Below are 102,362 nucleotides of genomic sequence, written 5' to 3'. Positions count from 1 at the left end.
TTAGTGGCAAAAGAGTTGCAAAAAAGTAATGAAAAGGGGTTCAAAAGTGGCAAAAATTGGTACAAGAGTGGCACAAAGGGGATAAAACACGCAGATAAAGTGTTTAAAAGGGGTTAGTGAACAGAAAAATGGCAAAAAGCATCAAAAATGTTGCAAAAATAGCCTGGCAAAGGAGTTAAAGAGTGGCACACAGGAAGAGCAATTGGCAGGAAAGTTGCAAAAGAGGGTTAAAGAGTGTCAAAATGGGCAAAAGTGGCAAAAAATGTTTTAAAAGGGGGCAGAAACGATCAAACATTAGTTGAGGGGCAGAAAATGTTGCAGAAATGGCCAAATGAAGTAATGAAAAGGGGTTAAAAGTGTCTTAAATTAATCAGTATTAGTGCTTAATCACAACTGGGGAGGGTCGATTATTTGGGATTTTCTGGGGCCCAGACAGTTCTGTGGACTGGCCTGTCTCTCTGTGGCCTGCTGCATTATAGATTATAGGGATAGAGCTCAAAAGTAATGCCTAAAAATGACCTGCGTTTTGAAAAGAAATGCAAATAATTACAAAATAATATTTTAATCAGACTGAAATATTTATTTAATGTTTGTGTATTTGAAAGTCCGGCCCCCAGAGTCTCTGTCCAGACTAAATCTGGCCCTTGTGCAGACGTACTTGATGACCCTTGGTGTAAATGGTCTACCTGCCCTGGTGGAGGGTCAGTATTTTCTGAGGTGCTCGCCGCCCTCGTGCGGAGGCGCTGCGCATCGATTAAACTTTCACACACATAAATATCCCACAGTCATGAACGCCGCATGCGGGTTCCTGTGATTGTACTTTCCCTTTAAGTGGTGTTCAAAGACTGTTGTGTAATTTGGGTGAGAGAGGAGGAGGAGGAGGAGGAGGAGGAAGGCAGCTTTCTGTGACAGACCGAAGAGGACTCGCACAGGTAGGTTATACTCCTCTATATCTGATTATTAACGAGTCATAATGAAGAATAAGGATCATGTTTAACACCTGGCTCTGTTATCAGTCAGTCTAACCTTCACTGTCGTTATTCTGGGCATGTTTCAGAGGAGATGTTTTACGTTATAACCAGGAAGCATGTGCATCTGACGTTTATTTCTCTATCTGCTGTTTTAAAGTTGCTCTGTTTGCTCAGGTTTATCTTTAAATATAAAAATATAAATTCAAAAACTAACTGTAAAGAGGAAGTTCCGTTCCCTGCATCTTTCACGTGCCTCCTGGTTCCTCCTCGCGCCTCACTGTGATAATTGACTTTATGTAACACAGCTACAACTCCAACTAAAGGTCTGTTTACTCACCTTTACCCTCATTTAACAGTAAACTGTCTGATCGAAGCTTATTTAAACACACATCTGTAAATAATGAATCAGTTTTTCTTTATCTATCTTCTGCCTTTTTATATATGTTTCTATTTCACTTATTTGCTGTTTAAATTCTGTTAGACTGAGACTGCAGTTTTAAATACAATTAACCAATAGATTATTAAATTAATAAATGCAAAGTTTTACCTGTCTCTATGGAGACATCCAGCAGTGTAAGGTGATATTTAGATCATTAATAAATTAAACTGGGTCTATACCAGCTGTTAAAGCATTAAAGAACATTAGTGCATCGAAAACAAGCATATTAACCAATCATTTAGGTTCTTATGCTGCTCACGACAGATATGTTTAGTAAATTATTATTCTGTGTTTTAAAATAATACTCTAAAAAAGCAATGCAGGAGTTTACTAAAGAGTTTCTGTTTGTTATTTAAAAAAAAAAACAAATCAATAATCCAAGAACTGACCCTTTAAATGTAGGATCAGCATGGCATTATATTTATATAAATCTTGGTAGAAAGTATTCATCTTAGACAGGGGTGTCCAAACTATGGCCCTGGGACCGAATGCAGACCTATTTCAATTGGCTTGCAGCAAATTCTAGAGATAAGATGAAATATTAAAACCTGAAGCCTGTGATTAACTGTATTGTTTTTCATGTTTTCAGCACAAGACAGTGCTACCATGTTAAATCTGTAAACAAACATTCTGACAAGGAGATATCTTGATTAACGATGTCCTGATGTAACCTTGCAAAGCAGATGCATACACCTGTTTCCTTGTTTCTCACTGGTGAATCCATCTTGCAAAGCTCCCGTCTGAACCATTGAGGCCCAGTTAGAAAGTGACTAGACGAATCAGTGACGAGGGCATCAAGAGGCTGGTACAGTTATGGCGGAAGAGCTTAGCATAGATGCTTCTAAAGCACCAGTTTTATCAGAACTTGACGACATTTTCTTCACCAAAAGAAGAACAAAGAACAGCAGTGAGTTGTTTTCTTTTCAAAAGCGTGAAAAGTCGTGTACTGACATGTCTACGGTCGCCATGGTTCACGTCATTCTTCGGTAGCTGCACACACGCACCTAGGTTGCAGCTATGTCACGTGTTTTATTGCTCTGATTGGCTGGTAAAGATGTGACAGACAGAACATTAATCCAATCACACTCAAGGTTTTTTTCAAAGCCTCTGCCCTTTACCAAACGCTTAGTATTGAAGGTTTTCCAGATGGATGTGTGAAATAAATCCATCTGGCGTGTCAGGTTAGTCCTGATGGATTATCACAGCAAAACGCAGCACCAACAACTTTTCAGGGGCAGTGCCAGCAGTAGATAGGGTTAAATAGGGACCCCTGATATCTGATTGACTCCCCAAAATCCTGAACATGGCTGTCTGTTTGCCCAGTCAGCCATTAACCAGCCATTTGGGCATACTCAGTTATTAAGCATGTATTAACTTACACTTGATTAGTTTTACTAACTTTAAAATCATTAGGACAAAAAATATAAAAGTGGCCCCACCATCCTAATATGTTTCTGTTTGTGGCCCTCTGTGGAAAAAGTTTGGACACCCCTGATCTTCGAGAAGGAAAATTTGAGCAAAATATTCACAACTAATTATCTTCTTTGCTCATTTATATTTTACCAGTTTGGCCTGGACTAATGAGGACAAAAATATCCACTTCTAAAAACATTCATGAAAATAAGAACAAACACAGTCTTTGATTGTTATTAATCTCTCTTTCTGCATTCAATCTCAGATACAAACATTCATGAAAAAAGGAGAGCCACCTGGACTATCTTCAGGCACGCTCTCTAACAGCCAAGAATTAAGTTAAAACGCCTTTATTAGCTCAGGGCATTGCTGTTAAAATCTATAAAATTCACAGAGCATGCCAACCGGTTCTTCTTACACCGGGTCTTCATCAGGGCGTGATTAAACTAGGGCTGAACAATTTGAAAAAATAATCTTATTGCGATTTTTTTCCCCCAATATTGCGTTTGAGATTTAATATGTGATTATTTTAGGTTCCTCATGTTACGTGTTGTTCAACAACATAAGCATGAAATTCTTCTATTTTATAACAATCACAGTATTAGGTAAGTTAAAATAGGGATAAAGTATTTGCCAAAAAAGTCTTATTGCAGTTTAGGCTTGTATAGCAAATTTGATATCAGTTTTATCATTTTCATGTTATTCTTTTTTTGATGAAGAAAAACAAATACATGAACAAGAAGTGGGATTTTTGTAATAAAAATAGAAGAGATGCTTGAAAGTTTGCATAGTGTGTAGAACATAAAATAGGAAAAAAGATTGTATCAAACTGGTATTTTGACATATTTCAGGTTAAAGAAATATTGACACAACATCAGCATACGATACAATAGCTTTCAGATTGCATAAAAACCCAAATAATTCATGTGAACAAAACTAAATCAGCCAATCAATCCTTATTTGTATAGCCCTTTTCATATGAAACACAAAGTGCTTTACAAACAAACAAAATAGCAAAGAAAAACACATGACTTCACCCTACCCACCCCTCCCTACCCAGCCATTTTCCCACCACATCCCTGTCCCCTCTTCCCTGTAATCCAAACACACATTGCAAGTATTTCATAAAGCGCTTTAAGTAGACTAGAAAGGCACTATACAAGCTCAGGTCCATTTACCAAGTCCATTTTATATCATGAGTAAGGGATTCTTTAAAAACAGGAACCTACGTACTGAGGAAATGCCATCTTAATATTTAAAATGAGGAAACACTGGAGGTCAGGTTAAAATGTAAAAACAAAGTAACATAAAATGAAATTTAAATAATAATAATAACGAATTAAAATGAAATGTGAACAGAACATAAATTTGCTAAAAAAAGAATAAAAACACTAAAAAATAGCTTAATAAAACTGTATAAAATAAGTCTAAAACACATAAAGAAAACTTTGTAAATTATGATAAGAGGATAAACTACCAAATAACCATCCTGCCATTAAAAAATAGAAAGAGATTAATGCAAAAACACCAAAAATGTTAAGATGATGATATAAAATGTAGTGAATGGCCGGACAAAAAAAAAAAAACAATTCCATATTCATTTATGCCCATGTCCGTCACAGGTTGTGCAGTATGTCAGTATGTCGCTGCTGCCAGAAGTTTTTTATTTACATGATAAAAAAATGACAGATAGATTTGCTGTTGCTTCAGGATGTAATGTGTGTTTGGATTAATCTCTGTGTATTTAGTGGGACTGAGACCAGAACATATGTACCTACTGGGACATTAAAGTCTGTCTTATTTTATTTTAGAGTCATTCTGAAATTCCATTGTTTTTACATTCAAAACAGTTTTTCTTTCTTTGAATTTTTGTGCTGTATTAATCTTAGGGTGATTGACTTCCCATTTAAAAACAGACCTGTTTATTTTATTAATAAGGAACTTTGGGTGGATTCAGGATAATGACATGAATTTAACCACAGAAATTCTTGTTATAAATCATAAAGGAAATGAGGGACTGTAAAACCTTTAATGTTTTATAACACAAGGTTCAGATGACTTCTGACTCGTCCACTGAGCTGTTTGTGAGTTTCTAAAGTAAAATGAGACATCCGGAGCAGTGGTGGAATTATTTTACATCACTGTGGCTGCAGGGAGATGCTAATGTAGCTTAACCAATGTGCGTGAAAGGGAAAATAAAGCATGTGAGTTTCTAATTATGGACCTTCGTAATGCATTAATGGTAAAATCCCTATTGAATTTTCATATGTGCATCTGCAAAAGTTAAACTGGTGTCTGGCACTGATGGGAGAGTTTCTTTCATGGTGATCGATTTCTGGTTAAAAAATACTCACCAAATACTCAAATATTCTGAATAAAGATTTCAGGAAGGCACTGCATTGATACACTTTATTGCCAAAAGTATTCACTCACCCATCCAAATAATTGAAATCAGGTGTTCCAATCACTTCCATGGCCACAGGTGTATAAAATCAAGCACCTAGGCATGCAGACTGCTTCTACAAACATTTGTGAAAGAATGACTCACTCTCAGGAGCTCAGTGAATTCCAGCGTGGTACTGTGATAGGATGCCACCTGTGCAACAAGTCCAGTGGTGAAATTTCCTCGCTCCTAAATATTCCACAGTCAACTGCCGGTGGTATTATAGCAAAGCGATTAGGAACGACAGCAACTCAGCCACCAAGTGGCAGGACATAAAATGACTGAGCGGGGTCAGCGGATGCTGAGGCTCATAGCGCACAGAGGTTGCCAACTTTCTGCAGAGTCAATCGCTACAGACCTCCAAACTTCATGTGGCCTTCAGATTAGCTCAAGAACAGTGCATAGAGAGCTTCATGGAATGGGTGTCCATGGCCAAGCAGCTGCATCCAAGCCATACATCACCAAGTGCAATGCAAAGCGTCGGATGCAGTGGTATAAAGCACGCCGCCACTGGACTCTAGAGCAGTGGAGACGAGTACTCTGGGGTAATGAATCATGCTTCTCCATCTGGCAATCTGATGGATGAGTCTGGGTTAGGCAGTTGCCAGGAGAACTGTACTTGTCTGACTGCATTGTGCCAAGTGTAAAGTTTGGTGGAGGGGGGATTATGATGTGGGGTTGTTTTTTAGGAGCTGGGCTTGGCCCCTTAGTTCCAGTGAAAGGAACTCTGAATGCTTCAGCATACCAAGAGATTTTGGACAATTCCATGCTCCCAACTTTGTGGGAACAGTTTGGGGATGGCCCCTTCCTGTTCCAGCATGACTGTGTACCAGTGCACAAAGCAAGGTCCATAAAGACATGGATGAGAGAGTTTGGTGTGGATGAACTTGACTGGCCTATACAGAGTCCTGATCTCAACCCGATAGAACACCTTTGGGATGAATTAGAGCGGAGACTGAGAACCAGGCCTTCTCGTCCAACATCAGTATGTGACCTCACAAATACGATTCTGGAAGAATGGTCCAAAATTCCCATAAACACACCCCTAAACCTTGTGGAAAGCCTTTCCAGAAGAGTTGACGCTGTTATAGCTGCAGAGGGTGGACCGACGTCATATTAAACCCTATGGATTAAAAATGGGACGTCACCTAAGTTTATATGCAAGTCAAGGCAGGTGAGCAAATAATTTTGGCAATATAGTGAATGTAGGTGATAGGAAGTGTCTTAGGCCCCCTCCTCTGTTCAGGGATGGTTTCTTGACACCTCTCTCGAACCAACTGTCTTCTTTGGTTGGATGTAGATGTTGTTGTCATCGAAAGAATGTCCTGAATCCTTAAGATGGAGGTGAACATCTGAGTCCATAAATGATCCAAACAACACCTCTACCAGAGAACAAAGGACCAAAGAACAAGTGAACCTAACAACCCGGGAAATGCCCACTTAGTCACACCCCCAGAGGAAACATCTCTGCTCATTTGCATAGCATTGGTCAGCCTATGCTATATACTCCGACTCTTCTCCAGTTACCCATAGAACTGACGAAGCCTTTTGGAGAAGATGCGAAATGTCTTCAAGAACTTGGAACCAGTACAGCTGCCACTTGATCAGCCTGGATGACGGATCCACTTGATGACAAACAAACTAGCCAGTCTATCATTTTTGTAAAGTCAGCATTATTAAATGAAACTTATAAATGTATGTTTGTCCACTTAGGGCTTCCATACATCCAATATTTTTTGTCACAACTTTAAAACATCTCCACAGCTCATGTTTGATAGTTGATCTCTCACTTTGCATTGTCCGCAGCGGTTTCAGTGCTGCTGGTGGTCTTATTCCCTTTAGTAGGTCGTACAGAGATGTCAGAGTTAATTTCAGTCAGTTTCATAAACATTTAAAACATTTAAAAGCATGAAAAAGGAGATGATCTGGTGATTAAAGAAAGCCTTTCTTTTGCTGATAGTCTTATCTTTATGAGCGGAATCAACAGACCACATAAGAAACGAGCTGATAATATCAGTTATGTGGACTGTTGAAAAACTCAGCTTACATAAAGAGGCCATCAGTGTCAGGGGTTTAAGTCATACACTTTCATAAAGTTTGGGACTAATGAAAGACATGAATCAGCACAAATATGTAAACTTTACTCCAGAAAGGGGACATGTTTTTCTCTGAAAGACTGAGACCGGCCCTTCAGAGCTTTCTGTAAAAAAAAAAAAAAAAAAAATACAACTGCTTTGAGGGCTGTTGGCTAACTATGACAGTGTCTTTGCTTTATTATTTGGCACTTTTATAAGGATGACAGTGAGGCAGAAAAGGGCCATACCTCTAGATAGAGAAAAACACATCATTAAAGAAATCAATCAGTGCCTTTTATAAAGATATAATCTAGCTCAAAGAATAGGGATACTCTAATAAATAGTCATTTTTAAACAGGTTTTGGCCTTGTTAAACCTGCTCACCACACCCCTAACATATGATATTATATAATATCATAATTTGAGGTTAGTTTTACTGCCCAAGCCCAAGACCAGCCTGACGTGGTCTGCAGCCCTAACTAGGTCTGGCATGGGTTTGCATTGGAGTGGCAGGGTCTTGTAATGAAGTATTGATATCTGTGATTTAATTTGGTCCTGTAAGTGTCGGAGGTGTCGGTACCAGATTTTGATGCCCACCTCAAGCTGTCAGAGCTCAGAAACTCAGCGTACATGAATTAAATGTGTGTTTTGTCTTTAAAAGGAGAGCAGCCATGGAGCTGGTCATGCTGTCAGGAGGTGTTCTGGTTGTTCCTGTCCTCGCCTTCATCACCTCCTTCCTGTTCTGGCCTGGGGCACTGTTAAGAGTCTACAACTGGTGAGAGAAAAGTACACATTCATACTGCAACATCAAAGTGGTAAAGTGTTTTAAAAACCCTGGTAATACCTCAGATTGTGTATAAAACCTGAATAAGTAGCACTTAGATTTAGGATAAGGACTCAGTGGAGAGACCCCTAACCCAAATAAGGTCCATATGAAGAACTGATAAGTTACATAACCTACCTCATGGCCCTTTGCTACCACACAGACTATATCACCGTCTGCAGCCGACCCAGGCAGCATGCATGAAACTGCAGGTAGTGACAGCAGTGATACTACCACCCACCAGGAGAACCATCCCTTCTGCTAGTGGAGACTAGCAGCACGGGCTCTTACTGTGACCAGTCATATAGTCATCAGCTTGATATGAAATACAACATGATTAATCAGTGGATATGAAGCGCTGTAGCATCGGCTTTGCAGTTTTAAATATATTCAAACATTCAAGTGAAAGTTAGACAGCATAATTAGATGAAAAGGGTTAGTTATCATACAAAACCAGCATTCAAAGGTCTGAAAGAGTTGGCTAAGCTCATTCAGTCGTCGTTTTAATGAAATATTTCTCCAAACATGCTCCATTTCTGGCAGATTATCCTCTTCACTTTTTGTTGATATGCAGCATTAGTCCTGTTTTTGTCTAAGTTATTCTCTAACCACATATTCCAAACTACTGAATGGAGAAAAAGGAACAAAATTATCCTCTCCTTGTGGTAGTTTCTATGAGGATTCTTTCAATTAGTAAAGGAGTGCACTTCCTTGGAGGTGCCATCTATATGTTACAGAATCGTGGACATCAGCAACATGCACATGTGGAAACGAGGTAGTGAATCAGTTTGTACAAAGAACAATCTTAAATCAGCCCTTCGTATTATTTAGATAGACATTTCTTAGTCATTGTAAAGTCTGAATCACTAATTTAAAGTCTGTTTTAATGCAACATGATGTACATGTTGATTATCGTCATCATAAGCTTTGCTTTAGTGTTTTTTGTCTACAAAAATAGAATGGAAAAATGTTCACAAGCAACCTTTTTTCATGAAAAAGACAACGAGAAGCTTTATTTTAAAAACTGTGCTGAATAGTATTTTCAGTTTTTATGACAAGATGAGACTATAATGCAAGGGACTGTCAGACACTTAAAATCCATTATATTTCTCCACTGACTGTAAAATCTGTCAAAACACAAGCAGAGAGGAATGAGGAGGAGCGTGCATGTGTGGAGCAGTGGGACAGACAGCAGGAGTGGATAGGGATGTGTCATCTCTTTTGTTTATTGGGTTGGTATCTACATAAAACTCAACAAAAATGTGGTCGGCCTACCTTAGGTTCAAAAAGCTTGTCATCCAGATTCAGAACAATGTTGTGCAGTTATTCTCCTCATCCAGTGTTTAACAAATCTGTCGTAAATCCCAAATGAGTAGAAATTCCCAATTGCTAAACAGTAATCTTTGTTTATATAATCTTTGTTCATTTTTTCCTAAGTAGTCGAGATAATTGTCCCTTAATAGGATTTTTCAATTCTCAACAATTTTATTGTAATCTGGATCCTATTCAACAAAATTATCAATGATGGCCAAGGTATTTTTTGCAAAACATCTTAAAATTCCAATCAAATTATTATTAAAACAGAGTTTGAAAACACTCAACAGTTTCCAAAGGATTAAAAACAGAAATCTGTTCTAATTCTTTGCATAAGGAGGTAATTTTCCTCAAATCATAGCTGTTTCAGTTAAAAACATTTTTCCGGATTTAGTTCCATGTTAACACCGAAGACCTTCTTCGACATCACAACTCTCTCATCTATTGAACTTTTAAGTCTTTGTATAGATTCTGCCTGTATTTCCTTTAAGGAATTCCTCCCAGAGCTGCAGTTTAGAGCTAAACTGCCCTCTGTCCATTCTCATCGAGCTTCCTTTTAAGGATGCTCCTCAGGTTCTCACTAGGGTTAAAGGTCAGGGAATGATAGGGCCACACCGTGATCTTTTCTCCCTTTATGCCAATAGCTGCCGATGCCTCAGTTGGATTTAATACAACATGGGATGATAGAAAATGGGTAGTTAGGAACTCCTTATATTTTGCTGAGCTCATTTTGTCACCTTCGGGCACCTTAAACGGGTCTACCAACTCACTTCCTGTGATTCCAGCCCCAAAACATGACTCCACCATTTCCTCGCTGACATTACAGCCTTGTTGGGACATGGCGGCCATCCACCAACCATCCAGAACTACAGCCATCTGGACCATCCAGTGTAGCACGGCATTTATCAGTGAATTAAACTGTTTGATCATTAGTCACTTTATATTTCTGAGCCCGCTAAAATAATTTCTCCTTGTGGGAACTGGTTAAGGGTGGCTGAAATACAGCTTTATGCACATCCTCAAGCCTCTGGAGGATCCTGCATCCAGAGGTTCTTGGGACGCCAGATGCACCAGCAGCTTCAAATACCCGTTTGCTGTGGTTTGTCCTCTACTGTGCTCAGAGGTTTAAAAAACAACCCTAGAGGACTTCAGAGGATGCTGACTCATTTGAGTCTTTTTTGGTTGAATATTTAGAGTTTACTTCTTTCTTTGCCTTCATTTTCCAGAAATTAAAAACAGATTGAGCTCTGTTAGGAAACATATTATCTGATCTTCATCTCATCTCTAGTTTAAAAATGCCTCTGTGGCTAAGATGATGACCAACACAATGGAGCAAAAACATGAAAAGATAGTTTCATACATGATGACTCTATGCAACAGCTACGGCCTGTTGCTGGGATCAGTCATCAACAGACATAAAAAAGTGTTTCATGTAGAATTATCTTATTAAGAAAGCATGAACATCCTGTGATGAATTACTCACACTAGAGATAAACTGCAAACCTGAATGCTAATCCAACAGTTCAATGATGATGAGGATTGAATGAATACTTTAAGAATGTTTTAAATATTGAAATATATCATTTTTATTAACATACGGTCCAGATTTGTTTAAATCAAATTAACTCAGTAACTAACAACAGATTTTCTGGCAGTTGAACCAAAGATTGTGTTTGAGTTGTGTTCTTTGGTACTGTGCTATATAAAAACTGTTTCTACCTTTAAATTGTGTTTTTAGATAATCTCAAAGTCGTGTTTTTGTACCAGTCATGCATTTATCTGTGCACTGTGAAGACTTTTATTGTGAAGTGCTGATAGCGTGACCTTGTCTGCTGGACTTTGTCTCAGATGTAAAAGAAATCTTGCATGTTGGCCTCTCTGCAGTTTCTGATGGCTGTTACTCACGCTCACAGATGCACATGAAATGCTGAGTCAGAGGCATATAATAGTGTATTTGTCCAAAGCTTTGTGCATGAAAATCTCAAATTTGTAAAAGTCTGTAAATGTTAAAATTTAGCAACATAAAAAAGGCGTGTTATGTCCATGAACTGATTCACATTAACTTTTAATGAGGGGTACAACTGGAACTCTGTGAGTCCAAGCAGACTGTCTGACACGGATATTTATATTTTAAGAAGATAAATCACTGCTGAACATAAGATATATTTTTAGCTGTTAGTGCTGCTGCTCTATGGAGGTTAAAGTGATAATAGAAAAAGGAAATTACCCAATGTCGGGTACCAAAAACAACAACTATAGAAAAGAGTCTTATAAGAGTTAAACTACAAGTCACACTGGTGCAGATGAACTTATTTCAGCCAAGCACTCTCTGATAAGAGTTTAGGCTAAAAGGATTGTGATGTTTACATTTTTAGCTTTAAATATTTTAACATATTGCAGTATGAGCTGACAGGTCCATGTGATAACTGAGTGTGCTTCTGCTGTTTTCCTCCACAGGTACTGGCGACACAAGATCGGGCTGGTGATCCGATACTCTCACAGTGGAAGCTATCGCTTCTGTTATTCCAGCAGAGGGAAGCCAGGGGGCGCCACGCCATCACTGCTGCTGCTGCATGGCTTCTCAGCCACTAAAGACATGTGGCTGCCCCTCATTAGGGTAAATTTTACACGTAGAAAAAGGTCCTACTTCTTGCCTAAACACTAAATATAGATATACAGAAAAAGGAAGATAAGAGGAAGGATGGTCAACAATTTAAATCTCCAATGAGTGGAATTTTTTCACTGAAATCCTCTACATAAGTTAAAAAATGGCTTCTCCTATGTTAGGAGAAGTCATATTCTTATATGTTAGGCCTGAGAAACCAAGGGTCAAGAACTCTGTTCAGTCCAAAGGATTATTTCCTTCTAAACATTTACTCAAACTTCAACGCCTAAACAAGTTTGGAAACTCCCCAAACTCGGCAGGCACATCAGGCCTGGTGAAAAATGTGATATTTTTTTGTGTTCATTAGGGAAATTGGCTTAACAGTGCCCCCTAACATCTTTCAAAGTTGCAGTGCCTGGAGTGATTTCACCTAGAAAGAGAAATTTTGGTAGACATACCCAGAATCCTAACACCTAAAAAAAAAAAACTATTGTCGTCATGGTCAATTCCCAACTACAAGTCAGCTATTTTTGAAAATCTAGCAAAATTTAGTGGGAATTTTTGGCCATTTCCTCAGCTCGTTTTGGGATAATCTCCTCATAAGGTGTTACACACTAGATAGATTTTTTATTGCCAAAACAGACCTTAATGATGAAACACTGATTGCTTTTGCACAAAACTTCAAAGGAAAAGGCTGTGGTGAGCCCTCATATATGGCTCAAAATGGTATTTTGCGAGTGAACAGGGAGTAGTTTTTATCTCAGACGGGCAGATGTAACCCAGTTTTATGTGGATGACAAGGGTGCTAAGGATTTACCGCAGGATCCAATTTGCCACAACCCAGGGTTTGTGGAAAGGAGCAGAGTCGAGCTCAACACATGTCAACACGTGTCACTTGGCATCCTTTTTGTCCGGGTGTTTTCACTCCTGGTTGTACGCCCAAAGACCACTGGGAGTTTTTGTGCCCTTAGGACATTCACAGACCACAGGCAAACCTACTACCCACACGGACAGTACACCAGACTGTGCCACATCCACCCTGTATGGTGTGGACTTTGTTATGTTTTCAGCAGATTATTTTCCTGTGCCCCTGGTGAGGTGAAGGACATCCAGAGCAAGACCTGGGTTGTGTTAACCATCCTTCCTGCCCAATGGTGCCCACAAGCGGCTTACTCACCACATCTACACCTCCATTTATTTTTTGTATTTAAGAGTATAATGTGTATTAACTACCCATAAAGCTCAGTCTATTTGCCTTCTATCATGTGCAGACTTAATTTATTTTTGATCTGAATAAATTCTGAACCTAAAACAAGCTCAGAATTTGTCAGAATGTGACGTTAATCTTGTTTTTAAGTTGGATGTGTTTGTTTTCTCCTCCAGTTTCTCCCTAAAGAGCAGCACGTGATATGTGTGGACATGCCGGGTCATGAAGGAACAAGCCGGACCGGAGCGGAGGACTACAGCATCCAGGGCCAGGTCCGCCGAATACACCAGGTCAGTGCTGATGGAGGCGGTGGTAAACTTTCCCAGACAGAAACATTTTCTTGATTATTTACATCCTCTGGGCTAAATTTGTAGTTTTTCTCTGAATCAAGGACAGTAAACTTAACAATGAGTGAAACATTTCTGGAAAATATGGAGTAAATGTAAAATAACCTGCACACCTTAAAGCAAAGTGAGATTACCAGGCTTAGAACAACATTAAAGCAACTCTTCAATTAAAGATGTTGAATTGAAGCATTAAAAGTTTTGATACCGTCATCGTTTTTCATTTTCTGTGCAGTTTGTTCAGAGTATCGGTCTGGATAAAACACCCTTCCACCTGGTTGGGACATCAATGGGAGGAAACGTCGCTGGAGTTTACGCCGCTCAGCACCCTGATGTCCTGTGCAGCGTCACCTTGATGTGCCCGGCAGGTGAACCCAGCAGACATGAGATCTCAGTGAAGTCTGATACCTTAACAAGAGTAACAGATCCTCCTCCTCTCCTCTGTGTGCTGCAGGTCTGGTTTATCCCACAGAGTCTCAGTTCATCAGCCGTCTGAGGGAGCTGGAGAAAAGTGAGCAGGAGGAGTCGATCCCTCTGATCCCTTCCACGACCAAGGAGCTCGAAGACATGCTGAGACTCTGCTGCTACTCCCCGGTCAACCTCCCCAAACAGGTACAGGGCTGTGAAAAGTATCGGCCCCTTGATTTTTTTTTTTTTGTGCATATTTGTCACACTTAAATGTTTCAGAACATCAAACTAATATTAGACAAAGATAAACTGAGTAAATACAAAATGCACTTTTTAAATGATGATTTTATTTATTAAAAGAAAAGCCCCTCAAACCTACCTGCTCCTGTGAGAAAAAGTTATCACCCCCTAAACCTATTAACTGCTTTTTCCACCCTTGGTGGCAACAGCTGCAAGCGTCTGATAACTGTCAATAAGTCTTTCACATCTTTGTGAATAAATGTCGGCCCACTCCTCTTTGCAGTCAGATTTAAGCCCAAACTCTGACAAAACCTTCAGCTTGGATTTTAAGCCGTTCAGAAGTGGACTTGCTGGTCAGTTTGGGATCATTGTCCCGCTGCATTACCCACGTGAGCCACCACCATGTTTAACTGTAGTTTGATGTTCATTTGATGAAATGCTGTGTTAGTTTTACTCCAGATGTAACTTCCATTAAAGTTCCCACCAGCAAGTATTTTCCTAAAAGTCTTGGGGATCATCAGAAGGTTTTTAGTCAAATATGAGACGAGCTTTTGTGTTCATTTTGGTCAGCAGTGGTTTTGTCCTCCCATGATGCCATTTTTGCCCAGTCTCTTTCTTATTGTTGAATTATGTCCGCCGACCTTAGTGAGGCCTGCAGGCCTTTAGATGTGGTTCTGGGTTCCTTTGGGGCCTCCTGGATGAGTTGGCTTTGCAGTCTTGGAGTCATTTTGGTAGGCCGACAGCTCCTGGGAAGGTTCACCACTGTTCCAAGTTTTCTCCATTTGTGGATAATGGCTCTCACTATGGTTGGCTGGAGTCCCAAAGCCTTGGAAATGGCTTTTAATTCTTTCCAGACTGATCAATGTCAGTGGCTTTGTTTGTCATCTGTTCTTGAATTCCTTTAAATGGCTTCATGATGTGTTGCTTTTTGAGATCTTTTAGCCTGCTTCACTTAAAGTGATTTCTGGGTTCAACAGGCCTGGCAGTAATCAGGCCTGGGTGAGGCTAGTGAGGTTGATCTCAGCTTTCCAAAAAATGTGGTTGATCACTGTTAATTCATGCATTTATTTTGTGGCATGACCTCAGGTCGTTAATATTCGGCTAAATTTTAAGCAATTCTGCGAAGAAGAGTGGGCCAAAATTCCTCCACGGTGACGTGAAAGACTCATTACCAATTATCAAGAATGCTTGTTTGCAGTTGTTGCCACTAAGGGTGGAAAAAAGCATGTATTAGTGTAGAGGGGCCAATGACTTTCTCACATAGAGCCAGGTAGGTTTGGGTGGATGTTTTTCCCCTTAATAAATGAAATCATTTAAAAACTGCATTTTGTATTTACCCATGCTAAGTGTGACAAATATGCACAAAAACAAGAGATCAGGAAGGAGGCAAATACTCCTTTCAGCACAGTCTTAGGAACAACAGGGACCCTTTAAGCTGCAGTTGCTGCTGCGAGTTTAAGAAAACACCAGTGAAATAGTGTCTGATGTGTTTTTTCAGCTCCTACGGGGTCTCCTTGACAACAGGATCCCCAACAACGGTTTCTATAAAGAAGGTTAGTCCTCATATCTATCTTCAAAGCTCAGACCTTTTTTTTTTTTTGGGGACTCTTTTTCAAAATCACCTTGAACCTTTCTTGTGTTCTGAGCTGCTCCTGTTTTTATCTTTGCACTTCAATCTTATTTATGTGTTGTCATCATAATAATGCACATTTTTGCAGCACTTATTCAAACAATTGAAACAAAGCTGTTCTAGTTTTTAGGCTGAAAAAAAGCAATAATTTACATTGTACCTAAACCATGACAGTAAAAATAATTCTGATCCAGTGTTAATTTTTGCAGCTATTTTTTATTTTAGTCTTATTTTAAGTCCTTACATGAAAGGCATTTTAGTTTTAGTCTAGTTTTAGTCGACGAAAACTCAAAACATTTTAGTCTAGTTTTAGTCCATAAAAAGTCTTCACATTTTAGTCTTTACTTTAAATCCAAGCATTTATTTTCTGCCTTAATCTGGTACCAAATCATGGTAATGTGTTCTGTGCCAAACCTGGGGTCCCTGCTTTCTACAGCTAAGAGGCAGAATAGATACAGATGCATTGTTTTTTGAAAAATTTACCCACAGTGGAGAAATATCACTGATTTTGAATGTCTGACGAAAACTACATAACATTTTAGTTTAGTTTTAGTTATCTCGACGAAAACTAAACTTACTTTTCGTCAGTTTAAGTCATTACAGATCTATTTTTGTTAGTCTTAGTCTAGTTTTTGTCATAGGAAAAAAAGGCTGATGAAGAGCATTTTTAGTCATAGTTTTAGTTGACGAAAGCATCACTGTCCTGCCCGGCCTCTTTTCAAACACCAGTTTTAAGAAATAGCAGCAAATACTAGGAATGTTGTTTTTTAAACAGCCTAAATGTTCCTGGCTGTGCTTACAGAATGCTTTAATATTTCCTCTGTCTGTGTGTGCATTTTTGTGTTTTTCAGTTTTCATGGAGATCGTCGGGGAGAAGTCTCGTCATTCACTGCAGGAAAACCTGCACCTGATCAAAACACCCACACAGGTCATCTGGGGGAAAGAAGACCAGGTAAATGAATCTTAAGTCCTTTTCACACCTGCAGCACTTCAGGGAAACCTACCCAGAAAATTTCCTATTGTGCTTGTTCATATTTGTCCCTCGCATCAGGACGTTTTTCTGCAGTTCACCTGTCAGTCAGTGGAGGGGGGTTGGGAGAGGAAAGATACAAGGAGGTTGGCATGGGGATTTAAGAGTGAAGTCTTATATTTGTTAATTAACTATTGCAGGTACAGATACATGTGATATATGTATAATTTCAAGACTGCTGCATGGAAGCGCAGCTAATAATTTCCTCTTAAATCCATCCCCATTGTCACTTCTCAAATATCCAGTCAGATTTTAGATAAAGGTAACAAATGGAGAGCTGAAGCTTTGGTAAATGTTTTTAACTAACTGCTGATAAAATCAGAACACACAAAAAGTGGCCAGTTGCTCCTGGAAGCAAAGGCCTCTTAAGACAGTTGCTGGAAGGTTGATTTAAAAATGGGCATAACACCAAGTAGTGTCAGCAGATCATCATGACATCACCAAAACCCCCATGCTTACTAATCTGTCTATTCTTTCTCTTCTCCTCAGGTGGTCGACGCGTCCGGGGCAGCGGTGCTGAAGGCGGCGCTGCCAGACTGTCAGGTGGAGGTGATAGAAAACTGTGGTCACTCTGTGGCGTTGGAGCGTCCCAGGAAAGCTGCTAATCTCATCATGAACTACCTAACTGCACGGGAAGTCAGCACTGAAAACACCAAGAAACTTTCCTGAAGAAAAGCCTTGAACTTAAATGTTGATCTCTAACCTCACAAAGGAGGACACAATGACAATGAAGGTTATGATGAAGATGAAGAAGTGAAGTTAATTGTTAAATTTATTATTTTTAAGTTTGATATGTGAGTTTTCTGTGCCAGCATGCACTTCTGTAATAGTTGAAATTAACACAAAGCAAAGCGAGGCTGACTGTCAAACTACGCTGCAGTTTTTACACTCACTCAAACATAGGCATGCACCGGCACTAACACAGGAGGCTGTCTAAGAAGTTTCATGAAAACATTCCATGTTTTGATTTTGCACTTTTCATACTTTTCAGACCATTATTTTCATCCTTTATTTTTTGTGAATGTCATGTTTGTTTGTGAGTCTTATGTATGCGTTGAAATGTTTAATTTCATATAAACATTCAGTTGTATTTAAGTTGTATGAGATTATTTCATGATTCCAGCACCAGACCAGAGTGTTTATTCGTGGACTGCAAAAATAAATCTTTAAACAATGATTTATTGAAACTTCTGCTCTGATCTGTGTGGACATTTATACGCAACCAGACCGCTAGGGGGCAATTTATCATCAGATTATCGTTTAGAACGCCAAAGAGTTGAACATGTAGTGAAGATGTACCCCTCTGCCACAAAAACAGTTGTCTATCCTCTGCCGTGCATCGTGGGAAAACTTGGCAATTTTGCTTGATCACATTTCCAAAAATGTACATTAATAACTGTGTAGGTTAAGATTAACTTGATGCACTAAATTATGGGTGAAATTTTGATTACTATTATTGTTTAGTTGTCCTAATAATGATCATAAACTCGAGACATTTAAATGCGTCGTTTCAGTGAACACATAAGTACATAAGCAGTGCACTGATAAATTATACATTTTACTATATACGATGGCAGTTAAAAACGTTTACAGAACTCTCATTGTTATGAATCTAGAAAAAAAAGCTAAGTTAAACACCACAAATTGCACTTTGAAATTTAAAGTTTTCACGAAAAGTGTTAACAGGTTATTGAGTGAATTTATGGTTGAACACGTACGTTTATGAATGGAATTTATATTGTTGAGCTGTACAGTCATCATTATATAGTTATTGTGTAATCAAATGCCGACCCATGTTTGGAAATACGATCGTGAACGTTATGACTGGAAACCTTTTCGGTGGACCTCCGTCCATGGGACTCTGATGTAAAGACAGAGTGATCCATCGTTTATGGAAACCATCTTTGTAATAGCTGAGTGTGATGACGCATGCGCAAGTGTTCGGACAGGCTAGTTCGAAGTTTGCACGGATGCCGTGCGGTTCACTACACGCCTTCAACTCTGAACTTTAATGTAGCAGGTGAGTCTAATAATGAAATCAACTTTTTTAAAAACGTTTTACGAAAAACGAACGACAGTACATCACAGTTGTAAGCTGCCAGCGCTGAAATTAAAACTATTGTAGCTGAAATTAACCAGGTCACTTCATTTACCTCCTGTTTGACCTCCTGTTAGCTTGTTTTAGCTTCGGGTTGTGCTATCATGTACACTGTATTTGACATTTACAGGGGGGGAAACGTTGTTTACTGGATCAGATTATTATCAGATTTTGGCTACGTAGTTTTCTGGATCACGTAATTGTAAAAACGACTACATGTATTCCGACAAATGATTAGAAGAGGAATGATACTATCAAAGTGAAGGTAAACTTATGCATGTTGTCAAACTGAACTCAAACATTGGGAGCATTTGGTGTGTTACCAGCTTTTTATGCATTTTAGACATTGTGACTGAGTTTGCCTGTTATTCGTTTATTTATAATAGAAATATAACCCAAAATTGGGTCCTTAGGATTTCTAATTTTATTGCCCTGGTGTCAGAACAAGTGTAGTGTAGTATCACAGCAAAATTTAAAATCCACGTATCGTGACAAGCCTTTCATTTAATACAGAATATTTACAAAGAACCAAACGTTTAAAAGGTTTTCTGTTCTAAGATTCCAGTCACACCTGAGCTGATTGTTTTTTTTATTTTCATTTTCTAGTATAAAGCTGTCTGGCCTTGTTCTGCTCTCCTGTTGGGGTCTGAGTCACTGATGCTTTAATAGGATGAGCCACGAAGACAAAAAGGACCAAACTTCAGTTTTCAGAAGGGACGTTTTGAAGAACGCCTCTCCCTACCACTACATGAAAGTCTGCTTGTGAGTCACTCTGGCACGTTTAAGTACAAGTATTTATTTAGGAGATGGGCTCCTTTATCTTGTCTTTACTAGGCTACTTATGCCTGAAAATTTAAACATTATTAACATGGATGTATTGATATTATTGACAAATGTCTGTCCACTACTATTTAATCTGCCCTCTTATAAGAAGTCTTGTTTCTGTGTGTTTAGAGAGCTGGAGGATGCATCTACAAAACTGAGCGCTGTTGACTTAAAACAGTTCATCATCACAGGCCTGAAGGGTCTCTATGGAGAGGTGAGATCAATATTATCATTTGATAATTCAGCTTTAAGATACCAGATATTCCCTTTTCACTGCTGTGAGCAAGGTTGCTCATAGGAGGGTTCAAAGGGGAAAGATCTCTGGGGCCCAGCTGCATGGAGGCGCCATGGAGGGTTGCATTGACATGATTGATCTTGAATTTATACAATTAAATACTAGGGCTGGGCACTTAATCGCAAATTACATCAATTTGCAATATGGCCTGCTGCAATTTTCAAATTGCAGAAGGTGCAATATTTCTTCAACCTGAAATCTGTGTCTAAATAATAGTTTAAAACTTTTTTACAGCAGAGATGTTACGCATTACATATCATGCAATCATTCTCATGTCATATTTTTAGAAAAGTGTACAAAAAAATCCTATTTTATCTATTTTTGTATGTTTATCTTGTTATATGTGAGAATTATATTAAAATTATCATTCCATTTAAGACATCAGTTCATATCCAATTCGCAAAATGAGTCAAAATCATTACAATTAGATATTTTTTTCAAAATTGCCTAGCCTGAGTTTAGTCTAATATTGGGTTTGTTATAGTATAAAATGAAATATTGCTTGTTTTTGTGGGAAATTACATGAGATGAGGAACTTCAGAAATAACCACATATTAGATCGCAATAGCAATGTTGGGTAAAAAAAATTGCAATAAGATTGTTTTCCCAAAGCGTTCAGCCCTAGTAAACACCATCATTTTTAAAAACAAACAAAAGGTACTCCAAACACAAAAACAGTAAAAAAAAAAAAATTAGGAAGGAAACACTTTAAAAATAAAAACTCTATTGCAGCGGTGTCAAACTCGAGGCCAGAGGGCTAAATCTGGCCTATGGTACAGCTACACCCAGCCTGCAAAATCATATCCTTTTCTTTTTATAATTGGCCCTAAAATATAAGGTCTGCTGATTATATCAAATATCCTTAAGGCATAAAAATGTGAAAAAATAAAGATGATAAAAAATTAGATAAAAAGAATTGTGGGGAATAAATTAATTTGTGTTTTTTTCATTTCATATTTTCAATTTTGCATCGCACAATTATGACTTCAGTCTAGTATTTGGACTTTAATTACATATTTTGACCTTTTACATTTATAATTTTGATTTTTTTTTCTTCATATTTTGACCTTTTCAATTTATAATTTTTAATTTTTTGGCCTTTTAAATTTGTTATTTCACCTTTTTCTCAAATCTTGACCTTTTAGGCGCACCATTTTAAATTTTAAGTAATATTTTTGCCTTAAAAACATGATTGTGACTTTCTTTTTTATATATTTGAATTTTTGAAGCATTATTTTAACTAAAAAATTTGTGCTTTGACCTTTTCAACTAATAAGTTTGATTTTTTTAACTAATCATTTAGACTTTTTAAATATCAAAATCCTTCATCATCAGGGCTGGTATTTTTTTCCCCCATAATTTATTACCAGTGAAAATGAGGTTAACAGTTTGGTTAAATGTGGACCTGGTTAGGCCCTCGGGTTAGACTTTAATTCAGAATCCGGCCCCTTTTGTGATTGAGTTTGACACCCCTGCTCTCTAATGGCCACATCATTTCAAAAAAGCCCACGTTTCAACCATATCGGTCTTTATCAGGGCTAACAAATATTGTTGTTTGTTTGTGATTTGGCCATTACAATAGTCCTTTTAAAGGGTTTCCTTTACTGTTTTTGTGTTTGGAGGGCCTGGATTTCTCCCCTTTTTTTTGGACATTTCTTTCTCCCCTGTTCTCCAAGAGCACCCAACTTTGGTGTATTACTGAAGCACCACAGTCACACTGAGCAGCCAGTCAACCCCCTCCTTTGTTCTCTACCATCAATTTTTATTTCAAACCTTAACACCATACCTTATTAAAACATAAACATAAAAGCACTTATTTCTAGTGCCCTGTTTCTCTCAGGGGTCCAGCTGTATCTGTGGGTAGGCCTGGCTGTGAGGAATTACTTTGATTGTACACTGACATATTTGGGGTTTTGAACTGCTGGTTAGACAAAAGAACAGATTGCGTGATGTTTCTTGGCAGTATAGACAAAAAAGAGGACATTTTAATTTATTTCTAACTTTTATTAACAGAACAGTTGATCAAGATTCAAACATATCATAGCTTAATAGTGTTAATATTCATTTATTTTGTGAATGTATAGGGTACTTCTTCTTCTTGAATGAAGTCTATAACCTTACTTAAAATGTGTCTGTCAGCTTATTTTTTCTCCTGTTATGCCTTTATGTGTTTCAGGTGGGAGCAGCACTGTCCTTTGACTTGTTGAAGTATGATGAGGACACTCTCACAGCTTTTCTTCGTGTTACCAGCAGGTGAGAACCACAGCAGCAGTAGAGAAATAGTCTTTTAATGCTTAAAGACTTGTTATGGTTTTTAAATGTTTGTGTGCTCGTGTATTTGTGTGTATTTTTAGGGGATTGGTGAAGCTTTGGAGCACCTTGACTCTGCTGGGCTTCTATCAGAACAAGGCGTGTGCCTTCAGAGTCCTACAGGTGAGCAGCATTAAAAAGCCTTTATTTCACTGACTTATAAAGAAAAAAAATTTCCTAGGAACATACTATAAAGGTTGAAATGCTTTAATTTTCATTACATCACCAACTGGACCTTAAAAACACACTTGGACTCTTGAAGCTGAAATGTGTCAAAGTGTGTTTTAAGGTCTCCTCGACCATGCCATGAAAATAAAGACATACCAGTTAAAGTGAGCACCTTGGTGTTTTCCTTGCTTAATTCTATGACAAAGAGCACCTAAAGCTCATTTCTTTATAATCAAGGAAGCACTGTTTTAAGAAACCTTTATTTAATATATTCAAAAATCTTTAAAATGTACACAGTTTGTAGTATTTGCTGTCATTTTTTCTTTTCCGTTTAGTGTTGAGTCAGACCCATCAACAATTCTTACTTCACATTTAGGTCGTCAAATTCACGATACATTTATACTTATTGACAGATATCACATGTTTTAAAGGATGCAAGTTGATTACTTAAATTATCAAAGTACCAAAGCTTTTTATTTTTCAAAAATCACATCTTTAGTCACTCTTACCCAAAAGCTGTAGCAAAATAGAAAGTAAATGCACAAATACGTGCTTGTCAATGTAGTTGTGGAATTTAGACTGTGCAGGACAAACAAGTATTATTGTTCAATTCTTACTATCTTTTGGATGTGTAAATGTGACAGCCATTCTTCACACAGCTGCTTGCTTCACTTCTCTCTGACTCTATGACTGCACTTTTGCCTTTATTATCAGAAGTACGTTTGATAAAGTTACCTAAAAACACAACTCTGTTCCAGTTTCTCAACAGTAGCTGAACCGTGTGTGGAAAGGTTTTATTATTAACATAAGTCAATGATGAAAGCCAGTGAGGTGCAATTCCAAACCATGGGATAAGAAGTTCTCAAAAGTTAAAGCTTAGTGAGAAGTTGGGCTTTACGTAACATACTCGACAGGCCAGCTAAAGTACATCACTTGCTGTGTCTGTTAGCTGAGCACATGTATGGACTTAGGGCTGCACGGCGGCACAGGGTTAGCACTGTTGCCTCACAGCAAGAAGGTCCCTGCCTGGCTGCTTTTCTGTGCAGAGTTTGCATGTTCTTCCCGTGCATGCGTGGGTTCTCTCCTGGTACTCCAGCTTCCTCACACCACCAAAGACATGCTGGTTAGGTTGACTGGTGACTCTAAATTGTCAGCTAAATGTCAGCCCTGTGGTTGACCATCAGTCTGAGTGTATCCTGCCTCTCGCCCAATGACAGCTGGGATAGGCTCCAGCCACCAACGACCCCAAAGCGTTGTAAAAAATGGATGTATGGATGTATGGACCTATCTTAAAAGATGAACATTAGGAAGAAATTACACCAAGAAATCGAAATGTATAATTTTTGTAGTATATGCATTTGCAATTAACCAATTAAAATGCTTGAATTTATCTTAGCAAATATGAAAACTTCTCTGAAAGGAGCCCATTCTGTTTAGATATGTTGACTTTAGTGCCATCTATATGAATGCTTTATGGAGAAACATCATATTTCTACTTTTTTGGGGGGAGATTTAAAAAGTAGGTTCACCCGTAGGCTGTCTTTTTTTTAGATATATATTTTTTAGATATAAATATGTAAATATAAGTGTTTTATTTGTTCTTGTCTGTGATTACTGTGTAAAAACTCTAAAAATGAAACTCCTCCTGACTAACTTTCTATCTGCCCTATCTTCAGGTGTCTCCGTACCTTCTCTCACTGACAGGAAACAGTCGAGAGCTGCAGCTGGTCTGACAGAGGAGCCATCATCATTTTCTCCAGGATGACTTTCAGGTGGTTGAGCCTCTTTAGTAAACCTCGGCTCTGTCTGTCCTCCATCGCAGCAGCTCCTCGCCCCTGCAGGCTGCTCCACATCGGCCAGCGAGCCTCCCTCACCAAAGCCTTCTCCTCCCGTGACGTGGAGCTGTTTGCCGAGCTGACGGGTGACACAAACCCCCTCCACCTGGACCCCATTTATGCCCGCACCACCTCCTTTGAGACACCCATCGTCCACGGCGTCCTCATCAATGGGCTCATCTCTGCCGTGCTCGGCACCAAGATGCCTGGCCGCGGCTGCGTGTTCCTGTACCAGGAGATCCGCTTCCCAGCACCGCTCTACATCGGAGAAGAGGTGCTAGCCGAGGCCGAGGTCCGCAAGATCAAAATGTCGTTTGCTTTCATTGCTGTGACGTGCTCTGTGAAAGACAAGGTGGTGATGGAGGGGGAGGTGATGGTGATGATGCCGGAGGATCAGCAGCAGAAGGGCTGAGGGGAAAAAGAAGAAGAGGAGGAGAGGACAAAGCAAGCAGCCACACAATATATTCTGGATGCAATATTTTTCTGCACAGTGGACTTGCTATTTGATCCTTTGTTTTGTTAATTGATCAAGTACTTGAACTCTCACTACTAAAGGAAGTATGAGAGGACACTTAGGTTACGAGGAGGATGTGTAACTTTATGTTTTATTGGTTATCTAAAGATTTACTCTGTATTTTCTTTAATGTGTGATGTTTTATGTGTAATAACAACACAAAAAATCTGCTTATCTTTGGAGTATTCAAATCCATTCATGTGTGGTCGTCAACATTTAGTATTTTTTCAATTCTTTCTCAGGTTTTTGTATGTCAGTAGGTTACAGACTTAGATTTCCTCTGGATCTTTTTTATTCGCAACTTTCAACTTAGTCTTGCACGAATTGGTACTTTCAAACATTTTGAATAGTTATGCATCAATTCCTAAGCACATACTGCCCTGATTCACAGATTTTACACTATTCCAAAGCGATTATACAGTATATGGATAAACAGCCCTGGCTATCACTGGCTCAGAGTCGTAATTACTTATGATTGTTGTAGATGCCAGAAAAACATGGAATACTTAAAGAGGTTGTTTTGCATGGACTTAAATATGTACCTTGAGGTTTTGTCTTGGTCTTAGGTGTACCTTGGGCAAAAAATGTTTACCAACTACTGATTTAATGTGCTCATATTAAAGTCAACCATGATAATATTTAAGTTTTGAAAGGACTGGATATCAGCATTACACTGGTATTTTTCAAGACAAAAATAATTGGTCATATATTTGGGTAACTTCAAGAAAACAATAGCTTACATCTAGCCTATCAAAGAGGAAAAAGAAATAACTTTGCAGGGACCAGACAGTGGTGCCTGGTGAAGGAATCAGCACGGTTGCCTCACAGTAAGAAGGTACCTGGTCTTTTTTGTGGAGTTTGAATGTCCTTGTGCATGTGTGGGTTCTTTATAGTTGTTTTCAGACAGACACGGTTCTGGTTCTGGTTCTGGCACTGGTTCCCTTGTAGAGACACAGAACCTTGGTGCTTTCTGGCGAACCAGCCCGTGTTCACACCAGTTTAAGCAGAACCAAAGTGGGAGGATATAATGATATGTATTACCATGGCCTGCTCCACTTTTGCCTAAGTCTTTCATGTTGTCCCAGTATTCCTTCTTCAGTTTCTTGAGTTTATTAATTATTTGGTCTGGTGTTCAGGAAAACCCAGCCTTTGCCATCTCTTTTGCAAGTTTGGCATATAACGTGCTCTTCCTTGTGCCACTCTCCAGCTTCAGCTGGAATTTTGTCAATGCCCAGATCACAACCAAACATTTTGTCTCTCCACAGACCACTTTTCTTTTTATTTTTTTTTTCTTCTCATCTTCATAACCTAGAATGTGATACGCCCACTAATGATTTCACAGTTCCCAAGAAATAACCAACTATTTTTGGTTCCAACTAAGAACCAAATTTCAGGTTCAGAACCAATTTTTTTCCTGGTTTGAATGCGCCAGCCGGTTCAAATTAAGGTTCAGGAACCGGAGCCCTGCCAGTCTGAGGCCTGTGTACTCCAGCTTCCTCTCACGGTTCAAAAACCTGCTCCTTAGGTTAATTGGTGGTTCTAAATTGCCCGTAGATGTGATTGCAGGCATGGCTGCTTGAATGTCAAGGTGTACCTCTTGCCCAATGACAGCTGTAATTGGTTCTAGTGCCTGCAACCCTGGATGGGAAAAGCAGTGTAGATGATGATAGATGGTTACATAGAAGTATTTCTTTTTTTAGCATGGGTCTTTATTAGGTTATCAATATCCCATTTCTCCATCACAAGGTACATGCTGTGTTGATACTATAAACAAACACTGAATAAGAAGAATCAATTTATGTGTTTCGCCTTCATGACTATTGTGAAGACAGTTTAAATAGTAAACACACAGACATCCAAAATGATGGCATCACAATTCTTAACACCCTAATTAATGAAGAAAGAAGGATTATGCCTGGAAAAATTAGGACAACTTATACTCATCTAACTAAAAACTTTAATAAAAGAAGGATGAAGTATTTCTATTTAAGAGGATTGGGGCCACTGAAAAAAAAAATTAGAGATGCATTTTTTCTAATTCTGAGTGTAAAGTCAGAATTAGAAAAAAAAATGCATCTCATTTTTTTCAGTGGCCCTAATCCTCTTTCGTACTTACGCTTTCTGTTTTGTGGAATAGAATTTTCCTGTGCGACCATTTTGCTGTCTTTTTACGTGGACAAAATCAGTAAATTCAAAAGACTTGTTTGGTGTCTTTCAAACCAACAGGTGGCAGTGTCGGTACTTTCTCTAATTGCACTACCTCAAATTGTCACGACAAAGCAGCGTGGTGACGTCTGACCGCCGCAGCACTTCCTGGTTACGGCAGAGCTAAGCTAGCAGTTACTCCGCTCCTCTCGGGCTGTTGATGTTGCTCCTCCGCTCTGTAGAGGTGCTTTTTCTCCGGCGGTTGGGTGAGTGACAGACTGACCTCCTGATCAGACTTTCACCGTGAATCCTCCGGGATGTCTTTCCTGGAGAAACCGGCCCCCGGCAGGCTACTGCTGGACGACACCGTCCCTCTGACGGCGGTGATCGAAGCCAGCCAGAACCTGCAGTCTCACACGGTGAGTTTGGACTGGAATTAACGGTCACCTGAGCGGTAACAACACCTACATTTAACCGGCACGCAATCGTCTATAACTAAATAAACGAAGGATGAGTTTGTCACTGCTAATCAGCAATAAATTAGTGCTTTAAAAGAGGCGTTTGAGCCAATTTCTGCGTAACTGGTTCCATTATCGGACAGATGTTGACGCACTAATTCCCTGGTTTTCTGTCATTTTAAGCTGTTTATGAACCCAGACTTCGTCTAACGGAGAAATTAGTCTGTTAAAACAAATTTAAACCATCTTTATCGGTATCTTTTAAACGTGGTGCCTTACATTATGGGTTTTTATCAATGCCCACGGGTGACTCAATGGCTCTGAACCGTTGGCACCGATTAAGCAATTTCCTGGAAGCTCGTCTGCATTCAGAAAACTGCTGATTTTAAAAGGATTTGCCTGGAGCATTTACATCGACTGTCTAAAGGCCTAGGTACAAACATCGTACCCTAAAATCACCGGTAATTGTCGATAATCCATAGCGTAGCTACCATACTCGAAACCCCTTTTATTTAATGCAGCGCTTAATTTCACTCCTAAATTCCTAGTTTTGTAAGGCTGTCTGAAACCCAGGACCAGTGGTTTTAAGTTTCTAACAAACCATTGGCTTATTCGACATTTATTTCCTCCAAAGACAGCCTTATATTTTCTCCCTGTCGTCATTATTTGTCCCAGACATCCGCTTTTGCCTGAATTGATTTGTGGCATCACCATAGGGTATTAGTTGGGTAGAAATGTGAAGATTTCAATAAAACAAATGCTACTTCGTGAATCTAAAGTTTGTCGGAAAGAGGGAGTAATACATTTGGGTACATTTATTTATGAAATCTTTGTTCAAACCTTAAGCATCCGCTTTAAACTTGAGAGGCTCTAAATAAGCAGATTTTTGAACGGCGTTTGGTATGGCAGGTTTTTAATATTAGCACAGCATTATTTGTGCTAGCTTAATCAGAGGGTGACTTTGACTAAATGAAATCTTTTAACTAGTTCTTAAATAACTCTAAGGAGGGTTTTTTTAATATGTGGCTTTCAGTGATCACGTCCTGCTGTAGGGAAAATTTTAACAGGGCAGACAGCTTGTGTCCGATAATGGGCTCATGTTGGAGTGGGTTTGTTGTTGACAGTCCGGCTGAGATCAGCTGAGCCAGCCAGTTAGCTTAGCATGCTAACGCCAGACATATCCGACCATTATTTGTGTTGTTGCGATTGGAAAACAGAAGCAAGTACAACATAACAGGACAGGGCAGACTAATAAAGCTGGAAATAGTGTTTTCATTGATATAGGTGTGTTTCTCCGTGAACATTCACATGAATCTGTACCGGTAGTATTTACAGAGCTACTGTTAAATGATTACAAGCCCAAACAGCAGCCAGGCTGTCACATAGAGTGAGGTTATTGCTGATTTATGTGATGTGAACTAGGTCAGATGTTTGCAGTATTTCCCAACATGTAAGTAGCTCTGGTCTTGTTATAAAAATCGAGAACAGGCCACTATATTATGACGCTGTGGCTACTAAAGCAGGACAAAGTTGACATCTTTCAAGGACAGTTTTTTTCTGTCAGTCACCAATTAAAAGTCAGTTATCAACCAGAGAGGAAAAGGGTTTAAAGGAGGATGTCCTTCCTAGTGTTTCCTTGTATCACGGTGAAATGAATCAGCATATCATGTTACCAGAATCTTAGAATATAATAGGATCCAGGTAATAAAAAGGAGAGCCATAATAACTGTTTTAATACCACAGAAATAATAGAAGCCCCAGTTTAGACTTTCGCCATCACTGCAAAGAAAACTCCTTCAAACTGTTTAAATCATGAAAGAATGTTTGCAAGCTTTGTTTCAGTTGTTTTTTTTTTGTTTGTTTTGTTTTGTTTTGTTTTTTTGCACTGCAGCTTTCTGTGAAAATTTGACCAGAGATCTAAATTTTTAAATCAATTTTTTGATTGTAAGAATAACTGAGAGTATTGTTTCAGAAAATGAGAAGTAGTGCTGACACAGTCAATCGATTTTTATTTTTATTTTTATTTTTGAATTGCAGTATGGCCTTTTGCAGGTTTTGCCTAAAATGTGAAATAATGCTAGTTTTGAATAGGTGTTATACAAATAAAGAGTAAATGATAGATTGGCCTTTTTGATACTGTTGATTATCAAAATAAAAGAGATTATATCGCTTAGCACAGGGGTTCTCAACCTTTTCAGCCCGCGACCCCCAAAATAAAGATGCCAGAGACCGGGGACCTCCACTGTACCTGACGGTGGTTGAACACAGCCATGCAAAATCAAAAACAGTCATGTGCAGATAAAGCCACCCATTAGGGGGGAAAAGTGGGAGAGCTTTCTGGGGCCCAGCCAAACTAGGGGCCAGCAAAATCATGGTCCATTGTAAAGTTAAGCAGGGGTATTTTGTATTTAACATGAATAATAACCACTCTTATCAGAGAAATAAATTTGAGTTTATTTGTGTAGTAAGTAACCCTCTTAAAAATGTAAATCCTTTTGTTGAAAACAGAATTAAAATACATTAAAAATAGCTACAATGGGTTAATATTGGCAAAAAATAGTGGAAAAGGTGGTGAAATTGGATTTTAAATGTAGCAAAAATGGGTTAGAAGTGGCAAAAATTAGATTTAAACTGAAAAAAAGGAAAAAGGCAACAATGGGCATAAGTAGCAGTACAAGGGATTTAAAAAGTGGCTGAAAATGCTTCAAATGGGAAAAAGATTGGTGGAAATTTGGTGAAATGGGATGAAAAATTGTTATAAACTAGCAAAAGAAATGTTAACTGAGAAATACAAAAGGCAGATATTGGCAGAAATTGGGTAAACTGGCAAAAATGGGCATATTAGATAGTGAAATGTGGTTAAAATGGGGTTAAAAATGCCAATAATGGGTCAACAGTGGCAACATTAGGCTTAAGTGGAAGGAATTTGGTTTAGAAGAGGCAAAAACAGGAAGAAAAGGGGTTATGGGCAAAATAGGTGTTAGCTAACTGGCAAAAATTTGTTTAAACTGGTGGGGAGAAAAATGATAAAAATTGGTTCAAATCAGCAAAACTTGTGTAAAGTAGCAGAAATGGGTTACAGATGACAAAAGTTAGATAAAAGTAGCAAAAATAAAAATGGGTGGCTAAAATGGTCATATAACAGGTAAAGGGGGATTTAAAATTGGCTGAAATGGCAAAAATAGGTGGAAATTTGGTTAAATGGGATAAAAACTGATATTAACTAGAAACAAAGGGTTAACTGAGGCAGAAATAGTGAAAACTGGCAAAAATGGGCTTTTCAAGTAGTGAAGTATGGCTTAAAAAGTGGTAAAATGGGTTAATAGTGGCAATAATGTTTCAACAGAGCCAACAATAGGCAGAGAGTTGCAAGATTTGGTTCAGAAGTGTCAAAAATATGCCGAAAAAAGTGGTGGAAAGGGTTTAAAATGGACAAAAAATGGGTTTTAAGCTGCAAAACTGTGTTAGAATTGGTGGGGAAAAGTGATGAAAGTGGGTTACAATTAGGCAAAATTGGTGTAAAGTGGCAACAGTGTATTTAAAAAATGTTCTTAGTTTTGTTAAGTCATGTGGAGACGCCCTCTCAGCGTTTGCACTCCAACGGGGGTCCCGACCCCAAGGTTGAAAACCACTGACTTAGAAACACAGGGTGTATAAACATATAAAAGTTACACATTGCCAGCCCTAGTCATTAGTTAATTTGATGTGAATAATTTATTTTTTCAATCTAACTGTAAGTACAGGACCAGAACAAACAAGAGTATTAAGTGAGAACACTGATCCTACTCTTTATACCTCAGTGTGGCTTTTGTTGGATCATTTATGTGTTCAGTAATATGAGCAAAGCGACGATGGAGGCTCTAAAAACAGCCTGCTGTTGCTGAAACACTCAATTATTATAACACAAAGAAAACTAGGCTCTCAGTCGTTCATAGTCTGTTTAATAAGGTCAGCACCAGCAGGAACACTGATCCAGCATTATACGGGGTTACTATTGTTTAATAATTCTATTTTTATCTGTCACACGTGAAACCGTTTCATGCTGAAGGTCAGGACAAACTGCCAGACTCAGTGTGAATGGAGAGAGATTAAATAGGATGAATGAAAGTGAGATTATTCTTAACAACACACCTATTAGACATGCTTTACATTAGACTAGCATGCTTTACCAGACAGTGAACCCTACTAAGCTTTATTTATTTATACACAAAAAAGGCAGCCCAAAGTGCTTCACAAGGAACAGATGGACAGGGGAAAAAGGATAATAAAAGCAGTAAAATAGTTAAAAATTAGTTAAAATAAAACACATGTAAAGATGTAAAATTATTCCAGATTTTAAGCCAGATAAAAAAAAGCTCTATCTTTAGTTTTCTTTTAAAGGTTTCACTTGTTTGTTTTCTCTTATTGCTCTTTTTTAATGGTATTTCAGTCGTTTTCAAGCATCCCTACTTTCCAATAACATTTGTGGGAAAAATGGGTCCACCAAATCCTTTCTGAGAGATTTTCTCAGCGAGACAGGACGTGATGTTTGGAGCTGAGCTGTGTCCATGCAGTCTGGGCTGTTTGTGAAACTTCTCAGTGGCAGCAGCAGATTAGAGAAGAAACCAGAGTCCGTCTGCAGGATTTAGGCTGAGAGAGGATTAGAAATGGAAAGTTCCCTGTTTACATCACACTTCTTATTTTCTACATTATTATTGACCAGTTTTTCAAACTCTTAACTCTAAATATTGCCATTAAAACTCTATCATGCTCAGAGATAGCAGTGACTGATTTGAACCTCTTCTTAGAAAATGAAACAGAAACTGAACACATCTGATTCGTTTCACAAACATGAAAGTATGTTTCTCACTCAGACTGTTAAGAATATATTCCCCAATGTTACTCTTTTATCTCAGCCATTTCAATCTCTTATTTTGATGCATTTTATTTCTCTTAGAAAACATAAAATAAAGTTTCTTTTTCCCTCTCTTAGGAGTACATAATCCGAGTCCAAAGGGGCGTGTCTTCAGAGAACAGCTGGCAGGTAAATGCACCAATCATGACCTCAGGTGTCAGGCTAGAGCTCACCTGGGAGAGCACATATGCTCTGTAAGACTTAGCAATACATTTGCTTACATGCATGATAACACATTTAAAATGTTCTGAACATTAAACCAGTAAGAACATTTTACAGGTTATTTTGTTTGATTTTCTTTTTAGATATATTTTTTGGGCTTTTTATGCCTTTATTGATAGAGGAGGACAGTGGATAGAGTTGAAAACAGAGGTGAGAGTTGGGGAGACATGCAGGAAATGGTGCCACAGGCCGGACTTGAACCCGGGCCACCCACGTACATGGGATGCACCTTTAAACCACTAGGCCATGCGTGCCCTGACAGGTTATTTTTTAAACTGGGTTTTCAGCTAAACAAGTTTTTTAAATAACTGCCCTTGTATATTGTTATGCAGATCAAGGTGACATGCATCTAGTGCAGCAAAAACTAACAATCATGTAATAAAAAAGACAAATGAAAAAACATTTTTACATAAAACAGTAAAAAAGACAAGTCTAGAAATCAAAAAATCCTGGTCTTTATAGCTCTTTTTTAAACCATTTTTAATATCATAATAAGCTGACATGACATAAGTTGTAAATATGAATTGCATGTTTAACAAATGTATGTAAAAGTCTAAAAAAACACACACTTGAACCTAAAACAGCAGAATAGAACATTAGAAGGGGGAATCAGTGAATACATAGAGGATGCTTGAGAATCATCTTTGTGTGGCTTATTATAAAAACAATGATATGAATAGATGTAACCTCAGATTCACATAGTTAAGGAACTTAACCCAGCTGTATCCCACAATCCCTCTGGGCTGTGATCAAGATGCATAAATGTCACTGCAGCTCGTTCCATCCCTGCCAAATCAATAAACTCTTCCAACCTTCTGCTCACACAAAAACATCAGGATTAAATAATGAAACAGATATTCATCTATTCTCTTTAATTCTCACAGTCACACACATGAGCGTACATACACACATGCATATGAAAGATAATTAATCCAAACGTATTGTGCATTGTTTGCAGGTGATCCGGCGTTACAGTGACTTTGACGTTCTCAACAGCAGTCTGATGGTGAGTTTCACATTGTTGATTCGCTCATGAATAACTCTGAGGGATTTATATCACAGCAAAGAGAGCAGAGGAGTTTGTAAAGTTCCTGCTGACATTGAAGGATCTATGAGGTTCTGTTTTTGTTAACGTAGTAACCTCACACACTCCCTGTGTTGTTCCATGCCAACTTAATGTGTGATTTCCCCTTAGAGCTGTACTTCCATGTTTGTGTGTTTACTAAAGTTGAACACCACAAAATTCCACTGAGTATGATATCAGTTTCGTTTGGTACACAGATGTGATGAAAGTCCAGTTTACTCATAGTCCTGTGATGGAGCAGTGAGATTAATAGTTCATTTGTGCATTTATACAGTTCAAGCTTGTCTGTGTAACATAAGGTAGACCAGTAGAACCCATGTGCTAAAACCAGAAACAAATCGTGCTTAAAAAGAATAAATGCAATACTAAAAGGGTCTATGAAAGTGTCATCAGCTCAAGAATTAAAATAAGGCTACAACGCATTAAATATTTTGTATAAATGGTTTAAAAAGTAGGAGGTTTTGTGGATTTCTGGAGGAGTGTTAGCTCATTTCTGTCTTTACTTCCTCATATTGGTCTGATATTGTAGTTTGCTTAGTTTGCAAAATGCGGTGCTGCATTTAATAAAAAAGACGTTATCATGTTTGTGAGTTGTCACATGCTGCAAACTCCGCTCATTCTATGTTCACACTCATTGAAAAATCTTGAGTTGACTCACTGTGGCAATAACCAGTGTGGTGTAACCGCAACGCTTGATGGTTTTAGTCTGAGTTCGTGCTAACCTTGCAAAGCAGATGGATCCGCCAGTTTTTGTGTTTCTCACTGGTGAATCTATCTTGCAAAGCTCCCGTCTGAACCGTTTGGGCCCGGTTAGAAAGTGACAGGACCAATCAGCGATGAGAGGCAGTACTTTCGGGTGTGGTGGAGTCGTGACGTAAGCAAGCAGCAACAAGAGGCCGGTGCAATTATGGCTGAAGACATTAGTGTGGACGCTGCTAAAGCTCCAGTTTTATCAGAACTTGACGACGGTTCTTCGTTTAAAGATAAACAAAGAACACCATTTAGTTGTTTTCTATTCAAAAAAAGACAAAAAGTCGTGTACTGACATGTCTATAGTCGCTATGTTTCGCATTATGTTGTTCTATATGGAGTTTGTTCCTTGGTAGCTTCCAGAAGCTTCCCATCCAGCCCCCAGAAGATCATTAAATTCAGAAAATCTAAGGAGAAGAAAAACATGTTGTGCTTTAAAGGGGACATATGCAAAAATCCCCTTTTCACATTTTTCTAACAAAAATATGTGCCCCTGGCCTGTCCACAATCCCCTCAAGTACCAGAAAGATCCATTCCTTCCCCACTTTCTTTCTCCACCTTTCTGAAAATGTGTGCTAGAACAACCCGTTCTCAGACTTTCCCCTCATGACCTCATGTGGGGAGTTAGCACGCCCCCAGGTTCAGTTGGCCCTCCCTGCTTGGAAGAAAGTTCTGACCTCCTCTGCTGATCTTCCTCTCAGCTGCCAGCTTTAGGGGTTATATTGGTTTGCTTGGTACTCCAACAGAAAGGTGCTAATAAGTGCAAGGGTACAGTTCAGTTATTTTTTGTACCTTCCCTATCTTTTGTCTCCAGAAATGCAAATGATTGCACACCATACAGAACCAAATGGAACCAGTCTTTGTAGTTTTAATGAGCACTATTCTCACCTCTGGCAACTCGAGATGCTTCACATGTTTATAGAATATTCCTCAAGGATTCTAAATGCTGCATTTTGAATGGCAGATTAAACATAGATGATGATAACTTCATGTCCATTTCAGTTAGAGGAAAAGCTGTGGTTGACTATGTAGTGACTCCCCATTGTTGCCTTGACTCTTGTCTTTCATTTAAAGTGATAACAGCAATGAATCTTTTAGATCAAAACGCTGCAACTTGTGCTAATTTGATAGGAGAGAGATATCATTTACCTGACCATTCCCTGTTGCTGTTAACTTTTAAAAATGGAGTTCAAATTGCAGATGAAAATTCATTAGTTCCTATTCCCAAAAGGAGAAAAAGGCAATTCCCTGCAAGTTTTTTGTCATCTAATAGGTGTCATTTTGTACTATCTGAATTAATTAGACAACTTGAAACCCTTGAAGGAACTCAAAATAATGTGGATAGATGGTACAATGAGTTCTGTGATATTCTGACTTTGGAAATGGATAGTTGTCAACCCCAAAATGTAAACCATAATAAATCTCAGCAGGTAAAAAAATGCTCAAAGCCTTATTGGAACTCCCAGCTTCAAAAACTGTGGAATGGGCGTAAAATAGCTGAAAAGAACTTTCTTTGCTGCAGTGATGTTTCAAATAAACAACATCTGAGAGAAAACTACAGACATGCTCAATGTGTGTTTGATAAAAAAAAAAAAAAAAAGTTTTTATAAAAAGAAATTTTGGAGAGGGCAGTCAATGAAGTTAGATTATTTACAACCTAATAATCCACAACAATTTTGGAGAGAAATTGACAAACTGGGGCCAAGCAGAAAACAGAAAATACCTATGGAAGTTGTTTTAAATAATGATGTGCTGGAATGTAGGAAGGACTTTGTGATTAAAAAGTAGGAGCAAGATTTTGCCAGCCTGTACTCAGGCAGTCATATTCCACAACATTTTGATGATTCTTTTCTTAGTGATGCACTCAAAAAAAAAAGACGACATGGAGAGTAAAAATAATTCTAGAAAATTACTCATCAAATCTAATTTTGAATCATGATATTACCCTGGAGGAGGTAAGCACTGCTATAAATAGGTCAAAGATTAAGAAAGCTGTAGGTGTGGAAGAAATTCCAAATGAAGTGCTAAAATCGCCACCCCTCCTAAAAATACTCCACAGCTTGTTTCAGTTCTGTTTTAAGTATAGTATTATTCCCTCCTTATGGTGTAAATCAATCATTATACCTATTCCAAAATCACCCAAGAATAATCCGAGAGTACCACTTAACTACAGGGGAATCAGCCTTCTTAGTACAGTATATAAATTATACTCCAGTATCCTAAATGTTCGCTTGACACAGTACCTGGAGACAATTGAATACTTGGTTGATGAGCAGAATGGGTTCAGACAGGACAGGGCATGTATTGATCATATTCACTCAATCACAACAATTATTAGGTCACGAATTTCTGAAAGCAAATCTACTTTTGTTTGCTTTATTGATTTTTGATTGGGTCAATAGGGATTTACTTTCTTTAAAACTTCTACAAGCTGGGGTGGATGACAAGTTCTATCAAGCTCTAAAATCTTTATACAGTTTCTCTGCTGCCTGTGTCCAAGTGAATGATGAAAGGACTGACTGGTTTAAAACTCCATACAGTGTCAAACAACGTGATGTTTTGTCCCCTAGTCTTTTTCTCTTTATATTAATGACCTAGCTCTTGAAATCAAGAATACTACGTTAGGTATACATTTAGAAGAACTGACGGTGAGTATCTTGATGTATGCAGACGATGTTGCTCTGTTGGCTGAATCAGAGGAAGATTTGCAAAATATGTTAAACATTTTAAAGAACTGGTGTTATAAATGGCGGTTATCAATAAATCAGAGTAAAACTCAAGTCATTCATTTCAGAAAAAAGAGTATTCCGAGGAGCAGGAGAGAATTGAGATTTGGAAATATAAATTTAGAATACACTTCAGACTATAAATATGTAGGATTTCCTCTTGATGAGTTTATGACTTATGAAACTGGAATCAAACTTCTAGCTCGTTCAGCTAGCAGAGCTCTGGGGTCTATTGTCAACAAATTGAAGATCTGCAAACATTTGGGATACTCCACTTACACTCAGCTGTATGATGCCTGTGTTAATCCTATTTGTAATTATGCTGCTGGTGTTTGGGGATTTAAATCAAGCACAGCTTCAGATTCTATACAAATCAGAGCAATTCGTTGTTATCTTGGTATATAAATTTATTTATTTATAAATTTGCTCCTATCCTGGCTGCTGAGGGTGACATGGGTTGGATTCCTGGTTCAATTAGGAGGAAATGTGAGATGATAAGATTATGGAATCGTTTTATCAATATGCCTGATAACAGGATCAATAAGAAAATTTTTCTTTGGACAAGAGTTAAGAATTCTTCATGGGCTCCAGAGCTTCATGCAATTTTTGGTGAAGCTGAGTTACAATATGTATATAGAAATAATTTACCATGCAGTATTAAAACAATTAGAGAGAAGCTACTATCTAGATTTGAATATAAATGGTTAAACGATGTTTTGGAAATACCTAAATTGAGGACATATATTCAGATCAAGCATGATTATGATACTGAATTTTATGTTAAAGCTTACTTAACAAGAAATCAGAGATCTTTGGATGCCCAGCTAAGAACAGGAATCCTCCCTTTAGCTCTTGAAGTTGGCAGGTTTAAAAACATCCCTGAGGAGCAGAGACTGTGTGAACTCTGTGATTTAGGGGAGAAGTTGAGAATGAATCCCATTTTCTTTTGTACTGTCCTCTCTATGATGATTTAAGATTACCTTTGATGACTGAAATGTCCATAAAAAATCCTGAAATATTCTGGAGCAATGATGATGACAGGATGGAATGGTTGTTTACTTTCAATATTTATAAGTTGGCCTCTTTCGTTGCAAAAGCCTGGAAGAAGCGGCAGGATGGTTTGTTTAACTAGTCTACTATATTATTGAGCGTCTACTTTTGGTTTCTGGTCTTTCTGTAAAGATAATGGTGTCTTGTAAGCCCATTTAAAAGGGCTGGGCATATTGTTTATGCATGACCATCCATCCATCTTCTTCCGCTTATCCGAGATCGGGTCGCGGGGGCAGCAGCCTAAGCAGGGAGACCCAGACTTCTTTCTCCCCAGCCACTTCGTCCAGCTCTTCCTGGGGGATCCCAAGGCGTTCCCAGGCCAGCCGAGCGACATAGTCTCTCCAGCGTGTCCTAGGTCTTCCCCGGGGTCTCCTCCCAGTGGGACTTGCCCGAAACACCTCACCCGGGACACAATAATAAAATTTAATCAATCAGTCAATCATTATAGAGCCAAATAAAAGAGCAATTAAGCATAATCATGCAATAATAACACTTTAAAAATACACTTTTGCTAAAGTAAAAGCTCACCAGTTGTTGATTTTATCATGTTTTAGGTGGTGAATGCAGAAACACTCCTGCTGAGGCTTATCTTAGGGTTGCTTGTTTTTCCTAACGTAGAAATATTCGAAAATGACAACTGGTGGTGCAGTCATCCCGTATACAGATCTGCAGTCTTCACCACATTGGTTGCAGATTATTTCCTCCTATTGAGCATCAAACACTAGTATCTAATGGGACCATGTTGTTGCATAATAACTTCACATCTGAGTCAATATGCGTGTATATTATGATGATTCACACCCTTCCCTTTCACGCATACCAGCCCAGCTTACACCAGCTCGTCTTAGCCAACTTTGACTTCCTGTTTGAGAAAGCTCTGTGGCAGTTTGTTACAAAATGTTCTGGTCTCTTCTGTTGTGTCATTGATTCATCTTTCCTTGAGACACAGTCTGATGCTCTATCCTGTTCTGGTTAGTTATGTCATGGGTTTATTGTCTCTGAGTATTGTTGAAAATCAAAACATGAACATGGTGAACGTTTATCCTGCTTCCATCAGCATGTTAGCCCTGTCACTGTTAGCCTGTAAGCATGCTGACAGATAAGTTCAGGTTAAACAGCTCTGTCTGAGTACAGCCTGGTTGTAGATCCTCAGTCTTGTTTAGCTCCACAGTGTGAAATACCGCAGCATGATAGATGGCACCAACCAAAGTATCACCACAACCAGCTGAGGAGGAGGAGAACTAACAGTGAGCATGATTAATTTATGACCACAACAGACCATCCTCCAACTTTAGCTTTTCTTAGTACTTGCTTTTGATCAGTGACCAAAATTCCTTTCACTTCCTGTTAAAATTCCCATAGTTTTGTCACTAGACTTTTTGCTCAGTCTTAAGATGACCCCAAGGTTTACACAGCCTTGTGCTGTCATTAGCTTGTACATCTTTGCAAATTAAATACTGTGACTTAAGAATCATCGGGACCAATGCAGGAAAATCCTAACTTGGATAGTTGACTCTATAGCATAGTCCCTATAGTAACTACAAGTCTATCCATTTTGCTCCATGCACAGCAGAAGTTAGCAAAGCAAATCATCTTTTTTTCTGGTTTATGGTTCTGTGCCTCCCTGAAGGGGAGGCCTGCCTCACACTTTGAAAACCACTGGTTTAAATGCTTCAATGTCGATTCAGTAAGAAGCAGAAATACACAAATGACCTGTTGACAATTTTTTTATAACTATTTTCATGCCCATGTGAACATACGTGGTAAGTCACCTCACATTTTTAGCAATAAAACATCTGAAAATAAAAATTTGCACAATAATAACTTATTTGTACATACGGAGTACAAAAGTAAAAAACATGACAGCTCTGTAAAAGCACTGAAAAAGTAAAGTGCATGTAAACTTAAATAATATTTCTTTCCTCTTGAAAATTAAGATAAACCTCACATAACGTGCTTATGGTTGGTTGTTGTTTGGTGGAGTGCAGCCTCCGCCCATACAACATGAATCACATGCACAGTGACCCCCACTGGCCAGGAGGTGAATCGATTTAGAGGATTTGCGGAATCGATATTGAATTGGGGGGGGGGTATTGCAATGCATTGAATAATCAATATTTTTACCCACCCCTAGTCAGCACTTCTATAAGTCAAAGATGACAAGGCTCTAGACAGTTCAGACTTATCTATACTGAACTTTACAGCTGTTTCCACACATTTAACCACATTTCCAGATGCTGCAGGCAGCAGAGTTACGATAAAGTTACACTTTAAACTGAAAACAAGGACATAGTGGTCAAAGACATCAAAATCTGTGATAATATTTAAGAGCACAGCCTACAGTAGTTTCCTGTCACCAATGACAGTTAAACATTGATGAGTCATGTGAAGAGAGGCAGCATGATGTGCTTTTGTAAGCTGTCAGTTTGTAGAAGAATGTCTGAAATGTGATTGAGAGCGGTGCTGGTAGCCTAGTGATTATGTCCCTATGCTCCACAGAGGCTTCTGTCCTCAGACAGCCCGGTTAAAATCTTTTCTCACATGCCCTTTTCCACTCTCTCTCTCTACCCATTTGCACCCTTATCCCAGGTTCTTTCTGAGCATTAAACAGTGTTTATTTCTAAGATTAAATATGTGACCTAAAATGTTCAGCGACAGCCTTTTCCCAACAGGACAATAAAACGATAAAGAGCGTAAAATGCTGTACATTAGGGGTGTCAAACTCAGTCACAGCAGGGACCAGATTCTGGATTTAGGTCTTACCTGAGAGCCTAACAGGGTCAACATTTAACAAACTGTCAACCTCTTTTTCACCAGTAATAAAATATAAAAAAGGACTGATTAAAAAAAAATATTTTGAATAAAAAAAAGTCAAAATGATAAGTTTAAAGCTCAAGACAATAATTTTAAAAAGTGAAATAAAAGATCAAAACACAATATAAATTTAAAAAATTGTGTTTTTAAGTAAAATTCATGAGTTTGTCAAGTCAAAATGTGAGATAAAATTTGAAATCATGAGTTTAAAAGTCAAAATATGTTATTAAATTGTCAGTCTAAAGGGTAAAAATGGGATTACACAGCCAGTTAGGGGTTGAAATGGTCAAATATGAGGAAAAATGAAATAATGAGTTAAACAGGTCAAAATATGACTTAAAATTTAAAACTGTGATTCTGAAAGGTATGATTTGATATGATTTAAAAATTAATAATTACGAATTGGAAAGGTCAAGTATGGAATAAAAAGTCAAATCATAAGTTTGAGAAACATGAAAGGAGAAGACAATTTTTCTTTTCCAACATTCTTGGCTTTTTATCTCTTGACTTTCACTCTTTACTTTTTCAGATTTTGATGAATTTAACAAGGATATTTCAAATTATCAAGGTTAAGTTTACATTTTTATACTGGAGAAACTCTGCAGACCCCAGCTATAATGGAAATATGCTCTGATCTTGTGGACCGAATGTTACTGTACCATGGGCCAGATTTGGCCCCCAAGTGGTAGTTTTAGGTTTTGCTGCATTTGTAATCCGTCAAAATACAAACAGAGTTGAGAGAACAGTAGTTCATGTATCTGTGTGAGGCATTTCCTGTGTGGCAGAGGGATGATGAGCTGTTAGGTAGGCTCCATCTGTCTCTCTTCTGTCTGCCTGGAGTGTTATTTACAGCAGACTAGAATGTTGTACCTGGTTTTAAACTCAGTCCTACTTGTTCCTGGTACTCAACATGCAGACTCATAATACTGGCTGCAGCTGAAGGACAGTCCTCTTCTTCATCCTCACTCAAACACCCAGACTTGGTATGAAGACCTGAAACTTAAAAATGGGAATCAAATGTTGAAACCAGCTGGATAAACCTAAATTAGCTAATTAAAGGAGGAAACGTACCATTTAATACGTTCAAGGTTGGCTCAGTAAAATGACAGTTAAGTGAGGGTAAATAAAATATCAGTAATGTTACTTCTAGAAAAGGAAAATAGGTTTTGTTGAGAAACTTCAGTAAGTTCAGTTATCAGGAGAAGAGATGGGCTAATACAGCAATATTCAACCCCAACAGCATAAAAGTTGAACATAAACATTACATCAGATGTTGAAACGGAGACGTTACCATTTCATGAAAAATATTAGCTCATTTTGAATTTGATGGCAAAACACCTCAAAAAAGTAAGGACAGGGCAACAAAAGGCAGAAAAATTAGGGGTACAAATGAAAATGATTCTGGAGGCACATTTCATCTCATTTTGAAATGGGTCAGTAAAAGACTGGGTATAAAAGGAGCATTTTAAAAAGGCAGAGTCTCTCGGAGCTTAAGATGGGCAGAGGTTCACCAATCTGTGAAAAACTGCATCAAAAAATTGTGAAACAATTTCAGAAAAATGTTCCTTAATGTAAAATTGGCAAGACGCTGAATATCCTAAAATCTGCAGTCCATAATATCAAATGATTCAGAGAATCTGGCAAATCTGGCCTTTTTTTCTATGACAAAAAACTAGACAAAAACTAGACTGAGACTTAAAAAAACAGATCTACAATGACTAAAACTGCCAAAGAGTAAGTGTTGTTTTCATCAGACATTGAAAATCTGTGATATTTCTCCACTGTGGGTAAATCTGTCCAAAAAAACAAAAAATCATCTGTATCTATTCTGCCGCTCAGCTGTAGAAAGCAGGGACAGGATTTGAGTCTACATGGGTTTAACTTCTCAGACAAAGATCAGCAGGAATGTGAAAAGTTAATGGTCTTTAAAGGTCATTACCAGCTTCAGGGGTCAGAACAGAACCAGACATAATTAATCAGATAGTCAGGGAGAAAACAGAGTTTATCTACTTACATATTTTTTAGTGAAATATTTATTTTAACCTGGTTTTTAGCCTTAAACAGCGATTTAAATAACACAAAGAAGCTTATGTAATAAACTGTTCATAAACACGCAAAGCAGTTGAAACTTATCGCCACATGTTACAGACTAAACCTCACCCTAAAGCCTCTAGATTATAAATAATAAATTATGTCAGATTATATAGCTTAGAAATAATCTTCATGGGTTAAAGTATAGATCTCATAATCCACTGCTGAGTTTGCATGGATGTTTGTCTTTGTTTTAGTAGAGACGAGGAAGTGAGCAGATTTTCTGCTGAGGTTTGGTCTGTTCGTTTCCTTTAGAGGGTCTCTCTTTGACCCCGTCAGCTCCTGATCTACAATCAACAGGACACAGGAGAGCCAGAAACCTGCTGTGTGTCTGTGTAAAAATCTATTCCTTCTTTCTTTGTAATGACCTAAAGTAGGGATGCATCGTTGCATCGGTTTGACATCAGTGTCAGCTGATAATGGCTCTGTTGACAAACATCGGCCAGTCATGTGACTTGAACAGATACCAGTTACCAAGATTTATCTGTGCTGTCCAACCAATCTAATTCTGGCTTCTAGCATGCCTAACTTTATTTACCATCATTACTTACACTTTAAAGTCTGAAGGACTTGAAGGACTGAAACTTGTTAATTTGTTCATTCTTAGAAATTAAATTGTGTGTTTTAAGGGCAGAAGTTTTGGATCTGAATTACGTTCAAACATCAGTATTATGTCAGTATCACTTAAGTTGTGTCGTAAATATCGGCGTATTAGATACCAGTATAAATCCAATATCGTACATCCCTAGAATCAAAGAGGATATGTTTGACAGGGCAGAAAATGTCACCTGTTAGACAAACTCTGATCTGTCTTTATGTTCAAACACAAGAGGAAATATTGGCATAGAATGAAGTGATGGACAAAACTGGATGTCTGCCATCAGCTTAGTTCCTTTTTTAAACATTTGCATTGGCCATTATTTTCCAGCCAATGCATCTCTAACAAAACCTGAATTATGAAGAGCTCAGTTTCTCCTTCCTCTTCCTCTCAGGTGTGCGGCATCAGCCTCCCTCTCCCTCCAAAGAAGCTGATCGGAAACATGGACAGAGAGTTCATAGCAGAGCGTCAGAGAGGACTGCAGACATACCTGGACTCAATTACCCAGCATCCCTTGCTTTGCAGCTCCTTGTTTGTGAAGAAATTCCTCGATCCTAACAACTACTCTGCCAACTACACAGGTGTGTTGAATCAGCGGTTCTCAACTGGTGGGTTGCGAAACCCTTTTCATTGGGTCCCAAATATGTTCCTGGAAATAAAATTGTGTCAGAAATGTCAACAGAACTCTTTCAAAACAAGCTTTTTTTGCCTCTCATCTTTGATTTGTGGCATGTTTTGCAGCTTTTGGGGTTCAAACTTGGATATTTTTCATAAGATAAACCTGATTGGTCAAAAAAGATCAGAAGTTTGGGTTGCAGTTTTTCACTGGGAAGTTTATTGGTGGGTCCCAAGGCTTGACCAGTTGAGAACCACCGGTGTTAAATGGTGTTTTATTGGTGTTGCATCTTTGATTAACACTGTAGAACCAGTTATTTTATCATGTCAGCCAATAAACGTGAGCAACTATTATGGTTTGTCACTTTACTAAGATACCAAGTAGGTTCCCACTTCTGTCTTTTCTTGTTTTCAGTGAGCAAATAGTACATGACATTGGCAACATATTTGTGTAATTTACATGGTGCTATATCTGTCTTGCTTTTTATGAAATTAGGTGTTTTTATACTTTTATTATACTCTTTAATATCAGTCCTACAAAACAGATACGTTATCATTTTGAAAACACATGCTATCAAAAAGTATCAATAAATTAAAAATTTCTACAACCTAAATATCAGCCATATCATAATTGTAATAACTTCAAATTGCTCATTGCAACTGTTTTTGATAGTCATTGCATGATTTAGACCAGGGGTGTTCAGACTTTTTCAACTGAGGGCCACATACAGAAATATAAAAGGAAGTTGAGGCCACGTAAATATCCACAAGGCTATATGACATTAATTAAGTCAGAAGTAGAATAAAGGAGGAGCTGGGGCGGAGGAAGGTTGCAAGAGCAGCTTGCAGAGAGAGCAGTGGAGCCTGACCAGACAAAAGCAGTGGGAACAAGGCAGCATGAGAGTGACTGGTCTCAGCTGATGTGGGCTTGCATTAGACCAGATCAGCTGATCTGGGCAGAGCTGGACTCCGTAGCCTGCCTGAGCTAATACCAAAAGCTTGATTAAATGGCTAGTAAGGCAAGTAGACAATCAATTCCAGGTTTTTGGTGACGCCAATCAGGCTTCAGGGACCTCTGTTTGGACCCAGCTGCCACTGGCTCCACCCCTTTGATGTTATTGGTGTTGCTGTTTGTTGCTGAAACTCATCAGGGAGTTTGGAAACAAGATGTTATAATTTTGATTGCCATTTTTTTTTACCATGTACAGTGTTGTTTTAGTTAAGTCACAAAAAATCATCAGTAAACTCTTCTTGTTGAGATGTTTGTTTACAGAATTAGCATGGTAGCACCATCTTGTGCTGAAACTATGTGGTACAACACAGCCAAGCACAAGCCCCATGTTCAAATGTGGGCCATTTTTCATTTAATTTCTAGATTTTGCAGCAGGCCACATTTTGCCCCCGGGCCATAGTTTGAACACCCCTAATTTAGACTGTAAGAGTGGAAGAAATTGTCCATAGTGTTTGATGAAGATAAACTTTATTGTTCAGAGTGAGAAATTTGTCTTGGACTCTTCTCCCGTGCTTCAGCCTAAAACCACATTCAACATTATACAAATTACACATGAAAAACTCTTTGACATTAAACAGTGAGTATTGATGAAGAAATATCCGAAGTCCCAACTCTGTGGCTGGTTCAAGTGAGTTTTATTTCCCACACAATGGAGAGAAGAATCTCACAGTGTGACTGTGGGGTTCTCCTCTGCTGATCGGGTTTGAGAGGAGGTTTATAAGCAGGTTTGGATGGAACAAAAGGCTTATCAAAATAGACTGACAGAATCAAAGGAGAATGATAAGACAACACTTAGTTACATACATCACAGGATGCAATCAGTAGAAAGATATGTGATCACTCCAAACATTTGCGTTTCCATGTTGTTTCCTTGGAGAGGTGGCTGGGAGACTAGGCTAACAAAAAGGTGTGAAGAAGGCTCTGGTTTTCTTATAAAATCACAAGGGGATGCATGGGTTAATTGACTGACATTGACATTGACATAAAGTTTTATCCTAAAAAAACTAGAATTTAAATTCCAGTAGATGCTTAGAATAAAAGTCATAAACATGCAAGAAACCACAGTCCTGTCCATTGCCATTCCTGCCTTTTTTGCTGCTATTAAATAACCTGATAGACACAGGAAGAAATGAAATTTAAACCTTTTCAGTTTACTGAGGGGACCCTGAACCCCTTACTAGAGGGCTGCTGTTCATTCTCTGGATGTAAAACATGAATTTCATCATCTCCAGTGTTAGTGGCCTGTTTGAGTGCAGCCTATTCAAAGTTAGTCTGCAGGGTTGTGGGATTTTTACCTCCTATTATTTCCATGCAGTCTGAATCAGTTTCATCAGGTGGATTTTAACTGCACAGCTAGTGGACATGTATAAGATATAGTGTAGACATCAGTTTACAAGTGCTTTTACTTCTTTTGTGGTCTTAAAAAAAAATGCATTACAGCTTCATTAAAGCGTACTCTCTCTGTTTTTCTACCTTTTGTTTCTCAGAGATCGCCCTGCAGCAGGTCTCCATGTACTTCAGGTCAGACCCAAAGTGGGAGGTCCTGGAGCCCCTTAAGGACATGGGTAGGACTCCCTTTAGATGTCAATTCAGTTCTCCATTTTTCATTTAAAAAATAAGAAAAAGTTAACAGCACATCAGAGAAAACATTATACAGTCCCTCATGGACATTAAAGAAAAACAACTGAGCAGGCTCATTTTTTAAATATCAGATATTATGATTACTCTTTATTTGAAGGGGTGTGCATAAGACTGACATAACACTGTCATGACCATGGTATGCCATTTAATATTAATATTAAAGACCCTAAAGTGAGTTATTTAGGGCACTAGTTTGGCTCAGTTGGTAGAGCTGGTTCTCATACACAGAGGCTATAGTCCTCAGTGCACTGGTCTCAGGATCAATAATGAAGGATGGGGGATTTTATTAATCACAATATTGGATATGTAAAAGGTTGGTAACATATGGAGTTAAATTTTAACTTTTACACAACCAATAATGCATCAAAATCCATTTTGTTGTTAATGTTTAAATTGGTGAGGTACAATTGTAAGCCCTTCCCTTACCTCACCTGCACAAATTTCTCTTAACGTTATTTCCTTGGGAAAGCTGTGTACATCAATTGTAATTTCTCTGTGATAACACAATTAAATAAATAATTAGAATGAATAAGAAATGTCCAATACTGTATTTAAAATAATCCCCTACCTGCTTAAACTTTATTTTAAAGAAAATGTTTGTTATATTGAATTTTTCAGTCTTTTTTTCTTAAGAAACAAAACTGACGTAATGTTATCAAAGTAACATTTTTAGAATTAAAATCCAGAAAATGTTAGATAGTTTGTCATAGTAGTTTTGATCTGGAGTGTAGTTAATTAAAAGATTTAACCCCAAAAAGTTGGTAAAATATTGTATGTATAATATTCTGTTTTTTCCTTGATGGCCCTAATGTTGGGAAATTAAAGAAACGCCACAGGGTTAAGGTTTGTTTTTTTTTTTTGTCTGAACAAAGTACTTTTCAACTACCTTTTACAATAAAAGATTGAAATCTTCATGTGTTTGTGGCTTGAAACTAGGGCTGGGAAATTAATCACAAATTAGATTAAAACACAATATGACCTGCTGCAATTTTCAAATTGCAAAAGGTGCGATATTTCTTTAACCTGAAATTTTTGTCAAAATACCAGTTGAAAACCTTTGTTTTGCTGCAGAGATATTATGCATTACATATGCAAAACTTCAAGTGCCATATATTTTTAGAATAACCTACAAAATCTACTTGCTTAATTTTTGCATTTTTTTCTCTTTAAATATAAGAATAACAAGAATTATCATTCCCTTTAATACAACAATTCATATCCAATTTGCAATATGAGTCAAAATCCTCATAATTTGATATATTTTTTTAAATTGCTCAGCCCTGGTTTAATCGACTATCATGTTGGTTATACAGTCATGAACGAAAATGTTGGCACCCCTGGAATTTTTCCAGAAAATACACCATTTCTCCCAGAAATTGTTGCAATTAACAAATGTTTTGGTATACACGTTTATTGCCTTTATGTGCATTAGAGCAATAGAAAAAATTCGAAGAAAAAAGCCAAAATTGACATAATTTCACACAAAACTCAAAAAATGGGCCGGACAAAATTGTTGGCACCCTCTACTTAATATTTGGTTGCACACCTTGGAAAAAAATAACTGAAACCAATCTCTTCCTATAACCATCAACAAGCTTCTTACACCTCTCAACTGGAATTTTGGACCACTCTTCTTTTGCAAACTGCTCCAGGTCTCTCAGATTTGAAGGGTTCCTTCTTGCAACAGCAGTTTTGAGATCTCTCCATAGGTGTTCAATGGGATTTAGATCTGGACTCATTGCTTGCCACTTCAGAACTCGCCAGCGCTTTGTCTCCAACCATTTCTTAGTGCTTTTTGAAGTATGTTTGGGGTCATTGTCCTGCTGGAACACCCATGACCTCTGACACAGACCCAGCTTTCTGACACTAGGCCCTACATTGCAGCCCAAAATTTTTTGATAGTCTCCAGATTTCATGATTCATTGCACACAGTCAAGGCACCCAGTGCCAGAGGCAGCAAAATAATCCCAAAATAGCCTTGAAGCTCCACCATGTTTGACTGTAGGTACTGTGTTCTTTTCTCTGTAGGCCTCATTCTGTTTTCTGTAAACAGTGGAATGACGTGCTTTTCCAAAAAGCTCTACCTTAGTCTCATCTGTCCACAAAATGTTCTCCCAGAAGGATTGAGGCTTACTCAGGTACATTTTTGCAAACTTCAGTCTGGCTTTTTTATGTCTCTTTGTCAGCAGTGGGGTTCTCCTCGGTCTCCTGCCATAGTGCTTCATCTCATTCAGATTACGACGTATGGTTCGAGCTGACACTTTTGCACCCTGAGTCTGCAGGACAGCCTGAATTTGTGTGGAAGTTGACTGAGGATGTTTATCCACTATTCCAACTATCCTGCGTTGCATTCTTTTGTCAGTTTTTCTCTTCCGTCCACATCCAGGGAGATTAGCTACAGTGCCATGGGTTATAAACTTCTCAATTATATTACGCACTATGGACAAAGGAATTTCTAGATCTCTGGAGATGGTCTTTGACCTTGAGATTGTTCATATTTTTCCACAATTTTGCTTCTTAAGTCCTCAGACAGTTCTGGGCTCCTCTTTCTCTCCTCCATGCTTGGTGTGACACACACAGGCACACAACACAAAGGTTGAGTCAACTTTTAGACATTCTAACTGGCTTCAGGTGTGATTTCTAGATTGCCAGCACCTGTTACTGCCACAGGTGAGTTTAAATGAGCATCACATGCTGGAAATAAAATGATTTACCCACAGTTTTAAAAGGGTGCCAACAATTTTGTCCGGCCCATTTTTTGAGTTTTGTGTAAAATTATGTAAATTTTGTCTTTTTTCTTCGATTTTTTTCTATTGCTCTAATGCACATAAAGGCAGTAAACATGTGTATGCCAAAAACGTTTGTAACTGAAACAATTTCTGGGAGAAATGGTGTATTTTCTGGAAAAATTCCAGGGGTGCCAACATTTTCGTCCATGACTGTAGTATAGAATGACTTATTGCCTGTGTTTGCTGGAAAATACATAAGATGAAGGGTTTAAGAAATAATTTCATATTAAATCGGTATTGCAATATTGAGGGCAAAACAATTGCAATTAGATTATTTTCCCAAATCATTCAGCCCCACTTGAAACATAGAAATGGTTCAGGATGATTAACTGAATGATCAAAAAAGGTCCCTATTGATTTTCTTTTATTGGCTTCTTTATCAGATTACTGCTGCAGTCCTAAGCTAGTAAATTAGGGCAAAAACCAGTTCTTTCTTTGACTTTTGGTTTATTGAAATGTTGTAAAGACAACAGGCTATTTCTTATTTATCAACAAAGTCATCAGAAGGTTTTCAGGGACTCTGAATATAAAGGGATTAAATAACAGTTGACTTTTTTTATTGTCTGTATTGTTTTAATCAAACAAATAGAAGGCAGGTTAACACAAAGACTGACAGCCACATTAAGATGATCTGTGAGACAAAGTGTTGTGAAACCTAAATCTAGCTATTGTCTACTTTCATCACTAAGCAATCACATTAATCTCAGTACTTTGATTACAGTGATAATCAGTCTGATAGTGTCAGTTAATTTTAAAGTTGAGATTTTTAGTAAACTTTTGAAACCTTTGGTCATCAGATCCTTCTTTTGGCCCTTAAATTGAATTTAGGAGATAAAATAGATTAAATCTTGTTACAGTTTCTAGATTCGCCTCTAGATACAATGCAGAGTTTATTCACATCAGACAGCTTCTCTTAGATACCTAAAGCAACAGGTCATATCAGACCAAGTTAGGATGAAACTGCAACAACCCTTAGTGTTATGAACTCACCGATAGTGTCTTTCATTATTAGATTTTTACTATTATTTTAAAAGAGGCAAACTGTGTTTCCTCTGTTCTTTGAAAAGTTTATGCAACAATTGAATAGATGTGATATAATTTTAACATTAAACTCTTAATCGTGGAGTTGAAAAGAAAGTGACATGTTTGATTTTCAGGCTGGAGGATTAGGAAGAAATACTTTCTAATCAAGAACAAAGAGCAGCCAAAGGAGAGATATCTGCTGAGCTGGGTGAGTAAAAAAGAAATCGATAACTCCACACTTTCTTGCTCAGTGAACCCATTGTCAAATGTGACAGCAATGGCACATTCAAACTGGCTTAAATCATGTTTCTTCTCATTCTGATGCTGGGTTTGAACTCCAACACATCATCTTCATGACGTCTCCATGCCTAGATTTATTGGCTGCTGCCATGGTCAGGCTGATTAGATATTTGTCTTAATGAGCAGTTGAAAAGGTGTAGCTAATAAAGTGATCCGTGAGTGTATAAATGCATTGAACCAAGCATTTTATTTTAAAATGAAAACATCTCTATACTTTTAACCTTTTGTCACAGATCTTAGAGCAGTGACTGATTGATTTTAAGAGACAACACAAGGAAAAATCTCACAGAGTAAAAATCTTCAGTAAAATCTCAGAACATTAAATTCCTTTCTTCTGATTTTTCCTTAAAAAAGAAAGAGGGGAAAGAAGAAATAGAGGCTTTACCTCTTGGTCTTTATGATGGAGCTTAGTGATTTGCTTCTCATCCTGAAGGGTTTCTTTAGTCCAGCACAAATAAATTTAGTTAAGTTTAAATTCAATCAGATGTACTTTAGGGAAGTCTCTCACTTAGAGGCAACAAATGTTTACAGAATGATGTGGTCTGGATTTATTCATCTTTCACTTTTTATTCTGTTCAGATGATGGATTTGTTTTTGTTGCTGATGATATTTATTGAGTTAAAACTGATTTAGATGACCTCCTTTAAAGCTTCAAAGGGCTTTCAATGGTTGAGAGAAGGCTTTTCAGAACTGTATGTCCTTAATTTAAGTTGTGAAACAGGGGACTTTCCCAGGAAAATGCCAAGTAAACTTCAAAATAACTGATCTCAGTGTGTGTTTCTTTGTTGATGTGTGTTATAGGTGGACCTGGGTCCTGATAAGTTCCTGTCAGACAAAGACCTTCAGTCAGCCATGAAGCTGCTGACCAGCCTCTCTGTAAGTATGGCAAGAAGATGTAGCGACTGTCCAGTGTCCAGATTTATATTTTAGTCACCTTCATCTACTGCTGATGCAATTCAGGAACTTGAAGGGTCATTTCATAGGAGAAGAGTTTACTACTGCTTGTAAAGTTATTTCAAGGGCCAAGAGGGCACTCAGAAATAAGGGAAGAGGAAAAAACAGGACTGAGTGCAAGCCTCCATACTGATAAAAGCCTGGTCTAAGGTCTGGCTGGAGAAGTACTAGCTCACTACTGAGCACTTCTGAGACCCTTGAGAGAAGAACAAAACCCCCATCGCTCCATTAGTGCATGTCCATAGGATCCAGTGTGTGCATGTGTATAGAATCCCCACCTATTAGTGTGCAGCTATGATGTAACCTTAATTTGTTCATCACTTTTTAAAACACAGAGCTACAAAGAACCATAGAGCCGGGGTCATCAAGTAAATTTGCACAAGGGCCAGGTTTAGTTTTGACAGAGACTCTGAGGGCCAGACTTTCAAACAAACAAAAATTAAATAAATATTTTGGGCTAATTAACACATTATTGTATTAGTGTTAGTATTTTCTTTTGAATCCTGGGGAATAGGCCCTCCCAATTGTGATTTAGCACCAATATTAACCCATATTTGACACTTTTTAATCCCTTTTCACTTCTTCATTTGGCTAGTTCTGCAACATTTTTTGCTACCTTTAACCCATTTTGATAATTTTTGACACTTTTAAACCAAGGTTTGCCACTTCTTACCCACTTTACCACTATGTAACCCCTGTTAGCCACTTGACTGCCTATTATTGCCCCTGTGTGCCACTTTTCACTACTTTGCCAGGCTATTTTTGCTATATTTTTTTGCCAATTTTAGTTAATTTTTGATGCTTTGAGCACCTTTTTGCCTCTCTGACCCAGTTTTTGCAATTCTTGGATACCTTTTTACCACTTTTCCTTCATGTGTTATCCCCTTTGTGCTACTTTTTTTTAAATCATTTTTTGCCACTTATCATCTATTTTGCCACTTTTTAACCCCTTTTCATTAATTTGTTTGTACCATTTTTGCCACTTTTAACCTGTTTTTGATACTTTTTACCCCTTTTTTCCTCTTACTTACTCAATTTATGCCACATTTCAACGTTTCAACGTTTTAAAATATAACCTAAAAATATTTACTAATAATGGCTGACAAGTGAATTTCTTTAAAACTAGACCAAATGTTTAGTCGTTCCAAAACTTTTCTATATTAATTGTTGTTACATTACATTGTTACAAAGCCAAACAATACCCTTAAAACCACAGCATCTTCTTTTCTCCTTTTCTGAATTTAATGATTCTTCTGGGGGCCGGATAGGAAGCTTTGGGGGCCTGATATGGCCCTTGGGCAGCCAGATGATGATCAGTGCCATAGAGAGAGAGAGAGTGAGCAAAATCTAGGCACAAAACCAGGCAGAGTACATGAAATAAGACATAAACACGCAAAATGCATGCATATTCACATCCAAACAACAAACTACATGTAAAAACCTCCAGCCAGGTATTCAGCCAGGGGGAAAGAGACTGAATGTAGTATGACTACTGGTACTCCCTTACAGGCTACCAGTATGGGTTATTGGTGCTGATACCATGCCTAAGCACTCATATACATAGAACACTGCAGATTTTGTACTAAGTATGATTTTAAAGCATGATGCTAGCCTCTCGTTATGTGAGTATGTGGTCAGTCTGAGCCATGTCTGCAGTTTGGTGATATTTTAGCATAAAAAGGATGGAATACAGTAGAGAATGAAAACAATGCACTTATAAAAAAGTCAAGGTCAGTTATGGAATCATTAAGTAGTCATATTTGTACTTGACAAGTACTCAAATGTCTGTACTTGTACTTGTCATGAAAAATGTGATATTGGTGGATCCCTAACATCAGATGCACAGAATGAGTTCAGAAAAATTCAGCAGACCTGATATTCTGGATAAAGACTGTTCCAGAGTTCAGGAGCAACCACAGCATATTCAATAATAGAATGAAAATACTAATATCTCTTTTAGGATTAATAAAGTATGTTCTCTCCTCCTTTTGAATTAAGCATGGACTATACCTAATCAAACCTCTCTCTCTTTCTTCTCAGACTCTGTATCTGTGTCCGCTGTTGTTCTCCAGCACCAGTGAGTCTTCAGCTCTGCTCATCAGACCTTTCAGTGAGAGAGGCTCTCTGAGAGACCACATATGCAAGGTAAACACCCAGAGTGTCTGAGTGCCCCTCTGAACATCAACCAGAGCTGTCCTTAAGAGATCTAAGCAGCACACTTTATTTTTTTCAACAGAATGAAGGCACATTTTTGTGCAAATTAAACAGATTTAACATCTAATTTAATCTGTGAATCCAGTTTTTTGTCTTTCATGTGTCTCCAGATCATTTTGCAGTTCAAAGATTTGGCGTTATGAGAAATTTGGGTATTAGTTTTGCCTCCAATCCAACGTAAAAGAGATAAAAAGAATTTAATTTGTGCTCTACAAAGCAGTGACAGTTTTTCTGTGACTCCGGATGAGCCAAAAATATTTTTTTTTTTATTAAATTCCTATGAAACATTCACACTTTCCCCTTTCTTTGTGCAGGTGAAGCCCAGAGAGAGTTACCTGAAGAAGTACTGTAACCCAAAGAAGAGTCAGGGCCTCGAACTGCAGCACATCAAACTGTATGGACGACAGATCCTCGAGGTGAAAACACAGTGATTAACAAGGACACATTCTTTTTTTCTTTTACATTTTACATAACGTACACACGTGACATTTTATATTATTGTGTAAAGAGAAAAAACGCAGACTATAACAAGAAACACATGTAATACAAAAAATGAAAGAAAAAAAAGTGTTAAAGGGGAAAAGATGGAATTTAAATGTGTATATTTCTGCATGTTTTCAGGCTCTGAAGCTCCTTCATGACGGCGGTGTGTTTTTCGGTCACCTAAATGCGTCAAACGTAATCGTGGATGAAGGCGTTTGTCGACTCACGGATGTAGAGAACGGCATGCTGGGAGTTCCCTCAGCGCTGCGGCCAGCCTTCACACAGCTCAGGAAGATAAATGTACGTTAACGTGGAGTAAGCCTGAATGTTGTGAGGTTATTGTTGTTTGACCATGAAATAATTAATAGTTAATAACACATTCAAAAATATGCAAATAAGTCTATTCATAATTGAAACCTTTTACTTTTTTAACATTCAAATTTTATTTCATAAACATGAGAGTTTGCTCTGCCTTTTTAATGGTCAGATTAGCAAGATGGATATGAAACATATCAAAAGTTTAAAGTGGAATGGTGGGCACTGGTTTAGCTCAGTAGGTAATGCAGCTGCCCTTATACAGAGGCTATGGGTCGATCAATTCTCAGTCTCTGCCCTGTTTGATGCATATCTTCCCCCCTTCTCTCCAGCTGACCTGTCTAAATAACAAGGAAAAAGCCCCAAAATTAATATTTATAAAGTTGAACAGTGTCTAAGATAATTACTTGTAAACGGTATTTTGAAATCTGTTGATATTCTACATGTGCTAAGAGATCTTTCACTGTCTTAGCTAACTTTGTCATCTAATGTTTATGATAAATATTTCTGACTTTGTTTACGTGTGTCTGCAGAACACGGAGAGCATCGACGTTTTCTGTTTTGGACATTTACTCTACGAGATGACGTATGGCCGACCACCTGACAGTGTCCCTGTAGATCAGTTCCCTGATGCCCCCTACACCACTGTGGGTCAGTACAGCTGTTTAAAGATTACTAACATGCTATCACAACTCCTCTGTATCTGCAAATGCTGAACCAACTAAAACCTGAAATGTCTCAGAGTGTCTATGTTGGTAATAATCATGATTTAAAGCATGTGTATTTCTGTGCTTAGTGTCTGTGCTGCAGTCCATCCTGTCTCCAGAGGCCTGTAAGAGCAAGATGCCGACAGTGTCAGAGCTCATGCAGACGCCGTGAGTTCACTTACTGTTTTTCAAAGAGCAAAGATGCACAAAATAATCTGTGCACAGTCAGAATCATTACCTTTAATGTTGTAAATCCACTGAATTTAAATACATTTTTCAGTCTGTCAAAAAACGCTAACATAGAAACTTAAGGTTTGATTTGTGTATTGATATGAGTGACTAAAGGCTGAATAACTGCCCATATAATTAACTCACTCAAAAGAGTCTAGAGCAGTAGTTCTCAACCTTTTCAGCCCGCGACCCCCAAAATGAAGGTGCCAGAGATTGGGGACCCCTGCTGTACCTGAAGCTGGCTGAACACAGCCATGCACATTCAAGAATGGTCATATGCAGACAAAGGCTCTCCATAAGGAGGGATAAAGGGGGAGGAGCCAAACTAGGGGGCCCATGGGGGTCAGCAAAATCATGGTCAGAGTTAAGCTGTGATAATCATATTTTAAATTTGACCTGAATAATAACCACTCTTATCAAAGAAACAAATATATCTATTCATTTGTGTAGTAAACAGCCTTCTTAGAATGAAAATAACTTTTGTTTAAAACATATTTAAAATGGGTGAAAGTTGCTTAAATTAGATAATAATGGCAAAAAATTGTGGAAAAGGTGTTGATATTGGATTTTTAAAGAACATAAATGGGTTAAAAGTGGCAAAAAATAGCCAGAAATTGATTAAATTGGCAAAAACTGGCACAAAAAGTGGTAAAAGGGGGTTAAAATATGGCTGAAATTGCGCTAAAGTGCAAAAAGTGGGTGGAAATTAGGTGGAATGGGATGAAAAATTGCTATAAACCCGCAGAAATAGGATAACTGTGGTTAAAATGGGCAAAAAGAGGTGTAAAAAGTGGTTAATAGTGGCAGTAATGAGTCAACAGAGGCAACAATAGGCAAAAAGTGGCATGAATTGGTTTAGAAGTGACAAAAACAGGCAGAAAAAAAGTGGTGAAAAGGGTTTAATATCAACATAAATGGGTTTTAAGTGGCAAAAATGTGCTAAAATTGGTGTTGAAAAGTGATGAAAAGGGGTTAACATTTGGTAAAATTGGTGGTAGGCATCTGGTAACCCCCCCGTCAATCTCTTGCAACCCCAAGGGGGTCCAGACCCCAAGGTTGAGAACCACTGGTCTAGGGCAGATGTTTCACAAGTCTCAGGATTCACTACTCCTCCTTCATGAGGAATCCCCTCTCAAACTTCCAAACACATTTCAATTATTCATATTAAAATAAGAACGTTGCCATTTTTGTCTTTGATGGAAAAAGAACCTTTGACTGAAGCAAAAGAGAAATTATTTCAAAGGCTCTGGGGGGCATGCTTACCTTTTATTTAGCTCCATTTCTTATGCTATAATGGACATTTTGGGTTTTTTCTAAAGATCTCAAAAAGTTGACACATTCATATGGAAATAAACAGTCTTGTTTTTCCAAGATGAGAAGGTAAATAAGTAGAGATCTCAAGAAAACAGCCTAAACGTATTTTTAACTATCCCCTTAGCCATGGCCGAACTGAGTAAAATTAAATGTGTGGATGATTTTTCTGCTAAGTGCTTCAAAATATCATAGACTTTGTAGTGGCTTCAAACTATTATAAAAGTCACTGCTGAGTAGGTTAACTCACAAACTATAAACAAAAGTTCAGCCATGCATCCAATGTCAGCTCAAGAATTTATTAATAAAAACCTTTTAGCAAACTTATACTGACACTTGAAAAATAAACAGTTCCACAGCAACTTTTTTTTCTCATTTGTATGTTTTGCAGGTTGTTCAGTGATGTTCTGCTGCAACAGTCAGAAAAATCACAGATCAAGGTGAGACGCTTGGCCTGATATAACTTTATCTGTGTCAAATTATCTGTCAAATTATAATAATTTTAATCCACCCTTCCAGATTCCCAGCAGGCTAAAAGAAGCACTAAAGACAGCAAAGGAGAGTCTGGAGAAGAGACTACACGAGGAGCAGAGAGTGGTACGTCACTTTATTACATGTTTGATGGTTCTTTTCTCTCTGTTTTAAAATAAAAATATAAAGCTTGCTTATTTCTAACAAGTCTAATCTTGTGTTTTAATGTTTAATTTCAGCTCCACCAGCACAGGAGGCTGACCCGAGCTCAGTCTCATCACGGCTCAGAGGAGGAGAGGAAGAGGAGAAAGATTCTAGCAAGGAAGGTCTGTATCACACAGCAACACAAAGAAACACAATGACATTTGTAAGAAACTCCCTGCTAGTTTCTGGCAAAAGTATTATTTTCAAGCATGCAACAACAATAGATTAAAGAACTCTTAAATTGCTTGTGGGATGTTTTGCTATTTTGCTTGTTGGGTTTGACAAAATGAGGACAGAAACCCACAGGAATGTTTTCCCCAGCATGAGACTTAAATTAACTACATGTATTGAGATTGAGCTGCAAACTAAGTTTTACAGTTAAATATCAACAGTGTCTTTTTGTTTGTTTTCCAAAGTTTGGAACTGATGTCACAGTACATTTTATAACAAAGATGCGTTCTTGTTTTTGCAGAAATCCAGACAGTCAGCGTATGAAAATGAAGAGGACGTGTCCGTTAGAAACAACAATAACTCTGGTAGGTCATCTTTACAACTTAAACTTCTGTTTAGTTAGTTAGCTATACATCTTGTTCTTACCTGTAGTGGATTAGTGGTGGGTTTGCAACACCTTCATCACCGGTTTAAATACATGCATTTAGTTTTAGTGCACACAAGGTGAAACTGATGTCACAGAAAGCTCAGCTTTTGGCTATAATGGCAGGTAGGCAAGTAGTCTACCTGCCAGTAGTCCAGTTGGTACAGCAGGTGCACTTACACAGAGACTGGAGTGCTCAACGCACTAGTAGCAGGATCAACTCCTGATCATGGTACTGTTTGGTACTTGCCTTTGCCCACTCTCCCCTTATTTTCTCTCTTCAGCTGTCCTATCAAAACAAAAACAACAATGGAGCGCAGATGACCTGGTCGTTAGGTCGTGCCCCATATAAGCAGGCAGCCCAGGTTCAAGCCCAGCCTGTGGATTCTTTTCATATGTCTCTCCCTCGTTCTTTCATCCCTGTTTCTAATTCTGTCCACTGTCATCCTCTATCAATAAATGCATAAAAGGCCTAAGATATACAGTTTATCTTCTAAGAAGCACAAAAACAATCTTGTAAAAATAAAAAAAAGGATAATAATAAAGACTAATTTGTGACGGACGACAGCTCAGATTGAGTCCCAGTCTTCTGCAGGATTTGCCAGTCTAGTATCTCGTCACTTGTCCAAAGACAGTCCGAGCTGTCATTGCATTTCCATTTAGAGTCACCATCTAACATAATGAGCATGTTTTTGAACTGTGGAAGGAAGCCAGAGTACCTGGAGTGAACCCTTACATGCAGGGGGAGTGCACGCAAACTCCACACAGAAAAGCTCTGTCTGATCCGGATTCAAACCGCGTACCTTTTAGCTGTGAGGCAACAGTACTCACTGCCACACCTTCATGCATCCTGATCTACCAGTGTTCCTTAAATAAATGAACAGTTGGGATGTCGTTTATCCATGTTCAGACTTCTGATAAAGTTACTGATGGGGATTATTTCTTTGTTTTTGTGTTTATTTTTAGGTTCAGGAGCCAGCTCTCCTCCCACATGTCCCTCATCCCCTACACCACCATCCACTACAGGTACGCCTGTCCGTCTGAACGTCTGTCTGTCCTCCTATCTCTGTTTAACAGAGTTTAATACAAGCCAGTCAGCACCTCGACTGGAGTCTCAGCACGCTGCTCAGATCAATAACAGCATCTTTAATTAACCCTGAATTAATCTGAATTTTGTATGAGTGAATTTTAAATCGACTCACCTGAACTACCTCTCTGTCTGTCTCTTCTCGTCTCTCACCATATGGTTACCTGCTTTTCAGACAGGTATCTGTCTTTGCTGTAACTGTCTTGTTTGGTCTTTAGATGGATGCAGGGTGGGAAACACTGATGCTTTACTTTATTATCAGACATATGAATCCTCTTTGACAGGAAATCCTATCAACAAGACAAATCAGTTGGGCCAGTCTGTCTCTCAGTGCTCTGATTGTTGTACAGTCTTTCACTCATTTGTTTTCTACTAAAGAATAAGTTGGTCTAATATTTTTTAGGACTCTCAACCATACAAAATACAGTTTGATTTTTTTAAGAATGCATCAGTTATTTCCTGATCAGTATTTTTTATCAATTAACAATTAAACAGGGGCTGTTTGTTTATTTTGTGCATTATTTTCAGTGGTAATTGATTCTCATTTGGGGTGTTAATGAGTACATTCAGCAGGAGACCATGGAAAAGGTTTTTTTGGTGAAAGAGGAACACTGTTGAACAAAGGAATTCACTAGCAACACGTGAGTGGAAGTGGGAATAAAATTAGATATTTCCAGTAAGTTTTAGTAAATGTGGCACTTTTCATAGAACAAGGTCACCAAGTGCTTCACAGTGCTTACCATTATAGTGATAAAAACAGCAGATCTTCATAAATATGATCAGTTTTACATCATAGTTTTTCATTTTCCAAGTTACTGAGACACATGTTGCTGTCAGTAAAACTTTATATCCATGAGCAGATTCACTATAAAAACAACAGGCCATCCAGATGTAGCCCTTCAGTTTTCTACGTATTTTGACAGAAATGTGGCATCAGTTTTCTACCCTGGCATACATGTCTCCTCTCCTCTCCTCTCCTCTCCTCTCCTTTCCTCCTCTCCTTGTTTCTCCTCCTCTTTCCTCCTCTCTCTCCTTTCCTCCTCCTTGTCCTGGTGAAACTGTAAATGCTAATTGGACAGATAATGGTCATCTCCCTTTCTCTCCTCTTCTTGTGCCGTCTCCACCATAGAGCATGCTCCATTCTGACCATGTCGTTGGGTAAAGTAAAAGATTTATGATGTCGATTACAATGATGATGATGATGATGATGAAGGTCTCTGGTGGTTTTTGAAGATGTGGTACACCCTGGCCTCCCAGCATGCTCTTGTCACAGATATAATCTCAGAATGATAACAGTTAGGACAGAGAATAACTCGAAGTCTGCTGCAAAGTTGAGTTTATTATAACATTAAAGTGGTTTAGATTATTTTAGGCTGAATTTAAATGTGATTTCTCATCCTGACACTGGAATAGAAATGGGAAAAATATTAATAAAGCAAAATATTATTGTCCCTACTTGTGTAATATAATCATTGAATCCCTGATGCTAATTATCAGAAATTTTCTAAGGACAAACAGGGTGCTTTAAACAGATTTTCCTGCTAATTTGACTCAAATCACTTCTCTACTTCATGACTTTTCACAGTGATGCTTATGATATGAATGAGGTAAATGAAGACAGAATGTTTTTTTGTTTTATAAGATTTCTTTTTTTACCTGTATCTTAATTTAGACGAGACAGTGTGTAGAGTCAGAAAGTTGGTAGAGAGAGTTTAGTGAACAAAATGTGGAAGAGGAGGCACAATCCCTGCATGAACAGAGGTTTACTGGCCAAAGATGGACTAGAGGACGATATCAGAGAGTCCATGCATACTTCTGTACTCAGGGTTTTAAAGTTTCAAGGTAACGAGCTGCTGGCCTTGATCAGGGTGCACATACAGCTTTTAAAAAAACCTCACAATCTGCAATGATGCCCAAACCTCTCAGACATGAATCTCCTCCAGTATTCAGACCTGCAGTTCTCATTGGAGATTGTGATCTGTCAGTTCTGTCTGTCTGCTCAATCAGTCGCTTGTAGCATGTCCGTCTCTGTTTCTGTTTTTATGTTCTGTCTGCCTTTGTGTGGGGTTGTGGAGTGGGTTATTATAATGAACTTTATCACATCTTTGAAGCTTTCACTTTCAATAACAAACCCCTGAAATACACTCATATTAAACTAGCATTAATCCACACTATTGGTAGAGGTTTCTTTCTTGTCTTACACAGTTGCCCTTTAATTATTAAAAAAAAAAATAAATCATTTTGTGAGATATTCGGAAACTGCAATAAGGATCTAAAAAAAAAGCCAGATAATATTTTGTAGCATTTGACTATATATATATATATATATATATAGTTTTGGTTTTTTTAATTAAGAATAAGCCTTTTGTTCATGCACAAGCAGGGTCCTCCTCCACAAACTCCGTCGCATTTCTACAGAACCACAGAAGAGTCTACATCACAGTTAAACGTTCCTTTAATTCCAGTGGTTAACACCAGAAGTGAGCTTTGCAATCTAGAATCTAACTGTTGCGTATTTCAGTTGGATAATCCCAGTTTTACTCGCTGTGTCTTTAAACGAGTGACAAGCAATATGTATATATTTTAAATTCAATTGGTGTGTCATTTATGACAGTAGCAGGAAAGTCATTGTAAACCAGATAGAAAATACATTTCAAGTCTTTAAAAGCTAAGAACAAAAGCATAACACAAAGTTCAGTTACCAAGGAAAATATAAAAGAGATCTCTAGATTATGCTTAACATAGGAGCTATTTTTGGATGAAATTGAAAGAAACATAGAAGTCCAAGACAACCAGTAATCACAAAAATAATTATGATAATATAATAATTATTATGATAATCAAATAGTAATATTATTAAGATGATAGTAGTAATAATAATAATAATAATAATAAAAAAAGAATATTATATAGTCGCATAAAAAACAATGATGCTAATAATAATAATAGTAATAATCACAAAAGAATAAAATAATGTATTATATTATTGTTAATAAAATTGTTATGATAAAAGTAATAAAAACAATAATGATAGTAAAAATAATGGTAATAATAGTTATTACAGTTATTATTATTATTATATTAATAATAATGACAAAAGAATAAATTATAGCATTATATTATTGTCAATAAAAAAAATTTTGATAAAAGTAATCATGGTTATTATTATTAATAATAATAATAATTATTATTGTTGTTTTTATTACTTTTAATATAACTATTTTGATAACAATAATGATAATAAGTGATTTGTTGTTAATACACATGCAACCTCGACAAAAAATGATCCATTTTATATTTTTAAAAATATATATGTTAAAATTAGCTACTAGAAAGAACAGAAATTGCATAATTTTGAAAAATGTAAATAGAATAAGGAGCAGTTTCTTAAGCTTGTTTTATTAGTTTGTAGGTTATTTAGTCAGCAGATTTTGCAGATGTGAACACAGATATCAGATTTATTTTTGAAATGCTGACACTGCTGAACTCTTATTTTTTTTTTGTCATAAGAGGACTCCAGAAATATTGAAACTGATCTTGACTACAGTTTTATGTCAAGATTCACATCAATAAACACAAAAGTTTCTGCCTGACTAAATGAAAGTGTTAAACAGCCATACTGAAGATAATCCTTCTCCACTGCAAGCAAATCTGCTTTTTCAAATGTTTCCGTTTTTGTTTTTTGTTTTTATTTTCAGGCTTGTTTTCTTGTCCAGATGCTCATTATTCCTTGCAGTGAGGGGTTTCTTCAGGGTTGGTTTCCTTTCATTACGCTGCAGACAAATCTCCAAGGGTTCAGACTCAGAGTGGAGTCTGAGGATCCAGTCTGGGCTTTTTACCTCTGCTTCATGTTCATGTCAAGCTCTCCACCATTTTGCCTCTCTGCCTGTAGTCCCTGGGTTTTTCCTCAGTTTGGGATGCAAAATGGTGCAGCTGACCAAAATAGACAAGTTTAAAGTTCAATTCACCATCAGTTCACTCCATAGATGGAAGGGAAACGTGCTTAAAACAAACATATGGGGCACAAGAGCTAATCAAGGATGTGTGATATAATCCACATGATATGATTGACAGACAAAAGCTTTAAAAGTGTTATATCGTTATCAGTAGATATGAAAGATTTTGCAGATTTTTACTTAAATTTGATTTAAATATTCTCAATGATAGATCTCTTTCCTCCTTCATAGCGACACTCTAAGGCTCATGGGTACTGTAGATTAAAGAGAGATTACATTAAAACAGATGGGATGTTTGTGACTAATGGTTATAGGATGTCCATTGACTTCAGGAACGCTTGAGCCATTAAACTCTGTGAGGATATAAGGACCTAGAACTTTCTTTGTACTGTCTCTATGTGTCTGCTCTGTATTTTTAAAAGCCTTTAAGTTCCTCAGTTTGAGGCATTAATTAAGTTTGAACTGATGGTGATTTGACTTCAGCCTGATCCCTGATGTGAAGAAGCTGGTTTCACAGAGAAAAACTCTTTACAGAAACAGTCACTATTATTCTGAAAAAATCCAAGAAAGCACTAACCATGCAAAGCAGATGGATACGCCCGTTTCCATGTTTCTCACCAGCGAATCCATCTTGAAAGGCTCTCACCTGCCCGGTAAAAAAGTGACAGGACCAATCAGCACCGAGGGGCAGTACTTTTGGGTACGACGGAGTCGTGACATAAGCAAGCAATGAGAGAGGCCGGTGCAACTGTGGCTGAAGACATTAGCGTGAATGCTGCCAGCACCAGTTTTATCAGAACTTAACAAAATTTCTTCATTAAAAGAAGAAGAAAGACCAGCAGTGAGTTTTTTTCTTTTCAAAAACAACAAAAGTTGAGTACTTACATGTCTACAGTCGTCATGGTTCACGTTACGCAGTTCTCTATGGAGTTTACTCCTCGGTAGCGGCTACGTCACGTGTTTTGTTCCTCTGATTGGTCCGTAAAGATGTGATAGAACGTTCATCCAATCACCCTCTGAGTTTTTTTCAAAGGTTCTGCCCTTTCCCAAACACTGTCTATGGGAGGTTTTCCAGATGGATGTGTGACACAAATCCATCCACCTTTTTATAGGTGACTGCTTCATTGAGTATCCAAGAGGTATAGAAATACATTATCACAATGAAATGATTATAGACTGTAGAAAATATTACATGAAATCTGTGTGATGTCACCCATTGGTACCCAAGCCATTTTTGGAGCCATTGTGCAAAGGTTAAAGATCTTTGCACACAGTTTTTCCATCTACAAGAAATAAAATCTCATGTTGTGTTGAATATATTTGCACACTGATACCAAAACTTTGTACATTTTTTTTCCAGAACAGGTTCAATTCTTATTTATTTCACATCTATCCAAATAATTCAAATGGGTGATTGACTTTACAGATAGATAGATACTTTATTAACCCCAAGGGTAATTTAAGGTATCCAGTAGCAGCTTACAGACACATAAGAGACATTTTTGACTTTTCAGAGTCACGACTGCAACTCTCTCTCCACTAAATAAAGGTCCCAAATTGTACTCACAACTCTGCCATAAAGGAGCAGAATTGAACGATGTGCTCTCTCTCTCTCCAAGCTCGTACAGCGATGTGGCACACAAGCTTGTGCAAATACCCATATGAAGGTCTCCCTCAGGATTGGATAGACTCATTGCCTTTTTTTAACCTTTTCAATGAGTGAAAGAGCCACAGAATCATTTTCACTGCTTTTTCCTTAAAGTAAGAAAACATTTTTCCTCATACTACGAACTTTGACAATGAAAAGAAAAATAAATGCATCAGACTTGGTGTGTGCAAGGATCGGGTGCATGACATTTTTTAGACAACAGATTCAAACAAGAAAAGGTTTAAACCTTGTATAATGGCTGACTGCAACTATCTGGGATGCCTGTTGAAATGCCTGACTGAAATGTGTTTTGGCAGAGGGATGTGAGGACAGGGGAGACAGCTAACCTGGCATGAACTGCCAGGTGATGAACTGTTTCATATATGTACTGCTTGGATTTATTTCATCCTCATCTATGAATCTTCCATAGAAAGCATTTGGGAAGGGCAGGACTTTTCAAATGATTCTCACAAGGTGATTGGAGTAACATTCCATTGATCACATTTGTGACGAGCCAATCAGCTGTGCTTCTCCTGAGCTGACATGCTACCACTGCTGTAGTTGTGAATGGTGGAGCTCTTCGGTGAATTGATTAATGCCAAGGCCAGTTAGGAGACGTGCAAAAAAATCTTCTCTGCCAACACAAGCTTTCGATGCAACTATAAGTTCTTGTCTTGTCTTCTCTGCATTTATTTCCAGTCTGACAGTAAGTTTAAGACCAGCATAAGCCAGAAAACCAGTGGAATGTTTCTTTGTGAAACCAGCTACTGAGGAAATGCATGCAGCCAACAACTACGGTATTTGTTCAGTAATATAAATTCTGAAATCTCCCTTTTGCTGTCTTTCCTACAGGAGGCCAGGCTGCTCCTCCTCCTCCTCCTCCTCCTCCCCCTCCTCCCATGCTGAACTCCTCCTCTTGTCCTCCTCCTCCTCCTCTGTCCTTCTCTGACAGAGCAGGGGGAGGCCGCAGCGCTTTGCTGAGCTCCATCCAGACTTTCAGTAAGGGCAAACTGAAGAAGGCCGAGACCACCGACCGCAGCAAACCCATCATCTGACCCTGACCCCTCTTTAAACCATCACTACGGCAACATGACTGATATACGCACTGGTTCTTCACTGTGGTCTGAACTGGGTCAGGTTATCGCCTCTGGGATGTGGAAGGAATCACTAACAAAGAGGAAATCCAAGTAACTTTTTGTTTTTTATCATTATTTCTGCTTTTCCTGCTGTTAAACTTTAAAATCTGTAGCTGTGGTTAGACAGATTGCAGAACAGGAGATGAGAAATGGCTGCTGTGGTGTGCCATTTTTAGACAATCCTCCAGATCCGAGGGTTTGCTTTCTTTGTCCTCTTTGTCACCATGCGACATCCACCAAACTCCAGATATTAAAGAACAGGGTTTTCTGGTTGACCTGCTGCTTTAGCTCCCAGCAAACTGGCCTCTTTTCTGCGCTTCTTGCTTAAAACCTTTGCTTTTGGACAGTAGGGATTTGATTTTTGGGAGCCACTGTGGACGCCTCATCTTAGATGATGAGGTTTAATTTCCTGGATCTAAAACTCTTCAGGTCAGAGCTGTGACGCTGTCATGGTACCATGCTGATCCTGATCCTGGAGCAGCAGACAAACCGGACCAAACTCCAGCTTTCCTCCACCAGAAATCATCTCAGTGTCTTTGACATGTAGCCTCCAGACTCTGCTGAGACTGTCACTGCAGGACGTCAGTGACGAAGAAAACGAGCTGTCGTCAAGCTGATTCTGCCTACAATTAAGTCCCTTCAAATCATTTTCTTATATCAAGTGCAGACTTTTATAAAAACTCAGAAGATTCTAGTCATGTCTGCACACTGAGTCAAGGAAAAGAAAGCAGATTTATGCATTTAAAGCACGAAAAGCAATTTTATCTTCAAATAAATAAAAGAAATTATGTTTATTTATTGGAAATGAGTAAAGAATTCTTACCTAATAATGGATTTATTTTCACTCGTTTTAAGAAACTGAGACAAATGGATCCGATCAGAAAGATGTTTTAGTGTCCACCTGAAACCCTATTTAAGCTTGGAGTCACATCTGCATTTGTTTGGTTGAGAATTAAGTTTGATTAATTTGGTGTTTTTCATTCACCAGTTTGAGATTTTTGCAGTGAGATTACAATAGTTGAACCATTACATGGATCCTTTGCAGTTTCCCATTTCACCATAAAAACAGAGATATATCAAGATTATGTTTGAGTTAGAGCGAGGTGTCCAAGTTTTGCTCTGTTCATCTCTGTAAACATCTGGCCTTCTGTCTAGTTGTTTTTAGGTATGAAAGACCAAATCTGCTGGAGTGAAATGTTTGCACAAAGTAGAGCACAAAATGAAGGCAGAGCTGCATAAAACCCAGAAGTGTTAATCTTGGTGCCCCCGATCCCGTATATCCACATATTTGATATGCATTTATCGATGATTGTTATGCCCTTTTTATTTAAATTTAGTAAACTTATGTTAGATTTTGTTGGAAAATTGATGGGAACTAAGCAATCACAAACCAAGTCTGGATAATCAAAGTGGAATTTACCCACCATAATGAGTCCAACAGAAATAAAACTGCCACGTATTGAATTTAGGACCATTAGCAGATAAAACATGCAGAAATATGGGCAGGAAGCAGCTGCTCTGTCCAGTAGAAGTAATGTTTCTGGTTTGCTTAATTTCAGACTTGCACTTTGGTTGCTCAGATGTCTGCACTGTCACCGATCAGATCAGGAATCTGCAACGAAAAGTTCAGCTCTAAGGACATATTGAGGTCTGAAATGCACCATTTTCTCCCCGATATTTTGGCTGGAGAATTAAAAAACATTACTGCCAATAATGACAGATTAACCCTCTTTGCTTTGGTTTTATTGAATATCCAAAAATGTCCTGATGCTTTTGTATGCTCTAGCCTACAAACCTCATCACTGCTCATTTTTGTTTTGAAGAATGCACCAGGTTTTCATTTCTCTTCTTCTTATGCGTCCACTCTTAAAATTGACTTACAAAGACTTAAAATTTGCTGCAGTGAGAACATCTTTCATAGTTATTTAAAGATAAGTGTAATGATAATTGATAAGAAAAAGCATGAAGATTTATGAATAGGAAAACTTCCCACATCCCAATCCCACACCCAAAACACCGAATTTTATGTCACTCAAAGTTTGACTCTTGACAGCTTGATTTATTCTAACAGGTGTTGAGTGTGTTGTTCTTTGCATCATTAAGGTATGAGTTAAAACCTTGGTTCTCAACTGGTGGGCGGGCTGGGGCCCAAAGGGGGTTAGGGAAGCCATTTTCAGTGGGTCCCAGGATGACTAAAAATTAATACTGCAATATCATCAAACACTCCTTACCAATACATGTGTCAATACAGATGTTACAGAATCTATATGGCTGTAAATGCTGTGACGACGATGTTAAAATAAAACCCTATGGCACAGTCAAGAAAAAAGTCAACAGGTAGCAGTAGATGTTAAACAGCATGATGCAGCACTGTCTCATGCCTTACACTAAAACAAGTTAGAAGTTGTACTCACACCATCAACATGTATCCTGGATTTTATCCACTGCCAGTACGCTAAAAGCTAAAATACTGGATTATATTAGGTTTCTTCAAACACTAATTCCCAACACCGGGAATTGAACATGACCATTAAAGCTGTGCAGTAAACAAGGTAAAACACTGCAGAAACACCATTCTTCTTCGACACAGGACACCAGGCTAATTAGCGGTTTGCAACAACAGCAAGGCTCACCGGGCTAATCTGTGTCGTCCCAACTAGCATTGAATGACGATGTAAAGTCAAAATTTCCCATAACTTCTTAACAGGATCAAGAGATCATCAGCAACTTTATGCTTTATTTGTACAGCCATAAGCCAAACAGTAGTGCTGGTAACCAAGGCTTAAGGTAGGTGCATTAAAATAGTGAGTAATGCTGGTTAATTCCTACTTGTCCATTCATCACAGAAACTGCAGTGCTTCAGATTTATTCAGATGCAAAACAAAGTCATTTTTACAAATGCAAGTAGGCTTATACTTAAGTGAAACCACATTATTTTATGAAAAACAAAGGGAAGACAGACAACAGAGGTGGGCATTTTAAGTTTAAAAACTCAAATATTACTATGTCTGCATTTATAAATAGTTTTGTTGATCATAAGTAGACCATTTTAATTTACTTGGCTCTCTGAGGATGTGAACTTGCGTGTTTAAAACTCTAGGGTCCTTAAAACTATACATTTCCTGTTCATCTCTTTAATAAAGGACAGCTGCTGTAGAGAATTCTATCAAGGACCTATTTATTAAGATGTGATTAAGATTAAGATTTATTATCCCAAATCAGCGACAGTAACGTGACTACTATTGTATATTGAGGCTTTGAGAAATACCCATCCTTAGTCTCAGATGTGTGTCTGGAAAAATATTTAGCAAAACATCCATGATGTGCTTTTATTTTGAAGAATATAATTGAAAAATGTAAGAAGTTCGGGTTACATTTTTTTTTATCAAGGAGGTGATGATTGGTTCTGATACTAGACCAGTTAAGAACCACTGATTTATAACAGCAACCAGTGCATAATTGGTGAATTATTACAACCATGTAAATAAAAATAAATAATTAGGGCTTCACATTTTTAATCACGATGAATCTCCAGATATCTGTTGTTAGTTGAGATTAATTGTATCCTTATTAACACATTTTAAAGCTCCACTTTTTTGCATCTAAAATTATTTTGTTATTTGGGATTTTTCTACTGTCTAAAATCAAGGGTAACTTACTTCCTGTTTGGATACAGACCTGCAATTAAAAGTAGACTGAAGCATATAATGTGAACTTAACCTCGGAAAAAGAACTTGATATGGATTGGAAAGACAATAAAGGAACAATATAAAGTTAGATCTTTGATAATACAAGGCTCAGATGGCTTTTAACTTGTCCACTGAGCTGTCTGTGAGTTTTTAAAGGTAAATGAGACACTAAGGAGCAGAGGGGGACTTATTTTACATCACTGTGGCTGCAGGAAGGCACTGATGTGGATTTACCCAAGTGTGCTAACGGACGATAAAGCATGAAATTAATCACAATTAAAAATTAAATGAGTGCACTAGTAGTGGATTGTAGTTAGTCGTGATTAATCTTGACAGCCCTATGAATAATTTTAGCAAAAGGATGGATCTCACTGCAGCAAGTTTTACACAATTTTAAGAACAACCTGAGGGCCTACAAGGCCAGCAAAGAAGCAAACATAATATTCAGGTTCTCAGAGCTTTGATTTGTTTTCTTTACAAGACCTGAGTCAAATCTGTAGACATAAACACACCTAACAGCAGTCATAGCGCTGACTATTAGAGTTCCCTCCACTTGCCATTGAGAGTTAATTTTTGCCCCATGTTATGTTGTATTTTTCCTCTGTTTAATTTTATTGTGCCATATGCATCCTTGTGCCTGGAATGAAAAGCTGAATGTTATGGGTTCTGTCTTTGTCAAAGTATTATTTGTGATCAGATGTTTGGTGTTGAAAAGGAGCCGTCTCAATGGGATATTAACTCTTTAACACACAGGATGCAGCAAACAATGCAAAAAAATTAAAACAGCCAAAGCTTAAAAAACTATCCTAATTCTACATGACAAGTGAGGATGAGGAAAATGAATCAGAAAAAAATTGCAAACTCCCGCCCACTGTCTGAATCACATAAAAACTAAATGTTGTTTAGTGTGCAGGAGTTTAACTGCAGTTTCTTATCATTGAACAAAACAATTTACTCACTAGTGAGTGTCTAGGACATCTATTTTTGTGCCTTTGGTATCAAAACCAGTATTGATATGGTTTGATGTTTACTCGTATCAAATGTGAGGACCTAATCAGACCAGCCTCCCTTAACCCTATGATCAGCTCCCTCTTATTTTGTGGAGAAAACTGCACATGTAGCACAAACATCCTGTGTGTTAAAGTGTTACTTTCCTGTCAGCCGAGCTGCTGCTCAGACTCTTTTGGGATTTTTGACATCCGGTAACTCTTTCTTCCTGATGATTCTGATCACTTCAGTCTGAGTTTTACCCCTTTAGAATGATTGTTTTTATCAGCTGCTTCATGCTTAAACTATATGTTTTTTATTATTCAGTGCAATCCGGTCCAGTGCGATGGTCTTCACACCTTGAATGGTCATTGAATTGTTTCTGAATGTTTCTCTGCAGCACTTTACCAAGGAGGGGTGGAAGCCAAGTCCAGAGGTGTTTATGTTTGTGTGGAAATAAATTCATTGGGATGATGCTGGATTACATGTTCATTAAGTATGAAAACCACTCTGTTATCTCCAGGCCATTTACATTTATATCATACAAGATGCATAGAATATTTTATTCCAGGTTTGTGTTTTTAGAAAATATTTCCTCTACATTAAACTCATCATTAAATGCAGCAACAAAGGACTCTCCTCATTATAGATATTAAAATGAAAACATCTACCAACCCTGCTGTGATGACATGAAAACTGTATCAGCTGAATGAACGTTTGATTAAAAGTGGTTAAAGAAAATTGTCTTTTGTCACTTTTTAAAAGATGTATTTTGGGGCTTTTTATGCCTTTATTCAGAAAGGACAACAGTGGATAGAGGGAATCAGTCTTTTTTCTTTTTCTATATTGCAGCCTGATGCAACAATCAAAAAAATTGAAAACAAAAATCAGTTTTCAAACCTACACCCATTACTGCAGTATGGCAGAGTGAAAACAGAATTTTAGAGTCTTTTGCTGATTTCATTTGGAGTTGGTTTTTTGTTTTTTTGTTTTGTTTTTTGTTTTGTTTTTTGCAAACTCCAAGTAGGCTTGGTGATGTATCAGTTTTTCATTTTTGATAAATTTGCACAAAAAACAACAACAATAAATTCTGTTTTCCTTTTGTCATCATGTGGTACTGAGTACAGATTTAGGAGAATAAAAATATTTTTGTTTTTTTAGGTGAGAAAATACATTTGTGTCGTATTTATTCCTTTACTGTTGTATTGTTTGATTTTAACGTGTTCAAAGTTGAAATTAGAATATGAAGGGTAAAAAAACAAATTAAAAGGAAGAAAATCTGGGCCGCCCATAAGGGGGGATAAAGGTGAGAGCTTCCTGCGGCCCTGCCAAATGGGGCCCCTTGGAGGTCAGGAAAACCATGATCCACTGCAGGTAAAGCTGTGATAACCATATTTTATTTCTACTGACTAAAAATCACTACTATTAGAGAAAAAAATGAATTTTATTTATCAGTGCTGTTGTAAAATAAAAAGAGTTAACAGTGGTACAAGGTTTGGATATATACTAGTAGTGGAAAAAATGGGTTAGAAGTGGCAAAATAGCTGTGAAAAAGGTAAAAAGTGGCAAAATAGTGGTGAAAACCGATTAAAAGTAGCAAAGATGAGTCAGTAGGTAGTTAAGATGAAAATGGGTTAAAGGTGTCAGAAAGGTATAGAAAGTGGTGAAAATGGGTAAAATGTATAAGAAAAACTGCAAAAATGGGTTAAAAGTGGCAAAATCGGGCAAAAATTAGTCTTAAGTGGGAAAGAAAAATGGAAAGTTGCACAAAATGATGAAAAGCAACCAAAAAAAAGTGGCAAATTGTTTTGAAGTGGCAAAACCATAGTGAGAAATAGATAAAAATTTGGGAAAGTAGGTTTAAATTGGCAAAAGGTTTGTAAGTGGCAAGATGAGCTTAGAAAATGGTTGAAACTTGAAAAAAGTGGTGAAATTGGTTAAAAGGGACAAAAACTTTTGAAAATGTATTTAAAGTGGGACAAAGGTATGAAAAGTGGCAAAAAATGGTGAAAATGGGTAAGAAGTAGCAAACAAGTTGTGAAAATTGGTTTTAAGTTTAAAAATAGATTGGACAGGTGGTGAAAACTGGTTTAAAGGGCCATGATTAAACAGTTTCAAATTCAAACCCAATAATAGCTTGACACCATTTTCAGCTCCATAATGAGCTAACTGTTAGCCAGGGTGTTAGCACCAATGCTATTGATCCAATACATATCTATTGATAGTACTGATAAACAACTTCTGGGGAGGGCCCATTCTCTGTGCACATCAGTGCTGTGCTCAGGTAAGTTATTGCCACTGATGCACATGCAATTATCCTAACCCAGAATTTCACCTTTGTATGTTGTTACTATGTCTTACTATCTTATAATTTAAACTTTATTTCATGATTTTGCGACAAGATTTTTGAATGTATATTTGCTTAAGTGGCAGAAATAGGTTTCCATACTGGTCTGACAGTCTGGGAGCCCATAAGAAACTTTGATCTTTGGTAAGTGGGTGTGTTATACTGCTGACTGACTGTAAAGGCGGTGGGCAGAAGGATGTAAAGTTTGTTTGGGTTATTTCAAATTCCCAAAAAATGTAGCAATAAAATTAATTTGACTGGTCTTTATTGGCCACTATGATACCAAACTTTAACAAAATATTTTAAAGTCCCCTTTTCCCAATGTTCAGTCTGTTTGTCCTGATGGTAAAATGCTCCTCCATGCCCAATGACAGCGCAAGGCAGTGTCCTTGGATTTTTTGAGGTTTCTGCCGCCCCTCTCTCACTTGATCCTCTGTGATTGGCTCTGAGTTGTTAGACGCTTCGTGCGTCGTGTGAACTGAAGCTTTCATTGGTTGAAACCCTCTGACCTCGGAGGAGACTCCGCCTTCTCTCCGGCAGAGGACAGGTTCAACATGGCGGTGTCCCTGAGGTGCTTTCTCCGCTCAGGAAAAGTATGGAATTATTCAAGGATTCATCGCTGATATCATAACTTTAGGATTGTTAGTGATATAAGTAATTAACCGTGTTTCTCTTCACATACACAGAATGCCGTGTCGGCGCTTGGACGGCGGGAATTTCACCGGAGTGCTCCTGCTGCTGTGCAGGTCAGTGTTAGCAGCTAGTAGGCTAACTTTAGCAACAGCTAACCCTCTAGCAGATGTGGGATGGTTTTATACACACATAACTACATTCAGAAATGTAAAAGTAAGGCTGATGTGTGGTTTTGTAAATTTTATCATAGAACAGGAGGTAACATGGACATATTTGTTAATTGACACACCTTTGCCCGGTCACTGAGTAGGGATACTGTCACATCATGTCAAACCAAGGTTCCCATTACTCTGAGTTACGGTTTAGTAAGTGACCGCGTTAACTGATGGCTTTCAACCACATCCTTGTGTGGTTGTCATAGTTACAGCAGATGTTTAAGACGGATAGAGTCTTAATTCTTTGCTTAATTATAATTGTAATGTCAACAGTGAATTACATCTTTTTTTGGAAGCCTGAACAAGGGGACATTTTTAAAGATAACTCGCTCACTCCAGCATCTGTTGTAGCTATGACAACCACGGACGCATTTGACCAAAAGTCGACAGATAACACGGTCACATGTTAAACCTTCACACCAGTTTAAAACAGCGCCTGTAAATTGTCAATGATTTTCACTGCTTGTCACATTAGTAGACAGTTAAACTAGATCAAATCATACTGCTGTCTATTTGAAAGCACTTTTCCAGCATAAAATCAGATCTGAGATCAGCATATTCAAAGAGATGGAGGTTATGGGTCATTTTTATTAAATGGTTTAGAAGCGCTGTAATTTTTGAAGCTTCATTTGAGTGAGATTAATATTGATGTTGACACTGATTTTTTGTTCAATATTAACTCAAAGCATCATGCCTTGCTGTGTATGAGTAAAAAAAGCCATAAACTGTTGTTATTGTTGTTTTTGGCAGGTGACAGTCCGTGATGCCCTGAACCAGGCAATGGATGAGGAGCTGGAGAGAGATGAGCGGGTGTTTCTGCTGGGTGAGGAGGTGGCTCAGTACGATGGAGCCTACAAGGTGAGGAGACACACAAGACATCTATTGAGACAGTGTGTAATATGCTATTTTAAGCTGGGATACTACTAACATCATTTTTTAGAGACTAGTCAGTGGTTACACCTAAGTTTGGGCACTTGGAGTATCTCTGGTGATAACATAGTGGTCATTTTAGTTCTATTCCCTCTGTCTGTTTTATCGTAACAGTTCACTGATGCTGTGAATCAACCTGTATTTGTACTTCAGATCAGGGGCCTACCCTCATTTACATTAATACTGAGTCAGTGGCTGAAAGAAACTACAAAGCATTTATAAAGTCAAAGAGAATTATTACAAGGCCTTTAAAATCATACTGGGAACATATACTCACATGGCAGTTCAAAAGAAGAAGAAAGTACAATGATATATGGTGTTTAAGATGAATCCTTAAATGTACTGAAATAGTTGGAAAATATCTAGTATTTATAACAGAAAAGAAATGTGTAAAAGTGGCCTAAGGTAAACATGCAAAGAGTTTAAGGAAATTCTGTAACTTATATTATTCCAAGAGTCAGCCACATGATAAAAAAATAGTCTTTCATTCTGTCTTCTCCATTATCTATGTATCTATGTGAATAATCTGCCTCCTTTTAGTCATTTTATTTCTTATCTTCAACAGTGAGCTGTTAAAATAAGTATGAGTCTATATGAGCCTGTATACTGACCTTCATTGTAGAGATGAATATCAAAATCCCCTACAAAGGCATCTGATACCTACCAGACAGAATTACAACATAGATATTGATTCATTCATTCATTCATTCATTTTGATACCCTGCCATTTCCAATGAAAGGCAAAGCAAACATGGAATTTCTGTGATTTACATGCACTCACTTTATTTCAGCTGAGTGTAAATGCCACTTTATTTTCTTGCTGTCTGAAGGAATGTCTTTGCTCTGCTTATATTTGAATACTAAAGAAATAACCACATTGACACCACATTTACTTTATTGTTTGGCTCTGATGCTACGCCAATATATGAATTTTGCTTGAGCCTCTTACACAAAGAAGTTCCACTGATTTCCTTTTCTTGTCCCATGTTTTATTGGCATCTTAACAGATATCTTGGCAAATTATATACAATACCAAGACAGACTTTATTCTCTTGTTGCCTTTTAACACACTTTTTTCTCTCAGAAGTAATCAAATCCACCGTCTGTTCCATAGGATGTAACAGACAGCAAATCCATTGCAATTCTGCATAAAGTGCAAGATTTCTCAAGTCAGGATTCTTTGAACACTCTCTACCGTCTTTATTACTCACTCATCCTGCACATTCCAGATTTTTCTTAGACAAAAATGCTTCTTCTGTATTTCTAACAACATTTTCTATTGGTAATAACATTGCAGCCAGCAAGTTTGAGCAGATCTAAATAGCAACAGTGTGTAAGGCAAAAAATACTACACAGTTAGACACACAATAAGATGATGATATATTGATATTTTTGTTCTTTTTTTTTACAATCTTATTGAATGACTGGTCATTGTGTGTAGGTGAGCAGGGGACTTTGGAAGAAGTACGGAGACAAGCGAATCATCGACACTCCAATCACAGAGGTGGGACGCTTTTGTATTTTCCCTTTACATTTTTCTTTAACAGTTTTTTTCCTGTTACTGTCAGCCTTGTGAATAAAAAAATTCTTAAGAGAATATTGTCACAGCAGGAACGTCTTCTTTCTCTCTGCAGATGGGCTTTGCTGGTATTGCAGTAGGAGCAGCCATGGTGAGTTTGATTTTTTTTTCATTCGGTAGTTGTGATGAAGCCCCAATAGGATATGGACTCAGAAAAAAAGATAATAATAATGGTGTGTGTCTGGGCGCACCATAAACCAACCTGTTCCCCTGAGAACATTTCTTGGGCCCACAAGAATAACTAGAATAAGACCACTGAGATCATCCTATGTAACAGACGGTGATCGCAAAAAGCCTACTCAACTCACACAATGTTTTCTTGTGAGCACCAGAAACTATCAAATACTTACAGGATATTTTCTGGTGTACAGGTGATACTTAAATCTTGTTTTTTGTCTTTCTATGTCCCTTTAGGGGATCTGTGATTTGCAGCCAAACATTTTTCTTATCTTTAACTTTGATGGACCCTGTCAAATATAAAACTAACTTTGTTTGTAAAACGTACAACTTCAAAAATATAAGTTTACCAGAAAAGTTGTGGTATGATATTTATCTGTTATCTCCTACAGGCTGGCCTGAGACCCATCTGTGAGTTCATGACCTTTAACTTCTCCATGCAAGCCATCGATCAGGTCATCAACTCTGCAGCAAAGACATACTACATGTCAGCCGGTCTGCAGCCAGTGCCTGTTGTCTTCAGAGGCCCCAATGGAGCGTCAGCCGGCGTCGCTGCTCAGCATTCACAGTGTTTCGCTGCATGGTGCGTTTACTTAATACTGTTTCTGCAATTACCAAGCGTCTTATACTGCCTACAAAATTCTTTAAAGCAGCTGCAACAACATCTGCTTATAGATCTTATAGGTTCTAAGTCTGTGATCATGTCAGTGCTGTCAGTGATGCTGTTGTCTGTCTCCAGGTACGGCCACTGTCCTGGTCTCAAGGTTGTAAGTCCCTGGAACTCAGAAGATGCCAAAGGTCTCCTGAAATCAGCCATCAGAGACGACAACCCCGGTGAGACACTGGGTTTTAGGACGTCTAAGACCATCCACAACCAAAATATGAAATTATTCTTTCTCTTGAGCTTTCTTTTGAACTTCAGAGGCATGAAAATGTATTTTGTATATAATGTGTTCATATGTTGAACTTTCACACCTTTAAAGGGCTGTGCTAAGGTGCATGAACTAATCTTTTTTGATAGCTAGGTGTTCTACACTGAACAACAGTTCTAGTGCAGTATGTGGCCAATAAGTAAACATTTACGACTATAATCTCTAAAGACATTCATGACATGCCTTTGTGCAGAGATACACACCTGAAATGGATATTTCATTAACAAACTTCTTAAAATAAATGCATTTAAATTGTCAAGCTTACAGATGTTTGTTAAGGAAACAGATGCATTTACATGTTTTAGCATTTTCATCCCTCCACAGTGCACAAAGTGGTAAAAAGTAAAACCTAACAGGGTCTTTGACTCTGTTTTCACTGCACTCATCCTCACCATGTGCGTTTCTGTTGCAGTTGTGTTCCTAGAGAACGAGCTGATGTACGGCGTTCCCTTCGAAATGTCTGAGGAGTCACAGTCCAAAGATTTCACCATTCCCATTGGCAAGGCCAAGATCGAGAGGCCAGGTGAGACGTGTGATAATGCCATAAGCTTCAGACAGTCAGTGTAACCAGCAGCAAATAATTTCAGCGTGTAGATCAGTAGCATGAGATGAGTACAGTGTAAATTACAGGTACATCTCAAGAAATTAGAATGTCATGAAAAAGTTCAATATTTTTTGTCACTCTTCTCTGAAAGTGAAAACCATATATTATATAGACTTGTTACACATAGAGTGAAATATTTCAAGCCTTAATTTCTTGAAATGTTGATGATTATGGCTTTCAGATAAGAAACCCCAAAATTCAGGGTCTCAAAAAATTAGAATATTACATAAGATCAATATAAAAAAGGATGTTTTAAACAGAAATTTCAGGCTTCCTCCAGACTCTGGGACCTTGAAGAGTGGAGAGGCACAGAATCCACGTTGCTTGTAGTCCAGTGTGAAGTTTCCACAGTCAGTGATGATTTAGGCTGCCATGGCATCTGCTGGTGTTGGTCCACAGTGTTTTCTGAAGTCCACAGTCAACACGGCCATCTACCAGGACATTTTAGAGCACCTCATGCTTCCTTCTGCTGACAAGCTCCATGGAGAAGCTGATTTCATTTTCCAGCAGGATTTGGCACCTGCCCACACTGCCAAAGGTACCAAAAGCTGGTTCAATGACCATGGAGTTACTGTGCTTGATTGGCCAGCAAACTGGCCTGACCTGAACCCCACTGAGAATCTATGGGGTATTGTCAAGAGGAAGATGAGAGACACAAGACCCAACAATGCAGATGACCTGAAGGCCGCTATCAAAGCAACCTGGGCTTCCATTACACCTGAGCAGTGCCACAGGCTGATCGCCTCCATGCCACTTTGCATTGATGCAGTAATTCATGCAAAAGGAGGCCCAACAGAGTATTGAAGGCATAGAAATGAACATACTTTTCAGAAGCCTGAAATTTCTGTTTAAAACATCCTTTTATATTGATCTTATGTAATATTCTTATTTTTTGAGACACTGAATTTTGGGGTTTCTTATCTGAAAGCCATAATCATCAACATTTCAAGAAATTAAGGCTTGAAATATTTCACTCTATAACAAGTCTATATAATATATAGTTTTCACTTTCAGAGAAGAGTGACAAAAAATATTGATCTTTTTCATGATATTCTACTTTCTTGAAATGTAGCTGTAGTTGGTTTCCCAAAATGACAGACTTATTTTATGACTTATTTTTTTTGGAGGTTGTGTTTGAATATAAAAGGCAACCTTGTTAATAATTTTAGTATTTTTTATAAGTTATGTAGTGAAAATGTGTTGATAATAAATTAATATTATCAAGTAAACCTCGTAAAGAATAGGGCACCACTGCTTACGCGGATTGGTTATTTAATAACCAATAAAATATTGCAATTATTAATTAATCAAAACCTTTAATTAATTAACAAGTACATTAACTGTAAATCAATCTCATTCCTAAAGTAATGAATTCTCATAACATTGACTCTATTTCTCTGCTTAATAGAATGAATTCCCGAACTACGACTCTATTTCTCTGCTTAATAGAATGAATTCCCGAACTACGACTGTCTTTTGAAGATTTATTATAAAATCACAAAATAACAGACATAAATCACAGGTTATATGAATAGATAATGTAAATGAATAAACAGAACATGACTAAATATGGTAAAGAGAAAGGATGCTAACTTAGTTGGTGAGAGTGGATTATTCTAATAATCCTAACGGAAAAATTTTAACCGACGTTAAGAATTTGGAGCGTGAATTTGGAAGAATAATAGATCTGAACTAATTTATTGGAACTTTGGAGACATCAGCACCAGAGAGATGAATTGGATCATACCAGCCGTTCGATGGAGGCGAGGAGGAGAGGACCCATCTGGAGGGGCCCGGAGGAAGGCGCCTGGCAAGTTCTGAACGCCCGAAGCTACCGCGTGCCGACTCTGGTCCGACCCGGAGGGTTCAAGCTGGGCCGCTGCGGCGCCGATGGGTCGCTCAGACTGTAGGGACGGCTGTACAGACTCTTGTCCACAGACTCTGGGAAGGATTGTCTCTTGTTCCAAAACAGCTCTTGATCGTCCAATTAAAAAAATCGGATAAACTCAAACGCATCAACACCACGTGACTGCTGGCTCACAGTGAAGTCGATTGTGTGATAAAAAGGAAAAACAAAAACTCTGCATTACAAAAATCTAGCACAAAGCTATAAAAAGGTTAGGAAAAATCTTGTACTGGATAAGAAAAATTCTAAGTCCGATTGTTTATCAGACTTGGCACAACGCTTGGATCAAGAATGGGCCTAGGAGGCCCAAGGAGACTCAATAGAGCTCTCCTCAGTGAGCATCTTCTTGGACTGCCCAGACCTGACCGCTTGAACTGCTCACCGAACTCCACACTCTGAACTCTTGTGAGTTCTGAAGTTACTCTTATACAAGAGGGAGGGGTTTCGGTTTTGAAGCCCTCCCAGTGTTTGATTAAATCCACTCCACCAGATCATCAAGTTAATCGGATAATGTAGAGATAACACAACATGGTTATAAAAACTCTAGAATACTATCAATAAACTATCACACAAACATTAGAAACACAGTTAATTGTTTATACGCACAATTATACATTAGAAAATGTTTCTGCATTTGGGTGTGACAGAACTTGACCACAAGGTGGCAATGTTGATCCAGGGACGATTTTCAGTCTCTGTTCGTCAACTTGGAGAAATACAACTAAATTATATCATAAAACCATAATTCAGTAAGGGAAGATGCCAGAGATTAGTATGACACGTCATTCTGTTCCTTGTAAACAGACTCAACCAAATATGAACATGTCCTGTTAGAAACATAACATTTAAGACAGTTTTTTGATACTTCCAATCCTTGCAGCTTCATGTGGTTGAGATAACACCGGGAATTTACGATATGCGCCTGCTTTCTGCCACGGCTCTGTAGGAAGACAGAGTCCTTAGATTTATGAGGCGTAGTGCAAAGTTTCTTACAGCTTTCAGGAAGACAGGATTTAGTCTGAGGAGGTTCACCATTTGGTCGACCAATCGAAAGATTCAGATTTTAAGGTGTTTATCTCTGTTGGGAGCTGTCTTTCATCAAAATGGCAGTTTAAGAGTCCTACTGCCTGAGAAACTCTTGTTTTTCGAACGTGGTTCCTTGATAAGTTGTCAGCCATGGGGGAAAGAGAACCCCCCCCACCCCCACTTTCAGTGACATTCCTGAAGGATAATCTGAAGGTGTAGGTTTAGGAAGGAGAAAGGATCTCTCCCCCCTTGTATCATTATCTTTCCTCCTTAGAGGGTGTGATATCAACAGCCTTAGATTGTGGTTTCATCTTTAGTTGTTCTGGATAGATTCTCACTACAGTTAGGTTTAAACCCAGAGTATGAACATTTCACTGCAAGAGGGCTCTAATTCTTGTTTTGAATTGAGGACTCTGTTCACTTTTAACAGCTATTCTCCCTGATTTTGAGAAAATTAATCTAGGAAACTAAAACACTGGTTTACTCTTGCATAAATACACCTCATGAAGTGCTGTTTCTGGTCAAAAGAATCGATTCAACGGAAAACATAAGCTGTGGAGGTTGGTACACTTTGCAGAAGGCCTGGGCTCTACTTGCCTAGTGGGGCCGCAGCGTTGCAGGGGGTATTCCTGGTCCATCACAAACAAGTGGCAGAAAACAAGAATGAAATACAATAACAGAACGGCAGCTTCTGGTAGCAGTTCCCACTGAAATATATATCAGTCTTTAACGTAATGCCCAACCTTTCTATGGTACAGATAAAAAAGTCATGTCTGTTAAGGTGGGTCTGTCATCACGGCCATCATAACAAGACATGTAGCATTCAAGTTATAAAAAAACAAAAAAAAAAAAGTTTCTGGTTTTGAAAACTGATGGAAAGATCTGAGGTAATGTGATAACTCAAATAAAATAATTGTATAGTGTAGTAGTAGTCATTTTCTAACTAAGACAGATATTTCAGAGAAAAAGTTCTTCATATAATTATGTTTAAAGCCTTACAGTACTCTGGAACTTGCATGGCGTGAAAGTACATTCCAATAGTATCTGATCCGTTGCTTCGTAGATCTGATTACGTTAAAAGGTGGTCTGAATGTCAGAGATCTGTCCTGCTGATTCGTCTGAGTCGCTGTTACTGTCTCATAATTCCTCTTCCTCCTCTCTCTGTGTTTCAGGAACTCATGTGACTCTGGTCAGCCATTCTCGATATGTTGGCTACTGCCTGGATGCTGCTGTCGTCCTCTCTAAGGAGGGAATCGAGTGTGAGGTAAGAAAAAAGGACATCTCACGTATCATCTCGGCATGTTGGCAGTGGTTTAATATCTACCTCTTCTCTGCTTATGTTTCAGGTGATTAATCTGCGGACCATCCGTCCTATGGATGTGGACACGATTGAAGCCAGCGTGATGAAGACAAACCACCTGGTGACGGTGGAGGGCGGCTGGCCTCAGTTTGGAGTCGGAGCGGAGATCTGTGCCAGGATCATGGAAGGTAACAGCAGAGTCAATGATAGACTGCATTAATGTGACGCTGCTTTATCAGTCTTTAACACTGCCACTCTTTAACATTGATACAGTGATTGCCTATTTTCGATGCATCGAAAATGGCATTTTTGGATCCTGCGGAGACTGCAGGATTTAGATTTGACATTGTAGAATACCTCCATGTATGTGGTGACATATCAGCAGTGAGCGAAGAGAACATTGTAGGATTCCCGCTTCAATCAAAGTGTTCTTAGATAAAACTTCAAACCTCTTCTGTGTTTTCAGGTCCTGCCTTTAACTACCTGGACGCTCCGGCCACCAGGGTGACAGGTGTGGACATCCCCATGCCGTACGCCAAAATCCTGGAGGACAACAGCCTGCCGCAGATCAAAGACATCGTCCTGTCCGTCAAAAAGACCCTCAACGTCTGAGACTCACACATTCACTCACAAACAGGACAGACCAACCTGAATCCTCTTTGTCTTTTACGCACAGATGGTGTAAACATCGTCAGATTTAAAATCTAAACCAAGTGTAAATACAGATAAACGCTCCTTTTAAATACGCTCCAGGTTGTGACGTTTCTAGCCAGATGTTGGTCACAGATGTTTATCTGCATTCAGAGCGATAGACACCCTGAGTTCAGTCAAGTTTTTACCTCGTCTGTGAGCTGGTTACAAACTTTGCTGAACTCTGAGGCTCTTGCTGCTCTCTCCACTTCCTCCCCTTCAAAATAAAATGTTCTACTCTGTCGGATTTTGTGTTTATAGAGAGTTTTAACAATGAAACTGTAAGTGACATTTAAAAGGAAAAGTTTGTGGTTGATCAGTCTGCAGGTCTTTGAGCTGCTGGGGTTTAAGAAGAGGATTGTTGTTTTAAACAACATTTAAATTTGATTTTCAACCTGCCAGAAGAAGTTCGAAGAACTTCTCCTCTCTGATTCCTTAAATTTGTTTGTACCAGTATTAACTGTAATGTCAGTTATTTAGAAAAAGGAGACATTACGTGCAAAAGTCAAATTCTCAGTCAGACCTTCTATTTATTTATTTTTATTTGATTTCTTAATATAAATTAGGTTAAATATCTAACTTTGAACCTGTATATTTGGGTTAAACTTTATTAAATGTGGTACCAACACATGAAAAAAATAAAGAAGGTGGAAAATTGTATTTCCTCTGAACTAAACATAAATAAAATGACTCTGTCCCAACAAAACAAAGTAGACTGAGCCTAAGAGTAAAAAGCTAAAATAGATTTAATTCTCAGTCTCCTCCACCGTGCTCTAAAATTCAGACCCACAGATTGGTGATGAATAAATTTGTGCTCCTTATAGTTTTGTTGTTAAACTCCAGTCTAAACCTAGCCACCAAACCATGAACTACTCTGTCTTTAAACCCTGCACTGACTGGGGTTCGTGTCTTGAAGCAGCAGTGAAGAAGAATGAACTAGCCGAGTGCTAAGATGGACTGTTGTCGGGAATATTTGTTGTAGCTGCAGCAGCTCTGTGGATGTTTTTGTTGCTGTAAATGAATCTGTTACAGGAATAAAAACCTTTAAGCCCCTGATACGACTTGCTCTGGTTTCTGTCGGGTTTATTTCTCTCCTATAATGCTCCATTTTGTTTATTTTTTTTGTTGTGAAGAGTTAGCAGTCTATGTCTTTAAATATAATTTTGATCTCAGGTGTTTGAAGTTGCCTTAACTCGGTAGAGATAAACATTGATATGATGATATTATAATCAAATAATACAGGGATAACCATTTTAATACTGTGGAAATTAAAAATAAAAATCCTAATTGCAGAGCATTTAGTATGATAGTATTTAGTATATAGTGACTGGGTAAGGCTGGGTATTTAATCACATATGTCCTGCAATTTTCAAATCCTAGAAGGTGAAATATTTCTTTGACCACGAAATGTGTTTCAATTTTTTTCTCTCCACATTGTGTAAACATTCAAGTTTAAATTTTTTCGAAAGAAAAATTTGCAAAAAAAAAAAATCCCCACTTTCCATGTTTTCATATTTGTTTGTTTTATTAATAATGATAAAGACCTCAAAATCATCATTCCCTTCTATAAAGAATTCATACTGAATTTGCAATGAGTCAAAGTAAGTTCAATTAGCTACTTTTTAAGATATTAATATCCATATATATTTAGCTTTTGCTTGATGATTAGAAATAGATAAGATAAGGAATGTAAAACATATTCAGTTAAAAATAAATTGCAATATATGGAAAAAAAAAATCAAAATTCAATTATTTTCCCAAATCATTCAGCCCTAGATTTTAATGTGACATTTGTAAAAACAAAAACCGGTTTTGATACCTTTTTAATACAAAAAAGTGGCCCTAAACACCTCCTATTGGGTCATTTCATGTTTTTACTAACAGATATTACTGCTAAACTCCTGCACACTGCACAAAACATCAGCAGCATTATGTGGAATAGTGTGTTTTTTTGGGTTCAAAGTTTTCTATGCAGTAGCAAAGTTGTTTTGTGATGAATGTACAAGAATTTACTTCCTATTATTAGTATTCAAATGTGCTGTGCAGCGTTAAGTACAGTCAGACAGAGGATATTAGATAAGATACACAACAAATAATACAAGATTCAGGGACCCAAAACTGACCAATTTATGAATATACACTCCTGCAGACTAAATGATGGTTGGTCGCTGGGTCGGTCTCTCTCTCTCTCTCTCTAACAATACTTAACTGATAGGTGTAGCATCCAGGTATGTTTTTTGGTTATTTTAGTTTGTATAAAGCCACCATCTGCATGTAAGAGGGACATCCTCCTCCTCCCATGAATACGCTGTTTGAGGTGTAATTAATCATTAAAGCCTATGCCATTATTTAAATATTTTCTGCTGGTATCATCCTATGCTCCTACACTCTGGCATGACGGTAGCGGACTCATCAATACGCTTTCAACCAGTCAAAAAAGCAGAAACCAAAAGTTAAACAAAGAGGCAGGGCGGGGTAAACATCTCTACCACCCAAATACATCGTCATTCTGTGGGAAACTCTGCTTTAATACCTCAAAATAACAATTAGGATTTTTGCCAAAACCAAGCAGCCCTACTGCAGACTGTCTTATGAGATGTAGCCAATGATATATGCAATTTAAACGTTTATTTTGAGTTAAAAATATGACTGAAGATCTGTAGTTTTTAAAGCTTTACATCTTCCCTTTTTTCAAGAATTTAAAGCACACTGTAACAAAAATGATTTTCCAACCTTTTCACATGTTGATCTTCACATCTAAGGCATGGTTGAGGATCGTGGGTTTAAATGTTGATTTGGCAGTGGCAGAATATGTAAGAGATCCCAAAACAAAGACCAAAAGATGACTGAAAGTGTAAAGTGGGTTTTTTTTTTTAGTCAAATTGAGATGTTGCAAAAGAATGGAAAACTTGAATCAGGTGAAGGTTCAAACATTTTTATTTGGCGAGCATTTACAGATCTGCATCAGTCTCAGAACGTCAGAAAACCGACTGCTCAACTCAAACACAAAAATATAAACATTTTCTCCTACAAACAGACTCCTGTTCCAAAAATAAAAACAATAATATGTACAGTGTTTCTTGGATTTATGACCTGGAGAGAAAAAGTTGAGCCATGTTTTTACAAATAGGGGGATAAGTCAGTGAAAATTAAATGATAGAGGATCAATTCAACACTTTATGGGTCAAAAAACTGAAAATAAAAAACTGGATAAACTATGAATCCAGGGCTAACCCCAACTGAAAAAGAAAAACTATTTACATATGAGGACACTATTTATTTTACAGCACTTCCTTGTGATAGTGAGTTAATTTTGGTTGTTTTTCTCTCTGAGATCACAACTTATTATCACTGCATTTCAGATAAAAACGCTTGTATCTACTCATTGTTAAAATTGGTTGTTTTTGCAACATCTTGATAAATTTACAGATCATCAAGAAAACCAGCGCTGTTAACCCTAACCTCAACATAGCAAGATCACAAGTTGAGATTTAGAGAAAAACAACCAGAATTTAGTTTTCACACATAAAAAGTCAAAGAACATGAATTTATGGGTTGATGTGCTCAAAGGTCATCTGTACACTTTAATGAGTCCCCTCCAGGTTTATCTGAGCTGCACTAACTGTGATTGAATATTAAAGCTCACAACTCTCTAGCTGTTTGGTTTTTAGTTTCACTGTAATTTTTATTTATGAGTTTATTGTATTTAATCAACCAAACAGAACAATTTTAAACCCAACAGAAAAAAACCTCAAACTTAATCAGCACCACATTACAGAATCAGGAAGACTTCAGTAAAGCTTTACAACGATGAATGTAGAAGCCGATAATTATGCCTGGACCAAGGTTAGAATAGTTTTTAATTTTTCATTCATTTTTGTTTTTATTTAGCTTTGTACTTTTTGTCTGGATTTCAGTTTAGTTTTAATTAGTTCTTGATTTTATTTTGCAAAAATGCTTTGTTTTGGTATAATTAGTTTTAGAGTTTGTTTTTCAGCAGTGGGATATTTGACAGGGGCGAGACCAAAAAAGACCAGAAAAAGTAAAGTGTAATACAATTTCTAAGAGCACATACAAACAGGCTACTCCTCATTTACGTTATTTATTTAACTAAAGACCTAAAAGACCGTTGTGTGAAGTCTTGAATAAAAACAGGACATTTTACTCTCTCTTGGCTTGGATGTAAAGGTCAGTCTGCTGCTGTCAAAGTCTAAAACTAAGGCGATTTTGTCCCTAATTTTATTTTGCTTTAGTTCCTTTCATAAACACAGGTTTAAGTTGAAAAGCTTTGTTTTTATTTAGTATCAGTTGACTCAAATGATTTCTACACTTTAATTTTTTAGTTAGGTTTAGTCAACTATAATAACCTTGGTCTGATTTCTACAGCAGCCCTACGCCAACAACCAACAATTGTACACCACTTATCCTTTTTAGGAGGTGGGGGTGGGGTTGGGGGGTGGGGGGGTGGAGCCTATCCCAGCTGTACACCCAAAACTGGTCACCAGTCAATCCCAGGGCTGACATGTAGAGAAAACCAGGTACACTCACACCTACGGCCAATTTAGAGTCGCCAATAAAGCCGGAGTACCTGGAGAGAACCCCAGCATGCACTGGGAGAACATGCAAACTCTGCAGAGGCCCTGACTGGGAAAGCAAACAAGGAACCTTCTTGCTGTGAGACAACAGCCAGTTGCCATCTTTTAATCTCATTATCTAAAATAAGGGTGTCAAACTCAATCACAGCAGGGACCAGATTCTGAATCTGGGTCTAACCTGAGGGCGTAACAGGGTCAACATTTAACCACTAAGTGTCAACCTAAATGATATTAAGATTATAAGGTCAAAATGATAAGTTAAAAACTCAAAATCTGAGGTAAAGAGTAAAACTCATAATTTTTAAAGGTAAAAACATGACATTTAAAGTCAAAACAATGTTTTTAAAAGTCAAAATATGAGATATAATTCTGAAACCATGATTTTTAAGTCAAAATATGATATAAATGTCAAAATAATGAGTTTTAAAGGTCAAAATATGAGAAGAAATTTTAAAACCATGGGTTTTAAAAGTCAAAATATGAATTAAAATTCAAAATCATGAGTTTTAAGGGTGAAAAATTAGATAAAAATCAAAGTTAGGAGTTGAAATGGTCAGCAAAACTGAGATAAAATTCAATATCATGATATTTAACAATCAAAATGTGAGAGAAACATCAAAATCAGGAGTTTAAAATGTAAAATTATGAGATGAAATTTAAAATTCATGAGTTTTAAAAGTCAAAATATGAAATAACATTAAAAATCACAAGTTTTAAATGTAAATGACCGACATAAAAGTCAAAGTTAGGAGTTCAAAATGGTCAAAATATGAGATGAAAGTCAAAAACATGACTTAAAAGGTCAAAATAGGATTTGTAATGTAAAATATTGAATCTAAAAGGTAAAAATATGAGAGAAAAAGTCAAAGTTATGAGGTTTAAAGGTCAAAATATGAAAAACAGTCAAAATCATAACTTTTAGTTATGGGAGATGCAAAATTGAAAATATAATATATATTTTTTTATGTTTACTTTTTCTAATTTTTATGACTTGACAAGGATATTATAAATCATCATGGTTAAGTTCGCATTTTTATACTGGAGGAAATCTGCAGACCCCATACTGGTGGGCCAGTTATAATGAAAATATCATATGATCTGATGGGCCAGGTATAACTGCACCACGGGCCAGATTTGGCCCCCAGGCCTTGAGTTTGACACCCCTGATCTAAAACATCGCTCTTATTCCAGTGAGAAGTTGGTTTTACACAAAATTTTTACCCTATCACAGGAAAACAGCAGGAAATATGTGGATGAATGTCCACTAAGGGCTTCCATAGATTCTGGACAAATTTGAAAGCTCACTGTCTTGCATCAAACATCCCTTAGGAACCACAGCTGTGTAGGATTTGATTCTGAGTTTTTAATACTAAATTTAGAAATTATTCATGACAGAAGTATTAGATAATCATGATTAATACTTTGTGGGTGTTCAACCGTTTTTATAAAACAAAAGTGCTTTTCATTTTTCTGTTTGCTTTAATATCAACCAGAACACTGCTCTGTAAGATAAATAAATAAATGCACTTTCTGCAAACAATTTTTTTTTTTTTTGCAAACACGTTTTTTAGCCTGTGAATCAGGGTGAACCGCTGCCTTCTCTTGGGGCAGCTTTTTGTGAAAATTACAACTGAAGCCAAGGAGGTTTTAATATTTTAAAAAGCTTTGGTTTGTTTAAACACAATTGATCATTAAAATAATAAAGACTGTCCTGATTTGAACAGCATCAAAATTTCCTTTTGCAAAAATTTCTCTATACTTGTCAGGTATGTAAAAAAAAAAAGCCAAACAAAAATGTAGTTAAAGATCTGCTACCATCGTGTAATAAAGGAGGAACAAAAGAAGAGGCTGAAGGATCCAGCAAACATGATCAATACTGGCATCAGTAAAACAATGCAGATAATGATGGATCAGTGATCTGTTGTTGTTTTATTGGTTTCACTGCAGAAATGTTGCATTTTGGAGTCATTTCAGAGCTTATATTACCTCACCTGGTTCATATATTTATAAGATCAAAATAAACAAAAAGTAAAGCTCTTTTTATTTCTCTCGACAATTATTACGTTTCTCCATCTCCCAGAATGCCTTTCAGTTCCTCCCTCTGTCTCTGATTATAATGGGGCTCATTGATTTCCTGGGCGGAGCTTCCAGTCTCAGGGAGCTGATAGGTCAGACCGTCCGACCTCTGAGTGTCCCTTCAGCAGGCCGAGCCTCACCACCACCACCCTCCTCTTCTTCTGCTCCGACCCTTCATCATCGTCCTCCTCTGCCTCCTCCTGCTGCTCCTCCTCCCGTCTCTCCTTAGCCTTTCGTTTGCCTCTCTCCTTCCTCTTCTCCTCCTTCTTCTGCTTCTTCGCCTTCTTCCTCCTTCTCTTTTTCTCCTCCTCTGCTGCTGACTGGTCCTCCTCTTCCTCCATCGGCACTTCGTCCTGCACTTCAGCCTCTTCCACTTCTTCTTCTACTTGCATCTCAATTTCCTGCTCTTCTTCCTCCTCTACATCCTCATCTTCATCCTCGTCATCTTCTTCATCCTCCTCCTCCTCTTCCTCATCCTCCTCGATATCTTCCTCTTCCACATCGGCCATCTGTTCTCCTTTCATCTGCATTTGTTTTATCTTTAGGCGTCCTCCGTTCTGTGACTGTAGACATAAACATTGAAGCAAATCAGAAATATACACTTCTGCTGCGCTGCCCCCTTGTGGATGAACAAAAATGCACTACACTTAATTAAGTGTCGTGGTACAAAGTTTAAACTGCAACTTTAAACACAGGAAAATCAAATTTAAAGCTGAAGAAAGAACTTAAGGTGTGCATGAATTTGGCGCCCTCTTGTGGACATGTTGCAAAGTCACTATACATGATTAAGATGCGTGTATACTGGCATTAACCATTTTATCAGAATAAACTCTTGTGCCACAGCTGTCTCACAGAAGAGGAAGCTGCTCTTTCATTTCAAAATCAATAAAAATGTGCTTTAATTTGTAATAAACTAATCACTGCTCTGTTTTGTTGCCATCTACCCCTAAAGTTTGGAGTTTCAGGTATGCTGCTCCTGCAGCCTGGAAACTTCTGCAGGAAAATTTGTGTCTAGAGGAGCTGGTCTCTTCAAATCAGATTTTATGTTTTTGAGATTTATTTTCATATGCTTAGGACAGCATCAGAAATCAGGGAGAGTGGAAAAAGAATTGTGGGAAAGGAGCCACAAGTTGGACCCATACACAGACTGCCAGGGTAGATCAGACACATTGGGGGAAGATGCATCAGGTTACAGATACTTTGACTGGTGACCCCCAACTGGGTTGATCTGTGTTTACAATGCCTCTGTATTTGGTCCGTAATAGTCGCTTTAGACTGTGCAATGGGCACGTTAGACACGACTGGATTTTCAGTTCTTTTATATGTCAAAAAGTCAGGGGAAAATACAGATATTGAAGTTTTGCCATTTTTTCTGCACACAATTATCAACCAAAATAGACAGCAAATAATAAATGTCTGCATTGGTAAAATTCGTTTGCAGTCCATCTCTGATGACCCTGATGAAAGCCACAAGCAAATATACAACTGTTTAAAGTTTTCTCTACACTTCTATAAGTAAAGCTTTCTATTTCCACACCAGTACAACACATTACAGGAAAGTTAAACACAGTTTGAGTATGGTTTGTGCTCGGTTTAGTACTTCTTTAGAGAAACTCCCTTTAATTGTACAGAGTATTTTTATATTGAATAGTCCCCGACATGGTGCCATTAAAAAATCAATCAAGTCACTTGTAGGGAGACGCAGCCAACACTCAGAGCACTTATGAAAACTTTGACGATGCACACTGGAAGGAATATGCGCGGCAGCTGCAAGCACAAAGTGCCAGATTGAAAAGGCTGTGACTTCATTAAAAGTACAACTGCCGAGTTTGGCCAAATCACTCTTATAAAAATTTCTTGACCTCAATCAGGTTTTCTTGGTTTAATGTATATAAATAAATTACCACATTGACAAAGTGAAGAGGGGCAGCAGCCAATCATAAGTTCTAGTACATATAAGCTAAGACATGTCAGGTTTTTGTCAATGGGTGTGTGACAAAGTCTTTCTCTAGAGAGATACCCCGTTAAAATGGATCCAATGCCCCGTTGTGTGGTTGCTCTTAAGTTATTCATTCTGGTGCAGTTTTGATTGCAGGCAGATTTCTCTGCTAACACTTCAACACGTTGTAAACAAACACAGCTGTCATTCACCTCCAGATATTTCTTCTCTGCTCGCCCCCTCGCTGTGCCCCACAGATTCATTCACATCCTTTCCATCTTTGTGACTTCTGATGTCCATATTTTATTTGTAATTTTCTCTTTTCTTTTGCTGTTCTCCCTAAATAAACGGAACTTGACACCTGATGGATAGCTAATGTTTCACTACCATGCAAAGACAGCTGATTGAGTTACTCACAGTCTTCTTGCTGTTTCGGAGGCGATGCAGCAGCAGCCTGACGGTGTCTTTGTTTTGACACAGTCCCATGGTGTTTAGGGCTTCAAGAGCGGAGCTTGTGCAGCCCTGTAGGCGCAGTTCCGCCCCCAGAGCTGCCTGCAGGAAGTTGTTCTTCCAGACGTTCCTAGTGAAGAGCGGGATGGAGAGCGCCACCACAGTCCTTCGCTCCAGCAGTGTCTGAGCCTGCTCCTCTGACAGCTGACTGCACACATGCAAAGAACAGACAGCAGATTAAGTCTGAGTTTAAATAGCACTTTTAAAATCAGAAACATCTCAGCTAAATGACCTTTATGAAACATATGTGAGCATATCACATTTTTGACTTACTGTCCGCTCTTGGAGAGGGCATTGATGTCAGGAAACAGAGAGGTGAGGCAAGTGAAGACGAGTGGAGCTTTTTCCTGGGCCCAGTCCAGACAGCGACGCCAGGGAAAGGATGACAGTGGCCTCTTGGTCGACACCTTCTCCTGAAATGGACTGTCAGTGTTTCGTGTCATTGCCTTCATCTGGAAAACATCACAAACAAGAACAACAAAGTAATGAAAAAGTAAACAAGACTATACCAAGGTTAGATGTTCTCTATAATACGATACAATTTTTAATAGGACTCTTCACTAGAATCATATCAAAGGTTAATCATCTGGTATCATGAAAACCCCGGTGTACTGATCAATGAATGCATCAACCAGGAGTTTGTGTCCTCACCTCCTCTTTCAGCTGTTTTCTCCAGAACTCTAGCATGGGTTTACGGGCTCCTTTAGCAGACCAAAGCATCTTTAGAGCTGCCTTGTAGCAGGATTTGCTCACCAGCAGCGCTGCTTTGCTCTTCTTCCCCATCCTGCGGTCATTCTTCTTCTTGTCTTTCAGTTTTGACTTCACTCACCAAAAAAACAAAACAAAAAAAAAAACAAACACAAAAGAGAAAAAAAGTGTGATGAAATGTGATTCAACCAATGCTCTTTTAAGCACAACTCTACTTCACAAAGTATTCAATGTTTAATTACATGACAGTGAATAGTAAAACACTTGCAAACATGTCATTATGTCTGCAGAGATTCAGTAACACACCTGTTGTGTGACAGGAGGTTTCAGCCACAGTGATCTCTTTGAGTTCTGTTTGCGCTTGCATTTGGTCCTGATGATCTGAGCGCAGGTCTCACACAGGAAGGACTTATCATTTACGGTGACGCCAGGGAAAACCCAGGAAACGGTGTCCGGTGTGGTAAAGGTGTACACTGCTCTCCGGTTGAAGCTACGGCCCTGCCGCTCAAACTCACACTTGCAGGCACAACAGTTCCTGTCCTCCGGACGCCGGACGGAGTTTCGGCGCCGGTTGCCGCCCGGAGGTGTACTGATAGGGATGGCACTCTCCAGCTGAAAAGCTGGTGTCTTTTGAGGGTCGCCTGTTGTCTCCGACTGAGAGGGAGCTTCCACTTCATGTCCTCCTGGACAGTCCACCTCTGCACCAACAGCTGGTTCAGGAAGCTCTACCTGCAGAGGGTTTGTCACAATAGAATAATTTTAAACTTGAGTACAATAATAGCAGTGTTTATTGCAGGGTATACACAAGTATACATGTTTAGGCATTTTTTTCTACGTATGACAAAGGCATGACCTGCCTCACTCTGCTTCTGATTGGCTGGAGCTTGTTATTGCCATGGTTGTAGAGCTGGGAAATTAATCAAAAAATATTCGAAACCGACATTTAGAGCCTCTAACCGAAGAAAACCTGCCATGTCAATTATTTCAATTTTTCCCCTTTGACTTTTTACTAAATAAAAAAAAATCATTTCAGCTGATATGTGTTTTGATTTCAAATGTTTCAAAAGATAAACATAAATTGTTAATCTGCACTTGTTCCTTTCAGCTGTTTTTTTTTTAATATACAAATATTTACAGAACAAACAGTCAGAAGTTGGGTATGAATTAATCATTTATTAATCATAATCAAGGTAAAATGTTCAGTTAATAATGATTTTGATTTTTGCCATAATCGAACAGCCCTACTTGGTTGGGTAAAAAAATTAAATAAATAAAGTAAATCACAGTAAGCCAATCAGGGACAGAGAAGGATAGGTCAGACTTTGCACTTCTCTGGGATTTCTAGGAATGCAAACTGACCAGGCAGCACTTATTTCTATCAACTTTCTTCCCTCACAATAAGTTCATAATGATTTTTCTATCTGAAGACAATCAGCAGAAGTTGAGCGCTACGTTCAAAATCTAAAGGCCCTTTGAGGTGTCCCAAATATGGGAGAAGTCTATGACACAGACCATTTATTTTTTGCTGGATGTGCTGCTTTTGCAGATACCACCACTAAATACTAGTTAATCATACAGCATCGACACAAGTTTAGATACTACTAAGACAACAAAAATACGAGGAGTGCACCAATTGCAATTTTCTGGCCGATCACAGATCTTTAAAAAGCCTACCGATTCCAATTTTGGCTGATACCGATTTTTTTATATATATAATTGACAGCATACACCTTCAATGTTCCAATCTTATTTTATTGAAAAACACTGAACAATACCAGTGAAACAATGCAAACTTGTTTTTTTAACTGCACATGAGGTAGTTTGCTCAAATATAAATGACAAGTTTAGAGCATTGCTGTCCATAATACTAAATCATATCAGTTCCTTTAGTCTTTCATTTTTCACATTTTAGTACATAGAGGTAGTTAAGATCAGTGGATAAGATCGCTTTCATATGTAAGTATTGGCCGATGGCTGATCCCCCAAAATTAAGGAAATTGGCGCAGATTGATCGATGGGTGCACCCCTAAAAAATACGAGTCCTAGGCACCCAATGTTGGGGAATTACCAAAGCAATATCAAATAAGCCAGTTAAGCTTTTTTTTTTTTTGGACTGGTGTACCTCTGCCCATCTTTACTTCTGAGATACTCTGCCTCTCAAAATGCTCTTTTTATACCCAGTCAAGTTACTGATCTGTTGCCAATTAACCTAACTACTTGCAAAATGCTCCCCCAGCTGTTTCAAGTTTGTAACACTTACTTTTCCAGCCTTTTGTTGGTCGCTCTGTACTCTGAAATTGTAAAATGTCTTAGTTTCAACAGCTAATCTGTTTTTTGTATCCTATATTGTACTGTGCTATATGGTTTGTGTAGTAGGTCTTACCTGTGTGGTTAGGACTGATATAATAGGTCTAACCTGTGTGGTGATGACTGGTATAATGGGTCTAACCTGTGTGGTCAGGACTGGTATAATGGGTCTTACCTGTGTGGTCAGGACTGGTGTAGTCTTACCTGTGTGGTGATGACTGGTATAATAGGTCTAACCTGTGTGGTGATGACTGGTATAATGAGTCTTACCTGTGTGGTGATGACTGGTATAATGGGTCTAACCTGTGTGGTGATGACTGGTATAATGGGTCTAACCTGTGTGGTGATGACTGGTATAATGAGTCTTACCTGTGTGGTCAGGACTGGTGTAGTCTTACCTGTGTGGTGATGACTGGTATAATGGGTCTAACCTGTGTGGTGATGACTGGTATAATGGGTCTAACCTGTGTGGTCAGGACTGGTATAATGGGTCTTACCTGTGTGGTCAGGACTGGTATAATGGGTCTTACCTGTGTGGTCAGGACTGGTGTAGTCTAACCTGTGTGGTGATGACTGGTATAATGGGTCTTACCTGTGTGGTCAGGACTGGTGTAGTCTTACCTGTGTGGTGATGACTGGTATAATAGGTCTAACCTGTGTGGTGATGACTGGTATAATAGGTCTAACCTGTGTGGTGATGACTGGTATAATGGGTCTTACCTGTGTGGTCAGGACTGGTGTAGTCTTACCTGTGTGGTGATGACTGGTATAATAGGTCTAACCTGTGTGGTGATGACTGGTATAATAGGTCTAACCTGTGTGGTGATGACTGGTATAATGGGTCTTACCTGTGTGGTCAGGACTGGTGTAGTCTTACCTGTGTGGTGATGACTGGTATAATAGGTCTAACCTGTGTGGTGATGACTGGTATAATAGGTCTAACCTGTGTGGTGATGACTGGTATAATGGGTCTAACCTGTGTGGTCAGGACTGGTGTAGTCTTACCTGTGTGGTGATGACTGTGCCATCAGCTGCAGGTGTACCGGAGGAGGTCGGGTCTGTAGAAGAGTTACCAGCAGCACTGTGGGCATAGTCGTGCTCGTTCGCCTCTGATTTAGGACTGCCTTCCCCTTCATTTCCCGCGTTCGTGTCGTTTTTTTCACTTGTCATTTTAAAATCAGGACCTCCGGTTTAACAAGCAACCGAAAAACTCAAGAAGAAAAACTCGTTCATCACTGTTTACGCACCAAACAAGCTAACAGAGCAACAAGCTAACACTAAAGCCCGCCAGAATGAAACCAGGACGACAGACAACGATGAAAAGTAAATTATCTTTAAAACGCTTTAACCGACGAGTCGAGGAAAGGGAGCTGATTAAACGGAAGCAGGGGAGAAGAAAGTAAGACACTTCTTAGTAGAAACAGCTGCAGACCAAATGGAAACCATAGCAGAGCTCAAAAGGAGGAAGGAGCCACTACTAAACAACACAGTTTCCTTGCTACTGTAGGGTAAGAGGCTGCAGGGAGCGCCCTCCTGTGGCCGGAGGTTGACCATATATTCTTTTAGATCAGTTTTACTGAACCCAGCTCAACCAAAGAGCCAAATTGTTGAAAAAATACCTTTGCAGAAGCCACAATCTAAGTGGTGAAAAGTGGCCAAAACAGCCAGGACCAGTACCAGTACCAATAACAATAGTCAAAGATGGTGAAAATGATCAAAAAGCAACAAATTGGGTGAAAAGCGTGGAAAATGGAGAGGAAAAGAGAAAAAAGAGTCAGAAAGTAGCAAAAATGAGTGACAAGTGGCAAAACAATGAGTTACGGTTGGCATAAAATGGTCCAAAAGTGGAAAAAGCATAGCAAAAAAATGAGTGAAAATTGACAAAAATGGGCAAAAAAAAGGAAACAAATGGTATTTAGTGGCATAAGGAGGATGAAATGAGTGAAAGTGCTGAAAAAGGGTAAAATGGGCTAAAAGTGGCGAAAAGAGGTGGCAAAAACAGGCAAAAAGGGAGGAAACAAGAGGTATTTAATGGCAAAAGGTAGCTTAAATGGGCAAAAAGTGAAGAGAAAATGGTGACCAAGGGCAAAATGGGATAAGAGTGGCAAAAATAAGTGGCCAAAATGAGCAAAAAGTAGGGGAAAAGTGGTATTTAATGGCAAAAGGTGACTTAAATGGGTGAAAGGTGGAAAAAAATGGTGAAAAGGGGCAAAAAAGTTTCCATTTTTCAAGGTTTTCTTAGGGAATAATTTTTCAAATTAGGACACAAAAGAGCCACAGGTTGAGTATCACTCAACATTAGATATTACGGATTGTTAGGGCTGCTCAAATAGGTCAGATATTACAATCACGACTATTGTGATTTATTTTTAATTCAAGGTTAATAGATATATGACGTCTTGCAAATTGCTTTGCAAATTGACTGTGTTGTCTTGAGGAGCAGCCACATCTTTAGGATATTTTCTTCAAGTTATTTACAACCCCAATTCCAAAAAAATTGGGGCATTGGCTAAAATGTGAAAATCAGAGTGCAATAATTGTCAAATCTCAGGAATCCGTATTTTATATAAACAACATGTCAGATGTTGCAGCAACACATCTCAAAAAAGCAGGGACAGGGCAAGAAAAAGCTAGAAATGCAAGTGGTACTAATGAAAAACAACTGGAGGAGCATATTGCAAACAATTGGGTTAATTTATGAGTTTTTTAGAGAGGCAGAGGCTCCTAGAAGTAAAAATTAGCTGAAACTCATGTAAAATGCACAGAGGAAAAATAGAAAACTGTTCTGTGGTCAGGTGAATAAAAATTGGAAACTCTGTGTGCAAACCAGAGACATCATGTCCTGAGGACTAAAGAGGAGGACCATTCAGCCTGTTATCAGCCCACAGTTCTAAAGCCTGCATCTCTGATGGTATGGGGTTGCATTAGTGCAGGGGTGTCAAACTCAAGGCCCTGGTGCAGTTTTACCTGGCCCACCAATTCACATAATATTTTTATTAGAACTGGCCCACCAGTATGAGGTCTGCAGATTTCCTCCAGTATAAAAATGTAAATTTAACCATGATGGTTTATAACATCTTTGCCGAGTCATAAAAATTAGAGAAAGTAAACAGTAAAAATGATCAGATAAAAAGTCAAGAACACAGGAGAAATTTGTTTTCTCTATATTTTCAATTTTGCATCTCAGTTATGACTAAAAGGTTTGGTTTTGACTTTTTATTTCATATTTTAACCCTTACATCTCATAACTGTTACTTTTTATCTCAAATTTTTACCTTTAATATTCATAATTTTACATTAAACCCTAGTTTGACCTTTTTCAACTCCTAATTTTGACTTTTATCTCATTTTTTACCTTTAAAACTCATGAGTTTTAATTATATTTCATATTTTGGATTTTAAAACCCATGAATTTGAAATCTAATCTCATATTTTGACATTTTAAACTCACGATTTCGATAGTTATCTCACATTTTTGTTAAATATGATTTTGAATTTTATCTCAGTTTTGCTGACCATTTTAACTCCTAACTTTGACTTTTAGTTTATTTTCTTACCTTTAAAACTCATGATTTTGACATTTATATCATATTTTCCTCTGCCAAAAATCATGGTTTCAGAATTCTATCTCATACTTTGCCTTTTAAAGACATTATTTTGACTTTAAATGTCATGTTTTTACCTTTAAAACTTGTAAGTTTGACTTTTTATCTCAGATTTTGAGTTTTCAACTCATCATGTTTACCTTTTTAAATCTAAATCATTCAGGTTGACAGTCAATGGTTAAATATTGACCCTGTTAGGCCCTCAGGTTTGACCCAAATTAAGAATCCGGCCCCAGCTGTGATTGAGTTTGACACCCCTGCATTAGTGCCTATGGCGGGGGCAGCTTACACATCTAGAAGGGCACTATCAATTGCTGATAAGTAGACAGAGGTTTTAGAGCTAACTATGCTCCCATTCAGACACCTCTTTCAGCGAAGGCCTTGCATATTTCAGCAAACAACATTAAATCACATACTACATGCATCACAACAGCATGGCCTCACAGTAGATGAGTTCAGATGCTGAACTGGCCTGTCTGCAGTCCAGACATTTCACAAATAGAAAACGTGTGGAGCATCATAAAACAATAAATCTGGCAAAGATGACCCAGGGCTGGTGAGCAGCTCAAATCCTAAATCACACAAGAACGGGACAACATTCCTCTCCCAAAGCTCCTGGAACCTCACTTCCAAGACGTTAACAGACTGTTGTTAAAGAAGAGTAGATGCTACACAATAGTAAACACAGCTCTGTCCCTACTTTTTTGAGATGTGTTGCTGCTATCAAATGCAAAATGAGGTCATATTTTTCATGAAATGGCAAAAGTTTCAACAGCTTTTATTTTGTTATGTTCTATTGTAAATAGAATGGGTTTATGGGATTTGACAGTCATTGAATTCTGTTTTTACTAACATTTTACTCAGTGCTCCAACTTTTTTAGAAATGTAGTTGTAGCATTGTTCCTTGTCCAGTTCCTCAGAACCTGGGTGGTTCAATATGACTGAGGCCACTTATTCTTTTTAACCTTTCTTTAGTCTTCTTTAGCTCTTTAACTTTTTCAGACTATCTGGAATGCTTGCTGCGACTTCCTCTGCCATGTGACTGTATGTCAAACATTGGCTAGCTGAGCCTTTACAGGAGCTGGTGTACAGGATTGTACACTATCTATACCTTAAACATTAGACACCGACTTCCTACGCCCTTCTGGATTCTGGTGCTCAGCTTTTTACCCACTGAATTTTAGGAGATGAAGAATCGACCTTCTACTCCAATGTATGGGTCAGAAGGAAGTTGCTGGAAGCCATTTCATTTCAGGCTTAAAGGTGACTGCATCAGACAGCGACTGTTGTTGTGAGCTGCCTGTCAGGCATCCTCACATAGAACACCGTGTCAGTTCATCAAGCCAAGATTCTTTGTCAGGAAGACGTCCAAATGTGATGGCATTTCAAACATGTTAAAACTACAGACATTGAGTAAGAGACTGACCAGCATGTTGGAGCTAATGTTTCAAAGGCATTGAAGCCATGGAAGGTTGTTCAGAGTGTAGATAAAGGAGCAAATGCAGTCAAAGCTAGGTCTGGGCTCTTAAGCTCAGTTAAGACAAAAGATTCACAACACAATAAGACCATGTTAGAACATTGCAGGGCCGCAGTTACAGCTGTGTGAACTGACCTGTCGCACTGCTGACTGATGGCGTTGCCTGTGATTTTGTTTTTCAGTTCTCCAGCAGCTGGTATTAGAGGCATACTGTGTTTTAACAGCCAGTGCATTCTGAAGCCTTGGAAACATTGCTTGTAGGCTGCAGCATACAGTATGTTTATGAACTGTTTTCTGTTTTTGTTTTTTGTCTTTTTTTTAAGATTTATTTTTGGGCATTTATTAGATAGAGGAGGACAGTGGATAGAGTCAGAAAGAGGGTCAAGAGTGGGGGGAGAGACATGCAGTAAAGGGCCTCAGGCCGGATTCGAACCCCGGCCGCCTGCGTTCATGGGGAGCGCCTTTAACCACTAGGCACCTGCTCCCCATATTTATGAACTGTTTGACGCAACACTAAGGCCCCACCCCCACGTAGACGAATTAAGGAGTATACACAAAAGTTTTTTGTCGTATCGGCGTTTCATCCCCATGGAAATGGCGTTTTGGGTGACTGTAAACTATACTTTTTGAAAACGGGTCCCAGAGTGCACAAATCCATAAATGACAACCATTTCGTCTACATGTAAACAGCCAACTGCATCTTTCTTGAAATGATTACGTCAGACGTAGCGTAGTTTTCTTAAGACGCAGGTCCGGCCAAAACAACAGTGGCGGACTACAGGGTTGCGTTCGTGTTGCAGAAGCTACTGAGCTTGTTATGGCTTTTACAGCAAAACCTGATGTTCCTTTACTGTCACCGTGAAACGCATAAACCATATGTTCTTAAATCCAACGAGGAGAACAACCAGAAGGGCAACTAGAAGAGAATTTATGTCAGTTTTCTGTGATCTTCTTCTCTCTTTTGGTGCATTTCCGTGGCAGTAATACAGCGCCACGTACAGGCTTGGCATATGCACTACAGCGTTTTCAGTGGTTCCGCGCTTTCTTGAAACGATCCCGTCTTTACGAAAAACTTTATTGAAAAAAACGGCAATATATCATTTTCGTCTCCGTGCGACGGAGCCCAACTCTGCTCCAGAAATAATCAGGAAAATCTCGAAAAAGATGGGACATCCTGCCAATGAAAACAACACACCACCTCCTCCTGTTGCAGCAATGTGAACTGACAGATTCTGAACCATGCAGAGCAGCCTATCGCAACCAGTTGTGAGTTTCAACTTGTCTTGTAATCTGTTCAGGGGATCTGATGGTGCTGCAACGTTTCAAGAAATAGTCGTTAAATGTTCATCTCCTGAAAAGACCAGACTTCACGAGCACACTGGTAGAAGGCATGACCCCATTTAGAAAGGAGCTTGTTGTGCCAATGGCGGACATTGAGGCCATGTTTCATCCGATAAGCAAGCCAGTTGAGGATTCAGATCTGCTGGGGTTTCTTTGGTGGGAGCATGATCATCAACACATTCATGCACTTTATGCTAAAGGGGGCTTTCAACTTGCTAAGTGGATTAGCAATAGACATGAGGTGCTGGCTGCCATACCGCCAAAAGACAGGGCGAAAG

General features: G+C 38.1%; 5 protein-coding genes across 10 annotated transcripts; 4 read left to right on the top strand and 1 right to left on the bottom strand.

Annotated features, from left to right (window-relative positions):
- The first annotated feature begins 834 nt into the window (after positions 1-834).
- LOC121528503 (monoacylglycerol lipase abhd6-B-like) lies at positions 835-18,119 on the top strand. Its single transcript, XM_041815995.1, has 9 exons — positions 835-932; positions 8,003-8,116; positions 11,936-12,095; positions 13,467-13,580; positions 13,870-14,002; positions 14,089-14,246; positions 15,781-15,835; positions 16,764-16,864; positions 17,432-18,119. The coding sequence occupies exons 2-9, from the start codon at positions 8,013-8,015 to the stop codon at positions 17,609-17,611; spliced, it is 1,005 nt and encodes a 334-aa protein (XP_041671929.1). The 5' UTR covers positions 835-932; positions 8,003-8,012; the 3' UTR covers positions 17,612-18,119.
- Positions 18,120-18,891: 772 nt separating this feature from the next.
- Positions 18,892-25,432, top strand: rpp14 (ribonuclease P/MRP 14 subunit). Of its 4 annotated transcripts, none has more exons than XM_041777909.1 (6): positions 18,892-18,962; positions 19,647-19,802; positions 19,995-20,079; positions 22,337-22,413; positions 22,515-22,593; positions 24,315-24,505. In XM_041777909.1, exons 2-6 carry the CDS (start codon positions 19,711-19,713, stop codon positions 24,369-24,371), a joined length of 390 nt encoding a protein of 129 aa, XP_041633843.1. In that variant the 5' UTR covers positions 18,892-18,962; positions 19,647-19,710; the 3' UTR covers positions 24,372-24,505. The 4 variants fall into 4 exon arrangements, with proteins under 4 accessions (XP_041633843.1, XP_041633852.1, XP_041633833.1 ...); XM_041777918.1 differs by lacking the exon at positions 18,892-18,962 and adding an exon at positions 18,975-19,081; XM_041777899.1 differs by lacking the exon at positions 18,892-18,962 and adding an exon at positions 19,104-19,305.
- Positions 25,433-27,302: 1,870 nt separating this feature from the next.
- Positions 27,303-71,919, top strand: pxk (PX domain containing serine/threonine kinase). 3 transcript variants are annotated; one of them, XM_041783034.1, is made up of 19 exons: positions 27,303-27,551; positions 32,563-32,613; positions 33,665-33,712; positions 44,214-44,400; positions 46,934-47,011; positions 51,034-51,107; positions 52,001-52,075; positions 54,194-54,298; positions 54,682-54,783; positions 54,989-55,150; positions 55,699-55,816; positions 55,962-56,040; positions 57,806-57,854; positions 57,934-58,011; positions 58,125-58,211; positions 58,562-58,625; positions 59,651-59,710; positions 60,901-60,929; positions 66,228-66,337. In XM_041783034.1, the coding sequence occupies exons 1-18, from the start codon at positions 27,450-27,452 to the stop codon at positions 60,915-60,917; spliced, it is 1,536 nt and encodes a 511-aa protein (XP_041638968.1). In that variant the 5' UTR covers positions 27,303-27,449; the 3' UTR covers positions 60,918-60,929; positions 66,228-66,337. The 3 variants fall into 3 exon arrangements, 2 of the variants coding, with proteins under 2 accessions (XP_041638968.1, XP_041638967.1); XR_005991697.1 differs by having other exon boundaries at positions 59,651-60,929; positions 66,228-66,356; XM_041783033.1 differs by lacking the exon at positions 60,901-60,929 and having other exon boundaries at positions 66,228-71,919.
- Positions 71,920-74,044: 2,125 nt separating this feature from the next.
- On the top strand, positions 74,045-84,582 carry pdhb (pyruvate dehydrogenase E1 subunit beta). The gene is made up of 11 exons (XM_041783534.1): positions 74,045-74,127; positions 74,221-74,280; positions 75,133-75,240; positions 76,754-76,816; positions 76,947-76,982; positions 77,461-77,651; positions 77,808-77,902; positions 78,413-78,523; positions 82,709-82,800; positions 82,883-83,024; positions 83,303-84,582. Exons 1-11 carry the CDS (start codon positions 74,089-74,091, stop codon positions 83,446-83,448), a joined length of 1,083 nt encoding a protein of 360 aa, XP_041639468.1. The 5' UTR covers positions 74,045-74,088; the 3' UTR covers positions 83,449-84,582.
- Positions 84,583-89,171: 4,589 nt separating this feature from the next.
- LOC121507491 (bromo and FHA domain-containing protein DDB_G0267958-like) lies at positions 89,172-97,126 on the bottom strand. The gene is made up of 6 exons (XM_041783879.1): positions 96,667-97,126; positions 93,661-94,083; positions 93,298-93,465; positions 92,920-93,098; positions 92,554-92,794; positions 89,172-90,760 (listed from the first exon to the last, which is right to left on the bottom strand). The coding sequence occupies exons 1-6, from the start codon at positions 96,829-96,831 to the stop codon at positions 90,275-90,277; spliced, it is 1,662 nt and encodes a 553-aa protein (XP_041639813.1). The 5' UTR covers positions 96,832-97,126; the 3' UTR covers positions 89,172-90,274.
- Positions 97,127-102,362: the final 5,236 nt, after the last annotated feature.

Source organism: Cheilinus undulatus, linkage group 3, assembly GCF_018320785.1.
Source record: "Cheilinus undulatus linkage group 3, ASM1832078v1, whole genome shotgun sequence".
Taxonomy (NCBI): Eukaryota; Metazoa; Chordata; class Actinopteri; order Labriformes; family Labridae; genus Cheilinus; species Cheilinus undulatus.
This window is presented reverse-complemented; position numbering and strand designations above follow the sequence as displayed.

Coding starts and splice junctions, on each gene's coding strand:
- pxk (XM_041783033.1), top strand. CDS start 27,450: ATGTCTTTCCTGGAGAAACCGGCCCCCGGCAGGCTACTGCTGGACGAC. Junction 32,614..33,664: donor CTTCAGAGAACAGCTGGCAG/GTAAATGCACCA, acceptor CATTGTTTGCAG/GTGATCCGGCGTTACAGTGA. Junction 54,784..54,988: donor ATGGACGACAGATCCTCGAG/GTGAAAACACAG, acceptor GCATGTTTTCAG/GCTCTGAAGCTCCTTCATGA.
- LOC121507491 (XM_041783879.1), bottom strand. CDS start 96,831: ATGACAAGTGAAAAAAACGACACGAACGCGGGAAATGAAGGGGAAGGC. Junction 94,084..96,666: donor GCACAGTCATCACCACACAG/GTAAGACTACAC, acceptor AACCCTCTGCAG/GTAGAGCTTCCTGAACCAGC. Junction 92,795..92,919: donor GCCCTCTCCAAGAGCGGACA/GTAAGTCAAAAA, acceptor GCATGTGTGCAG/TCAGCTGTCAGAGGAGCAGG.
- rpp14 (XM_041777891.1), top strand. CDS start 24,400: ATGACTTTCAGGTGGTTGAGCCTCTTTAGTAAACCTCGGCTCTGTCTG.
- pdhb (XM_041783534.1), top strand. CDS start 74,089: ATGGCGGTGTCCCTGAGGTGCTTTCTCCGCTCAGGAAAA. Junction 74,128..74,220: donor GCTTTCTCCGCTCAGGAAAA/GTATGGAATTAT, acceptor TCACATACACAG/AATGCCGTGTCGGCGCTTGG. Junction 77,652..77,807: donor TCACAGTGTTTCGCTGCATG/GTGCGTTTACTT, acceptor GTCTGTCTCCAG/GTACGGCCACTGTCCTGGTC.
- LOC121528503 (XM_041815995.1), top strand. CDS start 8,013: ATGGAGCTGGTCATGCTGTCAGGAGGTGTTCTGGTTGTTCCTGTCCTC. Junction 8,117..11,935: donor CTGTTAAGAGTCTACAACTG/GTGAGAGAAAAG, acceptor TTTCCTCCACAG/GTACTGGCGACACAAGATCG. Junction 16,865..17,431: donor TCTGGGGGAAAGAAGACCAG/GTAAATGAATCT, acceptor TCTTCTCCTCAG/GTGGTCGACGCGTCCGGGGC.